Source organism: Besnoitia besnoiti, chromosome VIII (assembly GCF_002563875.1).
Source record: "Besnoitia besnoiti strain Bb-Ger1 chromosome VIII, whole genome shotgun sequence".
NCBI lineage: Eukaryota > Apicomplexa > Conoidasida > Eucoccidiorida > Sarcocystidae > Besnoitia > Besnoitia besnoiti.
Genome location: NC_042363.1, coordinates 2,826,350 through 2,935,487, shown reverse-complemented (window position 1 = coordinate 2,935,487; position 109,138 = coordinate 2,826,350). Strand labels below are relative to the sequence as shown.

General features: G+C 56.2%; 13 protein-coding genes and 2 non-coding genes across 15 annotated transcripts; 6 read left to right on the top strand and 9 right to left on the bottom strand.

Moving 5' to 3' along the window:
• Positions 1–6,731: 6,731 nt before the first annotated feature.
• Positions 6,732–7,742, top strand: BESB_085280 (putative oxidoreductase; the record flags this gene model as incomplete). Its single annotated transcript, XM_029366878.1, has 1 exon — positions 6,732–7,742. One exon carries the CDS (start codon positions 6,732–6,734, stop codon positions 7,740–7,742), a length of 1,011 nt encoding a protein of 336 aa, XP_029217338.1.
• A 1,937-nt stretch (positions 7,743–9,679) lies between these two features.
• On the top strand, positions 9,680–24,404 carry BESB_085270 (putative heat shock protein DNAJ pfj4; the record flags this gene model as incomplete). Its single annotated transcript, XM_029366877.1, has 28 exons — positions 9,680–9,883; positions 10,402–10,569; positions 11,153–11,285; positions 11,730–11,816; positions 12,276–12,328; positions 12,618–12,755; positions 13,011–13,057; positions 13,528–13,756; positions 14,013–14,091; positions 14,353–14,522; positions 14,686–14,792; positions 15,154–15,306; positions 15,674–15,776; positions 16,215–16,310; positions 16,583–16,711; positions 16,955–17,171; positions 17,521–17,690; positions 18,032–18,151; positions 18,553–18,706; positions 18,943–19,231; positions 20,291–20,487; positions 20,813–21,015; positions 21,375–21,559; positions 21,926–22,120; positions 22,528–22,801; positions 23,302–23,478; positions 24,023–24,148; positions 24,327–24,404. The coding sequence occupies 28 exons, from the start codon at positions 9,680–9,682 to the stop codon at positions 24,402–24,404; spliced, it is 4,281 nt and encodes a 1,426-aa protein (XP_029217337.1).
• Positions 19,284–19,367, bottom strand: BESB_085890. Its single transcript has one exon. It is a non-coding gene; the product is annotated as a tRNA-Tyr (tRNA).
• On the bottom strand, positions 19,805–19,888 carry BESB_085880. Its single transcript has one exon. It is a non-coding gene; the product is annotated as a tRNA-Tyr (tRNA).
• A 1,541-nt stretch (positions 24,405–25,945) lies between the features above and the next one.
• Positions 25,946–42,345, bottom strand: BESB_085260 (leucine rich repeat-containing protein; the record flags this gene model as incomplete). Its single annotated transcript, XM_029366876.1, has 23 exons — positions 25,946–26,240; positions 26,800–26,919; positions 27,129–27,367; positions 27,636–27,728; positions 28,100–28,241; positions 28,726–28,965; positions 29,413–29,678; positions 30,053–30,449; positions 31,148–31,310; positions 31,654–31,870; positions 32,014–32,464; positions 32,804–33,205; positions 33,753–33,870; positions 34,381–34,474; positions 35,068–35,254; positions 35,746–35,853; positions 36,302–36,385; positions 37,236–37,373; positions 37,873–38,093; positions 39,084–39,237; positions 39,690–39,939; positions 40,390–40,646; positions 41,024–42,345. The coding sequence occupies 23 exons, from the start codon at positions 42,343–42,345 to the stop codon at positions 25,946–25,948; spliced, it is 5,958 nt and encodes a 1,985-aa protein (XP_029217336.1).
• Positions 42,346–45,023: 2,678 nt separating this feature from the next.
• Positions 45,024–50,604, bottom strand: BESB_085250 (uncharacterized protein; the record flags this gene model as incomplete). Its single annotated transcript, XM_029366875.1, has 2 exons — positions 45,024–49,264; positions 49,611–50,604. The coding sequence occupies 2 exons, from the start codon at positions 50,602–50,604 to the stop codon at positions 45,024–45,026; spliced, it is 5,235 nt and encodes a 1,744-aa protein (XP_029217335.1).
• A 3,502-nt stretch (positions 50,605–54,106) lies between these two features.
• BESB_085240 (putative COPI associated protein) lies at positions 54,107–56,093 on the bottom strand (the record flags this gene model as incomplete). The annotated part of the gene is made up of 4 exons (XM_029366874.1): positions 54,107–54,433; positions 54,652–54,904; positions 55,168–55,405; positions 56,057–56,093. The coding sequence occupies 4 exons, from the start codon at positions 56,091–56,093 to the stop codon at positions 54,107–54,109; spliced, it is 855 nt and encodes a 284-aa protein (XP_029217334.1).
• Positions 56,094–58,308: 2,215 nt separating this feature from the next.
• On the top strand, positions 58,309–61,147 carry BESB_085230 (ubiquitin thioesterase otubain-like family protein; the record flags this gene model as incomplete). The annotated part of the gene is made up of 5 exons (XM_029366873.1): positions 58,309–58,844; positions 59,089–59,123; positions 59,515–59,623; positions 60,361–60,566; positions 60,954–61,147. The coding sequence occupies 5 exons, from the start codon at positions 58,309–58,311 to the stop codon at positions 61,145–61,147; spliced, it is 1,080 nt and encodes a 359-aa protein (XP_029217333.1).
• Positions 61,148–63,706: 2,559 nt separating this feature from the next.
• On the top strand, positions 63,707–66,042 carry BESB_085220 (uncharacterized protein; the record flags this gene model as incomplete). The annotated part of the gene is made up of 2 exons (XM_029366872.1): positions 63,707–65,815; positions 66,016–66,042. The coding sequence occupies 2 exons, from the start codon at positions 63,707–63,709 to the stop codon at positions 66,040–66,042; spliced, it is 2,136 nt and encodes a 711-aa protein (XP_029217332.1).
• Positions 66,043–71,225: 5,183 nt separating this feature from the next.
• On the bottom strand, positions 71,226–75,625 carry BESB_085210 (Sel1 repeat-containing protein; the record flags this gene model as incomplete). Its single annotated transcript, XM_029366871.1, has 8 exons — positions 71,226–71,798; positions 72,255–72,287; positions 72,770–72,826; positions 73,392–73,424; positions 73,701–73,757; positions 74,112–74,197; positions 74,912–75,190; positions 75,505–75,625. The coding sequence occupies 8 exons, from the start codon at positions 75,623–75,625 to the stop codon at positions 71,226–71,228; spliced, it is 1,239 nt and encodes a 412-aa protein (XP_029217331.1).
• A 1,100-nt stretch (positions 75,626–76,725) lies between these two features.
• BESB_085200 (Sel1 repeat-containing protein) lies at positions 76,726–77,674 on the bottom strand (the record flags this gene model as incomplete). Its single annotated transcript, XM_029366870.1, has 2 exons — positions 76,726–77,022; positions 77,534–77,674. 2 exons carry the CDS (start codon positions 77,672–77,674, stop codon positions 76,726–76,728), a joined length of 438 nt encoding a protein of 145 aa, XP_029217330.1.
• Positions 77,675–80,987: 3,313 nt separating this feature from the next.
• BESB_085190 (alveolin domain containing intermediate filament IMC14) lies at positions 80,988–84,466 on the bottom strand (the record flags this gene model as incomplete). The annotated part of the gene is made up of 5 exons (XM_029366869.1): positions 80,988–81,513; positions 81,660–81,757; positions 81,981–82,658; positions 82,869–83,489; positions 84,116–84,466. The coding sequence occupies 5 exons, from the start codon at positions 84,464–84,466 to the stop codon at positions 80,988–80,990; spliced, it is 2,274 nt and encodes a 757-aa protein (XP_029217329.1).
• A 2,188-nt stretch (positions 84,467–86,654) lies between these two features.
• Positions 86,655–88,742, top strand: BESB_085180 (uncharacterized protein; the record flags this gene model as incomplete). The annotated part of the gene is made up of 1 exon (XM_029366868.1): positions 86,655–88,742. The coding sequence occupies one exon, from the start codon at positions 86,655–86,657 to the stop codon at positions 88,740–88,742; it is 2,088 nt and encodes a 695-aa protein (XP_029217328.1).
• A 2,010-nt stretch (positions 88,743–90,752) lies between these two features.
• BESB_085170 (uncharacterized protein) lies at positions 90,753–98,622 on the top strand (the record flags this gene model as incomplete). Its single annotated transcript, XM_029366867.1, has 17 exons — positions 90,753–90,874; positions 91,231–91,383; positions 91,941–92,121; positions 92,372–92,474; positions 92,685–92,805; positions 93,012–93,084; positions 93,496–93,608; positions 93,956–94,051; positions 94,531–94,645; positions 95,135–95,276; positions 95,501–95,676; positions 96,307–96,413; positions 96,896–97,012; positions 97,420–97,492; positions 97,780–97,893; positions 98,089–98,151; positions 98,536–98,622. 17 exons carry the CDS (start codon positions 90,753–90,755, stop codon positions 98,620–98,622), a joined length of 1,956 nt encoding a protein of 651 aa, XP_029217327.1.
• Positions 98,623–99,994: 1,372 nt separating this feature from the next.
• Positions 99,995–107,035, bottom strand: BESB_085160 (uncharacterized protein; the record flags this gene model as incomplete). Its single annotated transcript, XM_029366866.1, has 6 exons — positions 99,995–104,678; positions 104,987–105,045; positions 105,456–105,512; positions 106,023–106,069; positions 106,319–106,460; positions 106,901–107,035. 6 exons carry the CDS (start codon positions 107,033–107,035, stop codon positions 99,995–99,997), a joined length of 5,124 nt encoding a protein of 1,707 aa, XP_029217326.1.
• Positions 107,036–109,138: the final 2,103 nt, after the last annotated feature.

Sequence of the window (109,138 nt, the reverse complement as noted above, 5' to 3'; positions counted from 1 at the left end):
CTGCACAAGTGTGCATCCAAGGGCCACGCAGTCGGTCGGGATTCACGCCTGGAGCGGAAAGAGCCTCACGTGGTCTCTGTACAAACGATCCACGATCCAGAACTGTACAACTCAAATCGAATAAACAAAGCGCATTCTGGAAATCGCACGAAAAATGCGCGACGCACAGGGGCTTCGAAGCTTTTCCAGATTTCGGTCCAGGAATGATACGGCTTTTAAGAATGCCACGATGATTTGCTCGGACACGGACGGCAGCGACCGCGTGTCTGGGGGGTGAATGTAGATGATCTTCAACCCGACTATTGATGGTAGTAAGCCTCTGTTGCGTCACAGAGCGAAAGCTGACGCTCAGTAAATTCCGTTTTGCCACGTGGCAGAAGAGAAAACTCTCCTGTTATGGACGCTGTAGCAGCGGGCAGATACTGCTTCTGCTGCTTGTCTCGAATATCAGGAAAGGTCGCACGCTGCCTCGAGCTGGCGAGGCCAGATGAAACAACGGAGCAGTCCAGCTTCCAAGGAGACGGGCTTTCCTGGCAATAGCGACGAAGCAGGTAGCTCAGAGAGCGAAAAACAGTGGAGTGCGGGAAAAATGTGCGCACCATTGTTCGGGGGTCCGAAGTTTGTATGTGGCGCGCGAGTGTTTAGATGCACGTCTGCGACGTCAGGATTTTCCACATGCAACCCCACAGATCATAAAACCGTCCACAAGACATCCGCGACAAAGGGGAAACAACATTTCTACGTAGGTCTTGCAAGAAAGGAAAGAAACCTGCGTCTCATGGTATTCGGATATCAACAGAGGAGCATCCAGCAGTTGTATATAAAAGTGTCGCTAAGGTTTCGCGGGCACTTTTACCGTTGGTCAGACCGCCAACGGCAACAAGGTACAGTGTGGCTGGCTACTCGTAGGGGCAGTCTTGCAGGTTCTACAGTCACGTCCAGTTTCATGTCGTAAGGCAGGCAGGAGAAAAGACAGCGCTTCGCTGCAGTGCCGGGGAGCTACGTGCTGCGGCGATGTGCTCAAACTGGTGCAAAGGAGCAAGTTAACCATCAGAGATTGCGTTTTCACTTTTACTAGAGGGAAACAGAAACACGGTGGTGCTTCGTGAATGGCCAAGGGAGTAAGCTTCATGAACAACACAAAGCATGATTCCATTGGTTTGCACGTCTTTGTGGGAGAGAAGGATGCAATCGGTGCTAATCAAGCCCGTAGATCTGCGCCCCGAAGAAAATAGCTGCCCTTGCTCCCCATTTCGCTAAAAGATGTATATTTCCTACCACCTAGTGGCATAGCAACTTCTATGCATCTCGTGTAAGTATGGTCTCCCCTGTTAGATGGTTTCCCGCAGCAGCTGAGAGTTACCCCTCAAGGTAGTGTAACGGGCGCGCATCGAGGATGGCGGACAGACTGGCGATTCGGCCTGGCTCCCGAGTAAGCCTAACAATACTGCCATCATTTCTGTCTTTATCTACGTGATAATTTGAAGCGTGGCGCACTCCTAGAAGACATGCTCGCGTAGTGCGGTGCCCCATATTCTCATTGCGGCCTCCCAATGAAACATCGTTAGCGGCGACACACGGATCCAAATGCCGTGATTGTTCTGCGTTTCGTAACACACTCTTTTTGACAGAGGGTGCGTCGTCCGGTCATCCACTCGTGAAGTCGGTTTCACCCATATTTGGTCATGCTGTTTTTTTCAGACCGGCATTTGCAATGTCGAGGGTGTGGAACTCATGCCTACCAGATAAAATGTGCACCCCTCCCTGGAGGACATCTACGTTACTTGCATGTTCGTTGCGATGATCAATCACGTTCTTTGCATTCACTCGTGTTCCTCTATCTAAGTGTAACATGGCTGAATAGGAAGTGTCTGAATCGCGCAATACGAGCCCGTTTTATTGATGGGAGATGCGCTTGCTGAGTGTTTTTCTGGATTTGCAAAGCACTCGTCACCAAAGATGAAGTGTGTGAGGCATGACCGCCTGACACCGGATGTCGCACACAAATGATATCTTTTAGGAAGAGAGGACGACGGAGGTATTAACCTAGTCGAATAAATGATTGTGTACTTTCCGCATACTGTCATGTTGAACACCGAACATGAAACGAGGTGTCACACTCTTATGGCGTAGCCCTAGGATATTCGAACTTCAATGAACTGGCCAGGTAGCGCGATTGCTCCACATACCCACCTCGTTCGGCTGTAGCAGAAGAGGCCCAACAGGGCAAATGTCTGCAGTCGCGCGGTTCATAGGAGCTGCCAGCCCGGAACCTACAAGGGAAAAAACTTGTCGATCTCCTTACTTCTCAGTATTCGCAGAAATGAAAGATGCCCTCTGTGTCCGTCACAGATGAATCTATTATGCTGAGACTTCCAGCTGCGCACCCAACAAGCAGGCACCTGCGTGGGGCCAACACAGCCTTTAAGCCCAGTCGGCCCCTCACGTTCGGAGAAAGCCACGGAGTAATACAAAGCAAGACTGGATGCGGATGTCTGTACGTGTTTTCGGTTCAAGCCATGGGAAGCCCGCGAAGCAAACCCGCTAGTAATTGCCCCCGAGAGATTGTTGTATCGTTCTCGGTGTTTGAACTACCTGGTCAAGCAGGCAAGTTTTGCTGACAGCGAAGCGGTCGAGGACCGCGGCAGGCGGTGCCACGCATAGTTACAAATTCACTTCCTGCGGCACTGCATGCCATTGCCTGTCCATCGCGAGGAAAAGCTCTTGATGAGACCCAGCTCCTTTTGGATATTGGTTGCTCATGTTTAGTGAGAAGCCAGAATACGGCACGGAAGATGTGCTGCACATAGGCAGATAGCGCAGTATCGTGCGTGCACAAGGTGCTGGTTCACTCTTGATCCACGTCTAGGAGTTTTTCTCAGCGGTACGGCGTTGCAGCGTGGCTGTCCTAGCCCTCTCACCTCTGAACAGCATCAACCAATGGCAGCGCGCGAATCGCCAAGAGTGCTGAACCAGCGTTTTGTCACGGCGCTTCTGAGCTGGCTCGCAGGTAGGCATTAAATCTCCGAGTGAAGTGTTAAGTTCGACGGTCGTCTCAGCTGGTGTCGTCGTTGTGGCTGACTGTATTCCTTGCTGCACCCGTTTGATGAGTTCATACGTTTGAGCGCCTCTTCCACGTCCACGGCAAATGTGTGGTGCTTCTGAACTTCTCTAAAGGAGCGCCACGTTGGAGGCAGGTTACATTCACGGAGAGCAGGGAACTTAGCAGTACTCTATGCGGTTCCTTGGAGCGGCGGCTATGCCTTGTAGCGCTCTAGCTAGTGAATCTCTACCCGTTTCGCCATAGATGTCTACGGGCTGAAACCCCCTGGCGACTTGACGATAACAGTTTCCGTGGTGTTGATGGTTGGCGCGCAGCTCTGACGGCGACCTTGATATGGCCAGCATACGCTTTGGTTCTCCTTTGTCTCTCGGAGGCGGTCCTTGTTGGCCTTCATATAGTGGAAGGTTTCACTGCAGAAGATCAAGCGAAACGTATATATACGTTTGTGTCCGCAACTATGGATCTCAACGTGGCATATTTGCATTTCGTAGTTGGTGTGCCGATGGTAACAGCCGCTGTGGACGCTGCAGCTAATGTCGAGCCGAACTGGGATACTGTAGCAGCTTCTGCCACACTGGTGCTCCTTTCTGCGTTCGCTTGGATCTATGCCGGTGTGTCGAGTACCCGCACGCTGCGGAAGGATGCAATGGCACCGGAACCTGGCTCTGCCGTTGACGCTCCAGAAGAAGGGATTACCCCGAACAGATAGGCGAACAGAGACTGTCCTGATCTCGCCAGTCAGCCAGCTGGAATTTACACACGCATCTGCTGTGTCTTATTCTGTTGCGAACCCCTTCGGCTATTGCCAATCAAACTCCTCCTGGAACTATTCGCCGCCCTGAAGATCTGGGAGGCATCTACGATTATTAGATCACCGCTACCACGCGGGAGTACCTTGGCATCTGGATGTAGAATACCAGTTTGGTATTAACCGTTATCAGCAGAAAAGGCGTGTTACAGAACACAGCACCTCAACCGACAGCCAATTAAAGCATGCCACGCGCATACATTTCCGCTTCTGGAGCACAAGTTACGGCAGCAACGTATAACTGTACACCACTCACAAAGCCAGCTGCGGGCTGCATGTGAGATCGCGCACGATTTCTGCTGGAAGTGACCATTGCGGCCCCTTGTTCCATCCCGCGTAGTGGTTTTTTCGTGATGCAGCGAATTCTTCGGTGCAGTGGCGTAACCTGCGAATCGGGCTTCATCACTGACTTCCCTAGCAGAGAAGGCACACAGCGAAGGTGACAGATCGATCGGCCCTTAGCACAGTGTTGCCAATTTCTGTTCGAACAAAACTGTTTTGGCGCGTGACTAGGCCCGCGAGGGCGGCGTAGTTGGCCACGGTGATACTCCTTCTGTAGTGAACTCTAACATTGGAACAAGCCGCGGTCGGTTCCACCCCGTGGGACTGACGGCCACCGTTGGCATTTCAACACGCCGCAAGCATCCGTATACCCGTACTTTTCTGCCCTATTTATGTTTTGAGAAACAAAGTAGAAATGTCTAAGGAGAGGCTGACCTTGTATATCCCACTAGCCTAGGCGGCATGAGCCTTAAAGACAACCCACGTAGGCTGAAATGAATGTGCGTCGGTGTGAGAAAAAATGTATTGAGCAGTGTGATCGGCGTCAGGAAGGTGGAAGTCGCCCACCCCATCAAAGTGATGAGCATTCTGAAACAGACGCCCCAGGTGACGACACCTCATCCGAACAGCTTGACGGGGAGTGAAAGGCGTAGATCATTCAATAAATCGGCAAGACCGGTCTGTGTGCGCGTTGTAACATTTGGCGATATGCGGGAAAGTTAAAGCCTCAGTGCTGTGACCGGATGAGGTACGTAGTGGTTGTGCTGATTACGGGATGTGCTTCACGATTCTTCTAGGCATTACATCATGCAAATAAAAAATTCCATTTTAAAATGTCACGGGGGTTGCATACACCCTCGAATACTCTGTGAAGGGCGCATGTGTGCATCCCGCAGTGAAGGGGAGAGACAGTTCACGGAGCGTGGCAACGCGCCGGATGCAAAGCACGATGAATATTTCTGGAGAGCTGGCCACGCTCGAATGCGCCTGCGCTCTACGGCGTGAAGAATCAGTCAGGGAGGATAGTTGCATGTTCCGCCAAGCGCTGGCGAAAGCCCTCCTTACAACCCGTTGATAAAGACGCTAAGAGGTTGGCATTGACTTTCCCTCAGCGACAAGAAAAGGTTAGACAAGCCCTCGTCGGCTGACTCAGAGGCCCTAATCGAATGATCGCGGTGCATGATTGCACAGCGATGGAAGCCAATCGGTGAATAGATGCATTATTTCCGGGGCTCAGAAGTGCACCGGTGCATCTGCACACACCAATGCTGCGTGTTGCAAGATAGTTAGTGGTGCATGTTTCTGTCCTCTTTACGCTTGCTGCAAACCCCTCCCATGGCGTCGCACGTGTGGCACTGTGGATACAGACGTATACAGAAAGCGCAACGAAAACATGCAATGGTTGCAGGACCAGCATCATGTCTCTTTAAGAACTAGGGCCGCCCGAGACCTCTGCAGCCATCGAGAGATTCACTCGCCTCAAAGAGGAAAGTAATCGGAGAAACACGGCGTACACCCCGGTCAGTCCCCATCTTCAGCATGGTTTTCAGCACAGTCAGATACGAGGAGCCGTCGTCTCGGGTGGAATACGATGGACAAGGGCACACGGATTCTGTTTTCTCTTTAACGTACGACAGCGTTGGGTGTCGTGGGTTCCAAGCCCAAAGCGTTAAGGGGCGCACGAGGTATTCCTGAACGCACCGATTGCTGGGATGCATTTGAACCGTTTTTGCAGAGTCTTTGAGGATTTCAAGGCCCCAGCACGTACAGTAGGGCTTTTGGAATGTTCGAATGGGCACGCGTTAGCAGCCCGCATGTACAGAGAGCAGGTTCCCCTTTAGGAGCAACGAGGAAGTCGTATAATTATATGAAGAGGCCACTCTTGGTGGGCAAATCACAACGATTCCTTAAGGTTCCAGCAGAGCTCTAATGTGCACACTGCATGCCTGAAAATCACCAAGACACTTCAAGTACTGTTGCGTCTTGGAATGTTTAAGGTTTTCGCGTATCCCTCGCGGATTAGTCGAGAGAAGTTGTTCCACTACAGCTTTCCCGGCCCTCCTGAAGACTGCAGTTACGCCATGGGGGCCTGTCTCTGAGTGTCAGGGTAACTGGTTGTAGATTCCCAGACTGCCGCACGTGGTGTTGTGCAATTATTTGCTTGCAGAATTAACTTGAAGGCCCTCCACAATGGGGAATCTCCTTGCTGGGAGAGGATCGATGGGGGCCGATGGGGTTTATAGTGATCCAGTGTCGATATGTGCGAAGCTGTCGTTCTTCGTGACGGAACCTGGTATTCAGGCCCTGCTATTTCTCATGAGTTCCATCGCCTTCGTATGTAGCTTGCCATACCTTTTAGGTGTTCACCCGTGGCACCTGCTAACTGTCACGTTGCCTGATCTATGGGGCGAGCACTTTCCTGAATCCTTGTTTGCCGTATGCCCGTATTCTGCCCATGTTATCACATGCGTTTGCATTTGTCTCTTCCTGCACCTGTGGAAAAGAGCTGTGCGCCACCTGGCACATGGCTACGCCTTGCCGAGACGTTTCACCGATCCATCGCGCCCACCTACCTGGATGAAGGACAAAGTTGCAGTAGTCACCGGGGGCAATGCTGGCATCGGAATGGAGACAACCCGTCAACTGGCTCTGTGGGGTGTACACGTTCTGGTCGGATGCCGGCGAGTGGAGGATGTGCAGAAAGTTGCAGATATTGTGTCGCAAGAGCATGCCAGCAACAAGGAACGAGCGAAGCGCAAGGGCCAGGCAGCTCCGGTTGTCCCGGGAGAAATTCATGGCTTCTATCTGGATCTCTGCGATTTCGACTCCGTTCGGCGCTTCGCGGGGTGGGCTCATTCCGAGAGTCGCGGCAAAATCGACATCCTGATGAACAATGCCGGCCTGATGTCCACTGACAAGTTGACCATGGACAAGAATACAGGTTTTGAGAGGCATTTCGTCACAAATCAGCTAGGGCCTTTCTTGCTAACCGATCTTTTACTTCCTGCGGTGAAGGCAGCACACGGACGGATTATTACTATCAGCTCAGCAGCCCATGTGACGCGTAGCGCAACGTTCAGGCCGCTAGACGCTGCATTATCGCCTCAAGCTGCTGAAGCAGTGGCTGCAGCTATGGGGCGGCCGCTCGCAGAATTGCAGGGGGAGCCGATAAGCGAAAAAAACTACGACTCCAAAATAATGTATGGAACCACGAAGATGGCAAACATCTGGTTCACGAAGGAACTGCAGCGGCGGCTGGCTCAAGATCCAAAATGTCGTGTCACCGCGTACGCTGCTCATCCAGGTCTCGTGAGGACAGGATTGATGCTCCGCTATTCAGAGGGGCGCATAACCTGGTACACCGCAGTGTTCGAGGCGGTATACTCAATGATTGCTCCTCTGGTGCTGAAAACTGTTCGGCAGGGGGCTGCCACCCAGCTGTTGCTCTGTGTCAGTGACAAAGAAGAGCTTGAGCCCGGAGCATACTACAAGGATGGAAAAGCGAACTGGGTAGACTACCTTGCCCACGATCTAGAGAAGCAGAAGGAACTGTGGGAAGTGAGCGAGATTGTGTGTGGCCTACGATGAGTGAAGTTGACGTTCGGGCAAGAGGAGCCCGTAACTGCTACCATGGCGAAATATAGTTGCTGGCAATGGCTTTATTCAGGCGCCTCTCGTCGACGTAGTATGTTTTTGCCCGCTCCCGTAAGCCGGTTGCTTGTAAAGGGGCTTCGACTGCTGTGCTGTGCGCTTATTTGGACGGCAGGCGGGATTGAACCGGAAACGATGTGTGGTATCGTTCGCATATGCATCCGCTAAGCCGTGGAGAAATACGTTGCTGTTCGAAGTGTCGTCAAAATCGAACAAGGTATCGCAACTGAAGACTGTTTAAGTTTGGCACGCCTATCACGCTTCGGGCGCCAGCCATGCTCGTCTGTATCACGGTCTGCTCCGCAACAGAAGAGGCAAGATATGCTGAAGTGGCTGGCCATTCACGTGTTGCGGCGTCTCGTCTCGCTAGTGTCGTCCGTCAGTATCTAAGAAAGGGCTCGATAGGAGCGGAGGATGAACAGCGACGTTCTCCGAGTTTGTGCTCGCGGATCCGGTGGAAAGCATTGCCTCGACGTATAGCTTCAAGCCACAATGTTGCCACAGAGAGGAGGTATTTATCTGAGGCCATGCACACCGGGGAGGTATCGCCCTGACAGCATCGATAGCAGGCCGTATGAAGGGGCCAGTATCCGGGGTGCACCGCTGGGGGCAGAGACTGATGAGGAACAAGCACTTTTGGTAACGCCTTCGCTCGAGATACAAACCACATGGCGAGAAAAATCTTCATACCAAGATGACCACTGCATGGCAATTTAGGCTTCCGCGGTGCTGCTCGTGGCAATTCGATGATGAAGACCACGGCTGCTACTATGATCATGGCCGGTGGATCCGACAGGGACTCATGGTGACATGTTCCTCTGCATCTCCATAAAGGGAGCTGCTCAAAGCTGAAGGGACCTGCAGCACTCATTTTCTCCATAGTGTTCCTATTTAAGGTACCCGTCGGCCCCTGGCGCGGGGCTTCCGTCTGGCGAGGCAAGTCTGGGCCCAGCACGGTGTACAGCCCCGAGCACCGCAAGGCAGCGAGGAAAATTTACATCACTGAGTTTGGCACTAAAACTCTTAGACTATTCTAACCGTGAAAGGCTGCGAGGTAGCTCGACATGTGCTATCCCAGCTCTCTGAAATTCTCAGTTCCCTTTTGATCTGAAAACCTCGTCGTGCCACCGTAGCGCGCATGCAGTGACCACGTTTTGTCTGGGCGGGTGATCTGGTTTCGAGCTGTACTCCTCCTCCTCGCATTTTTGTTCGATGCAAATTTTTAGCCCTCAAGGCACCTGAAGCTCTTGTATCTGCTGCTTTTTTTTCTTTCCTTTCAGCCTTGGTGGGTAGTCACTTGGGTGGCGGGATGGTGTCGTATGAATTCGGAGTTGGCCTCTGCTTGCATGCTGCCTAGCCAGCATGGACTGGCTGAATTTGTCTCGTGCATGGAGTGTTCGTTTTTCTTGAAGTACGACCGACTCTTTCCATCGTACCTCGTTTGTCCTTTAATGTACTGGATGAATCGGCGCGTGAGTGTTCGCTTTAGCGCATATTCACATGTTTTGTCCCCGTATCTCCGCGGATTCATCGTTGCAGCCCCAGCCACGGCTAATCAGAGAAACCAATGATGCATAGAACTCCAAGGATGATGTCGTAGTCCGCCAGTCGGCATTCATATCCCTACTAGGTGACCTCTGCCCTTCTTGTCTGCATGAACATGGGGCTTCTTGAGTGACTATCTAGAGCCCGACTCATCGTCAAATGTGGCACCGTTCCCGACTGCCGAACCCCGTGCGGGTGGTGGCCGTGGCACTAGTAGTACGGGCACTGTCTTCGCGTATGGCTTCCGCTGCTAAAGGCCTCGAAAGGACATAAAACAGTACAAAAGCATTTGGCTCGCTGTTTTGCTCAAGAGCCTCGGCTTCTTCACAATGGGTAAAACTAAAATTTACTCCGTTGGATTCACCGTGCATGAGGCTCAGAGTCTCATCACGGACAAGGGCCAACCTGTTGATCCACTGGTCGTCGTCCGGTGCTGCGGACATGAGTATCGGACAGAGGTGAAATATGCCAAATCGAATGTGGTGTCCTGGGATGAATCCCACGCATGGACAGATTTGTGCCTTACGGATGAGGTGAGAGCAAGCGTAAATCTCGGATATAGCGCGGTAGTTCCCCTGCGCAGTTTAAAGGTTTTCCTATACGGAGCTGTATGCTGCGTGAGGACCATAGAGTAGTATACCGGGTTGGCTTGACACAGGCGATCGTGCCGTGATGTACATTGTGTGGTGTGAAATCCAGTCACGCAAAGCAACAGGCGGCACATGTATGCAGTCCGAGGGACTTGCGCCGCCGGCCGAAGTCAGTGTTTTCGGCATCTGTCCTGGCCTTGGCTGCCTTAGTTCGTGATCCCCTTTTTTGCTGGAAAGTGCATCATGACGTGCACATCTCCGATAACGATGGAGGAGCCCTGCGTGTGATTATCGTGTGTGTGTGCCTCGCAACACGGCAGGCAGATGCGTAATCCAACGAAGGTGACTTGCTGACTTCGCTGTGTTGTCTGTATCTGTGCATGAAAACCGTGATCGAAGTTATGACTGTTCGCGACACCCGCCTCGTGTCAAAAATGGATCTAACCCGTGCTTGCTTTCAGGAGTGGGAGGCCGCCTATATCACGTTCGAGGTGCAGGCTGCGAATGCCTTCTGGAGAAACACGCTGCTGGGCGTGGTGTCCGTACAGCTTCGGCTGATTCAGTTGCGGAAAACACACCAGATTCGCAAGGCGCTGCCGCTCCAGCATCCTGAAGACACTGAGGTCCATGTAAGGCTGCGACTCAAAGTCGCGTTTAAGTCGTCCTATGTGACGATCATTTGTAGCGATGGGGGCCACTACCCGATGTGGCTGTGCCCTGGGCGTGATCGGCTGGTTGTCGCTCCAGCGCCGCTGGTGGAAATGACGGGGTCTTCACTGCCATTGGGATGGGCGGCTGTCTCTGGGGTGCGTCTCCGCATACAAAGTGATGCCTCCACAGGAAAAAGCCTCAAGCCGTCTTGAGACCTAGCTCACGGCCACGTGATCGATGCGTGGATCAACGCGTCTTGGAAAAGCATTGATTTCTGCTCGCCATCCCGGGGAATACCACATTATGAGGCACCCCGCAGCCGCGTTCTCGTGGATTCTAGAAATTAAATGTTTAGATGATTTTACGGTGGATCGTGTGACGCAGCTCTTGAGGTGGTGGCGTCACCATTCCGGAGGTTGGCATTTCTATGGTCTTGGGCGGGAGCTGCGTGCCGTAACCGTAGACGGTTAGGGCTGCCTTGGCTGTTGATTCCTGGTGCTGAGGTATGACCGTATCACTTGTACTGATATGCGGTTTCACCTTTTGTGCGCCTCTTTTCAGGGTAGTTTGCGCGTCACGATCTTCGCGTGTGCTCCTGGAGAAGCGCCGCCTAGCCCGGGCGAGGAGGAGATCGTTGAGGAAGATGAAGACAAGGACTACGATGACCTTCGCAAGGCAGTCATCGACACGAATCGTAAGAACCGATTACGGTGGGAGGTTGTTTCTCGGCGCGAGCAGTTAGGACCAGGGCAGCTTTGTTTGGTGGGCAGACAGAGTGGGACCTGGGGATCTGACGCTGAGACAGAAACTCTGTTGCCGGCTTACTAGTCAAAGGTTGTGAAGATGCTCCCTGCTCACCGGGGCGCGCTCTGTGAGCTGGAACTCTCTTCGTAGCCATGAACTCGTGCTCAGGGACGAGGCATGTCTTCGCCGCTCCAAAGAGAGCGTGAGGGTCGACGCAGATGTGCCCCCGTCGCCGTCGCAGGCAGCTAGTGCGCAGCTGTTGTGTGCTAGGATAGAGGCCTTTTGATGACGAGGAGGTGACCTTAGGCTGTCTTGTTGTCGCTGGGAGGCGTTGCCAGCCGGAAGGCGCACGCATTGTGATTCCCTGTGGGACGCCTGGTTCTTATTTTTTCAGAGGTCTTGACGAGGGAGGCTGGATCGCGACTATTCCACGTCTACATTACAGCATACCGAGTCGAAGATCTTCACCCGGGCAGCAAAGGTCCGAATAAAGCCTCTCCTACAGCTGTAGTGGGCAGCTAGCTTGTTTCTGCGTACTCTCTCCTATCCGTATCTCATCGCTATGCACACCTCCGTCTGTCGGTCAAGTGATTACGAGCTGCTGTGTAGCATAGAGCAGCTGCTTTTCGCAGCCGTGCTTTTGAGGGAGACTAGGTCGTTTCGTGGATCTCTGCGGTTTGCCGCGCACGTGTTTCTTCGCCGGCGTTAATCTCTCATCCGCATTGATGGTCGTTAGGCTTTTCTGGTGGAGCTCAGGGTTTCATGCTCTCACTTTTGTCAACGGCGCTATATCGCTGCCAACACGGTTGACGATATCTGCATGGTTTTAACGGGAACTCGTTTCTGATAGGGATCGACCCCTGTCAGATATGGTCGCGCGTCGTGTGACAGCGCGCGAGCTATCAACGCGTTGGGAGCTTCGGCTGCTGCGCTCTTGCAGGCACACGCGACCCCTTTGTAACATGCGAATTCGCGGGGAGTAAACTGAAGTCGGTAGGTAGTAGTCCGCGTGCGAAGGAAATATGAGACGGCCCCTGTGTGCGTGAGGGTCGTCTCAAGGATACATGACGTCTCGCGTGAGTCTCTTATTAGCGAGCACGCTAGTGGGAAAGCAATCCAGTCCCTACTCTGAAATCGTAGCGTTGAAGCCTTTCCATGGCGAGCAACTGCGTCTATCGAAAGTTGTGGCTAGCATCTGACAGCCGGCCTTGCCGCTCCTCGCCGTCAAAAAAGAACAAATATCCGCTCCTCCCGTCTGTCTTTTTGTTCTATTGTTCACCAGACTCAAGCGCGGTCCTGCTGCGCCCACACCTTCAATGAATGCTTTCGCATGCCAGTAGTGACGCCGCTTCCTGAAGACGCGATTCTCGTCAAGGTCTGGGACTGGAACTTCATGGGTGCCGACGAGCTCATAGCTGTGGTAAGTGCAGTCGACGGAAAAGCGGTCATGAATGTTTCTTTCGCTTTTCGATAGAAGTCGAAACTTGCACACGTCTGCTGTGGAGGACCGTCGCCATTGGATCGCCTCAGTCATGGCCACTTCGGTCGCACCGTTGGGCAGCTGACAGAAATATACCTTTTGCGGTAATGCGGATGAGCGCTGTACCTTGTGACACCTCGCTTTCTACTTGGCCTCATTGAACGCGGTGTATGCTCGATGCTGTGTTCGCTGTAGGGAAGGATCTCTTTCTCGGAGTTGCGCACGCGCCAAATGCTCCCAAGGTAAGTTGTACCGCAATACGTCTTCAATGCGGATGACGATATTTCCCCTTTTTTTCGTTTGGTACCGATTCTTGGTCATGAGATGTGCCGCTAGCCCTGGGAGGCTGGCCTCGCTCCCGGGTCTAGAAATTCGGGGTTGTCACGTCTCTTCGGCTCCGAGCGTTCTCTCCTCGCCGTAGCCACGTGATTCTCGTGGCGGCGATAGAATCCGAAAAGGCTGATTGACTGTCGTCGCTTTTCAGCGTTAAATCGCAGCTGCACGCTGGTCAGCGCGTCTGTGGACACCACTACTGTCGCGTTACCCGGTCTGGGCTCGGCATCAACGATTCCTTCGTCGATTATGCACTCGCCCTCGTCCTCTTGGTGCACCATCTAGCGATGTGGCGGCGCCCAGTCGCTGCTTTTGAAAAGAGGCCGTGTGGGATTAGCTGAGTATGTGGCGTGTGTCGTGGCGCTGTGCTGTTTGCAAGGTGGTTCAACCTCTACGGCTTCGATGAGGGAGAAGTCGCGCAGGCGACGCAGGTGGCAGGCCAGGGCGGGCGGCTCGTTGCAAATTGCTATCTCGGTCGACTTCTGTTGAGCGCCCGAGCCGAGCGTCTGTCGAAGGAAGATGATCTCATGCCTGCCCACACCGTTGCAGCGCGCCCATATGAAACTCCTCCTGTGATTCCCCTTGCTATTCTTGCGGACGTCTACGAGGTATGCGGTGCACGCCCGAAGAGCTCTGCCTCAGGCCTCATCGTTATTGTCACGAACCTTCCTATTCGCCATCGCGCTCTTCCAGCGGACCTGCAGCTGATTTCGTTTTTGGGATTCTTCATGTGAGATGGTAACGGAGTGACACGGCCGCCGTGCGCTGACTGTGGAAGGGAGTGGGGGCGTCGGGCTTCGCACAAGGGACGAGTCTACGTAGCTGACGTAATCCGTAATTGCATCTGGGCTGGACTTCTCACAGGTACAAGGCGCGCCAGGAGAGAAGGTGTCTGTGGAGGTCTGGTGCGGTCCCGCCAAGGCTCGTACCAAGTGGGTGACCGGTAAGTTTTCTCGGCGTGCAGAACCCTCCTTTTTTGAGCGTGAGAAGCATCGTCGCGTGACAGTGTCGTCAGTCTCTGCTAGACGCGTTGAAACACGTACGCGTGCAGCTGCTACTGCATATCGCCTCGCGGGTGCGCGGATGTGGCAGACAGCCTCTTGCTGCGTCCGAAGCGCCGAGGACAGGAGCAGTGCACAGGCAGATTCGCCTGCTTCCCTGCAACTGAGGCGAATGCGTGGACACGATCTCTGCTGTGAGTCAGGACTGGAAACCAGGGCAGCGCAGAGGGCGGGAGCGGCGCCTGCAGCAGTCAGTCGCGCCCTTGAAGGAGCCCTAGGGGTTGCCAACTACCTGTTAGGGGAGCAGCCAGGCGGAGAAGACCGCTTTCCTTTCGAGCATACTGAAGGAAGAGTCGAAGAACTGCGCCTGGTCGTAAGGCGAAATGGGATTTCAATATTTAGGCTTCGGAGGAAGCTCACCTCGACTGCTGTGCATTGAAGGCGGAGGAAGCGTGCGAGAGCGGCGCCAGACCAGGGCATCGGGGTCCGGCGTTGTTAGAGAATTGTGAGTTAATGGCGTTGTTTGCTATGTGCAGGCGCCAGAAGATACAAAACAGCAGTGGGACGTTATCATCAGTCTACATGCCCGCGGCGCCACCAAAGGTTTCCTGGGCGATACGCGCATCGCCTTCCAGAGACTCAAGTATGGCTAAAACACAGAACGCGATCACGCAACGACTCGCGTCCTCTTGGTCGACATGGCTGTCATAATGAACGCACTTTTCCTAAAATCCGCAGGGGGTGGGAGCTTCTGGAAGATGCCTGGCAGCGGCGCCTGAGACCGAGAGACGTTTCCGATTGTTCATCATCGTTCGCGCACTCAGCCAGTTTCCTCTGCCGGCTACGTTGTCTCTGAGGGCAAGATGCATTTGCGTGGACGCCGCTCCATTCTCGGCGCCCTTGCTAGGCGAGGCGAGTGCCTCCAAGAAAGTCCTTCTCGCCTGTTTGCGATCGGCTTCGGACGAAGCAGGCTGTCTCTTGTGTTCCGTTGCTGCCTGCTGCAGGATGTCGAAGTTGCCTTTGCATGTGCAAAACAACCCCCGCGCGCCCATATGGGTTCCGCTTTTTTTCACGCCGCCTTTCGAAAGTATGAAGCCTCCTCCGGCTATTCTCATGTGTATCGAGAAGTCCAAGGTCGAAGCTATTGCTCGTGCCAAGTGAGCTGCGGGCAGATATCGTTAGCGGGGCGTCTGTGTGGCGTGTAGACCGCCCAGGTCGCGGGCGTGGTGCAGCGGATGAAATGACGCGAACAGGCTTGATGCGTTCTCAAGCAGGTGCTGTAACACGGATGTGTGCGTGAGTCGTTTCCGATTATGCTTCCGTCTCCGCCTCCGTTCTACAGCGTCCATCTTCGTGTCCGCAGTGAGCTTCCTTAGCTGCGGGGGGACGCCTGCACAATGAGTTCGTCCCGCGTGGCCTGCACCTTTCTTCGTCAGTAACATCTGTCGGCATGGAGATCGAGGGGCGAGCATTCTGACGTCAAGACTCCGACTTTCTTTTCATGTCTGTGTTTTCTGTTTGCAGGCGGAAGCACGTGAGCGCAGTGGAGTACCAGCTGCGGGCATATGTGTACGCCGCTCGGAATCTCTTGTCTCCGAGTGGAGCACTGCCGAATCCGTTCGTCCAGGTGAGTCGAAGCGGCGACCTTCTCTTGGGCGTCAAAGATGCAGACCGTACTGGCAATTGGCATTCAGGCTAGCTGCGATCATACTGTGCGTGTTTCGACGCCTCTCTCCGCTCTGTCGCGCAGCCCAGATCGAAGGAGTGCGTGGAGGGCTGACCCTGTCTCCCTCTCTGTCGCCTTTCCGTGTACTGGTGCGCCGTCAGCGTACCTTCACGCGAGGCGCGAGGCCGGATGGTCGGCGGCTTGCTTGAGTCTGCGACCTAACACGGGGAGTCTACGGGACGGGCGTCGGGAACGACAATCGAGGGGAGAAGGGGCCAGCACTGACTCGGTTTCTGGAGTGAGCGCCGCCAAACGAGTCCTTTCTGCAGGCTACGCTGTCCCAAGACCACCACTGCCAAGCTGGCTCGGTGTGCAGCGACGTCTTCGTGTGTGGCTCAGGTGGCCTGTGCGGGGAACGCACGGGAGACCGATGTCTGTGAGCAGACGTCCTGCCCTGTTTTCATGGACTGCCTCCTTCTCGACATCACGATGATGGTAAGACACGCGTTTTTCTGTGGCTCGTGTTTCTAAACAGAATGTGACCACCAGAACGCGCGAATGCCTAAGGGTGTTCGCTTTTTCTATACGCCATATTGCGGCGTTGTCGTCTACGTGAGCCTAGACCAGAGGGCGGGCCGCATCGCAGCGTGTTGCCTTGGATGCAAAGCTGGGAACATCGCTATGGAGGCGCGTTCCATCGTGGACGCTAGGAACTTTGAATCAAGGATTCGAGGCTGCGTCTTGCCTGTTTGTCTATCCGCTTGCAGACGGACCCCATCACGCGCTTGCCCACTGTAGCACCCATTACGGTCACGCTCTACGAGCGGCGCTCGTGGGGTACCCAGTTCCTAAGTCGCGCGACCTGCCGCTACGACCGACTTCGAGGGCGACTAAAGGTGCGCAGCTGGTCAGGTGCCTCTACTCATAGATATATATATATATACATATTCTATACATATTCTATACATATGGCAATGTGCATCACGTGCAAGCGTCGCGTGCCGTCCCTGTGCCCTGCCGGCGCGCCGAAGAAGGCGGTCTCCTCATCACTCCTCATGGGCCGGTGGTAGGAGTTGGGGGAGGCGAAGGCGGCAGCAGAGATGCACCCATTTCTCGTAGGGGTGCTATCCTCTGTTCAGGCTGGAGAAGCTCCGACGGTGGCAGAGCCGAGGTGGATCAAGCTGCGCGGAGGCAAGTACGCGAACAAGCATCTAGGCGACGTTTTGCTGATGCTGGAGCTCATCCGGAAGCGGGACGCCGATATGATTCCTGCTTTCCCTATGCGCCCGGTGGTGAACATGTGCCGACTGTCGTTCTCCTGTCTGGGCCTGCGGAGCATGTATATGACATACAGAGGTAGGAGTCTTTCAAACACGCGTGCGCGTCATCGCGTTGGCACTCGTAAGATGTAGTGCACGTCGAGTACATGTCGATTCTGCGTCAAGCCCCAGACCCAGAGAACGAGTGGCCTCGGAGGAGCAACACTCCGCGAGGGGTACCGATGCCGCCATGGTCGCTGGTAGGGGCAGTGCCGCACGAGGAATCCAGTTACTCTGATACCTGGCGTTGCTGCCCGTCCTCACTAGTCCCAGTGGTGTCTTCTGAGACAGTTCGACGCTTGGCACCAGGTAGGCAAGTATGTCAATCTTCATTATATTGATCACCTCGTCCCAAACGCCTAATATTGCCTTCGCATGTGCTGCAGCAAAGCGGCTGGACTACCCAGCGATCCGCAGAAAGGACAAGAAAGGGACGAACTTGCGGCGCATACGGGCGCCTCTGGTCCTGGTTACCATTTCCTCTTTTGCTTCTGCCGGCCGCGATACAAATCAAGCAGTTCTCCGTTACGAACGGAATCTGCGCGAGGATCCAACGGTACGCTTTCGGATGCTGCGAGAAGCATGCTAGCAGAATTTGTCGGCGATGCTGCATTCACGACTTCTTAGAGCTTACGATACGGTTCAGTTAGCGTGGTCGCCAGCTTTTGCGCAGGTGCATGCAAATATGTTGAGAGACTGTGCCCCGATTCGAACGCCGTGGAACAACCGGTACCCGCAAGGCGTGGTGGCGCGGGTTGGGAATGGATCTTTGCTGTGCGTCTGTGCCCGTCTCACGGCGTATAAAGTGGCGCGTGACGAGTTACAGGAATTTTTCCTGGCATATCGATACATGCAAATCGGAACAGCGGTTTCTTCTCTGGAGCAATGTGTGTTCAGATCGTGAACAAGCAGTGGTCGACTGTGACGAAGGCAGCAAACACGGATATTTTTAAGGTGGCTGAGATGGATATCGACGTGCCAGTGGACCCCGTTTTCGATCCTCGCTTGGTTGTGCAGGTGAGGTTGAGCGGGAATTGCTGGGGCTCGGCAGATTCCAGCCCGTCTTTTCTTGTTTGTAGTTCTGTTCTAAGTGGTCAAGAGCCGTGACAGCTCCCCCGCCGAGCCTGTCTGCTTGCCTGTGCGCGCGGTGTCGCTTCACGGAGTAATCAGCGGCAGTGTCACTCCTGTTCTCTTCGGCCTGTATTTTGTTGGAGCCTGCGCGTTCAAGCGTGTCGCGTTCGTGTTCCCGTACTGACTTCTGCATGGGGCAAGAGAACGCCGTTGTTTTTTGCCTCCCCAGTGGGTGGCATTGTAGTCACTAGACGGCTTCGGCATGTTTCAGTCTGTCTCCAGAAAGCGTGACCGTGATCTCCGGTGTTGTGCCAGCGCGCATGTCTTTGTTGTGTGTGGTCGCGCAGGTGTACGACAGGAAGCAGAAGCCGAAGTACTTCATAGGGGAGTTTTCGATGTCTCTCGTCCCTCTGATGCCCTGGGTCCTTGACCAGCAAAGCGCCATGGAGGCAGTCGCTCCTCTGAATGATTTTACGGATACCGTGGATCTAAAGCACCTGGGTAAGTCGAAAGATGCCCCGTTGTGCCGGTTTGTTGCGTATGATTCTGTTCTCTCCAGGGACGGCTCGCTTGTTTGTGGCGTTCTCAGCCTGCTAGTCATCGACAAAAGGGGATGCGCGCTCCTGCGGACGGCCTTGTGCGTGATTGTATGTCTATTAAATTATCCACTAGATATCTCTGGAATCTATTCTTGATTCTGGACGCTGCTTTGTCACTGTCATTACCTGAATTACAAGGCGGCTTAATGCGCGGTGTGCACGGAAAGGACAAAAGCCGATGGGGCGGCCAAATTGGTTTGGAGGCCCTGAGCACTGCCGACCGCGAGACTGCCGACGCCTTCAAGGAGCAGGCTCGGGCCATGGCGAGATTTGCAGCGTATGACCCAGACAACAAAACCTTTGCAGAGTCCTGGCTCCTTCCCACTGGGCTGCCGAAGGTTCTCGTGCTGAGCTACGCGGTACCCGGCGTCCGCTATGACGTGATTTTCTCCAACATGTTTACCCTCAACGTATACATCCCCGCCAAGTAAGTTTCAGTTATCGTCCTCTCGCCTTTGGTTAGAGAAAAGCATGCAACGTCCGGTGACCCGAAATCGAACCGCAGACCAACAGATGTCTGCGACTTCTACAGTCTGCCGCTCTACCAACTGAGCTATCACCGGTGCCTTTCGTGGGAGACCGAAATCCTATGTTTGGGGACAGATGAGTTTCTGGGGGTGTTACAGTCATTACTAATCTGCTTTCTCCAATACCATATTTAGTACCTTCATTACTCGGTGAATACTATGTATTTGATGTAACATTAAAACGACTCTTACTGGCTGTATGACGTGGGGATCCGTGTGACTGAAGAACCTTCCGGTGGGAAGCCGACGGCGGCCGTTGCTCTCGCGAAGCCGCCGATATCATCTTGCGTCTACGGTTTGAGATCGAGACGCCAGCGGTCCTGAAGGATGGTTCTTGAGGTCTTTGGGCGGGCCTGGGGACTGATAGGAGCATCAGTGAAGATCTGCCTTATCCATTAGCGCCGCTGAGCTTCCTCACGACTCCCAAGCTATCGTTGTGTTGCTCATGAGCAACGTGTCGTGCGAGAATACAGTCCGGTGACCCGGAATCGAACCAGGGACCAACAGATTTCTGCGACCTCTACAGTCTGCCGCTCTACCAACTGAGCTATCACCGGTGTGGTTGTGCTGCCGGGTGACGGATGTCATCGCTCGCTGCAGGCGTGGGGGGGGGGGGGGGGTGCGAGGTGTTTTGCAGAAGCTGGCAGCTACTCTGAGGGGCGGATAGCTACGCTGCCGGTTATCCCAACTGTTTCACTTGCCAAGTTTAAGGTCGCTTTTTCGCCTTTGCTGGACCCTCTGTGGCGAGGGGTGCTGCGCAGGCCGCCTAGGCTTAGGCTCGAAAGTTTGTGAAATCAGGGCACCAGGGACAACGGCGGCGGTGATATAGGTCCTACACGGGAGGGTGATGTGTCGTCTTTCATTCTTGGAGGTAGCGAGGAGACTCATACGGACGTTCGGTTAATGTATCATGCATACATGACCTGTCACTGTTTGTGGTGGTGTGTGGTGTTTCACAGGTTTGTTTTGTTTGCGGAAGGGAAGCGGGCAGCAGACAGGAAAACAAAGGAACAGTACGCCAGGCCTTCCGTAGATTCGACTCTGGAACAGTTCCTCGACGATATTATATATCCAGCTGATGGCTTGAAGAAGGCTGTTATGGGCGACGTGGACATCACTGGCTACGTGAAATTTTTTGTCAATATAACTCATCGCGGTAAGAAGACTCTGTTCCCACGCTTCCACTTTGTTGGGGTATTATTCAAAAATGAAGAGCAGCGGAGGGGCCCTAGCCCTAATTAAGCTCTTGATTCCGCATTGTATCGCGCCCAGAGCCTCACCGTTCCTTCGGATCAGGTCAACCGCTGAAGATATTTTGTAGAGTCCGGGGTCGCTTTTCCTGGGCGGCGGAGCTTGTGCTTTTACTGCGGCACTGAGTTCGATCCTGATGGCGAGTACGCCGAAGTTGCTACAAGGGCGACCCCTTCTTGTTATAAACGTTCAACTCTACTGGTGTAACGCCTCCGCGGCTTTGCCTGCAGACCAGCCGAATCCACACGTTGACCAAGAGGCTGTGGAATGGACGACGAATGAACGGAAAATGCGGCGAAACCTACGAGGCGAGGAGGCGTACCCCAAATTGGTGAAGATCCGGGTCTACGTGATTCGGGCCATCAGCTTGAATTTGGGGGACCAGCGTGTGGCTCCGAATCCGTATCTGATCTTCAACTTGGGAGACAAGACGGTGAGAGTTGCCGAAGCAACACGCCATTCAGTTCAAAAGCCTTTGTAGGCGGTGTAGCCCAGTCGAGTCACAGCCCTCCTGTGGAGGCTTTGCGTGTTCTAGCTCCACGTGCTTATGTCCGTCGCGGGAGCCTGCTTTGGGCCACGTTGTAGTTCGCGCGGACGCCGTAATGCAGATAGAGGTTCGCCTGAAAGGTTCCAGCAAGGGCACTGGCGAGAGTTTGTGACCAGGTGGACTGCCGTATGGCAGAAATTGCCGCTGTGTGGGTCCTGAGGTTCGCTCTGGTCTAGCGTGCTCGTCGCGGGAAGTCCGTTCATCAGGTCCAGCGTAGGGTTGTGCCGCTGCGAGGGGTGGTGCAGGATACACTGCGGGCAGAAGCGAAGTCGAACACCTACAATCCTGAATTCTTCACAGTTTGGGAGAAAGACGTAATGTTCCCCGATGACTCCCAGTTCGAGCTGCAAGTGTGGTCGGCCCATGAGGGAATGACGGGCGGCTTGAAAGACCTCTATGTCGGAAGCACCTGCATTGACCTGGAGGAACGGTATGTGCGCATGCGAATCAGGTTCGAGTCACAGTCAGCACCTGGAAACCCGACCTGTTCGGATTTGCTACGCATTACGTTTGCTGCATCGTCCACGAGTTTGGTTTTTTCCAGTTTACAGCGCAGGCGCCAGTACGGATATTCGCTCACGACGCGATGAGACAGTGCCAGTGCGTCTGCTCACCCCCGCTCTCCCTACCCTCCTTGCGTGCCTGTTTTGACCTGTGCGCTGAAGTGGGCGAATATCTTCTGTGGGTGAAGGCATTACGGGGGGCTGGTCGGTTCCGCTCTGCTTCTTGCTTGGAGTTGCCGTATGACCATGTGTTCTCTTTTTTTGGCATGTGCTTTCTGTTCGATTTCGCTCAGGTGGTTCTCGAAAGAATGGCAAAAATTCATGTCAAAAAATGAGGTTCCGATGGAATACCGCCCGCTGCGACAGGTGCCTGGTGGGCCATTCAAAGGCAGTGTTGAGATGTGGGTCGAGCTCTTGGACTTCCAGAAGGCTGGCGAGGTACCCAAATTCGATCTGCAGAGTCCTGCAGCGACAGAAGTTGAAATAAGGTAGGAGTGGGCGGATATTAGGCTGTGTAGCCGTGGCGAGTGCGTGGGTCGGCTTTGCTACGGTGAGTGTAGCCCTCACCCGCCTTCTTCAGTGTCAACGTGACATCCTTGCTTCTTTCGACTGCAGGTGATTTTCGTGTTTAGCACGGCGTGCAGCGTACTCTAGGGGCTGTAAGGTCTCTTGTTTTCTGGTCACCTGCGCAGATCTGAATCGCGAAGGGCTGGCTGCTGTACAAGCTGGGAACGGCGTGCGCGCGCTTCGTCCTTCGCTCTTTTTGGGTGTCTGGTCACGGTCGTGCGCACTTTGCTTGGGAAACTCAGAAGTGCTGTGATCCAGCGGTGGCCTGCTCGTCCGACTCTTGCGTGCTATACCTGCTTGGTTGTCGCAACTTTTACTTCACTGTCAGGATTATCGTTTGGGGGGCGCGGAATTTGGCCTTCAAGATTCTGGGCAAGGACTACGTTGACGCGGTGATCCGGTGCACGCTGGACTGCACAGGCTACCGAGGCTCCCAGCCGTCTGTGCAGCAGACCGATGTCCACTATTACTCAAAAACGGGATCCGCCATTTTCAACTGGCGCGTAGTGTATTCGCGGGTAGCCATGCCCGTTAGCACCTGCGTACTTCAAATTGCCGCCTACGACAATCGGAACATGGGCGAGGCGACATTTATTGGCGAGGTAAGGTTCTGTTATGCGCGGGTCACTCATGGAGACCGGCGTCTCCTTCAAACGGTTCGTTGCGTAGTTTCCATTTGAAGGGGAACCTGTCCTCTGGTGGTCAGGCGGTATTGCCTAATCTTAGTTTGGCCTGAAAGTAGTCCTTCCGCGGTCTTCTCAGTGTAATTGGACTTGCAGGCGCCCACGAGGGTTCGAGTATTGCCGGCGTGCTGTCTTCTCTGAAAAATGCTTGAGTGAAGAGGGAGTTTCTCTACGAAGTAAAGTGGCGAACGAGCCACGTGACTGGCAGCAGCTTTGCCGCAGAGGCCTCGTGTCGCTTTTTTGCTATCCAGAGCAGTCCCCTGGCTAGGCCTCTCATGCTGGTCTGCAGATGTTTCTTGTATTGCTTTTTCTGGCCGGTCGTTGAAACCGTGAGCGTGAGCTCTTTTCTTCGTCGACGTTTGCTACTCTGATATTCACTAGCGTGGGCAGCAGTGCGTGTCGCTTCTATGCTGCTGCAGGTGAACTTGGAATTGCGGCGGTATTTGGAACGCGTGGCAACTACACTGAACAACATGGAAGTGGATGCGGAGCTGCGGTTGATCAACCGTTCTCGAGAAGGCGCAGACATCGAGACGTTCGGTTATGTCCAAGCCACTCTGCAGTTCATGTCGCAGTCAGAGGCGACGAGCAAAACTGTAGGTCTCACTTTGCGCTGCGCATGCCTTAGCGTCCGCTGTTTCGTTCCAGTCGACCGTGCGACTACGCGGTAGCTGGGCGTGTGCGGCGCGGATTCGGCCGGTGCTGTGCGTGTCATTGCCAGCTGCTAGCGGGGGGCTGGTTGCTGTTTCGGGCCTGCAGCCCTTTTCCACGTCTCCTGTCTCTGATTTTCTGCGTGGCGGCGAGGACGCGTCTCCGCTTTGAAGGGCTGAGCTGCGGGGCACCGAGGAGAAACGGCTAGAAAATCTTGGGAACCCTCTTGCTACGGAACTGAGCCTGGCCAGTCCAGTTTGTTGCCAGCCGCCCCTGCCTCGCGCATTACTCGCCTGAAGTTCTCTAACTGTGAATCAGTGATACGCCTACGGGTCACGAGAATGATGTGTCGGTGTTGCCAGTGTCGAGAGGCGGGAATGGATGTGCTGCTGTGTGGCGCGGGTGCTCGTGTGCTATTCATAACCTTCATGTTAAGTGCATCAAGTATAATGGTATCTAGTGTGTGTTTGAAAAACTGCGTGCCTGCAGGTCGGTCTGGGCAGAGATTCGCCCAATCGCGATCCGCGACTAACGACTCCCCAGGAAGGACGGAAATGGGAAGACGTGCTTGGGTCGGCTGGACTGCGGCTCGACTACCGGCCGCTGTGGTACTGGGTATGAATTTCACAGCTGTCGAGGCGTGTCTCGCCGCGGGGCACTGTCATCTAGGGTTTCGCTTCATCCCTGAAGATACGTAGTGTGTATTTTAGCCGTGTCGTCGGTTTCGGTGTTTGGCGGCGTAACGGATGCGACAGAACCCGACGTGAATGTCTGTCTTGTATGTGTATATCAGGTGCGGGTCGCTGCGGTTGTCCTGCTGGCAATCTGGGTCTTCGTCATCGCCTTCCTCTATCCTTCGCTGCTGGGCTAAACGGACGCCACATCTCGCCGCGCTCGCACTCAGAATCGAATGCAAAAGAGAGCCGAAAGCCGCAGCTCATCCTCGATTTCTTCGCATTCTCACCTGACGGGTTGCTGGATTGGGTGTTTCATTACTATGCGTGCGCGATCGCTTGCGCCGGCGGCGGATGGCGCCCTAACCCCTAAACCCTAAACTGATTCTACCGTAAGAGACGAAGGGCCAGCATCTGTCGCTTTCGCGAAGATGATTTTGGTTGTGCGAGGGTTCCATTTGCAGGAGGGGTGCGCGGAGCGCGTATTCGCTGTATGAGAGCGCTGCGTTTTATCATCTCGCGTATTTGTCCAGTTTTTTTGTAAAGATGTCAAGACGTTCTTGTTAATTCCGATTTGCAACGGCGCCCATACGTTCAAAAACGAAAGGTAGAACCTGCCAGTTTAGTGGCGGCGAGAGTTATTGACCGCAGCTCGCACCACGCTTGCCCGCTGCCCGAGTAGCGAATCACACACGCCAGTGTCTCCTCATGAGTCGGAACGACTTTCTGCCGAGCGCCAGTCGAGGCCCGTTACACTTTTGGTGGGTTTAGTAGTGAAGACATGTATACGCTATCGCTGTCCAGGTCGTCTACGGTATTACATGTCCGCCTTTGCAGCGGCGCAGCGGCGCGGGTCCTCCCGATTCGTGAACCATTCATTCATTAGAGCACACAGTAGATTGAAACGCTCGAGCTGCCCTCACAGGGCCACAGCCGAGGAGTGCAATCACAGAATGCCAAGCGGAATTCTGATACTTGACTTACACAGGTATCGTCGCGTGCAGAGGCGGTGGGGGGCGTTACGAGACAAGTGGAGGAAAGTGGGGTTTGGCGTGCGTGTGGCCTGAAGAGGTTCAGTAGGAGAGAAGAGACGCAGGCAGGGCTCGACAGGCAGAAGCGATAGAGTGCACGGATGAGACCCGTGCTGCTGTTTGGCGCAAAAAGAGGCACGGGAAACGCGTACACGAGAGTCAGCTCGACTTTTTGCGACTGGTCTTCTGGGATAAACTTGAGTTAGAGGGGCACTTGAGGATTTGGCCGCCCACTTTCAGACTGGCTCGGGAGGCCCCCCTCGCTAAGCTGAGAGCCCCGGCGCAGCCGGGAAGGCAGAGCGGACCAGCCGCACCCGTCTGCTTCCGGATGGGCGCTGCTGACACAACAGAGAAGCGCATGTAGGCAGTCTCTGGTTGATCCTCCAGCACAGAGGTGTGCACGCTCGCGAGTGGCGATTTGAAGCGGTTTTTTACGCCAGATCACGAGAGACTGTGCATTACATCGCTGGCAGCAGGGGCCTTCGGCGGAGCGAGCCACCTCTAGTCTCCGAATTTGTCTACAACGGTGGCACGTCACATCGGAGTCGTGGGCGCGTGGTCCTGGCAGCTGACCCGCAAGGGGAAGGCGTGCAGGAGGCGGTGGTCCTGTGTTACAATACATGCTGCAGGAACACATGTGTGTTTTGTGGCGCGGGGGGGTGCGGGGGGGAAGGGGGGGGGGCAGAGCGGTCGCGGGTGGCTTCTCGCTATTTTGTACCTCCAGGGGCGGCCGCCAGCGGGGAGCGGTGTTGAGAGATTGGCTCTAGGTCAAGATGGACGACCTTGAGCGACAATTTGTTCTTCCTACACGCGCTGGTCGCCGGGGGTGCGCTGGCGGAAGGCACGGAAAGCTCCGACCTCATCTGACTCAAAGAGAGGAGCTCAGCCCGCCCCAGTTCTTCGCTTGTGGGAGCCTTGCTGTCGAGCTCCAGCAAATGCGGTAAGTAGCGCAAGATGGAGACTCGGTAAGAGGCTAAACCCGCCGCCGGGTTGCCGCGGAACCTGCGAGCCGCAAAGTAGAGCCGCGAAGAAGGAAATACCAAGGGCGGCTTCAACGGAATAAAATTATGTCTCGCTATTGCGGGCGTAGTCTCCTGAGAGCGTCTTCTGTTGTTTGCACGCGCTGTGAAACCTTCAGCAGGAAGATCCCGTCACCTATAGAATTGGCATTATTTCCTCTGGTTATCAATTTGTATACACTTGTCTGAAGAGGCTTGTCACTGTTTGTATTCGCTCTGTCGTGGAAACGTGATGTAGGAACGGACCGTCGTATGGCAACCCTCTCTGCACTTTCTTACTATGCAAGCATCCGGAGTTATCGCAGGAGCCAGACGGGCTGCTTGTCTTTACACAGCTACATGGTGGCACAGCCGGTCACGCAGAATGGTTCAACTGTACTCCTGCTTCGGCAGGGCGTCTCAGCAGCGGGAAAAAGCCGCAACCCAGCTGGGGTCGAGGAACGAAAGCATCTGTGCGTCGACGTGAGAAGAGGCCCAATATACCGAGCTCACTCAGGGAGGCGGCGGAACGGTTTTGCCGAGGGGTGTCCCTGAACACTCACGAGAGGTATCGCAGTGAAGAGAGGTCTGCAAGGTTCGCGACCTCCAAGACTTCTTTGATTCGATTTCTTGAGACATTCAGAACCTTCAAGCTTGGCAAAGGGCTGATGTTTGACAGGGATCTGCAGAGCACAGACATCACGCAAACAGGCATCCTCTGGAGCGCCTGGCGGCCTCGGGGATCACTGGGGCCCATTCAAGCCGTCTCCGAGCGGGAACGCCGGCTTCGCGTCCCCCTGCAACCTCCCGAGTGAGGACTTGGAAGCCTCCCCCCTCCTCCTTCCCTGCCCCCCCCCCCCTCCGCCGTCGTCCGTCTGGCCTAAGCTCGTACTTGAGTCCGTTTCGCTCCAGGTTGAGGCGTTCGAGTCTTTTGAGGCTTTGAAAGCATCCCGGAAGACACCGGCGGAGCTTGTTGTGGCTCAGGTCGAGCTCGCGCAGCGCGTGGAGCTCTTCGAGGCCCTCGATACTGCAAATGGCGTTTCCAGCAAGGTGCAGCACCGTCAGTCTCCTCCACTGGTAGCCCTGAAGATCTCGGATGTCGGTTATGCAGTTGAAGCTCAGATCCAGCACCTGAAAAGAGTCGAGTAGCCAAGAGAGCGGAAGGCCCTCGATGAACCCTAAAAGCTCTACCTGCTTCGTTCCTTCGTGTCTCGGTGCCAAGCACCCCGAGAAGTCCAATACTTGGTTGCGCGGCTTGTGTGTCACACCCTCTCAGAACCACACTTTGTAGGTAGCGGGTGCGCGCAGCTACATGAAACCGAAATCGAAATCTGTTTTCTTCTCTTCTATCGTGCATGTGGAGATGTGGGCACAGATCCACAGGAGACAACGTCGCCACCTGCAACAGAGGGAAGGGAAGTGTGTCTTCTGAAGCGTCGCCTCCCAGGCTGCTTCCTTTGATCTCCATGCGATTCCGGTTCACGCGTAGAACCTGCAGCAACTCAGGACGCCCCCAAACTCAGATGAAGTCTCTCTTGCGTGAGTAAATGGGGTCCTCTACGGCGGCAGGCTCGCCTCATATGCAGGCACTCTCTTCGGGCTTAGAAGCCCGGCGGCATAGAGACCTCGAGAAACGACTTGGGGAGACTCTGAAAGACACATCTGCGGAACGACGAAACCGAGGTGATAGTGGGTGTGCATTTAAGATAGGCCTGAGAGGGTTGACTGGGGCCCGCGACACGCTCGAGCTCACGCTCCTGCCAGTCTCCGTCGTAGGAGCACTTCTTCAAGTCTACGCATGCTCACGTCTCTGCAAGAGGCGGGGAACGCCTCGGTTCTGCGCGAGCAACTCTCGAGTCTTACCTCCAGTTTGGGCAGCTGAGCAACGCCGGCGAGAGTCGTCAGCAGATTGCCGTCCAGCCGCAGCTCGCGTAGGTTCGGGAAATTCGCCGAGGCGATCATATCGCCCAGGTCTCGAATGCCCCGGTCACACAGGTCTAGAGATCTGCAGAAACACGCCTCGACATCCGCCTGCTATCCGGAGCCAGGATCAAACTCGTATTTGATCCTGAACATTTTATTAACATTAAGGGAACAATAAATATAAATATATACTCGAGACACACGGCTCGCCTTCCTTCTCGATGCAGCCGGGGATGGCGTCCTGGAATCTCAAAAAAAGAGCGACTGAAATGCACACCGCTTGCGGCGAGGCACGGAGGCGCCAGCGATCTTGCCGCAGACAGGCACGAGGTCAATCGAGCCCGCGGGCTGCGCGGAAGGCAAAACCCAGCGGCGGGCAAGGCCATGGCCGTCCTTTGGGGCCTCGCTGGACAACAAGATTCGGGCTGGCGTCTTCCTTCAGAACCACCTCAATCAGTTCACTTAGCTAATTGCATCTAAGTACCTTAAATCTGAGTGAAAATTCTACAGTTCAAGCAGGCGCAAGGCCGTGCGACGGGTCGGTGCCGCATAGCCACAGGACCTACTCCGCAGGGTAGGGCGGGGCGCTTCCCAGCAACTCCTCCAGCAACTCCGCAGTCACCTTTCCCGAGAAGGCCTCTCTGAGTTGCACCTGGTGCTGCGAGTTGACGGCGATCCCGTCAAGGATCTTGAGGCCACTCAGCAGGTACAGCGTGTAGTCGCGGTAATCCGGGAGTCGGCAGAGTGGATTTCCCGCGACGTCTAGCACCTTCAGGTCGCGCACAGTCGCCAAATGCACGATCGAGCTGCAAATGCGACAGATACGGCGAAACAGCAGAAACCGCGTGGAGCAGGCGTCCTTGCGCAGCTGCGCCGCGTTTCGATAGCGGCTCCATGAGGCCAGCTCCCGAAGAAATGAGGCCTGCGTCACACTCGCAGCCCTTGGACATGCGCTCTTTTTCCGACACCCTGCGCGGCCGAGGGCATGTGGCGTCAAGTCCCTGCCTTGCCGCCAACTAGGGCTCTGAGGGAGTGGTTCAACCCAGTTTTTCCTGTCGAGCGGTGTTTGCAGCCCACCAGCTTCTTCCCAGTCTCGGAGCGTGCGCGAAGTTGGCGGACGTGCGCAGCGACCGCCGCACAGAGCCAGAGGGCACCGAAGCCTCTGCCGCCCGGCGTCAGAGGGGTGGTGTTCACAGGCCCTCGCTTCGTTCACAGGGTCGCGAGACTTTGATGCGTTTGTTTTCAGTTCTCACCGGAAATCCGCGAGCTTGTTGCTCGAGAGGAAGAGCTGCGTGAGGCTGTCGAATCCCTCGAGGTTCGCCACGTGTGCAATGACTTTGTTCTCCAGCGCAAGAAACTTGAGCTTGCGCGGCGCCACACTGGTCTCGGGGAACTCGCGAATCGCGTTCTCTGAAACGTCGAGATGCCGCAGCTCCTGCAGGGGGTACAGCTCCGCTAGGTCGCCGAGACGGTTGCCGAAAGCGACGACGGCCTCCAGCTTGGTGCATGCAAGCAGCGGCTGAAGAAACGAGGAGAGGGTGAATCTCCCACACAGAAACTCCGCTGGCGCAGCCCGGCGACCAGCACGCGAGATTCGATTGCACGCGGCCTCGATTGCAGGGGGAAAGGCACCTGCAGAGCCTAAACTCTCTGCCTGTCTCACTGGGTGCCTGTCGGCAAGTAGAGACGAGCACTGGCTGGCGGAGGCCAGAAAACTCCCCCCCCCCTCCCCTCCCGCTTACTGGGGCGTGCACACGCGCTCGCCAGCATCGAATCCTTTTTCTTTCTCCTGTCTTCAACTTGCAGAGGCACTGCAGCCTGTGGTCTCTAAGAGCTGTCCCGTCTGGCGCTTTTTCTTGCTTGAGCGAGGACCTGCACAAGTGTCGCCCCTACCTGGAGAGAGGCGAGTTTGTTCTGGCTCAGCACAGCCCGCCGGAGGTTCGCGAGGGCTCCCACGTCTGGCAGAGCTTCGAGGCGCTGCTTAGACAAGTCAATACACTCCACTCGTTCAGGCCAGTTAGACCTGCTGAGGCTCTGGAAGAAACCCCGCTCGAGGAGGCCAAACTCCGCGCACGCCGTGGCGCAGCTGGCGCGAATGGATGAAGCAAGCTTTTCTGGGGATCCGCAACACTGTTTCAGTTCGAAGGCCGTCTCGATCGACAGCGCGGGCGACGCCAACAGCTCGAGCTCCGAACGCGGCGAAGTCTCGCGTGTCGGCGCGGGCAAAAAGCAAAAGGGCAAGAGATCGTCCAGGGCGACTGTTGAGCGAAGCGCGAGGGGGACCCAGTTTCTGCGAGAGCAACAGCCAAGCACGGTAGTCGTATGAATATTATGTAATATATTCTGATACACACGCGAGGCACAGACACAGAAACGGCAGGCAGGGGTGCGGATGACCTTGCAGAAAACGAGGCGCCAAGCGTGGAGGTCTTCTCGCAAGGTGGGGATGGGAAAGGACGCGCAACGTTGTCAATGGGCACAAGAAACGATGTCTTGCTTCCCGGCTTTGCTCAGTCTCAGCCTGTTTAAATATATATATAACCGTCTAACGTACGTGCGCGTGTGTATCAAAAGACACACTCAAGTATTTATTCCAAATATACACACGAATACTGAGTACTGAATACAGAAACTAGGTAGGAACGCGCACACAGAGAAGAATGTTATTGTGACCAGGCACTCGAGCGCAAGACGAAAAAAACGCGCGTGTGTCTGTTCTCAGCCATCCAGAGGCGGGGGGCTGGTTGAGGGCGGCTTTTGAGGTGCGTTCGAATGCAGTACCGAAGGAAGCAGTCCCGTATCGTCTCTCTTAGATTGCGAAGGCGAAAAACGAAACACAGGTCTGTTTTCCCCTCATTTCTGGCGCCGGCCTCGAACATTTCCGCACGCGGCGGCGTCAGTCCGCTTCCCCTTCCCTCAGAGAGGACGCGAGGAGGAAGTGAGAGACTCTGAGTGGGCGGAGTTTCGAGCGGGACTCACAGTCGCCACTCGCCTTCGCAACCGGGGGGCCGTCGGGCGGGGGGCCTGAGAGCTTCTTCATCGAGGCGCGCAAGCTGAGGCACGACGGCCGCGACTGTCTCTGAGGCCGACGGCGCGGCGCCCACGGGGTTGCCTTTGATCCGCAGATCGCGGAGACTCGGCGACCGGCTCGCTGCAAACGAGGGAGGAAAACCGCTGGAAGACAGTCATCTGCACGCCTGCGTCGTTACGTTTTCTTTCGCACCTGGACGTAGCTATGTAGGTCAGTGAAGTCTGTCTGCGGTCAAGCTACCTAGCTCCAGTATGACTATTATATTGTCCTTGAGTATAGATTTTGATACACACGTGAGCACAAGAGGCTTGATGGTCAGATCGCGCTCTAGCGTCACAACTGGGTTCGAGGCCTCTCAAGCAGTTGCCAGGCGAAACGGAGGGAGACCTCGAAAATGAGGTGAGAGACAGCTGGCAGCCACCCTCGCATAGCCACGTCACGGGACGTGTGAGAAGCAGCTCACCTATGACGGCCAGACTCTGGGCTTCGGAGATGGCATTGAAGGAAAGATCGAGTGTGTGGAGCGCTGGAGCCCAGACGAACGACGAGACTTCTTTGATCTCATTGAACGAAACATCGAGCAAGCCGAGCGCGGGCAGAAGGGGCGGGCCTTCGTATTCTCCGGAGCATTGCAGAATATCCTCGAAAGACTTGATCCTGTTCCACGGAAGCCGCAGTTCCTGCGGAGACCGCAGGCCGGTGTGCAGGAATGATTCAGCGCCACTCCGCTTTCGCTCGCTTGAACGAGGACGAAAAGCGCTTGAGATCGCCAGAGCTGCAGGCGCAGCTCCAGGGGAGACAAATCTTATCAAAATGGGCGTACCTTGAGACAGAGGGTCCTCTCCAGGAGTGACGGCTCAATGGCAACTAACCCTGAGTTTGGCAACGCGAGGATTGTCAAGCTGCGCAAGTCTGCGTCTGAATTCACGTTGAGCATTCTACGGATAGCCTCGTTTTCCGAACTCCACAGCGCCTCTTCACTCAGCACACCTCGTCTCCCGAGAAGCGACGGAGCCCGCGGAGCTTCCCTGCCGCAACAGACACGCGAATTTTTTTGTCTCTGTCGAGGTGACGAGGAGTCCTCGGTTCCGGTGGGCGACCGCTCACGCGTCCGCGACGCGCCTGGGAACGCGTGAGACACCCCGCCCTGTCTGTGGCCTCTGTCGCCTTGTTCAGCGAAGGCCTCGTCGCCGAGCTGGAGAGCAGCAGAAGCTGCGGCATATACGCAACTTTGTGGCAGGTCTCCGCTCGTGCAGAGGAAGCGCCGGTTGAAGCTGCGCGCAAAGAGGATGCGAGTCGAGCCACAGATGCCTCGCGTCAGGCTTCGCGGGGGTCCCGCGCTACAAAGACGCAGTTTCGACAAAGCGAGCCTTCCTGGCTTGCAGCTCCGTGGCTCTCCAGTCGTCTCCCTAAACCCTAAGCGCCCAGAGGTCTCGCAGGCCTGGGTCTCTCCCGGCCTCTCGGCGTCAGGTTGCAAGCGTTCACGGTTCCTGGTTGCCGCGTCGGCCCGCGCCGCCAGATATCCCTTCCTGCTCCTGCTTGATGTGAGTATATACGGAATGCTCAGGACTACCTCTTAACACTACTGGTAATGAAGTTGGCCATGGACTCACTCGAGGATTTGGAGGAATTCGCCGAAAGTCTCCTGTTCCTCTTCGAGGGCATCGGAGGCGCCCGCCCGAGGGGCCTGGGAGCTGGAGTCTGTCCGAGCCCGCGGCACGTCGGAGGTAGCAGCTCTGTGGCTTTCTGCTGCCGAAGTGCAACCCGAAAGGAGACCTGCGGCCGCTTGAGACGGGTCAGGATCGAGAGGCGCAGGCAGGCGTCCGTTGGAAGTTTTCCTCACGAGGCGGGTCTCAGCGTGCTCCGCGCTCCCGCGAGGCTCTCGCGCCACGCCGCCGGCGCTTCTGCCTGTCGCCAGCTGCCTGTTGCCTGCCGGCGGCGCCGCGGTTTTCGCGTTCTCGTAGTCGATCACCACGTGGTATAGGGGCAGCACCATATCGGGGCTCAAAATCCACCTGCAGAGCAAGCGCGTTTCCGCAGCGTTAGAGCTTGGGTGACAGACGACACTCTCTCAGGGATAGCTCAGAAAAAAGCTGCCAAGCGCCCCGCCGCGGACGGGGCACTGTACACTGTGTGGCGTTGCATCAACCTTCTTTTGAGGGTCCGTTTCCTCAGCAAAGGTCAGCTTTCTGGTCTGTGCGGGGTGAGGCCGGCAGCTCCGCGCCCCTCCTGCGCCCTTTCCTCGGTTGGATTCGCCTCCATCCCGATTGCCGGGCAGCCCTCGCTGCGCCAGCGTAGGACAGGGGAGGTTTGCGACGATTAGACGCCGCGCTCAAAAGAGATCTGACAGAGTTCAAAAACCTTTTTCAAACGCACGCCAACCAAGCAGGTGCCGTTCGCGAACTCCTGGATCTGTCAAGGCGCTGCAGTCCGAGGGCGGCTCAGGGGGGTAGCTTAACCGCACTAGCCATGACAAACGAGATCTGACTCCCTCGTGTTGCCTCTTCGTGACTTGGCTCGTGGCGAAAAGGGCGCAGTCAGATCTTCTGCGGGCAATTTTACCAGTACTTGTCGTGTGGCTGCCCCTCTCTGTAGCGGTAGCTCGCTGTGGAGCACGCCGGCGGCGGGCAAGCCTCGCTGGGTTCTTCCTTCGCAGGGTCCTCTTCTTCCTCAGCAGGAGCTGCGCACACACAAACGGAGCTATGTTTGTGGTGGGGCTACATTCGAGCCTCGTCAACTCTCAGAGCTATTTTTTTTCGGTGTGTGTCGGGGGTTCCACGCGTTCATATCGAGTGAGACGCGCACAAGCGAATGCTCAACATGACCACACGGCGCGGGCTACCAACCTCTACAACTCATCGGCGTCTGCGAATGAGTGCATGCCTCCGCGAAGCGAGAAACGCACTGCGTCTACACAACTCCACGTCAGCATGGTGCACGCAACTCAGCTGCTATCAGTCTTCGCACCGTCCACGGGCGACGCAGCGGCTTAGGCGTATCGGTCACAGCTCCTCCCCACCCCACTCCCCGCCCCTTTTGGCTCTCTCGTCTGGCCTCCGCGGAGAAACAAAGCGTCTCTTCTGGTTCAGCCCCCCAGCCCCCGGCGCGTCTTGAATGCACACAGACGCAGCTTCCAGACAGCGCCCAAACAAGCAGACGGGAAGGCCAGCTCACACCGCCCCCTCTGTACCTGCGTAGGGGGCGAGGCTTCTGATGGGCTTCTTCCTCCACAGAGCGGAAGGGCCACAGACGTGGTCGTCCTCCACCATCAAACAACTCAGTGTCTGCCGAGAGTCAACAGAGACAGAAGGCGATCGCCGTGTTCGGCCTACTCTGGCCTCTCGAGTGCAATCCTTCAGCGAAGAGGGTATCCCACATCAGTCGCCGCGGTCGCGAGGCGCGGCCTTCTCAGACAGCAACTTGCGAAGTCGCGTGCACCAGCCAGATGGGCATGACTGCTTAGAGTAATATGTGGCCTCGCGTGAGGCGGCTTTGTGTGTCTGTGTGTGCAGGAAACCGGAAGCCCCCCTCAGAGAGGCCGGCGCCTGGATATCTCCGAAGTGGAGCTCCGCCCTCCTCGAGCCTGCTACACGGGGCGGCCCAGAACGCACTGGTTGCTCGCAGAGACCTTGTGCTCCACAAAATTGGCTAGCCAGCGCTCTGGGGTGCCTACACTACAGAAGATGAGGCCGGTTATGAGACGCGCGCAATGTCGAACCGCCCTGCGCATGCATGAGCAACACAGGTAGACTTCCCCGCACAAGTGTACACACTGGTCAAGACGTAGACGAGCAGGTAGTCGCACATATCATTGCAAAGGCATGCATACAGGGAGCTCCTGCGATCTGCCAGGTGCGGCGCCGCCTCATCCGCTCACCGGCTCGTGGATGATGGCCCTACAGATGAGAAGCTCGCCCGGCGGAAAAAGCATGGCTGAGTTGTCGAAGACATACTCCATGCCTTGTGCAGTGACGCAGCCCTCGCCGGAGAACAGGCTCCACTCTTCGCGCGCCCGCAGAGCTTCGCGGGCTACGGCGCCCGCAACCTCTCTCTTGAAGAAGGAGCTGCGCCCGCGCACGAAAAAAACGCGGATTTCTCTTTCTCTGACTCCGCCAGACACACTTTGGCGCCCGACACATCGCTCAGACCTTACTCGCTCTGGCGCGACCGCCCGCGGAGTTATTCAACGGCTCCCAGAGGCTCGGGTCGATCTCAACAGGGCGCTTCCCTCCTAGCCTTCGTTGTTCGCGTTTTCCACTCCCGGGAGGCCGGCGCATCCCGGTGGTGCAGCAGTGTAGACACGCCGTGTTGGTCGCATACGTGGGAGCTTTCGAATACACAGCGTGCGGGCAGACGAGTAGGTGCGAGTCATCCACGCCTCTTTATCGGCGCCATTTGGCTACTGAGGGCGGGTCGGAAGCGCATCTCTCTTTTCTCGTGTGGTAGGGCTGAGGGGGGTGTGCCTATCTAAATCTCAGATGCGCGCGCACGGTTTTCAGAGTCGCTTCCGCTGAGGGCTGTGGGCGTCGTCAAGGCGCCCGCGTGTGTCCCGTACCGAAGTCGAGGCGCCTCTGCGGCGTAGAGCGAAGTGCAGAGTGGAATAAACGGATGAATGCCTTCCTTCTCCGCCTCTTCAAAAGACAAAAATCCGCGGCGACAGACCCTACAAGGTGCGAGGTGAAGAAACCGTGGGCAGTGGAAGAGCACATCCCCATAAGACGCTTCTGACAAGGATAGTTGCCTCTGCGTCGTGGCGGCAGACCGGCAGACGAATCACCTGCAGTGACTTTAGGCCGCTGCTTGACTGCAACATGGGGAACCCAAGCGAAATATCAGAGTTCAGTACGTATTCTAACGCAGCGAGTTCTGTTTTATATATATGCATGTATGCATGTGCGTATATATATATATATATATATATATATGGATAGGTGGTACAGATGGGTAGCTGCCTAGAAAAGGCGAGAAAGAGATGGGTAGTCGGGCGACCGCAGGGCTCCTCTCGGTTCCTCTTGTCGCAAGCAGCTGAGCAGCATGAAGCTGTATGGCGGCGCGATTTGCTCTGCCAGCTCTCTGCATTCTCGCCTAGTGAATTAACTGAAAGCTCTTACTTGTGCAGTTCCTGCGGAGCCTCTGGATCGACGCCGTAGAATAGAACCTCGCTGCGCGCCCAGCCATCTTCCAGTAGCCGGTCGCTGCGTTGACACAGACAGCCCCCAAGCCACTGACCCTTTGGCCAGATGCACTGAAGACGTTTTTGTATCAAAACTTCAGAGGGAATCCGGCGAGCTGTGCCTGCCCGAGTCGTCGGTGATGCGCATTCGCACGCGGGGGTGGCTTGCGCGCTCTGCCAACGGAAGTGTCACGATCACATACACGAAGCCGCGTCGATGCGTCGGCCGTGGCGCCTGCAGGTTCATTTCGTTGTCCCCCTGGCGAGCGCGACTTGACAGCGCGGCGCGCGGCCGCCGCTCAGAGGGAACTCGGTCGTGCCGCAGCGCCACCCACCTAACAGAACGTTTCTTCCCACACAGTCCCGTTTGAGAGGTGCGGATTCATGCAGCCGGTACAGGCGATTGCACACGTCGTAAGGCATGAATATGCGTGTTTCTATATTCACGTAGAAACGTGGAGAGGCGCGCATCACAGAGAGCCCTGGGAGCTGTGGCCTGCCTTCTTGTCTGTGCGCCCTCCCTCGCTGTAGTGACGCTCGAGGTTCAACAGGCATGTGCATTGCCATCAAGAGATGAATGACAAAGCAAACTGATGAACGCCTCAGGGGGATGCTGCCTTTCTTCGTTGGAAAGCGGGTTAGTGCCGCGCGCATTGCAGCTGAAGGAAGAGCGCCGACAGAGGCGCTTCGGCAGCAACCGCCGGGGTCTCTTGGGGAGTCTAGTGGCTGCACATGTCCTACGAGGACAGAGTCGAGCTCCTCGGCGCGACGCGTTCAGAGTGTTTCCGTGACGAAGACTCGATATCAAACTGAGCACAGTCGAGAGCTACGGCGGAGCGCGGTCGGAGCTCGGCTAAGCCCTACAAGCTCACTGCTGTTCATTGAAGCGGATTTCCAAAGAACGGTTGTGGATCTTCGAGACAGCCTTCACTCTGACGCCCGTCAAGCTCAGCGGCTGAAACTCCTTGAGGTGAAAGCGACTCTCAATAAGCTGCACGACGTCGTTGTACCTGACCAACGACACATCGGCCGGGCTGAGATGCTGCTGTGCAGTGCAGCCGCAGGCGCACTTCCGTAGCTCCACATCTCTCTGCATGTGTATATATACGCATGTAGACATCCTGACTAACAGGGGCGCATCGTGTGTGGCATGCTGCTTTCCATGGCTGGTTTGTGTGCGATTTTGAACCCTCTGTCGGCTCCTTAGAAGCTTGATAAGCATAATTCTGGAAGACGAAGGAACGTATCAATTGAGAAGGATTGGGAACCATCCACAGGACATCCGCTCGCGACCCTACAGTCGTCTGTCTTACCCTCCTGTGCTCCTTCGCGTGTCTGTAGGCTCCGCTATGTGCATATATGCGTGTTCATGTGTACATCCAGCGCCAGATGTATTTCCGCATGTCGTACAGAAATTTCTTGATGGTGTGCAGTCAGATAGACCCATAACTGCGGCCGCTGTGTCGCGCTCGGCGTAGTAGTGCTGACTGCTAAGTCGCAACTGCCTACCAACTATGGGCCGGGGTGCCGCGTTCGGCGAAAATGTTTCCTGCGCTCTCATGCTCCCACAAGAGACTTTGCTCCGCCCGGTTTTTCAGCTCCTCCATCCAGTCCGCCACCGCGCGGTTGACGATCAGCGACTCGTGCAGAGCTTCCTGCAGGACCTTCGCCTGCTGAATCCTCAGGCGCTCGCTAGAGGAGTCACTTGATCCCGGAGTCCGATCGCCGAACTGTACAAACAACACAGCAGAAAGAGGCTTTTTTCCCTCCGCCAACCCAGTGTCTCTGATGTCGTTGAGTTTCTTGGTTCCCCACCGATGTGGAGTAATCTTAATGTAGTAGGAAACTGAAATCCAACTTTGGCTTGATGTAGAAATAGTCAAGAAACAGAAACTGCCGCACGCTGTCCCCTGTCGGGCGAGCTTCTATGCCTCATAGAGTTGCCTGTCGTGTATATATATAAGCTTACGTATGAATGTTTCTATGCATGCCTGTATGTATCTATGCATGTATACATATATATATATATATATATATGGGTGGTAGCAGCAGTAGCGGTCAGGCGCACTCGTGCATTGTAGAGAATCACTTTAAGTTGATGTGGCAGTCAGCTACTCTGCTGCCAGTGTCAGCTTCCGGCGCGTACTTGGCAGCAATCACTTGCGGTCGCTTCTCGGTGTATGTATGGCACCGGCACAGTCTCGCAGGTCTGCGCATCTCTCAAACGTGCTTTTTTCGCTTTCCAGTTTGCCTCGTGCAGGCGAGTGGCTTCTTTCACTGCGGCTACGAAGCGGCGCTTCAGCAGTCGGAGCCGCGTCGTGTAGTAGAGCTGCTTTCTGGCGTACGTCTGGCGCACGACTCCCACCATCGTCGAGTCGAGCCGTGTTTTGTTCAGGGCCTGCGCACGCATATCTGGTTTTGGGGCAAAAGCGGCATCCGTCGTCCTCGTTTTTCGTTAGGAAAGCTAAGCAAACGCTGGATTCGAACCACTGGCGAACGAGGTTGATTTTTAGACAAGGCTCGAACTTTCTGTGCGAGTCAACGCGTGAGATGGTTCACGCCTGCATCTGCGTATGAGGAGGCCGCCGAGTTTGCCTTGAAGCGCATCCCAGGGCGCGTGTCTGACTCGCGTGCTTGCCTGCAAGTAGAGAATGCCAGAGGGGGGCAAACTGCGAGAGTTGCAGGCGTCGCAGAGGGAATGCGGATGCAGCTAGGCGTACCCGAAGGCGCGTCAGGTGATAAATGCAGAGCGCCTCGAAGTTCTTCAAGCGACAGACTGGATTGGGCGACACGTTGAAGTCCAAGTCAGCCATGTGCAGCTCCACGAGCGCGGGGAGCGCAGCGAGACGAACCACCTCTGAGAGCTCGCTTACTCTGCACATGAAAAAAGGGACTTCAGCACGCTTTCCAATAGCGACATCCACTCAGCCTCTCCCAAGGGTCACTGCGAGTTGAGGGTTAGCTCTAGCAATATACGCACAGATGTGCGCACACGCCAACACAAATACTCATATATACACAGATATATGTATGTATATATGTCTATGCCTTGCCACCAAAACTGTGCGCGCGAACTAATTGGAGTGCTCCAACCGAGTCGTTGCCCCAAAGATCCCCCACACTCCTTAGCATCAAAGTTGTCAACAATCAGCAGCGGGAAATGTTCTGTCTGAAGAATCATCTCTTTGTGGTGCAAGTTACAAAGAACCCAGAAACGCAGATACTCGCGCGACGCCTCGAAAACGCTTGAAAACAATGCCAAGAAGCTATCAGCGGCAAAAATCACTCTACCCAAGCGTCAGAAGAGTATACCGAACATGTTGAACCTGTTCGAGGCGAGGTTGACTTTCTGCAGCTTGAGGTTGTGGCGTAAGTCGCCGATCCGGTCGATACGGTTGCCTGGTGCATGCAGGTCCTCCAAGTTCGGGGCAAGGCGGAGGCCTTCGAGTGTCGTCAGTCTGTTGGAAGCAATTCGCAGGGTGTGAAGGCGACTGAGGCTGCCCAGGTGACCCCGGAGCGAAGCGATTCGATTGGACGAGACGTCGAGGAACTCGAGGTCAGCGGCGGAAGCCAGGCCTGAAGGGGAATTCGGGAGGATTGAAAAAAGGGTTATCTCACACACATGCGGCGCACAGGCAGTCTGCAGTCTGCCTCAACGCACCCGCAGACCCCTTTTCCCCTCACTGTCATGCTACCCGGCCAACTTTTGCATCCATATAAATATATAGAAAGATCGCCGCGCCGAAGTAAGAGGAGAATTCGGCGGGTGCGTGTGTGCCTCTGCTCGTCTACACATCGGCGTATACAGACAATATGCAAGCGAAGAAAGAACCCTCTACGTATAATACATACACAGATATACATATATCATTATATATATATATATATATATATATATATATATACATATCCGCAAGCACCGTCGCGTGGCGTTCACAGCATCTGCATTCAGCCTTCTTTGTCGCTGCCGACACTTCTCCCCAAGCAATTTCGGCCGTCTTCTCTTTCCTGGCGGTTATTTCTGACCTTCGAGTGAGGTTAACTTGTTCTCAGAGAGAATCAGTTTCCGAAGCGACCGGCAGCACTCGAGCCCCACGAGCGTCGCGAGCCCCTGGCTCACGAGGATCAGCTCCTGGAGGTTGGGAAAGCGGCCAAAGACGGAGACGAAAACCGGCCTGTCCATGACGAGTTCCAGTGCCTTTACTTCGTCCAGGCGGTTGTCATGCAAGAGACCTTTTATGTCATTTGCGGACGCGATGTGCTGCAGGCATCGCTCTTCGTCCCTGCGAGAAACAGGTCAGCGGGCGCCACCGCACGAATGCTGCAGTGTCCACCGAGACATCTGAAAACACACTTTAACTCCGAGAAATACCGAGCTCAGCGCTTGACGCATTCGGCTTTAAGTCGGAGAAATCAGCATCGGGAGTCGACACAGGACTTGCGCGGCTCCGCAGAGCAGCATTAAAGGCCCTCTCTCGTGAGCGTCAGCCCTGTCTTCTGCTGAACCCGCATTTCTTCAGCTCGGGGTGCGGCGCAGCCTCTGCAAGAAGTGGGGGCGGAGGCGAATCGGAAAACATATTTGCGGATATGATGCACACTCTCCGGTCGTAGTATTGTGACGCAGCATCTGCGCATCGCTAGCAGTGCTGTGCGCACCCACCATGGTTCATCTTTCTCGTTTGCAGACGGCGTCAGAAGACAGTCGGGGCTCTTTCCATTGTTGTTCGACTGGACACCTGCGTTTTGTTTCCGCTGTGACCGGTCGTGAAGTCTCTCTCTCCTCTCGCCTCCACTCTCCTTCGAAACTCCCGCGCGCTCGCCTCCAGGAAGGAGGCGCCTATGAAGGCTCCTACTCTGAGAGACAGGGCTCTCACTCCCATCTTCCTCGGGGTCCTGTGGCGGGCTGCTGACCCCAGCAAAAGCGAGGGAGTGTGAAAGGCTGCGAAGGCGATGCTCAGAACATGCAAGGTCACGAAGCGTGTTTGTTTCAGCGCAAAGCCCAGCAGTCGCTCTCGCTCCAGTTATTCCATCCGCATCCATGACGGTAGGGAGCCAGTCTTGCTTCTCGACTGACCCGAAAGCGGTGGGGCGCTCAATCCCAGTGAAGTCTGCCAGTCTACCGCCTGGCAGTAGATATGTGGAAGACGAAGGGGAAGCAGGTGAGGATATTGAGAGGCTTATGCAGCCATTTCTTGCGCGCACGCTTCCATGATCCTCTTTAGAAGAGCGGCACGCGCAGAGATCCGCTGGAATCAACGCAGGAAGTCCCTCCTCAGCAGCGACGCTAGAAGAGGTTGGCGACAGAGCAAGCAATCGCGGATCAGAAGAAATGGGCGCCGATGGCAGCACAGGGGAGGGGTGAGTGGCGTGCTGCGAAGAAGAAAGTGCAGCAGGTGCAGCGGTGAAAGGCGTTGGTGGCTCTTCTATAGCAACAGCTGGAGGACGCCGCAGAGACGAGAGGCACTGGGGCTTTGTCGCCGCGGAAGCATTTCCTGCAGACACGCCATGAGCGCGAGCTGTCGAAACACTCGCAGCGGGAAAAGCGCGCCTTCGCCCGCAAATGTGACCAGAGGAGGATGCTTTGGAAGAAGCCAGAAGAGGAAGCAACGGCGAGGGAAAGTGTGAAGCGTGTGAGTCACTGGGCCCCCGATTCTCGGACTTGCACTTTTCGCTGAGCCTCATAGAGAGCCGCGGGTTGCCACCCTGTGGCAACCTCCCTGAGGACTTTGAACCCAGAGGGCATGGTGCTAGTCTCGCAGGAGGACAGTTTCCTGCAAATGGATGACCTGCTGAAGATGTTGTCGAGACAGAGGATGCCGGGCACTCTGAACAGGAGCTGCGTCTTTCTGCGCCACAGAGCTGATTGTCGGCATCAACAGAAACTGGTGCGCTGAGGTTGCTTGCGCAGTGAACTTTTTCAAGCCCGTTTGTTCTACAAAAGAGTCGGTGTCTGCCGTGCTTCCACAGCAATTTCGGATCCATTTCTCTCCGTCCTTGATTCGCGTTAGCCCATCAGCCAGGCTTCGAAGTAACACATCGGGACGTTCTCTACGGGGATCCTCTAGGGCTGAACCCCGGAACTTGCCAAGGCGGCGTGCTTAATTCTCGTATTCTGTGTTCTGAAATTATTACAAGTGCTGTGCCCTGTGTGCAGAGAACAGCGATGAAGTGTCGAGGGCAGACTTTTCGAGCAAATACAAGGCAGCAGTCGAACCGTGTAACAGAGCAGTAGCTCCGACCAACTCCTGGCCAGTGCTTCGCCCCCTCAACAAGCAAACAAATGGAGCGATATAAATTTTCTGTCATTGGGAGTGTCTGATATATCCATATAGTGTCATCCATCTCACAAGAGTGGTCGGCTGTCGTTGCTTTACGTAGCATTGCACACACGCATGCGTCGTGTTGTTGGTAGTCTTTTCTCAGAGCGTCAAGCTCTTCGTTACCAAATTTCGCTGAGCATCTCTAAACAAACAACACCACTTTTCCAGTCACTACGGACTATGTTGGCGTGCATTCTTTTACTTGGGAATCTGGCACTTCTGTTTTTGCTACCTGCAGAAAAGGCGCGCACGTAGACAGACTACAGACTTGCTCGACACTCGTAGGGATACATGCTTGTAGACGCCTCTGTTAAAAGTTCAGATAATACGACTGGAGTTGTTCGCTCCTAAGGGATAAGGAGAGTGGGCCATTGCAAAAGAGGGAGTCAGGATATTGATACTGGTTGTTGCAATTGCCGAATCCACGGTTTTCTTTACCTTCACATGGCGATGCCCTTAGCGCTACAAATGAAACGCTGTCTTCACGGAGTGTAAAAACAGTGTGGCCGAACAACACGCTTTTCGAATGTAAGTTTCTTCCCCAACTCATTCGTCGATATCGAAGGAGTGAAGCTGTGAGAGCAAATGCAACTAGAAAGCCGTCCGATGAGCACCACGCTCAGTGCCCACTTGGTTTAAGTGAATGAGGAACTGTCAATCCAAAGAAGAGGTGCGCACCTTACGGATGGGGATCTACCACATGGTTTCGCAAACAGGCAGCTACACTCCCTAGGTAACACCCCAACAGGAAGGGTTTTTATTCTAAAAGATGGCTAGCGAGTTTCTATCCTCAAGACAGAATCCACCTCATTTCAGTGTAACTGCGGACGAACGTGCCGCCTAGTCGACGCGTACACGGCTTCCCTAGTGGTTTCTACGGACGACAACGGAATCCAGAGAGCCACACTGTCATTTCTTTATTTTGTTTTGTTCAATCATAGATCCGGTATAGTGCGAATGCTTGTTTCATCCTGCCAAGAGCACCGACGAAGACCGAAGCGAATACTCTGCGACCGAATCGCGGACAGACTACGTACACGTCACCTGAAGTAGTCGTGTGAAGTGCCCCATGAAAAAGGCCTCTTCAGTGGTTGCAGCCGGAATAGATGGAGGAATGCACGCATGACTCTTTGGCTCCTGTGCGAAACGATCCAGCATCAGAATCCGCGCTAACTGCTGAGGTCGGTCGGACCTTTTCCACGTCTGATTTTCCCCATAGGTCAACGCGCTACTTGAACATGGTCGATTGCATAGAGCAAAATACTTCGCGGCGGCAAGAAAGCGCCCTTCACGTGTTTCCGCCTCATGTGTTTAGCTGCTGAGTGTGAACCTGCAGCTTGAGCTGGCAGCGGATTCGTCCTCTTATGCGCAGTTGTGAACAGGCTAAGGACTGTACACGTATTCCCGTCAGATGTTGACCAGCTTCCAGTGCCTATAAAGCGCCAAACGCGCAGCTGAGAACGAAAAAACAACCGGCACTCTCTAGTCGCTAAAGCATTTAAGGATGTCGAGTAAGCCTTCCGGCCCCCCATCTCGGGCGTTACTCTAGGCGTATGCGTATCTGGCACACGTTTGCATTACTCAGGACGAGCATTACTGGAAGCTCCACTCGAGCGCCGATTCTAGATTAGACTGAAGTGTGCTCAAGATACGCCTTTTTTCCGCTGTGTGAGACGCCGTCCTGATTTGCACTTGGCGTCACCGGCATTTGAGAAGCGCGTCTTTGCTTGAAGTTTTACTTCGGAAAGGGCGGTCTGACTATTCACACTTCGCGTGACGTTCCATTCCCTTTTCGAAAGCGACCTGAAAAGCGGAATGTAGCACTCGACTTGAGTGCCGCTTCGGATGTAGCCTAGACCTGGCGCACTGCGGATGGTACTCTAACGGCCGCCAGATTCGCGAGTGAGAGACTGGAAAAACTCACGGAAAAACGCTACATCGATTTTTGCTCGCATCCTGTACAACAAAAATTCCCTCTCTGAGAGAAGGTACAACGAAATATGCGTACATAAGATGTATAGGCATATACAGAATATAAATAGGCGTGCATATTTGGTATACGCTTGCGAACATCAATGAATGCGCACCTATGCGACACGCGGTCGTTAATGGCGACGCGAAAACCACGCCTCTCCCACGAATGCACATCATGCGTGAGACATATCATCACGTCATTTCGGCACTCAACACGCTCCCATTCCATCCTGTGCCTCACACAGCCGGACAACTCATGACGTGTCTGTACAGCGAAGCATTAACTCTCCTCGAATTTTCCATTTCCACCCTCCGCAGCTCTTCGGCTTGCCTCTGCTCGAGGTCAGCCTGCATTTCTTCCCTCCATCAACATAGGACATCTGAATCCCGTCCTCCTTTGCGAGGCTCCGCCTTCCTGTGTGGAGCCAAGTCGCGGTGTACGTAGAAAGCCTCGCCTCTGTTTGGGCCGCAGACAAAGTCCTCCGCACGTTGCTTTCGAGCTGAAAAGCTTCGCCAGATCTCGACTTCCCTGCCTGCCGCAGAAGACGGTGAGACGCCGCTCCCTGTGTCGCTGGTCGTTGCATCGCGTTCCCTGGCTTCTTCGCGACTCGGACAAACGCACAAGTTCAGCCGATTGTGCTTTCCGGCGGTCGGTAAGGCGAAGTACTCTACTGGAGGACCCACCTGTACCCCTCCTGGCAGTTTCACACCAAGCTGGTCCCCCAAGCTCCCTGCCCTGCCTGCATCGCCCTGCGCGTCCTGAATCTTGTTCCTTCTCGCATCTTTGTCCTGTGCCTTTTTCTCACCCATGACGGCGGTCGGTGCGCCTCCACCTCTCCATTCCTTATAGAGATGCGCCTCACTGCGTTCCACGTCACTGCCTGCGTCTTCCGCCTGAAGTGCGGTAGCCAAATATGAGCCAACACCGCGGGCAGCTCTACTCCAGGCACCGGGCGGGGTCGAGCAATCGCAAGCCCGATCTCTCTCTCCCGACCCCGAGGAGAGGAGGGCTGCTTGCTCAACCGCAGGACATGCTCTATCCTCTTGAGTGCGTGGCCTGTCTTCCGGCTGTCGCCCGCCCACGCAGCCTGCGCCAGACGTCTCCTGCGCAGGCTCTCCCTCCTCAGACGCCTCACTGGTGAGCCTCGGAGTGGCGATACAGAAGAACAACGGCTCCTCTGTTCGCTGGCGTGAAGAGCAAGAATCCACGTCACGAGGGCATTCCACCCCTTCTGGGCTCGTCATCGGTGCTTCTGTCAACGTGATACGTCTTCGTAAAGACACCCACGAGCTATCGCGCTTCCCCTCCATCCCAGTCACAGCAGGCGCGCTCTTTTGACGTGCATTCTGCTTCCGTGATTCCCAGTCGTCAAGCACTTGCTGCTGCGCCAGTAAAGGGAGAGGAAGTGACCGCAGAGAGCGAGAGTGTCCTGTCTCCGCTGACCAGACTGCGGGGGAAATTTCTCCTTGTTGGGTCTTCGCTGCTGCCTCTCTCCAGGCGTGCCGTGCGCCTGTGCCGCTCACTTCATCGACTCTCGTCGCGCCGCCCTCAGACCGCAGAGCTTCGTGCGAAGGCCGGTGCAGCGCCTCCTTCTCGATGCCGTCTGACGCGCGGAGTGGAGAGATCTGCGCGGCACTAGTGGTATCTCGAGTGCTGATAGCCTCGAGCCCAGGTTGCGGCCGCTGGCATTTCTGCCGCCGAAGACGCCGCTCCTGCTCCCACTGCCTCTGCTGTTCCTCCCAGTCTTCCTGTAGAGCTGCGGCGTCTCGATACCGGCCCTCCACGAGCTGCAGCTCTTGCTGTCTCAGGAGGAACTGAACGACCGACTGGAGCCGCTCCAATTGGTCCTGCTGCTGCGCCAAAAGAGCCTCCTTTTCGTCGGCAGCGGCGAGCGAGGCGTCTGCTCTCGCCTCGTCTCCGCCCGGCGCCTCGGCTGCGCACGTCTCCGCAGCTCGAAGCAACCACGCATTCTGCGCCAGAAACGCGTTCGCGCCTCTGCCTCTGGGCGCCCAAGCGCCGCTTTCGGCGGACATCGCACGCAGAGACTCGCGAACGGCGGCTGCGAGAGTGTCGAGCGAAGTCGCGTCGCCCGCCGGAGGACCCCCCTCGGAGCCGTTCGCGGTCGAACTGTTTCTGCAGCTCCCGAGGTGGCTCCGCGCGGACACGTCCGCGAGAGCAGACGGGAACCCCCACATGCGTTTGCTGCTCCCCCCGCTTCGTGGCGACGTCGCCGACGTGCTGCTGCCGGTGAAGAAGTCTTCGGATCGATGCGTGGCGCTTTGCTCAGCTGGCGCGACGGCCCCATCCTCAGTCGACTTCGAATTCGTGCGCAGTTCCTCTAGCACATGCAGCAGCCTGCTCACTGTGCTGTGCAGAGACACCAGGGTGGCCTCTCCGACCCACTTCGCCGGGGTCTCTTCGTCCTCCTCGGGGCGCGACATCTGCCTGGCGGAAAGTCCGCCGCCGCCGTTTCGACCGCAGCGTCCCTCCTCCAGCCTCTGCTTCTCCTCAGGAAAGGAACGCATGAAGTGGTTTTCCATAGCAGCTGCGTAGCCCGAAGCGCCGCCCGACTCCCTGGCGTGAAAGAGCCGCTTTTGCTGCATAGAGCGGCAGGCTTCCCCACTCGAACGTCGCAAACACGACGGGCTGCTGCAGCAATCTGCGACGGCGCCCTCGTCTGAGCCGCACAGCGAGGCGCCCGGAGGTGCGGGGAAACAAGAGCCACGAGTCTCAGAAGCAAACTCTCCACGCGACAGACGAACCTCGGGAAAAGGCGGATAGGAGCATTCACAGCCGCAGACGGCGCCGCACGAAGACGCCGTTGGAGCAGCAAGCGGCCCAGGTGCAGAGATTTCAGTTCTCTCAAGCCCGCGGGCGCAGCTGGATGGCCTGCGACTGCCAAGCTTGTCTCGACACTCCTGCGCGCGGGACGTGTGGTCCTTGCTCGCCGCACACCCGCCCAGCGAGCTTTCCGGATTGCCCAGCTCCTGAGAGAAGGACTCCTCGGGTTGCGATACCGTGTCGAGGGCGCCTTCAAACTGCTCCCATGGAAACGTGCGCGGCGACGAAAGCGAGGGAACTGAGCTGTCCTGGGATGCGCGCCTGCTGTGCCTCTCGAAGGAGCTGTAGAAACACCGCGGTCGATCCGCGAACACGATCGGCGCTGGGGACTCGCAGGCGGCGAGGCTGTCTCGAGGCGAGCAAACGGGTAGTTTCTCGTGGGTGTCAAGGCCCTGTTCAGACACAACTGATTCAGCAAAACCGCTTTGGCATGCCACGCCGTGGCAAGGCTCTTCATTTCTGCTCGAGAGGCGGTTTTGCAACGGCGCCGAGAAGCAGGCAGCAAGTTCTTCACTGCAGCAAGACCGACGCCTCGAGGCCGCCTCCGCCCAACTGGTGCCAGGAGGCGAGGCAGCGGCGGAAAACGGCAACCTCGGAGAGGCCACCGTTAGTATTCCGCAAGCCTCAGGCAAGGGAGCATTTCTCTTTCCCCGATTTCCGGGCTCGACTGGGTCAGATGTGGAGGCCAGCGCCAAGGGTGAATCCAGTCGCGGGGCGGCGCAGCCCCCGCGGCAGGAGCAGGAGACTGGCGAGCACCGAGAATCTTCCTCCCTGACGAATCCCGGCGGAGTCACACCGGAGTGTGTCTCCTCTGCAAATCCTTGCCCGCTGGAAAAGCGTTCGCAGGCCGGCTTCTCGTCACCACTCGGGTTGTGGCGATGGAAGCTGCCGAGTCGCGAGGCGCCGCATGCAGCGGAGGCGCTGCGAAGCCCGGTCGACTTGTCTGCCCGTCTCTGAATCCGGCGAACTGCCACCGCCAGCGAGCGGCAGAACCGGCAGTACGTTCCCGAGTCGGGGAAGTCGAAGAGGAACTTCGGGTGCGGGGCTGCGTCGAATTCTCTGGCGAAAGCCGCTGGCGAGCAGATGTACACTGGAGAGGCCAGGAAGGAGGCCGGCGCCTGCGGCTGGTTTCTCTCCGCCAGCGACCGCCCGCTGCACATCGCGCCCGTGTTGCGCACACTCGAGGCGTAGTCCGAGGCGGAGGCAGTTGCGGGCGAGGGCAGTCGCGCATCCGGGCTCGCCGACGGGAGCTTGATCGGCAAGATGTGGTTGATCGAAATAGGAAGTGCACAGAGAGGAATCTGCGCTCCAGAAGCGGTCGACAGACGACGGAAACGAGGCGATGCGCGGCGGCTCGCGGGCTCCCGGAAGCCACGACGCCGCTGAGAAGGACGCGGATGGGACGCGAAAGACGGCGAACACGACGCAGGGACGGAAGCCGCAATGGTCGTCGGCGGGCTTGCCCCCAGCGACGCAGCCGGCGCAAGAGAGGCGACCGGCAGAAGAGCCGCGAGCGACGACAGGAACGAAGTCTTTAGAGAGGCACCCGCGGAGCCCACATGCCAGGCACTTTCAGAAGGATTGAAAACAGCGAGAAGATACGCATTCCTGCGGCCGTAGAGGGAGACGCAGTCCCGAAGAACCAAAATCCGCGTGCGGGGTTGCAAGGGCAGACAACCCCGTGGAGGCGCCCCCGGAGACACAGGGAGAGAAAAATAGAGGAGCGAGCGGCGCTCAAGCAGCAGCAAGCGCCGAACCCAAAAGTCTGTCCGCACAAAAGGAAAGAGAAACACGCGAAGAGAATAGAAGAGGCGGAAAAACTCTGTCCTCAAGCTCAGTGCAACCTCACCAAAATACGTATTTGCAGCGCCTCGTATCAAATATATACATATTAAAATATTTGCTAGCCGCGCGCGTGCGACGACCCCGGGGTGTACCGCTGCAAGGCGAATATATGGATATATGGATACGCGTGTGCTGTGAGCGAGCGAGAGGCTGCGTCAGGAAAGCTCGTGTGTGCGTGAGGTCGTTCAGATACATCGGAAAAGCCAATGGATGACGGTTCAGAGGTTGTGAGTCCATGTATATACGTGCATGGACGGTCGGCTTACAAGGCCACGAGTTTCCCCGTTTCATGGCAGTTGTTTCCAGGAGATCATCACCGTCGGATTCGTCTTCGGCGGCTTCATCGAGCAGCGCCTTGAGTCCCTGGTCGAGACTCCTTGCTCGCCGCGTGCTGTCATCCATCGTCGCAAGCGGCTGGCAGCTCTCCACGCAGTGCGAAGTCCACGCAGGGAGACAGGGGAGGAGAGGGCCTGGGAGGGAGGACGGAAGGTAGGAGGAAGACCCGGAGCCGGGGAAGTTGACTGAGCTACCGAGCTCCACTCGACTCCAGCAGGGCGCATCCTTGAGGCCCCACACACCTGAAAGACCGCTTTTTTCTTCCGTGCCGCTGCATTCGTGACTTGCAGCGACCTCTGCGCACGAGAGAGAGACGTGAGACTCTTGGCTCCTTCGCCTCTCGTCGCTCAATAGCCCGCTCCATCTTCTCTCCGAACACGCCCGCACGCTGTCGTGCATTCCGCTTTCCAGAGGCACCGCGTCTTCATCTCTTTCCACGCAAGTCTTCTCCCGCTCCGCCTCTGCCACTGTCGGGCAGTCTGTGTGAGCGTTTCTCCCTGCATCGCGCGGTAGACCTCTCTCGCACGCCTCAATTCCTCGCAGCTGTCCAGAGGCCTCTCCAATTTGTTCCCTCTCGAGGATGGGCTGCACAGCGGCAAGCGTGGAGCTGGTCGGCGCGCCGGAAGGCGATCCAGAAAGCCCCGCGGGAGCGCCGGTCTCGAGAGCTGTTGGCAAAGAGGCGAGACAACAACACGGCCGGGCATCGTCCGCGTTTCCTTGTGGGAACTGGAGAAGCGCAGAGCTGGGGGAAGCTTGGGTGTCGCACAACGAGAGGACGCCATCAGGGCGCTGCTGCGGCGCTTCGTGAACGGCGGGTGTGCCGTCTCCATCCCCCCCTTCGCGGCTTGAGGTCTCCGCCTCTTCTTTTGGGTCAGAGGCCCTTGTCACGGGCTCGTTATCGGACTCTGCGTCCCGACTGAACATCTTTCCGCCTTAAGTTTGCGGCGACAAAAACTCCTGTCGCAGAGTTGAAGGTCTTCAGGAACTTCTGTTCAGAGGCCCGAATCCAACGAGAGGTCGCGAGAGAAAGATCGTCTCTCTCCATTAATTCGAACGCGCGTGGACCATCTCCTCAGTGTCCCTGCGGCGCTGTTGCCACCCGACTGGCGCTGAGAAGGCGAAATTCCAAGTCTGCGAAGCTTTCCGTGTAGCAGGCAAAAGGACTTTCGCACACGCCAAGGAATACCGGTACCGGCCTCTCAGAAGGTCAAGTGACCACAGTGTGAGTTTGCGACAACACACAAGAGGCCCAAAGGCAGACAGTGGAGGCAGGCCGCGCGAAGCTATAGAGTTGCAGGTGCCTGGTGAGGCTTTCAGAAAGCCCTTTTCGACCTGCCGTATCGGCATTGAAACAACGCCGGCCTGGCGGAGAGGCAGCACAACACCGGCGATAAATCAAGCGTCCTCACAAGGCAGCGAAATCCGGCGTGGTAGACTCTGTCTGGATCGTTGGAGTATCGACAGGCAAACACTTTGAGGAGGCGCAGTAAGCACCTGCGGAGAAACAAGCCGCGTGTAAGGACAGACACACGCGCTCTCACCCCAGTTCAGAAGAATAATAGATATGCTGTGGTTCGAAGGGTCTCAAATGTAGCGGCAGCCCTTTCACAAGATGAGGAAGCTTAGTCTGAAGAGAGGGTCAAGCTGTCCGCCTTTTCTATAGCGTGCCTCCAGACACCGCTCTTGCCCTGTGATGGCGGGAGGGTCCAACGAGGTCGCGCGGGGAAAAAAAGTGGGGTCTCTGCGATATTTGAGACAAACAAAAGTCCAGCTCGATATATGGGTGACGAAAGTGTCCCAGATGTAACCGGAAGTACCTTGTGTCGAAGGACGAGCGAACAAGTATCAACGCAGTGGGAGCTAGTTGAGAAAAGGAGGCTCCTGAGCGAATCGCACGGGACAAAGAGGAGTCGTCCACAATATTAACTGAAAATGACGCTTAGGGCTGATGCTATGAGCTGTCCTGTTTCTGTCTATCTTACTGCAGAACATTTTGCTCATTCGCACGGGTAGAAGACAGAGAAAGCCAAAGGCGTGCGAGCGACCAGCCTCCTTCGATGTAGATGCACGGCGTGGAGATCAACAGCTGCAGAGCTCGCGAGAGAGCGGTTAATCCTGTTGTTTGTCGCGAAAAAATTCGAAACCGTCTCTAAGACAGGTTTGAAACTTTTCAGCAAAACACCTGGATCGGCTGAATCTGGTATCTAGCACAGGCAATCGAAAACGGGGTTATTACAGAGGTACTGTTTCTCTCGCCGTGTCTCAATGAGACGTGGGGGTCCCTTCCGACTTCCTCTCGCCGGCGGCCTGTTCGAGCTTGGTGAACTTTGTAGAAGGAACGAATGTCAGTAAACTGACGCATCAGGGATTCAGTTTTAAACCTGTTCCTGTCGTATGTGAGCCCCCCTCGGACGGGTACAGAAACTGCCGCACCGAGTTCTGTCCGGGTCCGTACCTTTACTGAAGACTTCCTTTGGCGCTTCCCCACCGCGAGATCGTCTACCGTCAGAAACGGTTTTGGCCCGTCACACACAGTGTATGCGCGTTGCAAGTGTCCACAATGAGGGAAGATCCTTTGTCTAAGAAGTCCTGTGCCCCTAGATTATATGCAGGGAGTTCCAGTGCAGGCGCTATCCCCGCCGGCTGTGATTCACTCTCCAGTCAAATAAGTCACAATGGAGTCAATGTGGCAGGCTGTTTCCGCTGTGATATGGCTGTAGACAAATCCATGTCCATGTATGTAAGTAAGCGCAAGTGAACTTTGTCCTCGTAGATTTCGATCCTCTCTGCAGGCAAATAGGTCAGGGCGGAATCGATATAGTAGTCGTTTTCTGCTGTATCGTGACTGTAGACAAATCCATATATGTACGTAAGATCAAATGATCTCTGGATCCCCCCAAGAAGAAAGCCAGCCAGGTTGTCGCTCCTCGAGAGCGGCAAACCACATAGTTAGGCATTCCTGCGGAAGTATGGATACGCTTCCACAGACAGACGGCAAGCAGATGTAGGATAACATTTTTGGTTTAGGGAGTCGCCGACGGCAGCAGCATCTCCTGTTGAAATTGCAAGACTCTCACTGCCTGTGTACCCCCCCTGCCTGGCGAGATCAACGGAAAACCTTTCTGAACCACAACTCTTGATCGCAGCATCAGCCTTCAGAATGCTTTGCAACAGTGAACTAATCAGCGGTCCCGTATACGGCTACAGGGTAGTGTAACAGGGGCACGCGATTGCTCACGTCCGGAAGCTCGTCTGAATCCCCACGCGTGCCCAGTTCGCCGCCGAACTTTTGGAGCCTCCAGACTTTTTGGAACGCAGACAGCACACCAGTCTGCAAAAACAGGGGCGCCGCCAGCTGACTACAATAGCAGTGTTAACGTGGGAGCTGGGGACAGCTGCCCACAAACTTGTGCAAAAAATAGTGTTCCGGTGAGTCACCGACACGACCACCTCTTGCAAGCTCGTTTGCATCCGTAAAGCAGCTCACTGCAGACTCGGGAGCAGAAGAAAACCACTTGGCAAATTCCGGAACCGAGCAAACCAAGAGGAGGGGCAACTGGCAAATCAGCACCTCTACCGTGCGGGACTTCGGGAAGCATTCACTGAAGGCAATCTGCCAGGAATCCCAGGATATGGAGCTATACTCTGCTGGGCTGGATGCAAGCCAGCGTTGCGACGCAGATCCGGCACTGACAGCCGCGAGTTGAGATCTACAGGCAACCGACTATGACACCTGCCGTTACCACATATTGGCTGCTTGAGGTGAGTGTATCGGAACAGTGAAGATCCGCGGCGATAGTTGTTTGCGTTGCCTCTGGAATACTCTTCTCCAATTCTTCCCGGTCGCGAAGTGAATGCAGCCGCATTCTCGTACAACCAGAGAAGATAGTGACAAGGCAGCCAGAGTCTTCGATTCAGTCCGGCTGTATGTAAACTTGACACACCGGCTCTCTCCCACAATAAAAAGAATTATACAGGCGCGCCCACAACGCGTGCGCGCGCACACGTGATATGTCGTGCGAATGGCAAGTCCCGCATCCCGCGTATCAGGTACGCTTACAGATCAGGAAGCATGGAAACAGAAAAAACGAGGAAAGAAAGTGCGGGGTGCAGGCACACCAGTCGTCTTGAACCTTTCCATCGACCTTGTTCTGACGAGACTCCATCTTCCCGTGTATCTCTATTCCTGCGCGCTCGCACCCGCCAGCATTCACTGCTCACTCTTTCTCACGTTCGGTCAGATATATACTTAGGATGAGCACTCAAAGCAGGCCCTAACAAAGACCGCTTTAGAGGTATGTCATCGAGCCTGCACGGAAAGACACAGCGCATACAGCGACAAGCATTTCATACTGCTGGCAGCGATGACACGCCACACACTAAAGAACAATTGCGTGTTAATGATAGGTGCGAATTGCCGTGAACATCAGGTGCTCACACGCGCATGCAGAATAATGCACAACGCACACAACTGCAGATTCTCCTTACCCGTCATCCATTCAGAGAACTCGCGCTCGTTGATGGCGGATTTCTGGTGATCGTCAAGGGCATTGTAGATGATACCCAAGTCGGTGATGTCGAACTGGAGGCGACCGCCAGTGACGTCGGCGCAGAGGCGGTTGAACTCTTCGAATTGCATTCCGTGCTGAGGATCAGTCATCGCGTACTTGCGGTAGACGTCGATGTAAGCACCCTTGCAGCTCATAAGAATGGCTTTGCGAACCTTCTCCAATCGCAGAGACTTGCGGACGGCCTGAACGAATAAACATACGAAGAATCTGATGCACATATACACGCGATAGTAGCAATCGATTCCTCATCAATACAAAAGGATATACGCTGCGCTCTCGCAACTCAGGATTTCTCGACCGAAGCGTTTCTCTGCAGTGTCGGAGCTACACATATCCATTCATGTCCGCAGCCGCTTCGGCTCAGAACCAGTCCATTGATGGTCGTCTGTGATGGACGTACAATGAGCAGACCAACAATCGCGACGGACGAGACGAAGAAGCTGAGGCAGATGGTGAAGAAGAGGAGAGCATGAGACTGGCGACTCGAGGGCCATAGCGTGACTGCCGTCATGCTTCCGAGGAAGAGGAGCCACAGTGCCTTTCCAGTGAGACGAGTCAAGAAGCGGAAGTGCTTGCGGATGGCGGCGCGGTAGCGTCCTGCCCAGCGGGGCGCGCCAGGGACGTCCAGAAGCATCATCACAAAGCCGAAAAAGCTGAAGAAAGCAAGACATCGGCGTCACTGTAGCATGTGATCATGTCGGGGAGTAAGTGCGACAGGTGGTAAGTGAGCGAAAGGCAGACGGAAAACTTCCGAAGTGTGCTGCCTAAGAGAGAATGATAGACGAGCAGAACCAAGGGAGGACGCGGCTTGGGACTACGAGCTCAACTACCGTGAGAACGCGACTGGCACGAACGCTTCGCGAATTCACGGACCATCTTCTGTACATCTCCCTTCCGGGGTTGGGTTGTGACGTACACAAGGAAGGCAGAGTTGATGAGGCAGGCGAGCTGGAGAGTCAAGAGGGACGAGAGGGCGCCGATGCAGCCGGCGGAGACGGCAGCCATGCCTGCACAGAAAAAGAGTGTCTGGTACTTGCAGTTGAGACGAACAAGCGTCTCCTCGACACGCGCACCGCCGCTCTCCATCTGCTCGGCGATATGGGCCGCTGACGTGGGAATAGCCGGGTAGCCATTCTGGCCTCCGACGAGCGCCTCTGAAGACACACACACGCAGAAAGAAACGCAGGGTAAGAGCACCTGAAGGATCGAGACTTGCAGCCGATGCTGCAACGTGCCCTGCCATCTGGTGCCTCGCGAAGAAGGCGTACGTGGGCATTCGAGGATAGGTGGTCGAGGTGGGCAGGATACACAGTAGACGCCTGCGGCTGCGAGTTGAAGCGACGCAGCAGAGAACTTGTTGCAGTGCGACAGAGTGAACTGCCACCGACGTCTTCTTTCTAGATATGCACGTGAGTGCAAGCGAGCAAACACGTCGATGTACGAAGAAACACTGGACGGCCTCGGCCAGGACAGCAGGCCTCCTGGGGCTTAAAACACGCCGACCACCAGGAAGAACTACCGGACGACGTGCATGCTGCGGACCCGAATCAAGGTTCGTCTCTGCAGTGCACAGATCGGCCAAAAACAAAGTACAGAAGTTCCTCAGTTTTTGCTGGCGGACGCGAAGCGCCGCCTGCCCCGCCACCTCGTCGCCCGCCGGCGTGAGTCCAGGTCTTGTCGCGGACAGGAAGTGTCTCGCGTGCAGATAGAAGCAGGAATGTCTGGGACCTCGCACGACACGAGTTTGCGTCACTTTCGGCGGGCACCGCGACGTAGAAATTGGCAAGAGGCACAGTGCTTCTCACCTGTAGGGTGTCCTGCGATAGACCCGTCTGCGTACATCTTTGCAAGGGATTTTTGACGAAGACGACCCAGCGAAGGAACAGGACGCAGACAAGCAAAAAGACGGCCCGGATATTTGGCCGGGAAAAAGCGAGAAACAGCAGACAGAGGTTCACTGGAAACCGCGTTTGCTTTTCAGTTGCTCGTGGAAAATTTTAACAAGAGAGAGAGGAGGGAAGGTGTAGTCGTCCACGAGGAAAAGAAGGGCGCGGAAGACGCCTGCGCGAAGCACAGAGAAGCGTAGCTGCCCTCGTGGTAAAGTCAGGACACCCGACACATGGGGAGGTGGCGCGCGAGCGCGCGGCGCGCTGCGTCTTCACGCCCAGAATTCTTCGAAATCCCCTCAGACGGGGAGAGTTAGCTGTCCCGAGTGCCCGCGCGCGCCCAGAGTTCCCTGTCGCGGTGGCTCGCCCACGTCTTTTTGCTGACAGTTGACTCAGAGGGAAACCCTGCTGCCTCCGTGCTACGAAAGATTTAGAAAGGCGCCGGGAAAACTCCTCACATGCGTCGTGTTTGCTCCTGTGAGCGGCACCTCGAAAACCCTGAGACCGATCCGCACGCAGACACACGAAGGGATTCGAGGCATTCGCCTGCGGGCGCAGGAGCCGTGAACGCCGCCTGAGACGTGGCACATTCCCAACGCAGGGCTGCACATGATGGGTGCTTACGCTGATAGAAATTGCCAGACCTTTGTGTCGATCTTCCGGGGGCCGCGCGGCAGAGTTTTCTGCAGCACTAGAGACGTATTCTTGCCCGGCGTGCTCTAGTAGTGCCTGTCTGCCGACACACTTCAGCACAGCTGGTGAACCGCTCCAGCGACAGGCCTGGCGGTGCGGAGTCCACTGTCGCGTGAGTTCCGAATTCTATGCCAGAGCGAAACTGAGGTATCAGGCAACGCAGGCTAGAAGCTTTCGCAGACAGGTTTCAACAGAGCGTCTACATGTCATGAGTCGCCGCCACGCGGGGGCAGGGTAATGCAGCCGAAGAATATGCGCGGATCCATGCCAGTGCTCGATGTGTTGCTCACTCTTCACACCGAGTGCGCGACCAGCAAGCCTCGAGCTGAGATACCTGCAGTCCCGTCGGACCGCCTGTGGTCGTGCTCCCCAGGCAGGAGCGGCGGTGCCTGTAGACCCAGATTCGTGTACTAGTCTGCGTCTTGCAAGAGCCCTGCACCAGTTACACGGACTTGGAGCCCCTTCCTTCTCTCTTGACACTGGAACTCTAGTCTCGTCGCGTCAGTCTGAATGAAGGGCTCCTTAGCAGTTTGGACGGTTGTGGGTGCGTTCCGTAGGTTGTTTACGCGTGCGGGCGTACCATTTTTTTCGCGTGTGTCCTGGTGGGATCTGGCAAAAATTAAAATCTGTGTCCTGTTCTCTTCGTGCTTAACAAAACACTCACTGGGTATGGGGGGGACCACGCTGGTTGTTGCAAGGACTATCAGCTAGTGAAACAGGGCAGCCCGGTACGCACAGCACAAACAAGATACAGGGTCAAACTTCTCCGTACATTCGGTAGAGCACGACCGGAGTCTGTGCAGCTGAATGACAGTCAAGAGCAGTCAGTGCCGGGCTTGAAGATGCGCTCAGCCCGCCTCGCGCACTGCCGCGAGTGTATCTTTTTCAAAAATGGAGCAGTTTCAAACTCCTAGGCCTCTCGCGGAAGGCATTTTCACCGGAATTTGTACTCAACGCTAGGTCGGAACGCATGCATACAAAAAATTACTCCGGTTCTCCCCGGCCCTCCCGTGATCCTTGATCCGTTCGGAGCAGGAAGGTCCAAAAGTCCGGAGTATGAGGTTTTCTTCAAGTTGCTGTTCATGTGTTTTTTGTAACCGGTGTGTAGTACCTTTTCTTCTGCTTCCCGGTACATGGACGTGTGCCTGACGTAGTGCCGCATTCCCGCTCTCGCTCCCTCTTGGACCCCGTCGTCTCCCGCCCCCGCGATTGTTTTTTATTTTCGCGCTTCAGACCCCGTTTTGTCATCTGTACCGCAGAAAGAAAATCCGTGTTCCTATCGCCTTTGCGGGGAGAAAGTCGAGGGCCTTTTGTTCCGCTCTGTGCACGTTCGCGCTAGCTAGAGCTGTCTCCGCTGCGGTTGTGTCTTCCTATTTCGCTTCGCGTCGCCCCCTGTACGCGTCCGCCGCGCCGCCGGAACGTGGAGCCCGGAGAGGCTAGAGCTTCTCTTTCTTCATTTGTTCCAGGGATAGAGGAAAATGGAGTCTGCCAACGGAGTAGAACCCGGCACCGAGACCGGCAGTTCCGCAGGGACTTGGGCCGCGGCTCAAGCTCCAACAGGAGATTTCTCGACTGCGTCTTCTCACGAAAGCGAAGAGGGCAGCTCGGTGCCAGAGTGGCAGCAAGAAGTTCACAGCCAACCGTTGGTGGGCGGAGTGGAGAGCTTGAGCAGTCTGCTCCGCGATTTCGAAGGGAACGAGGCTTTGTGCAGGAAGACCCGTGCTTTCATCAGAGAGCAGCAGAGAAGCGATGCCGGCGCACACGAAGGTCAACTGCCAACGGAAACAACTGAGCGCATTCCTTCCGGCCCTGAAGCACCTGGTGACGAAGAGCGCGGCGCTGGAAAAGAATCTGATGGCCTGTGGGCTATGCGAAGAATACGCAAAGACGGTTGCTGCTTCTATCGTGCGTACATGTACGGCCTCTTCCTCTACTTTCTCCGGCGTCCGCAACTGATAAGGGGGTTTGTCGCGCGTATCAACGACGACCTCCTTCCCCTCATCCAGCAAGCCAAGTAGGCCACGCGTGAGCATCCAGAGGCTCGTCTGACCGTGTTCGTAGCACAGGTCGCCGGCATCAGCTCGTCTCATGGAACAAAGTAGTGTACCGCGTTACGTTTAGGAGAGGCGGCACCGCTGGCATCAGAACGGCGCAACTCATGCACCAGACGAGGGATGCGAAGTAGCGGCTCGGGATACGCGTTCGTATTCACCTGTTGAAGCTTCTCTGCGCGTGGTGGTGTTCTGTTGCGTCTGCAGCGGGGGCGCAGAGACCGTGGCGGACTTCGCTGAAGGTACGAGCAACATAGGGTGGCTTCCTGACTTGACTTCTTTTTCACCTCGCTTGATGCACCAGATGCAAGCAAGAAATTTGGAACCTGCGTATAATGACTCTGTCAGCGGAGCCGCACCAGAAGAACAACTGAGTTCGCTTTATCGAGGCCTTCTTCAGCTTGAGAGACCACGGAGGGGTTTGTCTGATTGCCTAAGGATAGACACTTCATGCAGGAGCTGTGTGGCTGCTGCATTCGTCGCTCTGTTTCGAGACACGTGTCTAAACACTTGATGCGTTCAACGTGTTGAGTACGCGAGTTGACATAACAAGTTGTGCTTGCTCCTAAAGCATGCAGAGGGTCGTCCTCGGTAGCTGCCTGTTCAAAGTGTCTCGATGTGCTTCTTCCGCAGAGACGGTTGAGAGCCTCGAGAAGTTGGAGGCGCCAGAGTCGGACGTCGCCACGCTCGACAGCATCTTCAATGACATGTCGAGCAGCAACTACATCGTTGTATTTGCGCGGTGAGTCTGCTTTTGGAAGCTCCCGGAAATCCGTTCTCTCCTGGTTCACACACGCGCTTATTGCCGGGAAGGAGGTGATTCGGGGCGCGTTTAAATGCTGCTGCAGTATCGCTTATTCCTTTCACGTGGACAGAGGGCACCTTGGGACTTGCAGAGAGCCGTATGGGGGAGGGGGGCGTTAGAAGAGCTTTCGTGCGGCTGTGCAAGGCCAAAATGCTTTTTAAGGCGCAAACCCCGCCCACGGAGTAGCGCACCAGCGTGGAGCTGTCACTTCCTTCTGTGGAGGCCGTAAGTGTGCGCATTATTATTCACGCAGAGACAGTTCATCCGCCCCTCTCGCCCTCTAGCCAATCCGCGCGAGAGAGCTTGGTTTCCTCAGCCTGGGCGACAGGCGGCTGCTGCGCCTGCCGCGGCCGTGCGCCGTCAACTACCCAAGAGACAACAGAACAGTTACGCTCGAGTTTCAGAAATACTGTGTCGCTAGCAACTCTGCGTGCGCGGTCCCGTCCGTGCAGACACTATGTGATGTTGTTATGCGCTTCTTTTGTAGATGCATCGAGTCCACGCTGCGCCGGCGATGCTTTCGTGCCCGGCGTGCGGTTGTGTCTCAAGTTACCTTCAGGGCTGAGTTAGAGGGTGGTGCGGATGGCTAAGGAGACTGACTACCGGACGTGGCGGTGAGGCTGCTGTGAATATCGCATCTTTCTCGCCAGCATGTGTGTGTTTCTTCTGTGCAGGCTACTGGCGTCAACGCACTTGAAGCTAAACAGCGAGATGTATTTGCCTTTCGTTACTGCCTATGCGACAGTAGAAGAGTACTGCTCCCACGAAGTGGATCCGATGTGGGTAGAAGCGGAGCAGCTGCAGATAACCGCTCTAACAGCCATGACGCAGATGCCTGTTGAGATTGTGTATTTCGACCAGTCTCCTGGCGACGAGCCAAGTAAGTGAAACAGCTCAGTTAGCAGTTGGCGCGAAGGCGCCACTTGCTGTGGCGCCTTCGCGGTGGATGAAAAGGTTTTGTTGGTAGCCGGCCGACAAAGAGGGGTCGGGTTTCAAAGACAGGAGCACGGATTCCTGCGCAGCGTAGATACGGTGGGAACTGCGGTGACTCTCGCGTCTGTGAGCTGTGCAGGGACCAGATACACCATTTTTGCCGCCTTCAAGAATCGTTATCCTTCACATGGGTCAGCAGCAATGAGAGTTACCACATGCAAGCTCCTGGCACCGCGTTCGCAAGCGGGAACAGGAGCAGGCGAGTTTTCGGCGTTTCTTGAGAAGGGCTGTCGATCTGCCTACTGTCCGGACCGTGTGTGACTGCTGTTTCCAGCCCGCCATATATTTCCGCAGGCGAAGGAGGCGGATATCCACTTGATATATCGGCCGGGGCATTACGACATTTTTTTCTACTCGCCCGTGGAAAAGCGGCAGTCCGCGACCGCGCAGAGTGTCGTCTTCCTTCCCATGGGCAGTGACGCCTTTCCGCCCCGAAAATCTCTGTCAGGGTGCCCAGCTGATGGATGATGTCAGCGCAATCTAGCTGTTTGGCAGGGAGGCACGCTTGCTGGCGGGGGGGAGGGGGGGAACAGGGGTTAGGGGTAGGGGGGTCACGCACCGTGCTGGATTGTTCTGTCAGTCGCTGCCCAGGTACTGTGTGGGGGGATTCATGCTCGGTAGTCTGCAAGGCGCCGAGCGAAAGTTGACCAGTTTTTTTCGTGTTTGACACACCATCTACGAGGGGCACGTCGACCTGCGTCGCTGGCTGGACTGTCAAAGGGAGAGGCGCATTTTCGGCCTCGTGCCGTGACAAGAAAACGACCACCTGAAGGTGCAAGGCAGTTCGGCCTCTCGACGCCGAAGGCGGCGTGCAGCGGGAGACAGCAAAACAAAAAAGGTTCCTCTGCCGCGCTGAAGGCGCAACGCGCGATGCTGTCATTTTGTCTTTGTTCAAACTCGAGAAACCACGACGGCCAGACGACCTGGTGGCTGCATAAGCCATGCCCACAGAGTAGTCCAGGTAGCTATCCTTAGCAGAGAAGCCACAGGAGTTGGCACTAGTTCACTCACTTCAGGGCTGACGCACCAGAGCGATTCCGCATCATGCGCAGCGCACTCGACAGGGAAGTGGGCGTGCGTAAGGTGCCTCTGCTTCGCAACGAGAAGGCCTGCAATACTGCGGCGGTGGCAAGCGAGAAAAAGCCTTTTAGAGCACGACCGTCACGGACGAACACGCCAGGTACTTGATATCTCGGAAACTACTGCTCATGGGGATGGCAAGATGCCTTTCCTCCCCCCACACATGCCTCCGCTGATGAACCCATCGGCGGACCGCCGGTATTGCACTACAGATTAGTTGATCAGAGAGCATGCCGATTTCCTGCGCTTCGTTGCGGGCGCAGATACTCTCTGGCATTCTGCATCCCGACTGGAGGGCCCGCAGCGCTCTCAGAAAGACATGCAGGAGAACTGGCTTCAACTCCCTAGCAACTCTAACACTGGCACCCCTCCACGTACCGGGTTCGGCGGGCACCAAGGAAGATCATGCCACATGGACAACGTGGGCGCGCGCTGTGTACATTCGTATGTTGGAACTAGTATGCGGAAATGACGCAGACAGCCTGCCACCATGACATGGCATACAGCGCAAGAATTCCAAGGTGTCTGTCAAACAGTGGAAGTGGGTACAGGTACGCGTGTCACATCTTCGTGATTACGTGTGGTTTACCACAGTCGTCTCCTCCTGCTCCACTGAGCCCATAATTCCTGTTTCTCCTCCGTTTGCGGCGGTGTCGGGCGTCAGCCATCTCGCCGTTCGCTCTGATGCGGTGACGGCAGAATGATTATCGTGCAGTACGACGCCACGTGTGTGTTCGGTGCAAGTGACTGTCTGTGCGGCTCACGAGGAAAATCTACTATCAGTAAGGCCCTGTGATACCTGTCACTGGGCCTGCTTTTTCCACAGTACAGGTGACCCCAAATGCAGACTGCATTACGAATATACTATTCAGTACGCAGCGTGTACCCTTTTAGCTCGTTCGGACCCTGCGCTCCGGCACCCGAGGATCTAGTTCGCGGAAACGGCCATCGATGTGACACCTGCCGTCCTGAGCACGTACGAGGACTTTGTAGAGGACACAAGGTTTAGCAAGGTAACAATGAATAAGGAAAAGGCGGCAGCATATCATACAACATGCCTTCCAGTGCGGTAGTACGTTGCGATGCCGGCAAACCGAAAACACTACCAGAGACGCACGCTGGAGGACTCCACAGGGCATCTAATTGTTGCCGTCGCATGCCGCGTCGCAGTGCCAGGTGGTCCAGGCGTTCAGGCAGCGGTGGACACCAAGTTGCGCTGGAAGAGGCCTCGCCGCAGGCCTCTACAGCATGTCGGCAGCGGGTAGTGGGAGCAGCGCCAAATTCAAAGCGTTGGCAGCCGCCCTCTGGATTGAGCGCCGTGCGCGCAACCAAGCATGCCAGCACTGGTTGCATGAGGCCCTCTGAGGGACTTGGATACCCTTGTTTTCGCGCATGGCTGTTCTGTAAATAAACTGGTATTAGGGGGAGATCGTGCTGGGTCGTGGCCTCACACTTCAGTCCGGCAAATCCCGAAATGTGAAGCACTGATTTTCGCTGGCGTACCGAGCCGCGGTGGTCTGCATGCCCCTCGTGTCGAATGATGTCGCTCGTGGCCCCTCAGTCGATTCCGCCTTCTCCGGAGCCTCCAATTTCTTCAGAGAATCGGTGGGTTTCGTCGTAGTGTGCGTCAGAGGGGCCTGTGAGCTCCAGCCGGGAGGCTGAATACTTCTGCCCACCGGTCACTTTCTCCAGTATCATGGAAGCGTCGCGCTCCTCGTGTTCTCAGGCGCAACAGCGGGAGCCAGTTTTTGTTGCTTGGGGAGACTTCGGTGTGGAACGGTTCCCCGCCCCTGAAAAGGAGTGCCGGGTTGGATACGGTCGTATTTCGCCGTGTCTTTCTGGATGATTAAACACCACATCGCGAGCATTTAGACTGCAGTTCCGCGTGCCTGGGGTCGACACCATCCCCGATTTGGTGTCGGGCTGCGTTCAACCCTCATCCGCATCATGCAGCCTCTCCCCACAATCGGCTGCTTCGTTGGCAGCGCTCTGTTTCTTCTGTCGGCAGTCTCGGGCAGTCACTATTCCACATGGCAAGCCTTCCATGCCAATGACTCCGATGTGTCTCGTGGAGGCGGCAGGGCAGGGGGAGTTCAGGGGGGGGGGTCCTCTGGGCCAGTGAATTATGCGGGACAGCAATTCTTTCATCCCCGACAGCAGGGCATGTATGGAGCGCATAGTCAAGGCGGTCCTGCCGAGCAGCCGGTGCGAGCTCCTGCGGCAGCCCCTAGCAACGGAGGCCCTGTCGTCAGGGGTTACTCTACCGCCGTCTCCCGTACCTCCCCACCCGTTCCCCCACCGCCGTCGTATCGCCATCCCCCCGCGTATTCACAAGGCAGTAGTGTCTACGCGGCACCCCAGGGCGCTGCGGGTTACTCGCACGTCGGACCCAGTGCGGGGGCCCCTGCGACAGGAGCAGCGTACCTTTGGACTTCGAGCAGAGATAACGTGTGGATGCTAACAGCAGCAGGCAAAGCAATGAGTTCAGTTCGACAGAAGCTGGGAAATCTTTCTCGTGGCCTCGGGATCAGTGTGCTGGGTGATGGAGATCCCCTTGAAATCGTGTACGGCGAGTTCGTTCGCCTGGTGAGGATGATCATTAGGCTCAGTGCATTCTGTGAAACAGGTCATCTTACGTCTTTGCTACCCAGTACAGTTTTGGGGTCTGGCACAGCGGAGGCACTTAGCTTAAGGGAGTCGGAGCGACAGGCAGCAAAAGTGATTGCCATCGCGAGGCCGGTGCTCCAGGAAGCTGCCGCGCTTGTAGAGCTTCTGTATTCGAGCCCCACCGAGGAAGCTGTGAAGAAGGCCTCCATCGCTTTTCAGGAGAAAGTTAGCGTGTTTCGAGGAGCTGCGAATGGTTTCCGAAGTCATCTGCAGGCGTTGCGAGGGGCCGTGCGCTCCAGGTTGGAAGATTGTTCCCCGGTCGTCCAGACCCCGCGCCTGAAAAACACCATCCAGAGTTTGTGGAAGAGGACCACGGCGCGTGCGAACTCGGTCATCAAGTATACGTTACAAGTCGCTGAGCGCCTGCCAAGCATCATGTTCGCCAACCTCGCGGCGCTGCGTGAGGGAATCACCCCGGAAAGCCGAGCAGACTTCCGCTTGACAGATAAAGTCCTCAGCGTGTCTGAATTGATGGACACCATTCAGAGCCGCGCTTCGTCGGTGCGTACATACAACGCAAAACTAGAAACTGCGATTAACGAAGTAGTTGCGCCAGGAGGAACAACTAGCGCCGCCGCGCCGCCGACCCCAAGTCTGCTCGGAGGCACTCTGGGTGCCGGCACGGCGACAGGGTTGTTATTAGGAGCTTCGACGCTCCACGGCGGCTTGACGGGCGGTTCTCTGCCTGGACTGCTGCCCTTCAGCAGCTCCTATGGATGGCCGGGTGGCCTTGGAATGGGAACGGGGACTGCAGGGCTGGGACTGGGTGCGCCGGCAGCTTTCACTTTGAGCGGCGGCCTGTGGGATGTTGGCGGGACAGGACGGTTGTCTGTCGCGAGCTTGGGGGGGAATGCCTCCGGCGACCCTCTCACTGGGCGTCCAGCACAGGGCTTGGGACAGACACCACACGAGGGAATGCTGGTCCCCTCCTGGGCGCCGTCTTCGCCAGTCCATCCGGCACCAGCATCAACAGGGCTCCCAGTCAGCGTTGGCGCTGTTGCAGCAGCAGCTGAGAGTCAGCTTCCGGGAGAAGAGGCGTCGCCGAGCACTGGAGACGCAGACTTGTGGTTGCCCCCGGAAACGAAGACTACAGCTGCGTCGGCATCGGGAACCCATTCAACCGTTATCATGCCGCCTGCGGCCGAAGCAGCCATTCCCACAGCGATGCATGGCTTAGATTTGTCGCTACGTCGTGTGGAGGAAGACGCTGGGCGATCAACCGTGACAGAGACGACGGGGCGCCAATCGCCAGAAGCAGGTGTACTGGAAAGCCCGGAGGCAAGCGACGACGACGCAGGAGAAGGATCACCGGGCAAACCCGGGAAATCTAATCCTAGTGGCATGGCACGAGACAGCCTGTTTGCATTTGGGCAACGCTCGGATACTGAGGTGAGCCTGCGATGCAGAAAGCGTCGGTTTCTATGTCGACTCCGTCAGTGTGCCTTCACAAAGATGCCAGTAGCAAACAGCTACCCGCTGTTCAACATGATGCATACATGCTGTGTGAAAACGCTGCCTCTACGAACGCCACTTCCAAGGCCTCGCAAATGGTGAATCATACTGTACTGTGGTTGTCCTATTGCCCTCAGGAGGACCCTTCCGACGAAATGAACTGAGCAGTCCGTAGTTACCGCCTTTCTGTGAAGGGGATAAAGACGGATTCGATTCTCTGGTAACGTGGAAGGGTGCTGGCGGTTGAGATACACTCCGTCTGCGCCGGACCCGTTCTGCCATATCTCTCAGTAGGTCCCTTCACGGCATTATGGCGCAAGTGCAGATGTCCGGGAAGGTGGCAGTTGTCCACAGGAATGAATGCACAAGATGCGGTGGAGTGCCGCGTGCGAAGCCGTCGAGAACCACGAGACTAGTCGCGTTCAGCGCATGTTTATTTCTTTTGTACATGAAAATAAGCGTGGGTGATGATATGCAGTATGTAGCGATGCTGGGTCATTTTTGTCAAGGCCGTCGGACACAAGTGGGCATGCTAGCATTCGATCGCATCCCACCTGTGGAGCCAAGGGGCTGCGCACTTTCGAGGCTGAGCCTGACTGGAGCTATTATGCAATTTACTTTAAGGATCTCATACACAAAGGCCTGGCTGACCGCGTCTGTGGCAGCTGCGTTGAGGATGGGACTCCAATGCAACAGTCGAGCTAGGAATGTGTTGCACGTGAACGAGCATCACAGCGGGCGCCCTACGACTGTATGCGGTAGCGCCACTGTGGATCTTCTCCGACGAATGACATTCTCGACCTGTTGGTTTTTCAATGAACTCGATTACCCGTGCAGTGCTGTTAGCCTTTTGCGACTGGCTTTGTCTTTTCTGGAAAAATGGGGTGCACAGTTAGCTATCATGGTCGCGTCCTCGGTGTGTGCATGTTGATCCATCAGTTGCCGTGAAAAACACGAACGCGGGCCCAGCAATTCACGCTTGGAAGCGTCGGTCGTACATTTGTCGTGACTGAGATTTTGTTGGTTGCCTGAGGCGCCCATCGTGGCACTGTTCGATCACACTGTATTGTAGCCGGTCGCTCAAGCGCGGAGGGTGATGCGATTTCTTGAAGGTGCTTGCCAGAGAAAGCAAGCGAACGTGACTCGTGGGGTGCGTGTGTCACACCCTGCGCCGGTGGAGCAGCCCCGACAGCGCTGAAGGGGCTTTCGCCGAATGAGTGGAAATCCATCGATTTACGGGAAATACTAGTCATCCGTTGGCTGATTCATGCGTGGCGCTGCGGGATGTGTGAATTATTTTCTCCATGGCGTATAATCGAAAATATGATCCGCATGGTCAGTGCCCAGGGAGACCTCTACTTCATTTCCTGCCGTTGAGGTGGACATTACAGACTACACGACTGTCGCACGGCAAGGTATCACCGCGGTTTGCGGACCCGGCGGAAAAGGAAGCACAAGTGTTATGTATGAATCGTGAATCCTCGCATTTAGGTCGCTTCTTGGCAAATGCCAGCCTGATTCGAAGCCGTTCGCCCCCGTTAGCGCAGGCGCATGAGAACTTCCCGGTCAGCCTGTCGTGGCACGGACCTGCGTGTTTGCAACAGTGTTGACCACGAGTGTCCAACCGGGCTGGGGGCATGCAGATCCTCTTGCGGCGCTAACGGATACCCGCGCCTCTGTATTGGCGATTCTAGGACACGCTATATACTGCTTTCTCTCCACCACCTTGAATAGAAGGTTAAGCGTGACAATGGTCATAGTAGAGAACCGCGTTGCGAATCCGTTTGAACAGGCACCGTTGCCACCCCACATTTGCCAGAGTGAAGGGCGTGACAATTACACCGTCTCGCCGAACCGCTTCCGCCACAGTCGCGGAGGAGGGCAGCGTCCAGAACGTAGCACTCACTTTCAGGAATTACAATCTTACTAGTTTAACGCCCTCGCTGTATTGAACGCTTGGTAGCGGCCGCAAGAAGGCAACCCCTAAAAATCGCATCTGGTCCCCACATCACCGCCATGCGCCGAGGGTATCTAACAACTGTAGATTGGAACGCTAAGGATAAGCACGGCTATCTTGGCAAGCAAATGCTGAAACATGCTCCGCATGCTATGTGGTCCGTACTTGGCCCCCGTATGCTGGAAGTCGGTCCGCCGTAAGCCCCCCCCCCTCCCCATCCACAAATTTTGGGGTCCTGAGTCGAGGCACTGGGAACCACCAGCTTAGTGAAGTCGTTGGATGCATCCTGCCGGACAACAGCTCTCTACAAGCGTCGATCTGACTACCTCAGTCACATCTACGTGCACTCGCGATGCTTATTCTTAAGTCTATATATATAGATACATAGCATTACGCACTACCTCACGGTGCGGACGAAGTACAAGATAGCTTCACACAGCAGCCAAGAGGTGTGAGAGATTGCCGACTTTAACTTTGCGTTGCAAAGGATACGTCGAGAGGCCGGTGGCGATGGAGATAGCTGCGCCGGAGCAGTATCTTGTGTCCACTTGGCCCGGGCTCAACGGACACAGAGTGGCGGCATGCGCAAGAATGGCACTGTCGTCGCCATCGTCTCCCTCAGCTGGCTTCGAAGCTCCGTGCTGAGAATTCGGTTCTGCAGCCAGTTGTGCAGGCGCTGACGGGTATGCGCCAGCAACACTGTTCTCGCTTCGGCACGCCGCGAGCCCAGAGTGGTCGAAGGATCCGGCTTGAGAGCTTGGTTCCACCGCGTTGACAGGGTACGACAGACTTCCTGTCGCATCAACAGAACGAGAAGGGGTCGAAGCGGGTGAACGCCCCGATGTCCTGCCGAGTGTGGCGTGAGCTGCTGGACATAACAAAACCGGGACAGGAATTGGCTGCGGGGTTCCCTGTTTAGAGTTTACGGTGTTGTACCACCCCCCTTGACCCATGTTCTACGAAGACCTCAGATGCTTCGCTTTTGACCTCCATAAACTAGTTGCGTGCGCCAGCGCAACCACAACAAAGATTACGTTAAGATCGGCCCGTGCTTGGTTTATACAGGGAGAGCGCCAATAGCTTTGCTGGATAGAACAAGGGACTTCCTTCTGCTGGGGGGGCGGGGGGTGCACGGTATTCTCCCAAACCTACGTGAAGCGCTCATTTCGGGGCCAGCTGAAGGCGAGGCAGGATCACATGTGCGATTTGTCTAGGCAAAAGCCGTTAGGTTATCAGTGACGCGTCAACATGAGCACACGCAGGTAGATGCGCTAGCTCCTTAAGCGAGTTCCTCCGTATTGATTGCTTTGGGTATGTGCCCGCATTGTCTCCCCCCGTGCCCGGAGAGCCGGCCCCCCTGCGCGCTCTGGGTCTCAGAGAGTCACCCAGCCGCCACGGGAACGCCGGGTAGCCAACGAATGATTCCATATCGTGATGGTCAGCGCACAAACGTACAAATGGCGACGACTTGCCCGATGCTGTTTCTGAATCCGGGGCAGTTTCGGGCAACGGAGTGGACCGCTGCACCACTGCCGACGGCGGCGCGTCTGCCAGATCACCGTAGCCAAGTGCGACCTCAAGAAGAGGACGCGGTAGAATGCGGCCATGGTTTTCGAGAGCGAATCGAGCTTGTAGATGCCCTCTGCTTGCCGCCTTCCTCAAGAGTTCGAAAGCTCGTTCGTTATTCGTAGCGGTACCAAGGCCCTGAACCACCAATCTCAGAAATCGACCCATTTCAAGAGTTAAAAAGCTGGAAGCAAAACTAATATTGTGTGACCAGCAGCAAGCGGGGAGTGTAGCACCGAGAGCCACACGCGCTGTTTCCGAAATTTCGTAACCCGCATCAGTGGTACACGACGGAAGATGAGTTCCTGACGGAACAGCGCGTATAGACACACCATAAGACTGAGATTTATGTCTCGTTCCCAAATCTGGAAGTGGCCACAAAGGCATTCAGTTGCTCTGCAGGACAAAGAAAGTCCACTCTAGAGCTGGAGACAGTTTTTGCGAGGGGCGTTCTCCGAAGGCAGAGCGTCGACAACTCTACGCCAGCCACGGAAAACAAAGTGGAAAGATACAACACGCAGGATTCTTCCTCTTTTGAGTGATAAGCCCCCATCCACCCCAGTACTGCGTTCTGAGAGGGCACATGCGTAGCCCCCTTGATGTACCGAAGCCTTGATGGTTGGAGTGAATGCGCATAACAACACTTAAGCACGGAGTATGCATAAGCTTGTGCAGATGCATTCTGTTCGACAGCGACACGATACTCGTTCCTGTTTAGTATTCTGAAGTGGCACTGCCTCACCTTCATGAGAAGCCGCGAAAGATTGCACATGGCGTCACTCGAGTCGTGCTCCAGCGCACGCTCGTAACTGCTGACTGCCTTGCTGTAGTCCGGAACCCCGTCGGCATTGCTCAAACCCTCCTCACAGCAAAGGCCAACCGCATTCCAAGCTTCAGGATCTGATCCCTGGACGACAGAAGTACGACGTAAGACAGCCGCAGCCGCTGACTCTAAATCACCTCACCGCTTGCACTACGACTGATGCACAATGCGCAGCGCAAAACGATGTGGTGCCACAGCTTACGCACGCCCACGACGATTGACGGAGCCACGGTCACGGAGGCACCGGGTTGTCGCGTTCCCTATCTCTGTCCAGGTATGAAAACTGCGTGCGGGCCTAAACGCTGCAGTGTTGCTTGCACACATTTCAAAAACATTCCATGCCGACCACGAGCAGCAGAAGATGGATCCCGCCGTCTGCATCTCGTGTAGTTCTGTCCACGCAGCTCGTGTGACTTTCAGTTTTGTAGATCCCTTGTCTGCTGCTGCTCAGGCACTCATCCGCACGCGAAAGGGGTTACTGGGTCTTAACCTCAGCTGAGCGCCTTTCAACGCAGAGACGAAACACCGACCTTCTCACCTGAGCTTTTATGCAACATCACCGGAAAAGGGGTGATCGTATATATTTGTGAAGCGCCTGCAAATGTGTGGCGCTGCCTGAGATGCTCTACATAGTGCAAACATCCGCACAATTTCGGCAGGCGGCGGCACTCTAGCTCGAGGCTCCATCAGCCGGGCCATAGCCTTTCTTCATACCTCCTCGGCTGCTTTTTGATAGTGCGCGAACGCCTCCTTCTTCAACGACAAGTCGTTACCAACTTGACCGGAGTAAAGTAAGTGAGCCATACGCAAGTGAACTTTTGGATTTTTCTGCGAAGCCACTGAGAGCCGGTAGCATTCCAGTGCTTGATGGTAGTCCTTGGGAACTCCTGAGAATCTCACATATAAATGGATCACAAAGAGCATGCAATATGACGCTGGCGGCATAGAATGCTCTGTAAGCGGTCTCTGCGAGGAGGGGGGGACAGATACACACATTTCCTTTATTGCTTGGGTGGAGGAGTTACGCACCACTCAAGGGATTTGGCTTGTCCAGACAACGGCGCGAGTGCACGTAAAAGAGGTGCAGGCGAATCCTCGCTTGCTGTTTCACAGAGTCGTGCATGTAGTGGGTCTTTGCGGAAGGCACAGTATCCGAGGTGAGCAGCAGCGAGAGCCTCCGTACCGAGTCCCGCCTCGAAAAGCTGGCCGAGGCCAAAGGCTGCATCGGCGTCCTTCTGCTCTGCCGCCACGCGGAGCCACTTTGCTGCTTTCGCATAGTCGCCTGCCGGCTTCCCGGAAGCGACACTGAGTCTAAAAAGCAGCATGCCTAAGGCTCCAGCGGCTTTCACGTGGCCAGCATGCGCTGCTTTCTGATATAGCTGGAGCGCCCGGTCAGAGTCTTCTGCCGTGACACCGTGGCCGAACTCGTAGCACACGCCGAGGTTGTAAAGGGCATTCGTACTGCCACCAGCAGCGGCGTTTTTGAACAACTCGGCGGCTTTTTCGAAATCTTGCGGACACCCTCGGCCGTGGTAATACATGGAAGCTAAGTTGTTCGCAGCGGTCGGGCTCCCCTACATTCAGCGGCCAAACGTATGGTATGGTGGCGCGTCTGCCGTTGAAGTCTATTGCTTCAGACGGTTTTGTGTTGCACGGAGTGCGTTTAGGGAACGGTTAATCTGCGACTGAGACAGACGTGATGTGGACGTGGTAGGCTGGGTCACACACTCGAGTTTCCAAAGAACAGCAGAGAATTGCACGGCCCGTGGATGGACACACGTGGCCTCGAAATCATGGAGCCAAACACGATTTCACTTTGGTGGCTAGGCACCAGTAAACCCTCTTCAAATAAGTGGGCCTCATGACGCATCGAAAAAAAATACACCTCGTACCTTAAGCACTCAGGTGCATTTCGACGGGGGGCCGAACGAGGCCGACTGTTGGATGTGCAACATGCCACAAAGCTTCAACCTGCCTCGTGAAAAAAGCACTCTGCCGGAATAAGTGGATAGCACGAAAGAAGTTCTTACCTGTGCTGTTGCTTTCTGGTACCAGAGGATAGCCTGCACGGCATAACACAAGGCATTGCTTCGCTACAATATAACAGGATCTTTCCAGGCGTTGCGTACAAGCTAAATGAGTTGCTGTGCGAGACATACTGCGCTGCGCAAACAGAACAATACAGGATCGCACTTCCACGACTAATGCTGACGGCCTCGAGTTGCTCTGCAGACTGTCACGGTCCGGTGCATGACTCGTGCATGACGGAGAGGCGCGAGCCATGCATGAATAGTTACATCCGTTCTCTAACAACACATTGTCTTATTGATCTGCCGCTGTCTATTCCTGTCGATATATATATCTTCGAAGAACGTTGCGGCACACCAGCCAGGCGGGAGAATGACGAATAGACTGCCGGTCCAGCCGACTGGCCAACGTTTATCAGTTCCTACTCCAGAGCGGACATTGGTGATGCATCTGCAGACTGCGTGCACCTACGTGAATTTAAATCGTTCCACCGAAGTAACACACGTGAGAACCGTACCTGCTGGTAGTCCCGTTGCCATCCGCAACTTCCGTGCTCGCAAGCGTAGCCTACCGCCTACTGGCATGGCGCGCATGTCAACCAAACCTACCAACTACCGGGGATGTGGCGTATGCTAGCGTAGTGACTGGCGTGCCCGTTTTGATCAGGGATGAGTCCATCTGTCGGATGTGACCCCGAAGCCGAATGCGGACCGAAACCGTCCACTACAGCTCGGGCAAACAACAGCCACACTTGAACTACTGACCGCCTAACTCGCATGCCAACGTTTCAACCCCGTACGCTGCTATCCACAGACCGGCGTGTCACACAGCGGTCAGCGGCCATGGTACGAAGCAGAGCAATGCCTCCCCTCGTGAGGTGTAGTTCGTCCTATCGCTGCACGCCGGCTGGCGCGGTCACTAGTCCAAGAACAGCCCAGCTGGCCAGCTGCGCCTGGACATGCCCGCGAGATGCATAGGAAATATTCGGTGAGCGAGTAGGCAAGACGCTTCTCACTCGCTGGCAGAGGCCTTCTGCTGCCGGCCCTTCGCTATGCTGTCTTATTGATGAGAGCGTGCCTTGTGAGTTGTTACTTCCGCGTGAGATCTGTTGCCGTATCTCTGAATACTTTTGGTCTTACCACTTGCGCATCAGCGTGACCTAGCTCGGCTGCCTGAAGCACAGGACGGTAGGCGTTAGAAGAAGGCGATATATTTGGCAGTAAAGTATGCCAAACGAGCAGCGGTTTCGCCGTGGCTGGGCGGGCGTTCGCGATGCTTCACGCATAATGCTGTTGTCCCGTAGGTACCCGAATCAATTCTACTCCGACAAACGCTGCAGTGAATGTTCGACAGCGCACTTCCGCTCGACCAGCAGCCGGATATGCCTGCCAGCAATCGAAGCGCGCTTCCCCATAAAGACCGACCCCCCTCCCCCATTCGGCCCCTACCTCGGCGTATAGGTTGGCGGCCTTCGTTATGTCAGCGAGCAGGCCAGCTTGCCCTCTCTGCCGTACCAGGAGATGCAACACAGAGAGAGTCTAAAGGGGTGGAAAACCAGAGCCACCCACAGGAGTGGCCGCAGTAGAAAAATTCGTCAAGCTGTGTCACAGCAAGGGTTCTACAACCTTCGCTTGTAGAAAAGCGGCATTCTCGACAATGAGAGGCTTGTCAGCACAGAACAAGGGCACGTCACGCTGAAATCAATGAACACGCAATTCCGGTTCGCAGGCAGCACAAGAAGGCTTTCACGGGAGAACGTGTGGGACAGTACCGCGTCTGTCTGGGTGCTACGCCTGGTATTCGGAGAGCATCAGTGGTTTATGTGCAAACAACCCTCCCGCCAGTACACAACTAATTACCTCGACCATTTTTCCAAGGCGGAATAGAGCGTCGGGGTGGCCTAATCGTGCAGCCGCCTCATAGTAGCACCGAGCAGCTTTCAGTCCTGCAAAAGCGCGTCAGACGTAGTGTCGCAAAGCACCTGCACAATGATTGTACAGGGCTACAAAGCAGTAGTCGCTGGCCCCGCTGAGAAACATGGAAAAGATGCAGTGGCACCACACCGTCGAGGGATGCAAGCCTTCCGTTCTGAGAGACACCCTGCAGTTACTGGGATACCCGTGTAACTGGCACCAGACTGCTCACCACAGTACCCAGTCGGTATTTCTCCTTGGAAACGGCGAACATGTTTGATATATTTCAGTTCTGCGAAGGAGTGTAGGTGGGTTTGCTCGCTACGTCAGGTATCTTTCTAAGGCAGCCCGTGATTGGAGGTGTCGCCTCGCTGACAAGGGGCCTAGCCGACCTCTTGAGGCGAATTGGCCCCGCGCAGAAGGGGTCTCCATGCTTGTTATCAAAGCTCTTCAGATGCCTCGTCTAATCTGGAGTCACAACACTCTCCTGCCCGTGAATAGTGTGCTCCCTCCTACGCCAGTAGAACCTGAGCTCTGTCGCTCAAGTGGAAGCTATCTACTTTAACACGCCAGTGAATCACTATCAGCGACGGAAAGATACACATTACGCCTGATAGTGTACTCTCCACCCCGACGGCAAGATCGTCACGGAAACTCCGGAGTTGCCTCCCACTGTTGTTCTTACTTAGTAACTGATGAGAGCTTTGAATGGAAAGCCCTCAGTCCTCAAGTGAGTCTGATCTTACTGTCATTGGTGTTCGACAGCCCGATGGGCTTCTCTTCAATATGAAAACAATTCGTTTTGAGAACAGGGAGCCAAGCGGGATGATCCAGCCATGCCGAAACGTGCAGTGGACGTTCATCAGCAGCCTCCGATCCGAGCTGGAGAAATGTTGATCGCTTCGGCAAGTGCTGCTCTCCGTGGCTTCCCGACTGTGGACTTCCGGACGAGGACACAGCCAGCACCTTTGCGAGTTGGTCGTACTCGATATCTGGGTCCACCATACCCTCCTCAAGCAAGATTCCTGAGAACATGTCAGTGATGGGCACTTGGTTGTCGTTCAGCTTCTCTAGTTGGCCATAAGCTTGAGATGCGCTTCTCCTTTCGGGTGAAAGGGCCGTGTTCCTTGTAGGCGAAGAGTGGAAACGCACTGACAGGGCGTGGCGCAAAGGAGTGGCGCGAATGACGGATCCCCAGGACCTAAACCCGCGGGAAAGGACGGCTCGCTGCCGGTCTGACGGGTTCGCTGATCTCTCAAAGCAGCATGTCTATCGGGGAGCGTTCAACGCAGGTGCCCCATGCTTCCACGCATCTGTCTCATAAAAGTCCGGATGGTACCTGCGGATACTAGCGCCTCAGGGTCCAGCAGACTTCCTGCTTCTTGATAAAGTTTGAACGCTCGTTGCACGTCGGCAGGCACACCGTAGCCAAACCGGTATTTATGGCCCTCGATGCACATCCGCAAAGCACGTTCCTTTTTCTCCCAGTTGTCGTTCCTTGAACGAGGTAATGCACACGCACGGTCGTCACCTGTCTGTATTTGTAACTAGTGCGCTTAGTCCAGAATGCACTCCGCTCATTTTTCAGGTCTCGTGATAAAAAGCAACGACCTGGACAGTGCCTTGTGCATCGTTCACGACATATGCGAGGAACTGTAGAACACAGGGAAGATGCGACAGCTCTCAACTGAAACGCGTGGGCTTGCACTTGGAACGCAAAGTGACCCAGACCGAAAAGGGCGACTATAGTTGTGTCTGACTGCACGGGTGTTACCGCGGAGGCATAACTGTCCTCATGTCGGAACTAATTGGCAAGCCGAGGCCTTCTGTCCGCTTTGATTCGCACACGTTGCAGCGTAGCGCCCCCCCCCCCGCAGTGTTTCCCATGATGGACTGCAATACGGTGATTCCTAATCGATCCTTGTCCCGACACGGTGAAGGAGAACGTTTGAGACCACCACCGGGTATGCGGAACCAGGTCCAACGTGGGTTTGCGCGGCGAGGCTTTGGGGATTAGTGATCCACATGTTTCCTCGCTTGAGCGATGACATGTTATCGTCTGTCGCATGTCGGTACCTCAGGGCATCGCAAGCTGCTTGGCTGTCGGGTGTATCGGAGGGCGTGTTAAGCGTGTGCTGCCAGTGGACCTTTGCCAGAATGTCAGCCAGAGCTCGAGAGACGTTGATGACGATAGGAAATGCCGTTAATGACAGACGCTTCAACTGCAGCCAAATTCTGAAGCGTCCGGCGGTTGCACAGAGAAACGCATTTCTTGGGTTGTTCCCCCAGCAGTGTCACTCGCCGAAACGCAGTTCATCTGCGCTGAGCCAATAGTAACGGTTTTAGATAAAAGACACTGAGGCTTGGGCTGCTTTAGTTTGCGCTCTAGCATCCTGCTGCCTATCAGGCCGACTTGACGATCTGCTTTCCAGACCGTCTGAGAAACACACTTGTGGGTTAGCTGCCGACTTTTCTATCGAGCTAAGATGCGGAAAGGGACTGCCGAAGGCCACATGGCAAGCGTCTGCTCTTCTGTGCGAGGAATGAGTTCAGTCGGTTTTTAAGCCGGGGCAAGTGCAGCGCCTTCCGCAAAAATAGTGAGAGGACTGTCGGGCCCATCTGTGTCGTGCAATTCCTGAGGGCATCCCGTGCCAAAGCCCGTGACGTCGGCTTGCCTGAGTCTGCGAGCCGCGTCAGTGACAGCAGAACGCATCCTTGGCTTCGTTTCCAGCGGCTGCATGGTTTTATTGACGAGCTTCATTATCTGATTCAGATGAACTACGAGCTGTTCGGCCGACGAAGCGAAATCTACGGTCGCATCCTGGGGCACATCGATCTGCAAGCAGGCCTCTATTAGCTGCATTACACATGAAGGCAAAACAAGTCTGCGCTTGACAGTCGGGCAGACGGGGCTGCATCCGGCCAAAGGAATCACCCGGCGCGGGATGCCACAGAAGACTGTGGCGGGTAAAAAACGGAAGGCAACATCTTCCAGGCGAATGCAGTGGTCGCGCAGAGCCTCTGCTTCCTTCCCTCTTGACAGGCTGAGCCTCTCTGAGCCAACCGGGCGGGGACAGTCTATGCCGCGTGAATGCCAACTCTATTGCTTAGAACCGCGTGCAAGGGCCCCAAACGAGAAAACCGCACAGATACATATGACAACAGCCATCTGAATGCCGAAAAAGATCATATCTAGGCCATGTCTCGTTATTATTACATTATCTGTACAAGTGGCCCGCGATCCAGCATTATATAGCTCAAATCGAATGGCACCTGCTCAGTAACTGGATGAACGCTTTTTCGGACTGGGATATCGGTTCAAAGTCCTGTAATGCTTGTGTACACATTCCGCTTGAAGCACCGCCTACCCTTCCCAGGACTTCGCAGTCTTTTTCCAGTGATCGCCATCGTCGAAGGCGTAGTCCGCTGCAAGCGACAACCCCCTTTAATTCAGAGAGATTTTGCTTGAGCAGGATCAGCTGATCTTGATATCCGCTTTTAGATGTCATGTCGATGAGTGTTGAAAAGCCTTTCGTCCCTCATCAGGCGTGCTACAGAAGAAGTACTTCGCACGCCCTAGCAGCTAATCAACAGTGTCCGCAATGCACATGAGGTGGTGTGCTTTACTCCACCCGTGCTAAGAGTGAAGGCCTCATGCCCGCCACACCCGGGCATCTGATACGCACGCTGAAGGAGGATTGGTTGGGTGTGGGGCAGAACAGTGGGCTAATGATCGAGCCTCACAAGTTCAAGATACTGAGACCGCTGAGCAAATGCTTCCGAAGTGTGTAATGAAAGGTTGCTTTGGCGGAGTGTTGGCAGCACACAAAGGTAAGACGGGTCTCTTGAGCGCAGCGATCTTCGCCTCACGACTGCAGCAGCAAAAAAACCTGAGGTGACCCGCTGCCTGAATGTACGCTTGTGCGAGGACGTGAAGGGTGAAACATCAAAAGCAGAAACGCCACCTCAGGTAGTGCTGAACATCCGCCTCGCTACATCGGACAGGGGCATGCCCGTGTCGGGGCGTGTCACAGCCAATCGAGCGGTCGAGTAGGGAGCTATATGCCGTTAGCCTTCGGCGGCAACACACGGAACTGGGATTTCTTTTCGCTGCCCCTTAAAGATGACATCAGAGGTGTGCCAGCACTCCCCTCGTAGGGACGATACACAAGAGAAATTCTGTCTGCCACCTGCTTATAGCAGAAAGGTAATGCGTATGAATACGGAGGTCCACTCTACGCAGAAGAGCCCGAACACTACGCTGAACTTCGTCAGACGGAAAATAAAGACTTTGATGCGATGGGGTAATGCGACCGGTCAGGGCGAAGCCGTAACATTCCGCAGAACGCGACGCAGGGGTCTGACGGTCTCCGGGAGGTCTGCATTCCCCACTTCAAAATGTCTTCCCCTCACAGGGAACATGGAACGCCGCTGCCGAAAAAGTAGGACAGAATGCCGTCTTATTTGTTGAAGCTTTCTGTTAAGGGCTCGCGCCAGCCACTGTGCGAGACGGAGAGGGGATACTATAGAGCATGCAGCCCTGCTCCCTCCGCGGCACCGCTAGGGTAGCTGGCGTGTCCCGCACACGGGCTCAGTTTATAGTGTAGTCTCCGTTAGGTTACAAGATAAGTCTTAGATGTCCTACTGAGAAGCCCGTGGTCTTGACGGAGGCGTCCTACTGATTTCGCATAGCAAGAGTTCGCGGGCAAGCCAACAATTCTCCGAAGTCGAACTCGGCAGTATCGTGCAGCACAGGCAGGGCATCGACATGGTGCGGGATAGTCTGTCATCAAAAAGATGGGTGCTGTCATACTTGGGCTGGTCTCCCACACTACAGCAGCTCATAGGCATTTCTTGTTTCGTAGAGCGCTGTCCCACACCAGACAGTGGAACTTGGATGGGGAATTTGGATACGGCGGACGCCTGAAGCAGCCGCGTGACTAGCTTAGGAGGCATGCAAGAGAGCTGATCCAGCAAGATACTTGTTACCTGTCAGAAGTGTAGTCATGTCGTGCCTAGGAACGAAGCGCACAAGGTGATCTATTGTGCCTAACCAGGGAGACAAGCGTATGTGTCACTTCGACGGTAGGCGCATTGTACTCCGGCCGACGACCGCCCCTCGCAGAGTATTCTCTAAGGGAAAATGCGCCATCCTCGCATCTCCCTTCTCCAGTGCCAATGGTTTCGCTGATAAACTGCGAAGTGAGGCTTCGGTTACCTGCACGTCGTGGACGCATGAAAACGGAAAATGTAACCCGGAACCTTCTCCAAGCGTGCAAAGTCACAGGCGGGGATGTGCCGAAGGCCTGAGTCTAGGGCTGCAGTGCAGACTGTTTTGAACCACCAAAGATAGTGTGCTATCTTTGATCATTTCGCAGTCCGGGAGTGGGGCACTCCCGGGCCTGAGGTGATGTGCTGGACGATAGTGCATCTACCTTGATACGCAAAATTTCACGTTCAAAACAAAGGATCACTGAGTAACCGTGTGCTTCCCTTCCAGTGGCGCCAGAGCGCGTCGACAGCCACGGTATTACGTGCTCGAGATGCTTTGCAGTCTCGGAGATGTTTGCTCGTCAGACGACACTTTATACGTCGCTTCGAGGGTCCGTTCAGCAAAGAGGGGGCCCACCTTCATCCTCTCCACCACCAGGAGTGAGCAATCATAGTGTGACAGATGATGGAGTATATCCGGGTAGTACCGAAGCACCGCGAACTACTTCTGAACTGCAAACTCTGCAAAAATGTACATGCGCAGTTGCTTTACGTATATTAGGGCTAGCAGGCACCAAAAAGGCTTGGCGCTTAATGTGCATTTCGCGATCGGCGGGACCAGCGCAATCACAGTTGCATTTCTTAGCATCGGTATGCTGTATCTATACGGTAGGAGGCTCCGTTGCACTGCAACAAGCAATGCCGACGTCTTGTCACGGCTTTGCTCTATGAGACGAGTTACACACAAATACGAAGCGCACAGCACAAATCCTGCCCCAAGCTGGCTTCGGGTCGGGCTATCAGCTCCGCCACAGACACATCTTCTGGGTTACTGGCTCACGAATTCGAACTGATTGTTTCCAGAAAAGCACGCCAGACCGAAAAAAGAGCACCGCACGTGCGGAGCAATACTTGCCACAAACAGAAGGGTGCCTCTGTGAAGCCCCCAGCACGTACTGAGATCCTCTTTCAGCCATGCAGCACAGCGCTCGTAGGCAAAAATATGTAAAGAACAAGGGCGCCCCTGTCTACAACACTAAACAGCGATGCTTCGTTTCTGTATATGACCCAACATCTGCGTGCCACACAACACCATAGAGGGTGCAGATCGTTCAGGCCACGCTTCCATGAGTCCTCGTATAGGTTTAGATGAACTAAGAACACGGTCTCCACGGACCGGACACAATAGCCCTGGGAACTCTGAGAATTGACTGGTTATGCATTTCCTCGCCATTTCGACGAGCTACAAGTGCGAGACAGGGAAAGGCAGAAGAAAGGAAAGCAACAACTGAACGACAGCCGCGCCACAATATACGGTGCATCACCTGGCAAACAGACACACCTCCCGGTGAACGTCCGTCCCCCCGTCCTCCGCCCGAGCCAGCGTCGGGACGGGTCGCAGCGTATTTCCCAGTCGAGTCCGGTGTCGAAAAAACCAGTAGCCTTAGCCTTTCGCACTCTCCCCAATAGGCCAAAAAAAACCCCATCACTGCCCTCCCACCGATTCGAGCTACTGCAGCACCACTGCCAAGTGCCTTCAGCTCTCGGCGCTTCGTTATGAGTAAGTCGACACCACAAGACGGACGAAAGACGAACTGCCATGAAGAATACTCACACTTCTCCACGGACCAAACTGCGGACGCCCTCGTACACATTCAAGCCCGCTTGATACGCATTCTGTGCAGCTTGTCGCGCCAGTTGCACAACTTCTTCTTTATAACGGTCATCAAGAAGAGAGTCATTTTGCGGCTTATACGCGGATGGACGAACTCCAACGACTGAGCCGGGACCAACAGTGACGAGCGGGGCAGTCCTCGAGGCATATACTGGCTGCGACCTCTGGAGATACACTGGCCGCCGACCAGCTTCTACTACTCGTGGAGGCAGTACCACGGGAGCCGGCCGATATACAGGCGACCGCGCCAAGCACGCATGGTGAGTGTGCAGCATGGGCCCTGCTGGCAGCACGGGGAAGGCCGGAGTAAACGGTGCCTGGGACGGAAAAACAACGTTGCTGTCTGCATACCCCACCGAGGCTGATGAGTGGCGGCACAGTCCGCTCGCATGTGCGCTCGGGGGTACCATAAACCCAGAATAGCTCACAGTATTCTGTGTGCCAACGAGGAATCCTTCAGGGCTGCACACAGCATCGTACAATATAGTCGTCGAGACATATGGGTCGACTTTCCATTTCAAGCCCCATCTGCAAACACGCTGCGCGTCATCCTGGAGGCTACTGGGATGTGACTAATAAGAGCAGGGGAACTACGCTGTCATGCTTACCTTTTCATGGCGTCTTCATTGTTCAGTTTTTCAAATTCGCTGAACTTCATGGGCCCGTATCGCGTCTGAACCATGACTTCCCTGACGGGCATTTGATTCTGAAAAGACAAAGACACGATGCAGTGCTCATATGCACAGTTAACTGAACCTCCAGGAGAACGCGGAAAACGGCATGCATGGCATCCGAGCCTCACACTCAAGCGTGCACCTTACTATTCCGTTCCTGTCTAATCACAGAAAAGAAGGCAAACCTGAAGCGTTAAGCGTGACACGAGCGTGCAAGCGGCACCCCCCAGTCAAGTGCCGCTCTTTGAAGCATACCATTTGTCCTCTGAGTTCCTCCAAGAGCTGGTGCTGTTCCTTTTTCAACAGCTCCTGCTGCGCATCGTATGCCAGCTTCTGACGCTCGGCCTGCAGTCGCAACAGTCGCTGCTGCTCCCGAAGTTCGAGCAGCTGCACTCGTCTTTCTTCGGCAAGGCGCGCGAGCCGAAGACGTTCAGCATGAAGCCTTTCATGCTCCAGCCGCAAATGTAGCTCTTCTTGTCGCCTCCGCAGAGCTGCAGCGTCGTCTTCACTTCCTGTCTGGGCCCGTGGAGTTCCGAGGGAAGTTGACTCCGCGCTCTCACTGCCAAGCGTTTTTCTGACTGCACTCTCAAATCCGCGGATCCCCAAGGCTTCGACGTCCACGGTAGGCGACCCCGTCCGATCCATACTATCAGAGAAGCCACCTTGAGTGGTGAGCGTCGGCGGCTCGAGCAGGCGGTGCCCTTTTCTAAGTGCGTATTCATTATTCAATTTTTCAAACTGCCGGAAAGGCATCACTCCTATATTTGTCTGTATCATCGGCGCCGCGGGCGAGGGGTACATCTGCGAGACGGCTGGTGCCACCGAGCGAGGCGAATGCACTACTTGCGGGGGGAAGACGGGCTCAGCCGGTGGAACGCTTCCTTCTTCGACCGTCGCTGGTGAGGACAGGTAATATGACTGAGGCGTTTGCACCTGCAACGAAACAAACAGTAATAGTCGATAGAAAGAACTTCAGTAAAATCACACGCATTCAGTCATTCCCAAGGCGAGACTTGGAAACCCGCTCATGAGTCACTATCAGTGAACTCGGGCAGAGCAGCCCAAGAGTTATCCGTACATGCAATTCAAAAGAGGCACAAGCCTCAACGCTACGCAGTCCCCGTTTGTCCTGTCGTCGCTTACCCTTGCTCCAACACCAGTGGAACACCAATCACCGCACAGTCCTCGTTTCCTCCGGCGGTTCTGGTTCCTCGGCATAACAACGACGTCCATGTTGACCGGGGGGCTTCGAGGAGACACCAGCCTCAATTGGCGTCTGCTAACGCAGTTGGGTACGTCGTCGTCGATAGGAACAGGAGGCATGAAACACCCAAAGAGTCCCTCCATCACAGCATCGCAGCATCCCTCTTGACGAGGAAGCTGTTCGACGAGGACAGGCGTGGCAGGAGCGGCAACAGGAATGCGGCGGGGCGAGGCAACCTGAACAGGGGGAGTTGGGACCTCCTGCACGACAGGTACACAGTGTGTGCGAATTTCCGGCTTCTTGACGATCTTCTCCACGTAGCGTACTTGTGGAGCGTGCTGAACACGTTCGACCGGAACATATCGGAAAACCTTCTGAGGAACAGGAACATCTCGGTATTTGTACTCGATGCGGTAATCAAGCACTTCCACAACCTTCTCCACCGTCACTGGTTTGTAGTACACGCGCGGAACATCGACAATTTTCTCCTGGATCACCGGTTTGGGCACATGAGTGATCTTCTGCTTGATCACGGGGCGAGCTACCGGAACAATTTTCTCCTGGTCAAGGACAAACGCGACTCACACACAGAAAATGTGTGGAAACAAGAAGGCGGTGTCTATTCTTCTTCACCACGTCCTAACAGCGCGAAGTAACATAGCTGCTGGGCTTGCCGGGGCTTCCCGGCCCGCAGAGGCTGTCACCGAGCAACGCAGATAAAATTCCTCCCATATCCCTCCAAAACAGGCCTTCTCAAACGCCAAGGCCTGCACGGTGATAAAAACGAGAACGCAGTCGATTTCCCGCGTTGCACAGCACTTCTGGACGAGCACGCCCAACACGTACCGGAAGTTTTCTGGGTCCACGGAGCGACCACGGAACCACGGAAGAGCAAACACTTGTTGTGGCGCCGCACTTATATAGACGCGGCTACACCAAAGCAAAACGGATGTCCGCGCCGCGACGTCCTTTTGAGTACGCTACACCTCGGAAAAGTTTCTCCGTATCAGTTGAATATATTTTTTACTCACATGCCGACCTCGACAGAGCTTACTACTACATCATTGAGGGCAGCTCAGCTCATCAACACGTCAGAGGAGGACGGGACGACGTGTTGCTCTCGAAGGTGAGAGAGTTGGCGCGCCAGTGTGCCGACTGATCGACGGGCTGGCCAAGCTTCCCTTACCTGAAACACTGGAGTAGGTACTTCGACAAATTTCTCGACAACTTGGACTTGGGGGACGTCAACAATGACTTCTCGCGTAATGTGGCGTGGGACTTCGACGATGCGCTCCTGAATCTCGGGACGGGGCACGTGGATGACCTTCTCCATCACCACTGTTTGCCGGTCTTCCACGACATGGTCGCGGTACTCGACCTGCGGCACCTCGATGATCTTCTCAGCAACCATCGGTTTCGTGGTATACGTGACTTTCTCCTCGATTCGAGTTTGCGCTACCGGCAGTCCCACAAGGGAAGTCACGGGGACCGCCACAGGCTCCCGAGTCTCGCAGCACGTATCGCCGCAGCACTCCATCTTGACTTCTCAGATGATAGGCAAACCTGAAATCCTGTAAAAGGGCAGATGCCAGCAGCTGCTTGTCTGGCGTGGCAGTGGGCACAGACGGGCCTTGAATGCGCTGGGCGCAGTTTGAAAGACTTAGGGTGTCGAGCCGTCGTACCCAACGCTTGGCTAGGTCGCAGTACGCGCTGCTCGCCTGGATCTCCGTTTGCACAAGGAAGCTGCGAAACAACTGACCTATAGATAGCTGGAGAAGTGTATGGCAGCCAGAATAAAACGCAGCGCGATCTTGGGTTTTCTGCGATGCATCACAAAACCGTTTCAGGTGGGCGGGGATGCGGGAGCGGGAAAGTAGGCACACCGAAAAAGTCCCCCCAGGCGACGACGCCGGCCACTGATTGTATCGTTGCTTCCGTACCCGTCTCTGCAAATGCAGAACCGCAGACGCTCTAGCAGCAGGGACTCGCCTTGTTTTCAGAGGTTAACAAGAACGCACTCGCACGCGGCTCGGAGCACACGAGGGAGCAGTGTCAGCAGCACTCTCCAGTGATCATCGATGCTGGTCAGCTAGCCCGTAAAAACATCGTGGCGACCCACGCGCGGACCGTGAAGTGAAGGGAAAGAGCATGAGGTCAAATGCCTGCATGCACCCGCTAGCCTGAACGACGAATGCCAAAATCTAAGGCTCGAAAAAGCAAAAGCGTGCCAGTCGGCCTTCCCGTTCCTTCCTCAGAGAGAGTCAACAAGTGCATCACACGCCGTCGCATTCAGTTGGGCTGCCCCCGGCAGAGACTCTGCGCGGCCGCGCGGCTCCGCACATTCGACTCTCCCGCGCCACACTGGAGGCCAGCCGGTGGCTCGCGCGCGCGGGTCCGTCTTTTTCGAAAAGGAAGATGCTCCCGCCGAAGTGTCCTCCTCTCCGCTTGAGAATCGAGGAGAAGCAGTAGCTTCCAAATCTGGTTGTGTGCGGGCCTGCTTCGGCGACTCGCGAGATGGAAAGCGAGGAAAACCTCGATGCTAGCCCTCGAGATGGATCTGACTCGCTCCGGCACACGGCGGGTCCTCGACGCTGCTGCGGTCGGGCGGAATCCCCGTTCCACTTGACATGACCAGCTCGCCACACACGTCTCCCCGCCACAGTTTTCCGGCTTCAGAGGATGAGGCTCTCTTTTATCGCGGAAAGACACCTTGCATCCAGCCAGAGCGACGCTTGGGGGGTTTGACTCCCCACTAGCTTGAGGCTCGACGCCGCGCCTTGGTAGCGAACAGCAGCAGCAGCAGCACATCGGACCGCGCCTCCCCCTCCTCCTGGTGATGGGGGTTGTACGCTGGCTGCGAGTTCGGTCAAGACTACAGTTTCGGCGAGGGTTTTCGCCTGTCCTCGGCGTCAGATTTTTCCATGCGCCACTTGTCAAGGCTAGCGATGTCGATGGGGGGCACGTTCTGCAGCACACTCGCTGCGACGCGGCCGCGGCGGAAATTTAGTTGTTGAGGGCTTCCTACGTCGCACCCCCCTTGCGCATTCTGTTGAACGACCATGTACGCGCTGCCGTTTCCTCCCCTGCATGCGCAGCAGCTTGGCGCTGTGGCAGACAGAGAGGAGCAGAAGGACGCGCGACTTTTGACCGCGACCGTTCCTGATTCCCTAGTTATTCGGATCGCACGGTAATTCTCCCCCGTTCGTGCTACAAGTGATTTGAGGCGGTCGTGCGTGACTCGCGATGACACGCGACGGCACCACTTGGGTGCTGTCTTGAGCGCAGGGCCAAGTGGCGGCAACTGCAGATGCGGGCCTGCTACGCTATCGTCCTGTCTTCTTTCTCTTCCTCTGGAAGCACTCCTGGAGCACCTACGCCGCTTTTCTGCGTGTATCTTCTTCAGGGATGGTGTGGACGTCTCGCGTCTCAAAGGGGTTTTTGTGTTGTTCACTGAGTAACTTGGCAACGTCGCCGGGGGCCTCGTACGCATCCATTTCCAGCTTCGCGCGAGCACTGCCTTCTGTTTCTGGCTCTTATCTGCGGCAGCGTACCACCCATGCACACATCCGCCGCGCGTGTGTGTGCGAGCCGCTTGAACGTTTCAGGGCACTCAGCGGCAACGACCGCATCATCGTGCCACGTTTCGTCGTTTTCGTCTTCCCGGCGTGGCTGTAGTCGGGCACTTCCGGTTCCCCCGCATCCTTCCCACCCAGCCTCCGTGTTCAATGTCAGTTCCGCGGGTTGAGAGGTCTGCTTGTTACAGACCGGCGGAGGTGGCGGACGTTGATGAGGAGCGAAGCCAGCCCGTCGGCGCCCCCGACGTTTCCCAGGGGGCTCGGCATTTCTCACCCTCTTCAGGCGACCATGCCGCGGCAAATGCCGTCTATAGCGCAGAAGCCCAGCATGGAGGTGCGTGCGTGTTTCGCGGCAACTCAGCCGCCGCTCCGCTCCCTCTGCTTCCTTCCTCTTCGTCAGCTATTCCGCCCTCCAGTGCATCTCGGCCCCACTTGACGGCGCCCGTCCACAGGTTTGCAAGGGAGGCAGATCTTTCTCAGCTGCCCCTCGGAGCTGTCCGCTTCCGCCCCGTGAAGGCTTCGGACTATTGGCAGCTTCGGCAGTTGCACGAGGAGCTTTTCCCGTTCAAATACGAGCACGCCTTCTTCGAGTTCGTTTGCAGGGGAGAGTGCTTCTCTCTCGCTGCTGTCGTTTCCAGAGAAGACCTGCAGCGCCTGCCACGGCTCCTGGGGCCGTCCATGCAGCCGCGGCCTTCGGCGGAGGGCGAGGCCCGCGCACGCGAGTTCTCTGCGAGTTTCCGCCCCCGCAATTCGAACGCAGCGCCTTCATCCGTTGGCGCAGTCGTCACACCAGCGGCAACCCAAGAACACGAACGCGGCCTAGGCGGCGTGGAATCTCCACTTGCGGCGTACAGAAGTCCCTCGGGTCCCCATGCACGCGCCTCGGAACCCACGGACGCCTCCCCTCCGGCCTTCAAGGCCCCTGGCGGGGTCGTACCCGACGGTGAAAGCACCGGCGAGCGGTCGCTGACGCACGCAGGCGACACTGCGCCGAAGTACCCGGACGACGTCCTCCCCCACGAGCCGGCGGAGTTGAGGTGCAAGCCTTCCGCGAGACGACAGGATCCACGGGAGGCGCCGGATGTCGCGCGTGAGCATTCATCAGACGCGAGGGACGCGACGGATAACGGAAGTCGCGCACAGGCGTCCACGGGAGGTACCCAGGAGCGGAATCCGCACTGCGCTGAAGATGAGCCCGACGAGTTCGTTGTGGGGATCATCACGGTCTCGCAGCGGTGCGCTCACATTCGAGCTCACGAGATGAACTGCTTGCGGAAGTGGTACAGATGGAAGCACGAGTGTGCGCGTGAAGCTAGCCCTGCCTCAAGCACCGCCGTGTCGCCGGCAGATTGCGACGAGAAAAAGCCCGTTTGTTGCAGCCACGCTGCGGGATTGCGAGGACGGCTTCGATCAGCCACGATGCGGCACCAAGGTGCGGACGCTGCGCGTGAACACGGCGGCTCCGAGCATTTGCGCGATTCGTGCGGCACAGGAACTCATCCCAGTATGCGTGAAAGATCCGACGAACTACGGGACGGCAGCGGAAATGGCAGCACAGGCGAGAAGCATCTGACTGCGTTCCCCTCAGAAGAGGCGACCAGCCTGATTTTCCCGAATTTGCAAGCTGATGAATCTGTAGCAGATCTGGCGTATATCCTAACGTTAGGAGTCGCGGAGGAGTTCCGGCAGAAGGGCGTCGCGCAGGAACTCATTCAACGGACTCTGACCTACTTTGCGTGCCCGTGTGCCAACAGGCTCCCGACGCAAGTGATATTCCTACATGTGGTAGATTACAACCACGCAGCAGTGCATTTCTATGAGAAACAAAAGTTCGAGTGTCTCGATCACACAAAGGACTTCTACCACATCTACGGCGCGCTCCATGGGGCTTTCTTGTATGCATTCAACCTGGCAGCTCTGAAGTCTCGCTGCGAGTGTGCCGCCAGAGCACCGGCGAAGTGCCCTCTGCGGTTTTCCTCCACAGAGGCTGCCGGCGAACACGCCCATCGAAACGTTCAGTGGGGACTGGCTGGCGTGCAAAACGTCTTTCGAAAAGTGGGAGAGACTTTGGTGCACCTGTGGAGCTTCCCTAACCACGCCAAAGGCGTCGACCCCGCCGACGCCCGCGCTGGCGGTGGAATCCTGTACGAGGACGGTTTGAGGTCGTGTCCAGGGCAGCAAGAGGATGGCAATGAACACATGCAGCGCGACGCTGGCGGACGCGCGCGATCCGCGTGAGGCGGACGTGAGCGGCTGGTGGGCTCGTGCGCAGGCCCCGCCGGCAGTGTTGCTGGCGTGACTCGCATGCCCCGAATTTTTTTTTCGTGGGAACGCGGAAACACTGTCCGGAATGCTTAAACGCAGAGCGCGGCACCTGCAGGCGTTGCCGCTAAGCATAGGGAAGGAGGGTTTAGGTCTTCTTGTGAGGAAACTGCAGAGGCGCGGCGTGAGCATGTGGTGCCGCAGAGTCGTCGCCAGTGAATGCCACGCTGTAATATGGCCGTGTGAGCACTCCGCTCGACGTCATGCCGCGAATTCTGGCCGGTGCAGCACCTTGTTCTGAGCCCGAAGGTGAACCTCCATACATACTTGTTGGCTAAGCGAATTCGTACGCTGGCGAACCGCCACGGTGCCCATGCATTTCTTCGCTTTGCGATGGAAGGCCTGCGGCTGCACGTCCTTGGGCACAAGTCAGCGTAGGGACGCTGTTGGTTTCCACCAAAAATGAGGGGATCCTGCTAGACACTCCAGGAACGGCACTGATTTCCCTCTGTGCACGTAATCCAGTAGGACGCACATGCAGCCAAAAACAGAGGCTGCTGCGGCGCGCTGGTAGCCAGGTACATCTCCAGAGCTCAGGATCGATTATACACGTGACCGCGACGTATGTAGAGCTACTCCAGGTCAAAATACCCGATCCCTACGGACCGGATGCCTTCGTAGTGCCTGGCAGGTGATGACAGCAGCAGTTGACAGCCTCTGCGACAGAAGAAAACCCGATATATATACCCGAAATTCGTAGGCAGCGTCCTTCGGAGGCTGTGGAGCTGTCCTTCGAACAACCTCTTTGATTCGGCTGTCTCCCAACACGAGCAACAAGCAGGATAGCTTGCGTGTGTCTCTTGCCAGGCGCTGCGCCAAGCGAAAAGGAGCTCCTCCTCAATATCGCCCTTCATCCACTAACACAGAAAAGTAGACACCTCTCTGAAGGACAGCGACTGCCTTTTTTTTTCTTCGTCGCATCCGGCGGACGACAAAAACAAGGCTGCAGCGCTCTAAACAATATTGAATGCACGCTCAACGCGCGGGCCGTCATTGGTTTGCGCTCCGCACTCACGCCAAGATCGGCGCTGCCACAAGATCCACCCTTAAGACTCGTATTACATTTTTGTGTCTAACTGACGGCAAGTCGTTCAGCCTAGTGAAGACGCCGTTTCGTCTCCATGCCTGGTGCATGCGGCAAAGTCACCGTTCAACGAAGTGTGCTTGTCTCCTAAAAAGCGACAAAAACGTGTTGACGGAGCCCGTAGTCGACGGCAGGCAGGAACCCAACACCGCTAACTATGTATTCTAACAGTAGCTTCATGTCCCTATGTGATATAAGCTGCGAACCATAGCGGAAGACTTGAGCAGTTTTTCCGCTCGAGCGGCGTGCAACGAAGGCAAGCTCGACGGTTGAGGCAGCTTCAAGCCGCGGCGGAACTCAGGCTCTTGGCTTATTCCCACTCCAGAGCGTTCCTCGCTTTTCGCCTCCTTGTTGAGAGAGACAGTCTGAATCCAGTCTCCGAATTTCTCTGCCCGCTTCGTCTTCCGTCCCTCTTGAGCCTTCTTCGCTCGAAGAGGATGCACGGTTACGTTTGAGGATGAGCTCTGGTATGCAACTGCGCAGTCTGGGGGTCGCGGCATGTTTCTCCGCTTTACTTTCTGCATTACCGCAGGTACATCAAGGCCTTTTGACGGCAGTCTCCTCCATTAGTCGCATTTTCTACCTTTCGTCTCCCTTTCTATCGTTCCCCTCTCAAACTCATACGCCTTCTGCTGAGAGTAGGGGCTCGCGGTGGATGGGATGCCTGCATTCGCGACATCCCCTGGCGCTTGGATGCTTCGCTCGTCCCATCACTGACGCTGCGCAGGTGTTTTTACGAGACGTGCAACTCAAGAACAATCAGCATCTCGCGAAAGCGCAGCCAGTTTTTGTTCCTCTCGCGAAAGCCCAGCCAGTTTTTGTTCCTCTGGGGTCGTCGCAGAATGCAGATGGACGCCGTCTCGCTCTCCTCGGATTTCTGGGATGGTGTCGCGTGTGGCAAACTAATTGCGGAGCCTCGGCTCGCGGTGCTCACGCAGAAGAGTGCAGGCTCCAAGAACGTCCTGTAAGGCGCGCTCATTAGGCGGCGCCGTCCGCTCACGGGCAGCACTCGATACCCACCTGCAACGCGATCAGTCTCGTATGAGGATGTCTCCCGTGTGACCTAGACACGAAATCCCTTTTTTTCTTATTTGTACTGGAAGCTCCGAATCAAACAGGAGTAAAATCCTTTTCTGTCGAGAGGATATTACTCCTGTTTGATTCAATATGTGTGTGTGCATTGCGCGTGGAGGCAGCGCAGGCGTATGCGAGTCTGAGCGCGAGACGCTTTCTGCTGATTCCGACGGCACTCCTCAGAACAAGGGGGTACGCGCCGCTTTTCGGGAACAACTTCTTCACTGATTGCCATTTCATTCGCAGGCTCGTGGCGACAGACGGGAGCCGAAACACAGAAGGCGCCCTCCAACATGGACGAATTTTCGCCCGAGGCGACGCGATCTCTGTGGATCTCGAGAAAGGAGGAGCCACAAAGTCGGTTATCGTCCTCGACAAATTTACAGTCCAGACGGTCGGGTATGGTTAACTATACGCCACAGATGTGGAAAATCGGGGAGGGGAGGGGGGGAGGGGGGGAGGGGAGGCGCGTAGACAGGAGGACGTTTCGAATATTCTGCTCGTTCCTCTCTCGATAGGTGTCTCGCAGCCCAGCCCATCGGCTGCGTCGCAGGACGGGTGTGCGTCCTACAAGTCACCCCGAGTGGCTGGCGCCCCTCATGCCTCACGAAGAATTCTTCCGTGTGCCATTTCTGAATTTGAGGCGCTCCCAGACTTCTCTCGGTGGATGCACAAGCGCCTGGCGAAGACGGAGGCCGCGTATTTTTGCATGAGTTTTTTATAAAATCGTTCAGCACTCCGCAAAGGGCCATGGAAATACATTATGCGACTGGGGCGGATGCAAATACCAGCGTGTCCGCAGGTCTACGGGCCCCCGTGTGCGCGCCTATATGCATCGGTTAGCGAAGTGATAGAACTGTGAGCGTTCACGCGCCAGCTGGGGCTGCCAGCTCAGCCTTTGTCAGGCTGGGAGAGAACTCTGGTATGTGCCTCAGTTTTCTTTGTCTTTCTTTCAGAGGGCGGCGTTGCGTCTTCGCACTTTCGCTGAAGATTTCAAAGGAAGTGTTTCACCTAGCTGGCGGCTCAACATTTACTCCTCATCCACGCCTTCTCGACAATCCTGACGCATCTGCGAAGGAGGCAAGCGGTCCGAGGTGGCAAGCGAGTTCTGCACTCGCGGTGCGGCCCGCGTCCCAGGTACGTCGACGGCACCAAGTCGGAAGCGACGTTACGTTTTTGCATGCGGGAAGATCCCTCATGTTGACTTTCATCTGCGTGTGCAGGGGCTATCTGCTTCTGCGGCTCGCGCCCGCACGTGGACTGCCACGTGGAGAGCCGGAACGCCTACCAGGATGCGGACAGCTGCCGCCGGATGTGTTGCGGCCGCAATTTTGACTCATCACCGCACGTGGGCTCGTCTCTCTGCGTCTTTCCTTGGTCTACACAGGAAGACTCACCCCAGGAACGCGACGCGAGCAACACCCTGGCGACGCCTTCCGCACCCGAAGATGAGGCGAGCACCACGCTCGCCGGCAGCAGCAAGAAGCGCCGTATGTTGCGACACCCCACATCTTGTTCCTTCATGCCTTCATTGACCGACCTCCTGCGTTTGTATCGCTATCCAGTGCGGTGTGCCCCCCCCCTTGAGTCGGGCCTTGCCACTCTTTTCTACTTGTACCCCTCGGATTGTGCTTCTCGCCTAGCTGGCGGGGAAAAGCGTGATTTTGGACTCCCCAGGCTGACGCTTTGCGTGACTTCAGGTCCTGTCCACGCGCACACTGGCGGCGCTGTCGCTCGCCAGAAGGGCGGCATCCGCGTGAACATCAAGGATCTCAATTCCTACAGTCAAGACTGGGTCATTACGGGACGCGTCGCCGACAAGTACGTCTCCCATTCACGGTGTGCGCAACGCATGCCGCCAAACAAGCTCCCTGTGTGTGTCTAGCTCCACACCAAGAGTCGGATGTTGCCTTGTGGCTACACACGCAGACATGCACATCTCTGCCGACCCCCACGCATGGAAACGGAGAGGACTTGATCCTACGCCGCCTTCCTGCCGTTCGCCCTTGCTCCCTGTGCCCCTGTAGAACCGACCTGCGACTGTTTGCGAACCAACGAGGCGAGAGTCAAGTTTTTTCTGCAACGATCATCGACCGCCTTGTAAGTCGCCGTCCGCTCCGGATGTTTATCCGCCGTTCATCGCTCATCGAGCTGTCCAGTGCGTTGCATCCGCAGTCTCGCCTTGGTATCTGTTCTCTACCGTTCCTCCCTCGTGGCCGCCCTCCCCCTCCCCCACCCCCCCGCCCCCCCCACGTGGTCACCAGCCTACGATCCGATGGGCTGCTACGCGCTTTACTGGCGCTTTGGGCGCCACCGATGCCTCAGGCGGAGGCACAGGCACGCCCAGGCCGTGGGGTCCTCATGTCGGGCGCTTGCAGTCTGGCGCATGCAGGCGTTCATTCGTTCGCCAAAACGCGTGAAGCGGGCTGCCTGCTCTCACGTCTCGGAAAGCCCAACTCTGAGTCACGCACTCGGGTTGCACTTTTTTTTGCGGCTTGGTGGGTTCGCCAGAAAGGAGAGATTCGCGCTAGCTTCTTCGGCGGCGTCGCCGCCAGGTGGCATCCTCGTCTTGAGGTCGGGCGCGTCTACGAGTTCTCGCGAGGCACCGTCGACGTGGCGAACAGGTACGGGGTCGTAGTTCATTCCATTCTGTGGTGCCTGGATGAGGCTACGCGCTCCGCAGCCTAGGAGTGTGGCGGGCGGCCGACGCCACGGTTGCGGCGAGGCGTGAGCTGAGTGGAGGTTTACAGTGGCGGGATTTGGGGAGCGGCATGTCCTCGATCCCTGCCGACTTTGCGCTGCTCTGCGTCACCAGTTGCTCAGGCGCTCGAGCGTCCAGAGCACGTAGCGGAAGCGGTGGCACAAACGACGGGCGAAGGGGCCCGAAGCGAGCTGTGAGGAGAGGATGTGGCCTTCGTCGCGCCTGCGTCGACCGCTGCGGCTTCACTCTCGTTGGTGCTTTTTTCTCAAGGAAATTCAACTCCCTTTCTCACGAATACGAAATCAAGTTCGACGACCGGGCGCAAATTGTCGAGACGGAGGAAGATTCTTCCATTCCTTCGCAGATGTAGGCAGGTCGACAGGCGCGGACGGGGGCGGAGGGGAGGGAGGAGGGGCGGAGAAGAAGGGGCGGAGGGGTGAGGGATTCGAGTGGGGCCTGCGAGTTCGGCATCATCGAAACGGTTTAAAATCCGTCTCCCCGTGCCGACTTCGCTCGCAACTCAGTGAGCACAGACGGGCGTGATCTCGCGGCCGTTCAAAGGCTGCTTGCACGCGCTGTGTCAAGGCGCAGGGAAGCGTGAATGAAGCGAGGCACAGTTTAGCCAGGGTTCCAGCAGAGGCTGAAAGACACATGATGCACAGCGGTTATTGGTGCAGGGCACTCAGCGCGACGTCCAGTTTCACGCATTCCCATTGCGCTTCGCCTCGGCTGTGGGCGAGGTCAGTTCGAGACCCTGTGTCTGGGGCGTCTCGGAGCCGCCGCGCGTAGGCCGGTAGACGGACTGGGTTCGACTGGTAGTCTGCGATGCGCCCCCGTTCCTCCAGATTCTCGCCAGTCAAGTTGGCGACCTTGGCCAGAGACGAGTCTCTCCTCGGAACTGTCGTCGACGTCGTGGGATTCGTCACGTCTTTCAGTGAGACGTCCTCCGTCCTGACGCGCGTAAGGCAAGAGGCAAATAGACAGGATCGCTCGACTCCGCTTCGCCACCTCTCTGCCCTGCGACTGAACTTGTGCGAGCTCGAGGTGGCGCTCTGTGAGCGCAACTGGACTCTGAGACAGCTGCAGTGACCTGTTGACCGAACCGTCTACGATGTCCGCGGGGGTCAGAGTGAGCCTGAACCCCCCCCTGGGTCGAATGCACGCGGGGATCGCTGGCGTCTCGCCCGAGCCTACATACGTAGAACGAGAGACGTCTGCTCGGCACACGGGAAAGGACGACGGGATGCATTTGCATGAGGTGGGGAAGGAAAGCTCCGAGAGAGTGGGATTCTCTGATAGGCGCGGGAAGCTCCTCTGGGGCCCCCTGACTTAGCATCCTGTCATCTTTCTGCTTTCCCTTCAGTAGAGTGCGGCCCGTGACGACCTTTGTCTTGGATGCTGAGTCTTTGTGTGGTTGCTCTCAAATTCTCTGCGTTCCAATCTGCTCAGAACACACGGGAAGAACTGCAGAAGAAGGAACTGACTCTCGTGGACGACTCGGATGCTGCTGTCAGCGTCACCCTGTGGGAGCAGCATGCGGCAAGTCTGAAGGAAGCGGTGCTTTCCGAACGGCCCCTTGTGGCGATCAAAGGTTAGATGACTGCGCAAGTCGTCACGAAGGCGCCCTGTGCTTTTCTGAGCACACCGGAAGAGATCCACTGCATTTTGGATTTGTTGAGTATGCCACCCTCAACCCTCAACCCTTGTCTATCTCAGTCGCCTTGCTTCCGTCCATTGTCTACGCCGTTTGTCAGAGGACAAGGAGTTGCATCCTGTCGTCCGTGTGCTTTGCGAGTGTTTTCAAATCGATTCCAGCCCTGCGCGTTTCTGCGTACGCGGACAAAGTGAGCCTGACTTCCACATCTCGCTCGGTCATCCTCGTCGACCCTCAAGGTCTGGAAGAAGGCGACGCTCTTGCTGCCTGGTGGCACGACGAGGGCGAACGCACCCACAAGGCTCGCGTCAATCCGAGCCACAGCTCTGTCATTACGGTGCGTTTTCCCGCATTTTGATTGCTCTCGTCGTGGGCCGCCCTCTTCGTGTGTGCTCGCCGCGCTCTGTTCCACGCCAGGTTTTCTTAGTTCTGGCCGCGCATTTATCTTCTACGGTTGGGCTTGATTGCTATCCCACTCTTGCGAGGCCTCCGCCCCGTCTGGTGCTTCCTCCTCCTCCGTACGCCCTCGCCCCAGGGCGATTGCCAAGGGACCAAACCAACAGCCAGCGGGGTGCTTGGAGGAAGTTCCTTTTTCGCAGGAAGGTCGAGTTCGTGTCGTCTGGGAGCACGTGCGAGATTCGTCGTCCCACCTGAAGAGACAAACGTACAGCGGTAGCCAAGGCTACGCTGCGAGACGCACCCAGCTCGTCTCAAGCGTTCGCTTACCCTAAGCAGATATATTGATGTGCCTCCGCCCAGCCGCGTGAAGAGTCCTGCAGGCCGCGTAGCAAATTTCCGTTCGCTTAACAGTCGCGGTGTTCGTAGGTGTGCACGTGCATGCGGGAATCTTGGGAAAGAATCGCATGATGGAGGTGTTGGCTGCCACTCCATGGCTAGAGCTGGCCTCAGCCTGGATGGATGTGTGCTTTTGGCAGGCGCCCTTTTTGTCTGTGACGCGTGTGCGCAGGATATCTCGGTGGTGAACAAGCACATCGAGGAGCTAACATCGGGATCCCTCTATTTCAACTGCTTGGCAGTCGTTTCCGACGTCCAGCGGTATTCCCCTGTGTGGCTGTGAGGCGCCGCTTCTGCATATTTGACGGCGAATAGAGACCAGCGTTTGCGTTGGGTCTCGAGCGGAACCGATGACAACAGAGACAGCGTGGTTCCGTGTAGTGTGGCTCGCCATGCGAAGTCAGAAACGGGGCGTACGCCGCAACAGAGGCACACGCATATACATTTATACATAAATATATGTGTATAAATTAGTATATGCAGAAGTAAGAGAGTACAGGGTGGAGGTAGATGCCTTCAAGTCGGATTCTACGTGCTCGCACTAGCCGCTGGCAGAGTCACTCTCGTTGGCGAACGAGGGTGGTAACTACATATCTTAGTGCTTGTTGGTTGATTCAATTTCCTGAGAGACGCGAATATTTCGGGTTACTCTTTATCCGTCTCCGCTAGCTTTCTTGGCGCTGCGTCTGTCACCGGGTTTGCATTCCTCACCTTTGCATGTTCTGAATCCCGCTGTGTCTGTCGCCCTGCTGTCTGTGCAGCGCCTGTCCAGAGTGCAGGCGGAAGGTGCGAAGCGCCCCTGGACGACGAGACGACGCGCGAGGATCTTCCTTTGCTCGGTGTTTGAACTGCAACAAAACAGTCGAGCCGGTAGCCCAGTAAGTGACCTCCAGTCGCCATGAGTCGGTTTGCTGGGTGTCTGGATCTTCCTTTGGAGGATTTCTTTCGTCGTGGCATAAAAAGAGCGCAGCGGAAACCAGAAGGTAGGCGCGCGGCTAACCCTGCGCCGCGCTGCGTTGATGAGCTGAGTTACGCACCTTTCATCCTGGGTAGGTAAAAGGGGTCGCCAGCTCACGCGGGCGGTCTCGCCGTGAGACAGCGGTGTTGCTGGAAAAGAGGAGACTCTTTTCCAGCAACACCGCTGTCTCACGTCTTGGGGCGCGTGCTGAGGGAGTCGCATAGTCTTACGCAGCTTTCCATGTTTTTCCGCAGACTGGCGTGTCACAGAGACACAGAGCGGGAGTGCGCACACGCGTGATAAGCCTTTTGCTCTGTCGCTATGCAGATGGTCCATCTCTCTGACTCTGGCAGATCCTACCGGCTCTCTCGCCTGCGTGGCACTAAACGACTGCGGCCAGGTGCGTGGCGTGGCCTCCGCGGTTGGAATCCGCAACGGCTTGCGCAGCGTCTGCTCCGGTAGAGTTTGAGGCTGACCCTCGCTAATCAAGAGTACGCAGGAAGGGAAGAGAAAGGACCCCTCAGTGCCTTTCGGTCACGCGTTTGTTCTCCAGTCCTCGACTGGCTGTGCGAGGCGCTCTCTATCGGCCTGGGCCTACGGCGGGCTGCCTCTTCAGCTGGGGCGCGGCTTTCCCTTGGGTGCTAGTGACGTATTTTCACGCGGGTTTGCCTGTTTTGCCTTTCGCAGCAAGTAGTCGGGCCTCTCCAAATCACTCCTGAGACCGTTCAGATGCTCGCACTAGGCGGCACGGACACCTTTGGCAGGACGTTTGGGGATGCGATGGATCTTTTGCTGTTCAGAGTAAGCGACCAAAGGCAGCTTGTCAGCCGGCCGCTTTTGTCAGCCGGCCGGCTTTCCTGCAGACACCGGGCGGCCCTGTCACAGAGCCTCAGTAGCTGGAAGCTGGCGTCAGGTGTCTCTGCGGGTGCCATTGCTTCAAATGCGTGAAGGGCCTGAGTGCGTCTTCGTTGTTGTGCGCAACTGCCTCCTGACCAGGAAGTCCGCGTTAGGCTCTGCGTAAGGAGCTACAAGTATCGAGGAGATACCAGAGTCACCTGTGTAGGTCTTTCCTTGGCTTCGCGCCACTCCTTGGGAGCTCCAGCGTGTCCTGCAGCCCTCTCCGCTTCCTTTTTCGTGTGGGGAATCCAGTCGCACACAAGGAGGCAGAGAGCTGCCAGGGCATGTGCAGCCAACAGCAGCGGATGAGCAAAGTCCTCAAGTCCATTCCCTGCTGATTTTGTGGGAGAACGAGTGTGAACCCAAAAACCTGTCGTGCTTTCCTGCATCCAGATTTCTGCCCCGATAGACATCGGGTTTTTTATCATATACCGTTGGCGCAGAAGCCATGCAAGACAGCTACGCATTTCATTGAGTTCTGATTCTTCTCCCGTGGTGAGTTGGGCATTCAGTTTTCGCTGTGTGATTCCTCGCTTTTACCTGTAGAAGGTCGTTGGATGTACCTGGACAGAAAGGGACAACGAGGCACAGACTTGCACACGCCTAAGGAGCATCCACGACCAGCTGCAGTGAGAAGCTCGCGGCCGTCCTGGGGCACCGGGCTTCACGCGTGTCGCGCTCGGATGGCGACCTACCCTGCGGCGTCTCGTATGTCCAGGAGCGATTTTCTTCTCCCCCTCCAAAGTTTGAAGCTGCACTCAGTAGAGCGTAGCGAATACGTTCAACGAACGGGATTCGTTCAGTGCTGCGCCGACATCTCTGTTTCGTGTCAGGCGTTTCAACTTCTCTAACGCACGCACTGAAACCACGCTGCGGGGTACACGAGCGCTTCTTCAATTTTCGACGACCCCTCGCGTAAATACTGCTTCGTGTGTGCGCTGAGGCTTGGAAGAATCTCGTTATTTTTGCTCGCGGCAATACGAAGCCGATACAGTCAGTTTGCTCTAGGCAAATCGTAGGCATGTGAGAAAACCTTTTTACCGGAGGTGATCGTATATAGACAGTCGCTAACCAAAGAAAGATCACCTCCGCACGACTGTTCCAACGAATTCCACGGCGTGCATCTCTGAGTGGAGCTCTATGGAACCCTTGTTCACTCTCGTCGTCATTTGCAGTCCACGGGGAAAGCGGCGGCTGAATTCATAGGTGGTCACTACGTTTGGTAGGCCCTGCAGTCATGCCAAATGGATCCATGCACTTTGAGAGCGAATCGACTGTTTTCGCGGTAGAAAGTCCCAAAAAACGAGAGCATGACAGTAACACCTTCAGGAAACTGCGAGGATGATTTACGGCAGGCGGTGCTGCAGTAACGTCGTTGCCCGTGAAGTATACCAACTGCTGCCTGCTATTGAAAGAATGGAGCACAACGCTGCCACGTGTATACAGCAAATTATGTTTTGTATATATATATGACGAAGTCAGCTGACCGCTGTAGCAGCTGTGGCTCGGAGATTCCATCATTCACTAAGGGTGGCGACAGCAGCAAAGGGTGGTTTCTTGCGAGACACTGGAACGAACGCAGCTTCCGCATCAACGCAACCGGTATGGCGTGATCCGACGCGACTCGTCGCCGGGAGAACGCGCGGACGGCACATGTTTCTCGACAGAAAAGATTATTTCGGAGAGTTCGTGCCACCCAACCGCTTGTCGGTATTGGGGACTCTACAAGTAGACCCGGAGTCAGGCATAACAGGAACAGGGCGAAGCAGCGAGAAAACCGGGTGGGTCATTGCCCAAGGCGGCCTGCGCTCAGAACTCTGTCTTCCGCCCAGTGTTTCAAAGCCTTGGCTTCCGCCGAGAAATAGTCTCAAGCTTCTTGACTTTTTCTTGAGAAGGGCCGCACCATCATTTAGCCACCATGCACGAGTTCTCTGCCGGGAGCACCGGGCGTACACGAGACGCTAGGTGCGTGCGCACAAGCAAAGTCTCGTCTCAGTTCGTAGAGCTAGCTACTTGGAAAGCAGGCACGCATGCTCTGTCCTGGATTGTACGGACCCGTGTGGAACATGATATAGCAGCTGCCACCTTGCACCGGCCCTGACATCCCGTGCTGAGCAGCAGTCGAAACTGGAGCATATGTCGCGCGGACTGGACTGAGGCCGCCCGCGAGGAACTTGTCGTGAGGCACTGCCTGGGAAACGTGCATGCGGAGGCCCGGCTGAGGCTGGAAGTGCTGCATCGGCGTCGCCGACCAGGGAGTGGCATGGCACGGATCGCTAAGACGCTGGGGATACGGCATCCACTGCGGCAGGGGTTGCTGGTGGACGGACGCACCCTCCTTCGGCGCCGCGGCGTTCGCGTGACAGTGCTCCACCGATCCCGGGCGCGCGGGCTGCATCGGCGCTGCTGCTGCGCTTGCAGGCTCCGCCGGGATGCTTCGGCGGAATGGCAGTTGCGAGGGGCCTCCGTTCAGTGAGTCTGTAGCTTGCCTTTGGCTTCCGCTTTGCGTGAAGCCACCCGCAGCCGCGCTCTGATTCCCCCCCCAACCACCCGCCGATCCTGAACCCCCCGAGCGGCGTGTCTCGTTCGGCGCCACCCGCCTCGCCCAGCATCCCGCGCCCAAAGGATACACTAAACGGCCGCCCCCGCTCTCCGCTGGGAAGAGACGGACTGCGCCGTGGCTGGCGGAGCCAGACTCCGTCGGTGAGCGCACAGTCGACGAGACAGTCGAGGCCCTGTCTCCGAGGAGTGGCTGCTCGGATTCGGAAGACAGAGAGCGCTGTGCGGAGTCGGAATGGAGGCGCCCGTCAGCCGAACGTCCCCACCGGACCGCAGCCGATGAAGCATTCACCGCAGCCCCCGTCGACCCCCTCAGGGGAGCACACTTCACCGCCAGCGGCGAACCCGCAGACCCTTGTTCTACGCTCTCGCGCGCCGGAACTGTGTATCGAACGTAGGCATTTTGGAGAACCGGTGGAGGGCAACTGCCACTAGTCCCGACAGGCCAAGCTAGCGGCTGGACGGTCGGCGCGGCAGGAACTGGGGCAGTTTCATGAAACAGCGGCATCGATGAACGTTCCTTTTTGTTTAACCTGGGGACTGCCACACCTGCGTTGCCGCACTGTGTCACTCTTACGGCGCCCGCAGGGCCGTTTTCGGGGCCAGCGAAAACACTGGCGACATGAATGGTGTTTGGAATAACGGCGATTCGGGCTGCCGATCCTACGCTGTCGCGGACAACCGGCGCACTGCCAGGGACACCTGGCTGCGGAAGCGGGCGTAGCGTTGAACCGCGACCACGTAACTCCTTCGGAGACGCTAACTGCGAGGCGCCCATCACATCACGCCCTCCCAATGCGGCGGCATGTGCACCAGCATGAGCCAGACTAGCAGGGGTTGGCACGCCGCCTGGACGACCAACAGAGGCACTAAATTCCTGAAGAGGCATGCAGCTTGGATGACAGAGCGAAGCGTCGCTTCTGGCGACTGCCTTCATTTCTGTTCCTGCGGATGCATCGAGATTCGGACGAGATGCGTAGACCGAAGACGCGGGACTTCCAAATGAAGTGCTCCCCATTCCAGCCTTGCCAGCGTACGTGAGAGCGACGACAGTCCCCGTAGAATCGTTTTTACCGGGAGCAACGGGAGCACGGCGATCCATGTTGTTTGAGATTGCGACTGCTCCCAGAGCGCCGCCACCGGCAACCGGATAGGCTCCAGCGATGGGCTGGAGAGCAGCCACGTTCGGAGCGGCACGGGATGGGAGTATTTGACTACACACAGCACCTGACGAAGCCTTCGCCTTCAGCGCTGCGGCTGTGGACATGCTGGTCTCACACTGCCCCCCGATTGGAGAGACACCTCCATCAGTCAGAACTGGAGGACCCCTGGTCTCTGAGGCGGCGCTAGGGCCATTCGGACACGACCCACTGGGGTTCCCAAGGAGACCGGGGCATACGAGGGCGTGCTCGCTACGCAGCTGCTCACAGGGCGCGACGTCAAGAGACCTGTCCGGGTGGCAAGAAAGGACTGGAACGCTTTGTGCGGTACCGGGACGCGAAGTTCGGCAGAGAGTAGCCAGAGTCTCAGCAGGGGCAGAGGAGGAGAATAAGTCAGCGGTGCACGCAGGCCGATTCTGCGGGTCAATGACGGTCCTAGCGCAGTCCAGTGATGGATCTCCCTTTACGCCCAGGAAGGCTGTCGACGCTCGGCCTGCCGCCAATCTCGCCTTCGCCATAGAGTTGCCATCCAGAATCGGCGTCGGATGCTCATTGCCAGTGCAGTTCCCCCCGTCCTTAAGTGTTGTTTTCCTCTTCGGTTTAATCGAATGCGCCATTCGCCCTGCTGATCGACTCGTCGACCTTCTTCTGATCAAAAGCGCCTGCGCTTTAGCCCCCCTGAAATCTGCTGCATCCGCGGTTACAACTGGAGGCTCTCTTCCGACCGCCTCCTGTGCGCCAGCGCCATGGCCTGACATCAGGCAGGTCTCCTGTGAGGAGGGTCTAGGTGCTAAGTCCCACTCTCCAACGGCCGCTTTCCCGTGACTGCGCGACGAGCGCTCTCCCAGATCTTCGTGTGATGCGCCACGTTCTCCCGCCATCTTTACGAGCTGTGCGCGCGACTTGTCAGACCCTGCTAGGCCGCCCTGGATTGCGCTCAGCATCTCCGGCTGCGGCGGGATTTCCTGCTCCTCAGATTTCCGCGCCTGCGCAGGAGCGGTGCGAGGGCCCGAAGGCGAAGGAATCAGACGAGCAGTGGAAGACGTGCAGGCTCTCTTCTCCAGTTGGCTACTTGCAGCTCGCTCGCCGTCAGTGGGCGGCGCTCCTGTGCGCAGTGCCACCACCGCTGAGGACTGATGACCGTCTCCTCCGTGCACGGGCCTAACACGCATCTTCCTGGGGTCTGCATCATCGGACGCGCGTGCCTCGTTCCTCGGCCTAGTTTGCTGCATCGATGCAGTATGGCTAGGGGGAAGAGGGGGCAGCTTCGACGCCCCCCGCGGCACTGTGCTATCCACGAGAGTACTGCTCCTACCAGGAGGCAAAGTAGAACCGGCGCTTGCGACGGGAGTAGGCATGTGCGCAGAGTCTGGCAATCCCGCGCCAGCTGAACCCTGAGCACCTCCCTTGCCTGGCGAGGCTGGCACTAAGAGAGGCACAGGCGCGAGTCCACTGAAGGGAGCTGAGCTGCCTTCAGGCACGAGAGGCACAGCAGCCCCCGGTGTGCTGCAGGGACCACTGGAGACAGGCATACCCGTGCGCGGCCTCACCTGGCAAATGAGATCGTCCCCCGGCGTGTGGAGAGATGTGCAGAGATCTCCCTCGACAGTCGAGGCAACCGTGGCACCCGCACAGGCCGAATGAAAGCCGAGGGTCGTCTCGTTGCTGTTGGGTCGGAGACTGGAAGAAATTTCGACTGCACGATCTCTTGCCAGTTCGCCTAGTTCCGCACGGCTTTCTCCCGCTGGGTCCGCGTTTCCACCGTCGGCGATCGTGTTCAAACCGCCAGGAGTACAAGATTCTGTCGGCACTAATGGGCTCTCTTTGAGCCTTTCACGATTTCCCTCACACACAGCGCCGCGAGAATGCGTCCCCTGCCGCTGTCCGCGTGCGGTCGCTCTCCCTCTAGATGTCTCGAGTGCGGCCCTGCTTTGCCTTGCTTTCGCAACCGCCGCCACCGCGAGACCGGGTTGTTTGCAGTTCTCTATCGTTGTGGACTTGCGCTCTCCTCTGAAGGACAAAGCTCCAGAGCCTCGCGTTGAAGCCGACTTTCCACTGCAAACGGAGCTAAACGACAAGCAACCCCGAATTCGAGGACGAGTCGCTCCCGCCGTTTCAACGTTCTCGCTTGCGCACGCTTTCGCAGCTAGAGGTCGTTTCACCTCATTCGCGCGCGGCGTCGGACACGAAGAGAGAGTTCTGCTGAGCACGGCTCTCTTCTCGGCTTCGCGTCGCCCTGCAACTTGCCGAGTCGCTTCAGCGCCTGTCCGCCTCCCACCCGCTGGGGCGAAAAACCGTTCTGACTCGACGCGGCGTAGTGGCGCCCGCGTCGGAGCCGGGCGGCTGCTGACTGCGAGAGAACTCTCGTTCACCGGGTTCAAGCGCGCGGTCCGGGAGGGATTGGGGGACGCTTGGGACCCCGCCGCGATCGTCTGGCGGCTGGTGAGCAGATTCCGCGCACTCACGCTACCGGAGCCCGTAGTCAATCTGGCGTCCACCCGCTCCGTACAGCCGGCTGCCCAGCTGTCAGCTTGCCGAGTGGAGAGCGACTTCCTCATGCCAGCATTCAACGCGACGGCGTTCGGAGCAGTAGGCTTCGCCCCTGCAGCGTTCGGTATAGATGCGCACTCGACCTGAACTTGGAGGCTCGCTTCCGGGGCGACGAGAGCAGCGACATGTGTGTCCTTGTCCTCACACAGATTCGTCTTCTCAGCAGCACGCACTCGGGCGTCGCCCTCGTCCTTCACGGTAGGGCGAAGCGCCGGCACAACCATATCCTCGCCCGAAGTGCCTGTCCCTAGATGAGGTTCTTCGCGGGTCTCCGTCGCATCTTCGGCACACTGTGTCAGCGAGAGGCGCGCGAGTTGTAGATGATCAAGCGAGTTCTTTTCGAACTCCGCCTGGAGCTCCTGGCTCCTCCACTTGCGTGCAAGAATGCAGACGACGGCCACGCCCTCCGCAAGGAGGACCCTACACAGGAGTGACACATTCGACGCATCCGCGAAGAGGTAACACCCTGGCGGGGCTGGCGGTTTAGTCAGACAAGCGCACGTCTGCTACATGACATCCGCAGTCAGTAGCTATCATGCGGCAGTGTATTTCCCCAGGCCCAGTATAGGAAGCCTCTGAGGGACTCCACCGCGCCCGCGAAAAAGAGGGACGAACCGTGAGCTTCAGTGGCGACTCTTTGCCAGCTACGCTTCCACGTCAAAAGACGAGGATGCGTGCTGAAGGCTCAGCCCCCAGGTGTCCGCTCTCTGCCTGCCGGCAACACCTACCTCGTTCTCGCGTCAGCTTGACTAAGAGTTTCTTCGGCTAGCAACCGGAGTTTCCGCAGCTGAGAACAACATGACAGTTCCACGCAGACAGGGCGCCGCGCGTTAGTTGAGTTATAACCCGCGGCTCTGCAAGACTGCAACTACAGCACGATGTTGACCCGCTGGTGTGGATGGGGCGCGCACGTCAGCATTACCTCAGAGAGTTTCTGGCCCAAACAAAAAAGAAGTGCTTGATTTTCTTCAGCAAGCTCGTGAACCTTCGCGTTCGCCGTGTGCCGAAGCTCCTGCGCTCACATGAAACCCAGGATCGGCGCACTTTGCGTAAAGCGGGTTCGCGCATGAAGTTGAGATGATGAGACACTCCAGCTTGCATATAAAGCATTGACTGAGAAGTCGAAAACCTGCCATACGCCTGGGTTGCCGCCTTGTCCGCAATCGTCGCCTCTACAGAATCTCGGTAGAACCTTACCTCTTTATCTGCGAACAGTTCGGTGACTGCCGAGTACTCTGTCTGCAAGCGCTGGTGCTGGATGCAAACACAGATTCAGACAAAAAAATGTCAGACCGTACAAAACCTGGCACCAGACCGTTGCTGCAGCACCGAATCAGCAAAACACAGTTCTTGTTCAAAGAGCCGTTCAACCAGTTGATACAGGATCGCCCCCGCCAAAACGGGTCAGGCGCTGCTCCAATCTCATTACTGTGGCGCAGATGCAGTGAAAGACTACCAGAAGATCCAGCGGCAAACCTAGCGGAGACTCGTTCAGCTCGTTAGCTGAAGACGACCAGTGTGCCGCGGCGCCTGCCAACTGGATGAGACTTCGAGACAAAAAACGCTCCCTGATGAGATACAAAAATCCAGGCACGACTGCATACTCGTGCCCGCCTAGGCCAGCATTTGATGTTCTTTAGTGTGGTATTCGGAGTCGAAGGGCACCCGACCGACTGGTTGATCCAAAAGCATTCACGCAGACGCGTCACGAATGGCCCTCTTTCACATTCGGATCGGGCCGTCTCATTCTCCGAAACCACCTACCTCATCTTCCAGAGCCGCCAGCTGCTGTCGTAGCTGAGAGTGAGCCACTGCGAACACAGTCACATCAAACGCTGAGAAGCCGAATAGTCTCCTTTTTCATCTGGACAAGCGGCTCAAGCTGCCACCCTCATCATCGGATAGTTGAACTTGCGCGACAGCGAAAATCTCCTTACGGCTGGCTGGATTCCGACTTCTTTGCTGATCCTTGCCAAGACAAGCTCCGCTCACTGAACGCTTATCTCGAACATCCCCGTTCCGCAGTCACATCCAACTGCTTCGTTTTTACTTGGACGTACTTTGGTCATCTTCCAGTTGTTGATTCAAGACCCAGGACTTCTCCTCCTCCTGCATCAGCCGGTACTGCAGTATCTCAAAGTTGTCATGTTCATCCTTCGAATCGAGGTCAACTCCCGCCACCTGTCGGTCTGAGCAGTCTGCCTGTATACACGAAACGCATCGGACCCAGACGCACATTTGGAAGGCTCGCAGAAATTCCCCGCCCCCTTCAGCAGAATGACATGTTGCTGACCTGCGACGAATCGAAATATGGCTGACCCGCGCAACGAGCACACGCTTTGGCTGCACGCGTCGCGCAGGGAGAACTGCGTCCAGAACCAACAAGCGACAATTTCGCGCACGATGTACGCTATGCTCCTATTGTTCAAAGCAAGCCCCGCCCGTGCGCGTCCAATGCACACAGTCGCGTGCTGAACTGTGGCGTCGCTCGAGAACTCCTTGCCATGCCAGAACGTGTGAGTGCTGCATGACACTCGGCCTGTAACACTCCCAGTACACCGGGGACCGGGGTCGGACGAGCACGCTTGGAGAAGAAATCCGAGCCCGTTATGTCGTAAATAATCCCATCGGCAAGCACTTACGCCTACTGAAGGCATGCTGCTCTGGCAGTATCCTACGTCCACCAACTCGTCACCTCCGGCGACCGAGTCGTCGGACGCATCCATATCCGTGAAGATGAGATCGCAGCTTTCGTTATGGAAAGTGCCCACAGTCATCCCGAAGAACTCGGATACTATGCCTATCTGGTTTGAATGCACCAAAAAGAGGAATCGCCGCTGGCTACAGTAGCCCAGAAATACAGGAAAACCCGAAATAGCCTGTCGTGTGAAGCGGAGGGCGGTGTCAGGCCGCGCGAGGCTTAGACACCCGTGAAGGAGCAAGCTGTACAAACTCCTGATATGCCCCGAAGGTACTGTTAACGACCGATGGCGAAATGGTTCTGTTGATATCAATTTCTGAGGCACGCACTTTGACTTCAGCCCGCTGGCGAGGAAAATACGCGCCCCAGCGTTTCAACGAGCCTGGTTGGCTTCAACGCCAATGCGTATGGAAGGGCATCTCAGAGCATGGCGCTACTAATGTGCAAATGAGGCAGTTAAAAACCAAGTCACATGCAATCCGACACAGAGAAGAAATTACAAGGCATGTGGACGACAACGTCCTGTCACCCGCCAACGGTAATGAGGCAAGCCCTACACAGTCACGAAGAGGCTGTAGGAGACAAGACACAACTAACATGAGTCCCGCTGTCAATTTGCCTGAATGTACATACAGCGGGTTGGATGAGAGTAAGGAGATAGACTTGTCCAGATGTTTCTCAGGACAGCACGAAAGCACAAAGTTTCACAAGCGGGCTTCAACTGAGAAAACTTCCAGCCAGCGCCTACTCGGCTAGACACTAGACCTCCCCGAGCTGCAGCCTCGTGACAACGCGGCGGACCAGCGCGCAAGCAGCAACGCCTACCGCAAAGAAGACCTGCTGCAACCCGAGAAAAATGTCAAAGCCTCCCGGTAAATCGTTGCAGAAAAGGCACTTGGCGTTGGTATCCGGTGCGTTAAGGACTGCCATGTGTCAGTCCTTAACACACGGGTGCTGAATGACATAGCCGAAATTGCTTGAGTCGCGGGAGGGACGAATCATATGCTTTGGCATATAAGGAAGACACCACAGCACGGTTGCGGCTGGCCACGCAGCCAGCAAGCCACACGATTTTCCGTCATTATGCAGCGCCAGGGAGATTTTTTACCCCGTGCGTATGTTTTTATCCTGTATGCCGACGGGTTTTTGTCACCAGGACGAGACACTTTCCGGCATTTTCCTCCGAAGACTCCCAATTCGATTGCCCAGGTCCTCACCCACCCCCCTCTCACCCCCTCCGCAGGCCCGATCCACGGCCCCCGCAGCACTAGCCTGTGCTGCTAATGTGCTGCCGTTTGCCGGGGAACGAACGTTTATCGTGTCCGTTTTGTCAGCCGGAAATTGAAAGGGCTACATGAAAACACCTGTCTGCATTTACCCCTGCTGGGACTTCCCCATGAAAATTTCACGGAGAAATAGGTATTATCACGTGGTCGCGCACCATCGTCCACGGGCTGGACTGCGGCTTCTGCGGAGGCTCGGCAGCTCGACTCCGTGCCACACGACTGCTGAGGTGTACGCGATCAAACACTGTAGGGCACCTTCATTCCAAGAACAGCGTAATAGACCGTTACCAACCCAGTTGTAAGTTATGGAATATGATCAGGCGCTGCAAACCATTCGCGCGGGACTTCATACACGCCCCTCTTCCACGTGATATCGGGTGTCTAACGTCTAGTACACCAGAGCCGGCTCCAGTTGTCCATACCATAGAACGGCGCGTAGAGGAGTTGTAAGCAGAGGCAGTGGTCTTCCAGAGAACTTTTCTACGGGATAGCACTCGTGCCTGATACACTATGACAGGTTTTCCGGTAAGCAACTTCGCGCACCATCGGCGGAAACATCGGAGCACGACCCTAGGAGTGCATTTCGCGATCCTGCCGAGCGCCTTTGTGCCCATCCCCGCTATTCTGACATCATAACAGTTTCCGCGTTCAGGAACGCGGCACCTGCTAGCGACGTTCGGATTATCCTGGAGGGCAGCAATGATTCATTTTCTGCCATAGTTTGTGTGCAACTACTCTGACACGTCCCTTTATGAGAATGTGATAGCGGGCTCGGGGTACAGGTGATCGTAACAGCCCTCACACGCGAACTGGGGTTCCCATCGCACCTAATTGCGACAGATAGCATCTGGCAAACCGTTAGTTTCAAAAGACCCTGGCACGATTTTGAGTTT